This window comes from Xyrauchen texanus, chromosome 12 (genome assembly GCF_025860055.1).
Source record: "Xyrauchen texanus isolate HMW12.3.18 chromosome 12, RBS_HiC_50CHRs, whole genome shotgun sequence".
NCBI lineage: Eukaryota > Metazoa > Chordata > Actinopteri > Cypriniformes > Catostomidae > Xyrauchen > Xyrauchen texanus.
In genome coordinates, this window is record NC_068287.1 from 35,463,493 (window position 1) to 35,583,441 (window position 119,949).

The window sequence follows — 119,949 nt, forward strand, 5'->3', positions numbered from 1 at the left end:
AGCCGATGACATGTCTCCCCAAACCAACACAGACTGTGGAAACTTCACACTGGACTTCAAGCATCTTGGATTGTGTGCCTCTCCATTCTTCCTCCAGACTCTGGGACCTTGGTTTCCAAATGAGATGCAAAATTTGCTCTCATCAGAAAAGAGGACTTTGGACCACTGAGCAACAGACCAGTTCTTTTTTCTTTAGCCCAGGTAAGACGCTTCTGACGTTGTTTGTTGTTCAGGAGCAGCTTGACAAGAGGAATACTACATTTGAAGCCCATGTCCAGGACCCGTCTGTGTGTGGTGGCTCTTGATGCAGTAACTCCAGCCTCAGTCCACTCCTTGTGAAGCTCCCCACACATTTGAATGGCCTTTTCCTGACAATCCTCTCCAGGCTACGGTCATCCCTGCTGCTTGTGCACCTTTTTCTTCCACACTTTTCCCTTCCACTTAACTTTCTATTAATGTGCTTTGATACAGCACTTTGAGAACATCCAACTTCTTTTGCAATTACCTTTTGAGGCTTCCCTCCTTGTGGAGGGTGTCAATGATGGTTTTCTGCACAACTGTCAGGTCAGCAGTCTTCCCCATGATTGTGAATTCATCTGAACCAGACTGAGAGACCATTTAAAGGCTCAAGAACCCTTTGCAGGTGTTTAGCTGATTAGAGTGTGACACTTTGAACCTACAATACTGAACCTTTTCACAATATTCTAATTTTCTGAGATTCTGAATTTGGGGTTTTCATAAGCTGTAAGCCATAATCATCAAAATTATATCAAATAAAGGCTTGAAATATCTTACTTTGCTTGTAATGAGTCTATATAATATATTAGTTTCACCTTTTAAGTTGAATTACTGAAATTTAATGAACTTTTGCACGATATTCTAATTTTTCGAGTTTCACCTGTACAATATACCATTGAAGATACTGTCACAGCCTTGTTTTAATTAATGTCAAAAATCTAATTTGGTGCTACTGTAAAATAAGAACTATTGAATAGAGAAAATGAACAAGAAAGAAAATATAAACTTAATATAAAGGTGTAATATTGTGATTTCCAGGCATGGAATTCTTGGAAATTAATAACATTTTAAGGAAGTCATGAAAAAGTAATGAGAATATAATGTAATTGAGCTCTAAAATATAGGATCAGCTAGAAATTGCTCATTATGAGAGGAACATATATGAAATTATTTTCTTTCAAATAAAAAAAATCCTTATCCAGCTATCACAAACGACTGGGAAATTCATTGGTGTGGGAACCCTGGTAAATGTTAAAGGCTAAATTCAGAATAAGATATTATACTCTTACTATTTCTGCCATATCTTTAAATGGGTGAAATAGAATATGGAAGTATGCATTCTGAACTCAGCCAAAATCATTTTATAATGAAATTAAACAAATTCTTTGTATAACTATTTAGACAAACTCCTCAAATCAAATTAGTATGGATGCTTTTAATAAGATGTAAAAGTGTATCAAAGTGTACAAATTTTATTTTATTTTTTTCTTGAACATATAGAGCATAGGGGTTACATCCAATTCTGTGAATTGTTGAGAAAAACAAACATAACCAATCATGGCTTATTAATACCATTCAGTTAGTTACTATTCAGAAAATGCATTAAATGTGCCCAAAAAAGGAGAATAGATCTCTCTCTCTCTCTCTCTCTCTCACTCTCTCTCACTCACTCACTCACTCACTCACTCACTCACACACACACACACACAAATGCTTTAGAAATTAGACTTTTGAAAAGACACGTGAGCTTTACATTCAACACATGAATCTGATCACACAGGAAATCGACATGTTGCTTCCGAAAGTTTGTGTTCCCTGAAACCAACTCCATAATGCTGAATTATTTTTGAATGCCATCCCCTATTAGACATTTTGCATTATCTCAACTACGGTTACCTTTCCCTCCAGCACTACTAATAGTGTGTTGCCAGAGCAACTTCCAAGACTCGAGTTCTGGTCCCATTGGAACAAGCAAGTAATTTCACCATCAATGTTCACCATCAATGATTTGGAAGGTAGCGTTTTCACTCTAAATTACCAATTTTACTCCACGGACGTTTAGGTTTGGGATTGGGGGTATAGTTCTTAAAATATGCATTCCTGTTGACTGCATCATTTACAACAAAAAATTATCTCAGGGTTCCCCCGCACCCTGCAATGCAGTTTTCCAGTCATGGAAAATTAGAAAAATACTTAAATGTCCTGAAAAATAAGGATTTGTCCTGGAAAATATTTTAGTATAATAGATCTGTTTGACTGTTGCTAACAAGGTTTTTGTTACATACACAAAAAAAAATTAATGACTGGGACTCCTATAAGAGTCAATTACACACATTCGTATAGTTTTTTCACTGCGCATTGTGAAACAACGTCAACGGTTAACTGTCATAAACGAATCCCTGTCACATACTTTTTCTGCTTATCCGTTGTCATCTCTGCTCCAACAAAATAACTGAAGTATTAATATAGCACAGATTACGATTTTTTTCATTCAAACATTGCCGTTATGTTAACCACAAAAACATTTTACAGTCGGAACAGAATTCACACCCTGAGTTGGTAACTTGGTTATTTGGAAATGTGAATTAATGATCAATAATTCAACGATCGGAGTATGCTTATACTGCCGTTACCACATGTAGAATGCGGAAAACACAGACACATGGAATCTGGTCATAAAAATACCATTCGCTGTAAAACGCATAATTACATGCAACACAACATTTGTGGACAAAATAAATTGTGATATGTACTGGTGTGATAATAAAACTGCATGGTTTTATAAAATATGTAATCTGCAAGTGATGCATGCTTCAAAATGAGTGTGTAAAGCTGGCCACTTATACACTGAAAACATCATGATCATCACGCACGCTTGTATGTGAGATGACAGAGCAGAGCGCTATGAAGTGTGTAGTACATGCAGACTATGCATTTATTTATTTAAAATTACTGCTTTACTGGGATTAAAAATCACAATGGGCCATATAGCGAACTGCTTATCTGGAGGTGAGATACTACTGTCAAAAACACACAGAAATGGCAAAATAACAGAAGGATTTAAATGGACATATGTGTTATTGCTTATATATTACACTTGTTGGATGCATAAAATATCCAGGAAAATTGTGCCTTGGAAAGAGTGGGAACCCTGACTCATTTTGGCGCAACTCTGAGGACATTTCTCCAGGAAACTGAACTTTCGACCTGCTGTCCCTGAATTCATTATGATTGGTCTGATCTGGTAGAGGCAACATTCCGCTTGAAAACAACAGCATCCGCAACAATGTGATCTGTCCCGTTTTGCACTTGTGGTTTGATGCACACCTTGCATTCTATCTCCAGTGGTTCTCCTAGTGCCAGTGCATGCCATGACCATGACCCGTGTTCCAATCTCCATGGCCATGGCTCCCACGTCTGCTCTTTTTGTGTCCAGCACCATGACTGTGCCCATGTGAATTCATTCTATGTCCACTGCTTTTCTGCTGGTCTGTTTCATGTCCACTTTTAGCATGTGATCCCTGGACATGCCTGTTGCTGTGCTCTTTTCTATGCCCACTACCATGTATGCTCTTCTTGGATTTTCTCTTACCATGCCCATTTGTTTTGGCTATGCTCATGTGTCTCTTTTTCTCTAGAGGTATCCTGCATTGTAAGGTTTCCGTCTTTTCAGATGCCTTTGAAAATGCTTCATGTCCTTGGTGGATTTCTTCAAGACACCGTGTACAAAGAAATTGTTGGTTTGTCCGACTGTAAACTCTTAACAGTCTGTTGTGCCAAGAGCAAATATTGCTTTGAGGTTCCCTGCCAACAATAATTACTGTATGTTTCTCTCTGGGACAGTCATTGTTAAGATGGCTTGGGTATGTCTTGCAGCATGCATCCTCACATTCAAGACAGAGCTTCTGAGTCTTGAGTGTTTGTGAAGAATGGATTTCACGCTCCATATGTACACGTCCATCAACATGCGTTGGTGAAGAATCCTGAAGCCCTGTCTTTTTAAACCTCTCCACCACCTCTGCAAACATGCCGTTCTTGTTGAGAACAGGTCTAGCAATGAAGGTCTCTCTGCACTGAGGGCAAATATAACCTGCCTCCTTGCTGCCATGTCTATCCCAGTAGTCTTTAATGCAGTCAATGCAGTAGTTGTGTCCACATGGTATCGTAGCTGGGTCCTGGAGTGGGTCCAGACATATCGAACATTTGAAAGGATCGTGGTCTTTAAAACACTCCTCTGCCATTCCGCACACTTATTTTCACTAACAAATGGCTGATAAGAACTCAACGTTCACTCTCTACATTTCAGAAGAGTACATGAAGCTGTGTAATTATGTTCTGTACAGAGTTTGTGAGTATTTTGTGAGAGAGAAAGAAAGGTGTGTTTGAGTAATGTAACCTGTTTGACAGGTACAGGTGTTTCAACCATGTCATCAAAGTATTTGCAATTTTTTTCTTGAGGAAAAAAAAAATACCATTGCAATATTATCATTCACACTGTCGTTTAGCAGATATTTTTATCTAAATGAGAAACATATGCAATATATCAACAATATCTGCAGTATCACAATAGCTAGCATTTTGTCTTATTTCCCAGTAAAGATATCTAAACATCCTTATATCAAGACAAATATACTTAAAATATTAAGTTTTGTTTTCAGAGAAATTTAACAATTTAGTGAGTTTCATGCTTGAACAAGAACAAAACTATTTGCCAATGGGCTGAGAAAGGAAAAAATCGGTTTCCTCTTTAAATTATTATTATTTTATTTTTTGGCATTTCAATATTTAGTTCACCATCCAAATGTCAGTACTGTACTCCAGTGCAAACTATACACTGAAATTTGTAAAAGTCAAGAATAATTTGGTAAGGATGTTATCAGTGATGTTATATCCACATTTTCAAATTGCAATTATAATAACTCACAAACTACTATTCATTTTTAACAATCTAGATGACCCCATCTGATATACACTAATATATACACACACACCATGATCACAAATTTAGGGGTGCTCAGGGCAACTGACAGTAATCAATTATTTTAGAAAAACATGAACAAAAATTCACCAAAATTATGTTTTCTCATTTTAAAGGCTGTGGTAACTTCCCAGAGGATATATGCACATACTACAGGTAAAATTAATACAGTATCATCAATTATATAAGTACGGTAATTAATTTAGAAATAAATCATTAAAATTCACCAAAATTATATTTTCTCATTCTAAAGTTTATAGTAACTTCTCAGAGGATAGACGTACTTATTACAGGATAGATTATTACAGTATCAATTATATAATTAATCAATTATTTTCTTTTTTAAAAATCACGAAAATTCACCCAAAACGTATCTTCTCATTTTAAAAGCTTTTTTAAATTATTTTTTTAAGAATTTTAGTGATTCAGGAGTAAGTCCTTCTATCCTCTAAAATTGATTACTGTACTTATATAATTGATCATACTGTAATAATCTCACCTGTAGTATGTCTGTCTGTCCTCTGGGAAGTTATAAGAACATTCTGAATGTGAAAATGAATTTGACTGTTTTTTGTTTTTTTCATGTGAATTGAATGAATGAGTGGACATATAGGTTGTAGCGTAGTGAGTGGAGTTTTCAGACAGTCCCTTACATCTGCGAAACCGAATGTCGAACGTCAAACTTTACCGCGCTAAATCTGCGAGGCCAACGACATCCAGCTGGATAGTGAGTATGGGGAGACGATAGAGAAAGCAGGCAGCAGCGTCATTGTCGCAGAATATTGAGCATGTGTTCAAAAAGACAAACAGGGTACGGTTGTTATACTTGGTAAGCAATTTTACAACATTGTAGTAAATATTTTCAGTGCATCAAAAAGCGTGCTCGTGAAGATACCAGCAGACAAGCTAGTCCAGCACAAATTAGTGCATAAAAGTCACCAAAATGAAGTATTTGAACCTCATAATTAAATACAAAATGAGGGGGAAAACTGCAAAAAAAGGTCCACATAAAAAAAAAAAAAAGAAATGTGTATATATATGAATGGTCTTGTGGTTCCTCGGTACGAATCCAAACACACTGTAAAAGATTAACTGCCTTATATTTTTTTTTTATTATTGCAGACTCCACATTCAACCTCAATTTGTTTGTGGATGAAACTGGTTACCGGTCTCTTTGAATCTCCCGATAACTGTAGCAATTACTGTGTTTTTGTTCAGAGAAGATCTCAGTGTGAAGGTCTATCTGCACTCAGGGCAGCTGTACCCTGTCGCTTTTGTTGATCCCAGTACTCCATGATGCTGTCAACTGGGTAGTTTTGTCCACAGGGAACAGTTTCTGCATCAAGCAGAAGGTCCACACAGACAGCACAGCTGTTTCTGAAAGATTAAATATTCAGCCTCTGCCATTTACAAAAGACAGATCAAAAGATAGATGACCCCATTGAATATGACCCTGTTACACTTAGATTCCTTTGATGTATAAGGAAAAAAGCGTAGGAATGTTGCTTTGCTTGTTGTTGTGTGGTGGAAAGAAGGAACAAGGAAAATAATTAAGATTTCAGTCAAGTAAATTTCCTTTGCTTTTACGCTGCATCTTACTGGACTTTGGCTAAATAGAAAAGATGTAACAAATCATCTATAGTTAAAGGGACTAAGAAACACAACCTCTAAAGATAACTGTTTTATTAAAAGATGTTGTCGAACTGATTCACAGACATCCTCGGTATACATGTTGAGAGTTATTGATACTGTACCTATAGGATGTCTCAATACAACTTATAAAAGTATTGTATAAAATGCTGATAATGTTAGTACAAAAAATTAATACTAAAAGATTGCGTAGCACTTAGTCTTTCACAATTCTCTAATGTGAGATACATTTTATTTTTGCAGCCTGAAAAGACTTAATTTACTTCACTATTTCCATGAAAGAAAAGTATAAAAAGAAATAATGCATATAAAAAGAAAAATATTTACTCATTTAATTATTTGTGGTCAAGATTAAGATGTGGATGTCTCAAGGTCAGGATTTAGCTGGATCTTGACTAATCATAGGTACTCAATCTCATATGCCACCAGTGCCTCAGACAAGCGATTAAGATATGTAGAGTCTGGATATCCGTTCCTGCACACAGACATTTTAAATGTTCAGTTTACAAAGACAATACAAAAATGGCATAAATATTATAGATGCATGTGTTACAACTTATGCATACGCATACACAGACACACATGTACACATAGCGAAGATTGACAACTTTAAGTAAAACCTAATGTAGTGATCAATTATAAACTCACTAAGCACTTCTTTAGTAACCCCTGTACATCTACTTATTATGCAATTATCTAATCAGCCAATCATGTTACAGCAGTGCAATGTATAAAATCATGCAGATACGGGTCAGAATCTTTGGTTAATGTTAACATCAACCATCAGAATGGAGGAAAAGATTTGATCTTAGTCATTTCAACTGTGGTATAATCGTTGGTCATACCAGGTGGCTGGTTTGAGTATTTCTGTAACCGCTGACCTCCTGGGATTTGTACGCACAACAGTCTCTAGAGTTAACTCAGAATGGTGACAAAAACTCCAAAACATCCAATGAGCAGCAGTTCGGTGGACGAAAATGCCTTATTGATGAAAGAGATAAATGGAGAATGGCCAGACTGGTTCGAGCTGACAGAAAGGCTACGGTAACTCAGATAACCACTCTGTACTTTTGTAGTGAGCAGAATAGCATCTCAGAATGCACAACACATCAAACCTTGAGGTGGATGAGCTACAACAGCAGAAGACCAGGTTGGGCTCTTTATTATGACCATTAGTGTTCCTAATAAAGTGCTCAGTGAGTATACATGAAATATGACCTCAAAAAATAAGGGACTCTTTATCTGGAATAGAGTTGAGAGGAATCTCATTGACTCTGTTTAACTCAAGTGGCAGAAAGATGTTTGGGTGTTGGCAGTTCAATTTTTTAATCCATGCAATAATTTCAAGCTTATCAATTGTTATGCCTAACATATAGACTCACATGCTTTTTCCTCCCTCCATCCTGGTCTTGTGAGGGATCTTGCCCCAGGTAACTTTTGCACCCCCACCACTGTCCTTGTTGCTTGAACTAACAGTAAAGGTTAGCCCTTGATGAAATGCCTTTTCCAAGCAAGGCAATAAATGCTGCCCTTTTGGGTTGAGTGGCAGGTATGCCTCAAATATACCACCTTGGAATGGTGAACCTGGACAGGGTTCCTTATCCTAGAAAGTATGTGTAAAGCAAGGAAAAGTTGATATTTGAAAGCTCAACATGAGATGTTTAGAATGCTTTATTTTATAAACTGTAAACTGTATATAAGCTAATACCCCCTGTATGCCATCAGGTATGCAGTATGTGATCTTGGCTGTTGTGTGTCGGGGATGGCCTGCAAGGCTTGAAGGCATCTCAGAACATGTCATAGTGCCTTTGATGCCCTTTTCTTCTTTGTTGTCCTCTTTCCCTAAATGCTTCTCTTGAGCCTGATATCCATGTATCTGATTTAGTTTTACATCTTTCGAGCCATAACGAAGCACTGGATCCTCCTGCACCTTCATCTGAGAGCAAGTCTCTTCTTTTCCACACACTCTGCAGTATGAATGAATTGGAAGGCAGACAGGGCACAGAATGACACCACAATTAGTCTGTTTAACATCTGTTCCACTCGCTCCACAAAAGCAATACTCCAAAGGGTTATGGGACAGCAAGTTAGTTTGTTTACAAATCGTGGAGGTATCTTCTTTCTTGTGTGTCTTGAGTGGTAAAGACGTTTGCCCATCACATTTTAGCCCTGTTTGTTCTTCTCTGGCATCAGCTGATTGGCTAACTGAGTTTGTCTTGAGTAATTCATCTGTCACAGATCTAGGTTCCTCCAACTTTTTCAATGCAGTTGATTTCAGTTTTGTCGATTGACCCCCACTCTTGCATTTTGTCTGATTGTTGTTAGAAAAATCCATTTGATTTGTATCTTGAAAAGCAGACTGATTAGTTTTGGTTGACTGCTTGCTCATTTGGACTTCAGTTGTACTCAACGATGCATTGGCTGCTCCTTGATCTACACCCTGCTGTTGATGGAATGTCTTCATCTGTGGTAAATAATTGGACTCATTCCGAGGAAATGCATCCTTCAATATTTCACTCACTTGGGAGCAGAGCAATTTTGGACCATACAAGAAAATGCTGTCTTTCAAGGTGTGCAAGATGACTTTATGAAAGCATGAGCGCACATTCGAACAGCAGGCCTCAAACGATTCATCTTTTTCAACCACCCCAAGCTCTGCCAAACGCAATTCCTGAATGCAAAAGTCACTGGCTACCATAGACACAAGATTCTGTAGCTGCCGATGACATTCTGCAACCTTGGAGGACTCTGAGCCTTTCAGTATCACACTTACGTTACTTCTGCTGGCTTGTTTCTGAGACATTTCCAAGTCAGATTTCATGCTGTCCAGTTGGTTACAATAGGCCTCTTTCATGTAGCTCCACATTTCTGAAGACACAGTAAGTTCTGCTTCCACAGTGGTGGAAAATTCTGTGAAGATTCTCTTATTTCTACTGAGGCTATTGGATCTTTTTCTTTGATGAGCATAGGCATCAACCATTGACCCAACAGTTTTCTGGTTCTTCTGCATCTGCTCTTTAAGGTAAGGCTGACCAGAGAAACTATTAGACCTTCTGACAGAGGATTTGGAAGTGGGCACTGGTTTTGCTGTAGAGGGGGCAGCAGCCTTCACTTGTGCAATACTGGCAGATAGAGCATTTACAATTGTGTTTGAGGCTTTGACTCCTGTTGTCAATGTTGAGGTGAATCCAGAGTATGTATTTGGTTTGGACTTGGATGTGTTGGAGTTGGCATTATATGCATTCACACAGGATAGTGGCTCTAGATTTTTAAACAGGACATCATCTCCTGTACAGATTGGTCCAGTCATCTTGAATACTTCAGTTCCTTCCCCAGTCAGTTCGTTACGGAGCATGCCTGCACTGCCAAGTGCAGACTTTGTAAGTGGTACTGACTGAGAGTTTGAGGCTATTGTTACCCTGTCCATTTTAGCAGGGATGCTTAAGGGGTCTCCACCCAACCCTGAGCTCTTAAACCGAGCTGCTAGTTTGTATTCTTTTCCACCTTCCCTTTTTTGTTCACTACTAGAGCCAATCAATTTAGGAGTCACTGGAGTATTCACTTCACTTTTCTTCTTAGCCTGTTGTCCTCTCTCTAAGGATTCAGGGGATGGAGAACTGGAAGAGGATGTTGGCATTGTTGTCAAGCTCCCCATAATATCCCCCTCCGCCCCAAGCAGCAGCATTTGTTTGACCTGAGATACCTCGCTTCTCTCTCCCACTATATAAATGTTGTTCTTGTCGTAACTAAGCAGAACATTAGGCAGTACTGACTGCACATCTTTCAATGCTGCAGTCAGACCCCCTGGCAGGTAGATGGCACTCTTTTGTAGCTTGTCTTTCCTCAAACAACTCTCTTGCTGCTGATAAAGTTGGCCCAGCTCCTTATGGGCTTGTCGCATGTTCTGTTTAACCTCTGGCCCTGTTGGGACCTCTGATTGCAGGTACAGGGTAGTGACCCCCTCAGATGTAACATGGACCACTTGTACTCCATAAGTATGCAGTATTCGCTTGTACTCTTTGTTGCTCTGTAGGTACGCAAACACATCAGCTTCCATGATAAGTGAAAGATCTTCCAAATCTGTTGCAAATTCCCCCTCATCCATTTTGCTTTTCTCTGTCCAAACAGTGTGTCTCTCAAGTTGTGTGAGAGCCTCAGTGTTATCTTGAGGTTCATAGCGCTCTTGTGCTAATCCCACCATGGATACAGAGCTGAGCTCTCCAATATGAAGGTCTGGTGACTGGTGTGCAAAGCTAGTCCAACTTTGATGCTTTTGACTCCCTCTGTCTTCCTTTTTCTTTGGAGCTTGCCTGCTTTCTCCACTAAAATCAGGATTTTCTACCCTCATAAGGTGATGATTGGGAGTTAAGAACTTTTCCATATAAGACAAGGCACCCTGAACCTCAGAATAGATGCCTTGAAAGGTGCATGTCTGCTGTAATGGGTCAGGTTGCAAATGTAGGCCTGGAAATTTACAGCACAGTACATTCAGAGTACCCAGAGGAAGCTGACTGCAATCAACGGTCACAGCCATATCGAGGATCACCTAAAGGAGGACAAGAGCATCAGCTGAGTAACTGTGACAGATCAGGGTAACTGAGGTACATACCTTTTAATTAGCAACGCAAAACAAACTGAATACTTAACAAGACTGGGGTATTGAACTTTCATTATAAAAAAATACAATACAATACTTCAGGAAATACAGTCAGCAAACCTTATTCAGACTCAAGGGCTCTTGGCCTGGGAGACTCAGGGAGAGTTCATACTCTCTGCCATCCAGCTTTAAAATGTGGAGACGATGACGAAGTACACTTTGGACCACTAAATGAAACCAGAGGAAAAAAAAAATCAACATAATTGGAGAGGCAAAACTGGCTCAGCAGTTCACATACTAATAAACAGAATGTTCACATATACAAATGCACATTAATATTAATTTTTCATCCTGATTTCATGAAAATTATGTGACAATGGGTGCTTCAATACACATTTCCTGCTGTTTACCAGTGAAATGTCCAACGGTGGGCGCAAAACGCTAGTGAAATGATGCTGTAATCAGAAAGGGTTTCTAAAGTGAATATTAGATGGAGTTTTAATGAGTAAAACGTACCTCCAGAATCTAAAACTTCAACCGAAGCCTAGCCAATAGTGTTCAAAAAGCTGCACAAAACAGACCTTACCCTAAACCAACACCTAAACCTCACAAACAGAGTTTTAAGAGCACATCTGACATAAGCACATTTACTGAAGCATCCCCATCATTTTGTGTCACTTCTATGGCACTTTAGCTTCACTTTCACTTTCAAGCATCCTTGGCTGGGTCTTCAAGTCCAAAGTCCAACACTCACAGCTGAGCTACCACGGAAGTTAATCACATTCAATTAAGTGTATAAATGTAGATGGGTCTGTAATATAAGCGTTAAAATGTATAGTTTTTGAAAAGATGCGTTAGAGTAAAAGTCTTTTGATAAAATGACATAGCAGGGTGTGATTAATAGTGCAAAGAATATGTGTTTATAAAGTCATAAACAGCCATTTTACCCATGATTTGTGTGACAGTGAATAAAACTCACAGTTGTTGTAGCGCCTCATGTTAATTTCACAAGGAAAATGCAGAAAAACATAGAAAGCGGCACTTAAAACTAGAGGTCGACCGATTAATCGGCTGGCCGGTAGGGTTAGGGTAAGTGTTTGGCTAGGGTTAGGTTTAGCATAAGGGTTAAGGTTAACATTGTCCTAGATAGCACAAGTACATCTCTGAGATTTCCGTTTTAGATCTTTACATCTGGAAAGCATCACAATTTAATTAACATATGCTAAACATGTTAAAAAGATCAGATTTACAAACATTTTAAATCGTAATTGTCTAAATAATATCTGCTGAATGTGTTATTGACGTCCGAGACATATTTATTGACATACGTCTTATTGCAGATGAGCAAAGAACGTACAAAATGCATCTTCCAGATGTAAACACCAAAATCAAACAGACGTCTGGGTGATGTACGTGTGCCATCAGGGGAAGCTACAGATGTAATTATATGCAGGTGCTTTAAATGTAAGTACAATGCAACTACACATGTGCAAGATAAGGACCAGGGACATGCACAGGGGGGGGGGTGGCTACAGTGGCTAAAGTTACATATCTAAATATGCACTAGACGGCCATCTTCGGCTGTTGCATTGGATCTCTGTTTTACAGGCAGTGGTTCAGGAGCGAGGGGGAGAGGGGTCCTAAGTGCAAGTAAGTTTAGCTGCAGGCTGGAGACCTCCAAATTGGGCAGAAGAGGGTGAGGTTACTCCAAAAAGGGGGTTGTGCCAACTCCAAGGGGGTGAAGGGAAGGGTAAGGTTAGGCGCTCCCTATAATGCCGATTTGGAGCTCACACCCCTTTTTGGAGCTATGCCTGCAGCTATACCCTTCTCCTTAAGTGGGTCTGACACTTGAGCAGGCCCGAATGCATCAAAAACGTGCATTAATTAGTATTAACATTGCTTAAGCACACCCAAATGCATTAAAAATGTGCATTAGTTCATAAGGTGAACGATCAGATCAAAGAGCAACGTAAGTCTCTAAAAATATACCTATCTTTCATTTTGTTTTTATTTGAACATAAATTAAATTTAATGAAGACTTTTCTATTATAACTAAATCATAAAGTTATAATATAAACGATAAAGATTAAGTGAGCCCTTGAACTGTTGCAGAACTGAATATATCAAGCAAGCTGTCTGCTCCAATTTGCTTTATATTAAAGAATATATACTGTTATATTTATATAACAGTGAAGACAGAGATGATAACACTGAAGTTACCATGACATTTAACAGGTCTGCATATTAGGCATCACATTATGCTGTGTATATGTTAAAATTATTGCACACTGTTTTCAGTACCACACCTTCAAAAAAAGTGCTACCAAAAAAAGGTAGTGTATAAGGAGTATGATAGACATGGGAATCTTTGAATGCATCACTAGTTATAACAGCAGCAACAACAGTAGTAGTATTAGCATTATGCCTAATTATTAACCATATGTTTGTCAATCATTCACTGTAACTTTATTTTTCTCAGTTTGAGCCACTGCCCCTCGAAATGTCTGTGCACGGCCCTGAAAGGTACATTATATCAAGTGGTTAAATATGCCTAATATAAAGTGGGTCCACATCAAGCCCTATTTCTATGGCCCTGTGTTAAAGATGCTCTCTCATTTGATAGGAGCAACCCTAATATATTCAGGTATCTAGTTTATTTATTTATTTTGCATAGAGGACAACTAATATACTCTCTCCTAGATGTTTTACCAATATATCAGTCAATATCAATATTCATTAATTTTGATGAATATTGTTTTATTTGATGTTTAAGACACTCTCTGACCTCTGCTTTCCTCAAATTTGATGAGGGCACACACAGGAGTGGCATTGATGACAGTGACTGACGTGACCTCTCCTCCTCCGTTCCTCGCGCGTAGGAAATGTATCAGTAGTTTATCCCGGAGCCGTTCACGATCCACGTCTGTTGGTAAACCGTGAACGTACACAGCCCGGCCTTCCTCTGCCATCTTTAACGACTGGTACCTATAGTCACGGATGTCAAATGAACATGTGGTTAAGGGTAGTTTAAGTATGCATTATCAAACACCACATTTGAGAAGAATCTTTTCCAGCAATGTGAGTCACAACCCTTCTCATAATTATCAAGAACAATGCATAAAAATAGCGTTTGTGCATGTCGGAGCTCGAGCATACAGGAAGTGTAAACAACAGAGCTCGTGAGAAGCGACGCGGTTGAACTCGTTTTAAGAAGAACAATGTTTATAATGCTACTCTTTACCTTTGCGTCACGATATCAATCAACACTTGCGCTGCTCTAAAGCCTTTCAAAGAGCTGCATTTTTGCACGTTTCCCTTTAGAGATAAGAGTCTGTCCAGCGTCTACATTAAAATAAAAGTGAAAGTGAGGAAGACCGGGACTTTTGGCTTTTCAAGAAGTATTTATGACTTCAGTAGCTTTCAAACAGGGACATCTTAAGTCTAATTAGCATGGTCTGAAGACCTCAGAAAGTTCACTTACAGTAGTATTAAAAAGGGGGAAAATACCGTCGTTTGTCATACACTTTAAGTTAAAAGTAAGGACATACATGGCTGTAATTTGTTTTTCGTAATCTTTTAACGCGTTTAATCAAAAAACGTATGCGTAAATACCAGAAATAGTTTTATAGACAAATATAAATTGGGCCAACTTTTTTTGTGTTTTTATATTATTTTATTTTATTTATTTATTTTTTAATTATTTTTACAAATCTCGCATTTTAAATGCTATTATTAATATCGCTATTTTTAAAATAGATGAGTTTGACCGAAAAGTGAAAGAAAAGCAACCAACAACTCCAATTTTGTTTAAAAGTATTCCAAGTGGCACCTCAAGTTGGTTAAGATAATGCCAAGTGTGTAAAGTTGAGAGCAAGTTGTGCAGATCATGGCAAATGGAAAAACTCTGAGGAAACTACAATTTAAAAAAAAAAGTTTTGATTTATATAACATTGTTGGTCACTACACAAGTCCCAAATTATGTGTGTGTTATTTCATAATTTTAGTGACTTTACTACATAAAATGTTAAAAATGTAATAATAAAGAATGGGCAGGTTCATGCCTACACTTTTGAATGGTAGTGGACGTTGTTTTTATATTTAACACTTCAATATTTACCGCACAAATGTATGATTTCAGGATGCAATGTTTTGTTTTTAATTTTCTACAGCCTAAGAAATGTACAAACAATTCTGTGAGGCGCCATCTACAGGCAATGTTGTGCAAGTGCATGTACATATTTGCTCACATACTAGTCTATTAATATACAAAGCTCCACCGTGTGTCAGGTCAACAATATCTTGTGACATGCAGCTTCGTTCCTAAAGGGACATTAAGCCATTTTAATAACGGAATTATCAAATATGTTGAGCATTGTCTGTTCCAGATATCAAACTAATGTTTTAGGCACATACATTTTTGAGGGACAGTCTGAACAAAGAGGAGCTTAAAGGACTTCTAAAGGTAAGAAGACCTTGACGTTAGAGCTTACTGGCTTTCAGCTGTTCTAGTAAAGTTAAATGTCTGACATGCTTTAGTCATTATTATATGCATTATTGCATTTAATGTAATTTCTCAATCTGTTCCTACATGATCAGAAAACACTTGCACAACTTCCTGGATATAGTAGTTTTACTTAACTATATTCCTTAGACTGATTTGGAATAGGTTAAATCTATTGAGCAAACATGCTGTTCTTTGTGCGGTTGTTACTTATGGCCTGAATTAAAACTCACTAACTTATTTGCCAATGCACTCTAGGCCCACTGCTCTGGGACACTTCTAAACACTGCTGTACACTCGCCGGGATGTCCCGGGACACCTTTGCCTTTACCTCTGCCTCTCTACGCTCCTTGAGGCTGGAGCAAGAGCTTCAGGACTGGGAAGATGCCAGACGGGCACTGGCACACAGGAGGGCTATGACCAGGCGCCCGCTGCCTATAGCCCCCAGACTTCGGCATGGAAACGAGAGGATCCAGACAGTCCGTGCTCCTCCACCCCAAATACAGTGCAGAGACCCAGCCATCCATGAGACCTTCATGTGTGGAGATATGAAAAAAGTGTATACTGTCCTCAAAGAACCAGGCATGGTCAACGCATTGATGGAAACCGTTCATGAGGAGATGGTGTGGGCCCCAGAAATGGGTAAGACCCTTTTATAAAATCACCACACATACAAACATTGGAATTTATTTGAGATGAATAGATCAGATCAACCAGGATGATGGGATAGCCTTTATTCACAGTAAAATATTTTGAAATTAAACAATGATTGGTTGAAAACCTGCAGTTGAAAACCCCTGCTCTGAGCTTTTGTTGGTAATTCACATTACTTATTCCATTGTTACAGGAATGTGGACTCTTATATCAAAGGTTAAGCAGACATCTGCACTGCGTCTGGCTGCCAGCAGAGGTCACTCTGGTTGTGTTGAGGAGCTGCTGTTTCGGGAAGCAGAGGTGGATGAAGACACGGGTGGGCGTACAGCTTTACACGATGCCTGCTCAGGTGGCCATCAAGTCTGTGTGCGCCTTCTCCTGGACCACGGGGCTGACCCGGACCTGCTCACTGTTGATGGCAATGCCCCATTGCACCTCTGCAATGCAGCAGAAACATATGAGTGAGTAGACCATAGAGTTGCCATGATCAGAGGCGCATTGTATTGACACACAGAGTAAAAAAATGTGTTCACCCATCAAAGAAAATTTTGACATCATTCACTCGACCTCGTGTCATTCTGACCCTGTATTATTTACTTTCTTCCATGAAACGCAATAGGAGATTTTAAGAAGAATGTCCAAGCTTTTGATATTTTGTTTTTCATAAAACAAAAGGCGATGTTGATTTATACTGCCAAATTCCAAAAAACAACTAGTTCACTATATATTTGAAGCCATATGATAGAAAAAGAGATTTGAATGCTAACGTTTAGGAAAGATTATCCAGTGTTAAACACATCAACAAAACTACTGACACAAAAGTTTCCTTGGCAAAGGTTTTTTAGCGATAACGAAGCAAAACTATGTTGAGAAAAAGTGCAAATAGCGATAGATGCTATTTACACTAAGTGTAAATTGCAACAAAAAGCATCATCTTGCATTAAGTGCAAATGGTGTTAGACGCTATTTGCACCCTGTGCTAATAGTGGCAGATACTATTTGCACTCATAAATAAATATTAAATACTAATATATCCCAGAGTCCTAAAGACACCCTACCGCTTTACCTAAACCTAACCTTATCTTACAAAAAGTCGCTGAGACAGGCGAAAACTGAATCCAAATCATCCGTTCTGATTCTGCTGGACCTTTCTGCAGCCTTTGACACAGTCAACCATCAGATCCTTCTCTCCACCCCTCTCTACTCTGGACATCAGAGGAACTGTGCTGGACTGGTTGGCCTCCTACCTCTCAGATAGGTCCTTCAAGGTAGCCTGGAGAGGTGAGGTATCCAAGACACATCAGTTACTTACTGGGGTACCTCAGGGATCAGTGCTTGGGCCACTTCTCTTCTCCATATACACAATATCACTGGGACCCATCATTCAGTCACATGGTTTCTCTTACCACTGCTACACTGATGACATGCAACTCTACTTGTCTTTTCAGCTCAACGACACCACAGTGACTGCTCGAATCGCTGCCTGTCTTGCAGACATCTCTGCCTGGATGAAGGAACACCACCTTCAACTCAACCCAGCCAAGACCGAACTCCTTGTCTTTCCAGCCAACCCTGCTGTTGAACACAACATCACCGTGCAGCTGGGTTCAACTACAGTATCGGTCAGAAATCTAGGGGTAATCATCAATAACAAGCTAAATTTCACAGACCACATCTCAAAGACTGCAAGATCATGTAGATTTACACTCTACAATATCAGGAAGATAAGACCTTTCCTCTCTGAACACAACTGCTTGTTCAGTCACTTGTCATAACTAGACTGGAATACTGTAACTCTCTCATTGCAGGCCTTCCTGCATGTGCAATTAGACCTCTGCTAATGATCCAGAATGCAGCAGCACGTCTAGTTTTAATGACCCAAAGAGAGCACATGTTACACCACTCTTTGTCTATCTCCACTTGCTGCCGGTTGATGCACGTATTAAATTCAAGGCTCTGATGCTGGCATACAAAACAGTCACTGGGTCTGCTCCAGCATACCTAAAATCATTTATGCAGATCTACACTCCTGCCAGAAGCCTGCGGACAGCTAAGGAACGTCGCCTTGTTGTACCAGCACAAAGAGGCACCAAAACACTTACCCGGACTCTCAGTTTCATCATACCACGTTGGTGGAATGACCTTCCCAACTCCACCCGTGAAGCTGACTCCCTCTCTGTCTTATAAAAACAGCTAAAAACACATCTTTTCCAAGAGCACTTAACCAGTCACAAAAAAAAAAAATATATATCATTTTGCACTTAAATCTGTTTTGAATGCTATTCTGATGCTAGTAAAACTTTGTAATATGGCACTTTTTGTACAAATGTCTCCTCAAGATGATTCGCTTATGTTTTGCTCTTTTGTAAGTCGCTTTGGATAAAAGCGTCTGCCAAATAAATAAATGTAAATGTAAAAATATACCATTGTTTTACTACAGTAGCCAAATGGTATTTTAAACATTAAACATGGTTTTTATATAACCATCATATTACTGTAGTCACACCATGTTTAACTGCATTAAAACTATGGCTTCCTCCAAAAAGCATGGTTTCAACAATATTACTGTAGTGAAACCATGGTTAATTTACTCATATCAAACCTTTCTCTCAACTCCCCGACATTCACTGTGACCAAATCACTGCGAGGAAATCAACCTTTATATTCATTTTTATTTATAATTATAAGTTGAATTAAAGGAAATATTAATAGTTGAGGCAGGATAGGAAAAAGTGGGACAAAAGGGGGAATCGAACCCGGGGCGTCCACACGAAAAATAACACACTCTTAAGATGGCAAAATGAACTACTTTTCAGACTTAACAAATCCTTTTATTCATGAGATGAATCACTACTGTATATACCTTTAACATATATGTAATATTACAATGTACATCTTCACAGACATGATGAGAATGAACAGGTGAACTTAACGAAGTTATGTGCTAACCAGAATGCTTCAATTGTGTTGTAAATCTGTGTTTCCATAAAAATGCGCTACACGCAATCCAATATCTAAGCTATCTAAAACACAGACAATTAATAACAGTCTCTAAAGCATGAAGCATTAAAAAAACAGTAACTCCTAAAAAGTAGATTATACTTTTGTATGTTTATTATATGCTATTATTTCAGGAGCTTATATTTTCACAACAAGGTCAGCTTTACTTAGTTGTTTGTATATACACGGCTGCCACAATTTTGGAATAATGTACAGTTTTTGAAGGAATTGGTACTTTAATTCCCTATGTGGCATTCAACTGATCACAAAGTATAGTCAGGACATTATTGATGTAAAAAAAACAGCACCATCACTGTATGAAAAAAGTAATTTTTTATCAAATCTAGACAGGCCCCATTTACAGAAGCCATCACTCCAACACCTTATCCTTGAGTAATCATGCTAAATTGCTAACTTGGTACTAGAAAATCACTTGCCATTTATATCAAGCACTGCTGAAAGCCATTTGGTTCATTAAATGAAGCTTAACATTGTATTTATCTTTGTTTTTGATTTCCCACAGTATGCAATAGGCATTTCTTAAGGTCAAAATTAGGTAAAAAATGGCAAAAAAGAAACAGCTTTCTTAAGAAACTCATCAGTCAATCATTGTTTTGAGGAATGAAGGCTATACAATGCTTGAAATTGCCACAAAAAAAAAAAACAGTCTTCAAAGACAAAGGACAACTGGCTCTAACAAGGACAGAAAGAGATGTGGAAGGCCAGATGTACAACTAAATAAGAGGATAAGTACATCAGAGTCTCTAGCTTGAGAAATAGATGCCTCGCATGTCCTCAACTGACAGCTTCATTGAATTATACCTGCTCAATACCAGTTTAATTTACAACAGTAAAGAAGAATTGCAAAGAAAAAGCCACTTTTGAAACAGAAAAACAAAAAGTAAAGGTTAGAATGGGTAAAGAAACAGACATCAGACAACCGATACTTGGGAAAGAGTGTTATGGATCTTAAATCCATTGAGCTTTTGTGGGATCAGCTGGACTGTAAGGTTCGTGAGAAGTGCCGGACAAGACAGCCACATCTATGGTGCTACAGGAAGTGTGGGGTGAAATGTCACCTGAGTATCTGGACAAACTGACAGCTGGAATGCCAAGATTCTGCAAAGCTGTCATTGCTGCACGTGGAGGATTTTTTGATGAGAACACTTTGAAGTAGTTAAAGATTTTCAAATTGTAATAGTAATTTTTCACGTTATAAATGTCCCGACTATACATTCGGTATGATCAGTTGAATGCCACTTTGGTGAATAAAAGTACCAATTTCTTTCCATAAGAGCAAAATCTGTACATTATTCTGAACTTTTGGCAGCGAGTGTAAATGTTTGAATATTTGATTTGAAGTTTGGTCTGTTACAGTTTTTTTTTTTTTTTTTTTTACACATTATCCTCAACTAAAGTGTATTATTTTTGTTGACTAAAATAATAGGTGTTTTAGTCAGAATAAAGCTGTGAATGAATCTGAATATTTATTTATTTACCAAGTTGGAAGGACATTTTCATCTAAAGACAAACTATTACCAAAACAAAATATGGTGTAAAACTTTGAGATCATCAGTGGAAAAACATCTTAACTTTCATTGTATACTTCACAAAAAGCTTTCATATTGATTTCATATAGAAATCTTAGAATATGGTGCACCTGTCATATGGACTACTTTTAAGGTGCTTTTTTGGAGTTTGGCAGAATCAATCACGTTCTACTGTCATTCTATGGACAACAGAAACTCTGATGTTCTGCCTAGAAGACAAAAAAACTTTAAATCTTTCTTATTTTACCTCTGGATATTGAAGGTGGTGCACAATTACGAGGGCTCCAACCTCAACCAATTAATATTGCTGTGAACTTATCTACCCTGTAGGTGTGCTGAGCACTTGGTGACCAGTGGTGCGCTGGTGAACGTATCCCAGCGAGATTCATGTCTCACCCCCCTTCATGTGGCCTGCAGGAGAGGACTGGAGGCCCATGTCGAGCTCTACCTGTCCTATGGTGGTGATGTAACAGCTCAGAGCCAAGAGGGTGAAACGCCCCTGAACGCAGCCTGCGCAGGGGCAGAGCGACCAGAAGATGCGGGACGGTATCTGCGTATTGTCCAGAGGCTGTTAGCGGCCGGGGCCGATGCGCAAACTGCAGGGAGAAAAAAGCACACTGCCCTGCATAACGCCTGTGGAAACTGTTGCCCACGCATAGTTAAACTGCTGCTGAAACATGGGGCTCGTGCAGACGTATCTAACTGTGCCGGATACACACCTATGGACTGCCTGCTGCAGGTGGGAGAGTGATGATGTGGTGGGTTTAGATATGTGTCATTATGGATTGCAAGATCCTTTCAATATTTTTTTCATGTACTCTGAGCAATTTATTTGTGATTAACATTTTTATTTTAAAATAGTTATACTTTATACAGAGACAATATAAATACACAAACAAGAGTTATTTTGTTAATGGAGTAGTTTCCCCAAAAACAAAATTTAAAAAATATTTTTCCGCCAAGTTCGAAAAAGTACAAAGAAAAGGACAAATCTCATTTGCTCTGAGTTCTATAAAAAAAAGGGGGCCTATGGATGAGTCAGGAAGGTTTGACGTCTTTGACATCTAGGTCTGGGATTGATGCCTTTTTCATGCATCGATAATCAGAAGATTGTTCTGATGATTTATATATATATATATATATATATATATATATATATATATATATATATATCGGGATGTTTTTCAGACATAAACAATGCTACCCGTTGCACACAATAGTCTTTTTTGTTAACATATTTCTCAACACAACTTTGGTAAAGGGTGAGCTGCAGGGTAAATTAAAGGTTGTGACATGGTGCGTTCTAAAAATCTAAATAATTATTTTCTATGAATGCATACACAGCGTGGGCTCGCCATCTCCGGAGGCAGGTCAAAAATCTGCAGCGCCATTGCACGCGTCATATAGTTTTCCATTTAAACTGGACCCAAATCATTATTAAAGGACATTTTTTTATTTACTCTAGCCATCAATGGATGATATATTGTGTATATGCATCTTTCATATAGCCTACACAATGCATGTTCAGTTACAAGAATGTCTTTTTGTGGTTTGACAGCTTGAATGAAACCTCTTCAAATATGCATATAGAACTGTTCAGTTTGCGCCGTTAAACCAGTTTCATGCACTAACCTGCAAACTCATTGTCGCTTTCATTCTTGAAGTACAACAACATTTGTAACTTTTGTGTTTATGCATTCTGTGCAAGGAGCTCTTAAATACACATCTTATGTTGTGATACCTGTGCCTTGCAACCTGCTCCAGTAAATGTTATATCACCACCTTGTTGTCTCCAAAATATATAGATAAAATAATGTGCTGATCAATAATCGATACATCGATATTTTATGACATGCCTATTGACATCCATCACAATTGGTTCTCATTCAAGTTCAAATATTCACAGCTACAAATGAGAGTTTAGGGTCAGGGTTTTTTTCTGAAGGAGAACATTATCAGTGATCAACAACCTACACCAGTGGTATGAACTACCTTTCATGCTACTTTTATGGTATTTTTATTTTTGTTTCCTATTTGGAGCTTGGCAGTAAAAATCACCATCCATTCATCCAAAAAACAACCTAACATTTTATTTTGAAATAAAATTAACCTTAAAAAAATTACATGGGAAGGAAAAGTGTCTTTATATATCTCTTTATCTCTCTATCTCTCTCTAGGTAGTAGAGGATTACCCAGGCCAGCAGCCGGAGATTGTGGCTCAGTCTCTGCTCAACTATGGAGCACATCCCCCTTTTCCTAGAGTAAGTTTGAGAGTTTGAATGGAGCCTAAAAGTCATCAATCAAATTTGCTTATTGAAATGCTGCAGGGACGAGTTCCATCTCAAGTAGGAATTACCCATATTTTCAAAGATCACATACTTGCTTTATTGCCACTGAAGCTTTGACCACAGCACTTAATAAACATACATATGTGTGAGGTGAATTGCATTTAATAGAGGAAAACCGGTCAGATGGTGTATTACAAAAAAAAAGTACACAACTGTACTGTATAGGCTTGGCCATCTTTTGAAAAACACATTGGCATCTACTACATAGTTATTATAAAAGCTCATTGTTCTTTGGTATAAATCCATATTTTATTTGTCCCTGTGTATGTCTGTTTCTTAGATGCTGAAACTTTGCCTCCTCTCTCCTGCCACCCTGGAGGTAATGCTGAACTGTTTTGAAGTCGTGCCAGCATGTGAGGAGTGGTTACAGGACATACCTGAGGAGCTACTCAAGGTCTCTCTGAATTTATATATTAATGAATTCTATATTTATTTATTTTTACTATGCCTACCCATGTCAATATCATTTTTTATGATGGACAGTGGTTGATATTTTAACGTTTTTGTTATGAAACATGACATCCTAATGAAAAAAAAAATTTGTTATATTTTTAGGAACATGAGTCTTTCTTCGATGCTGTCAGGCAGATGAGCGGTCAGCCGCGCTCTTTGCAGCACCTCTGCCGCTGTTCACTCCGCCGCCACCTGGGGTCACTGTGTCACTTTGCGATAGACCAGCTCAACATACCCAGTGCTTTGAAAGATTATTTGCTGCTGCGACAAAATGATGGGCAACTCCGTTGAATGTTTTAGAGACAAAATTGGTTGAGTACAGAGACAGCTGACTTTTATTTTATGAGCTATATGCCATCCGTGAACACAAATAGACATTAATTAAAATGGTTTTATACTTCACATGACACCTCTTGACAGTACAGTATTATTTTAATGTGAGAATGTATTGTGCAAATATATTAATTTTCGTCACCTGTTTTTAGGTGGAAGAAAAATGCTTCTGCAATAAATTAGCGTCAACTTCTGCATCTTTGAAACATTGTGTGAGTGTTTTCCTGCACCATCTGTTAAACTGCGGCACCACAGCAAGTAAAATATTTGTTGCTTGCCATCTGAATTGAATGTAATAAGTTAAAGTTGAAGTATTTAACTTTTTCAGTGTTAAAATACTTTCTTTTATTCCAGCCAAATAAGTTTAAGTACAAGTAAGCCATTCATAGGTTAATTTTCTCAAAAGCTGTTAACACTGTGTTTCTGTGGCACTATATTAAAAAGAAATGTAAAGTAAATTTTTGGAATTCTGTTCGCTGACGCTAGTGTTGCAGAAATTACATCACCTTTAAAATAGCTTTGGGACAGTTCAATTGCATTGTCTTCACTGCCTGCTTGCAAAAACAAATATACTGAAATTACCACAGAAGTACAGAGTGACCAAATGAACAAGACAAAAAAAATCAGGATGTACTAGGGAACTCATCAAGTCTGATGCTTTGGCACTGTCTCTGCCATCCAAAAGTGCATTAAATACAGTAAGCCTCAAAGACTCAAATAACCATAAAATCATCTTTTCCATTACTTATTTTCTGCATTTCTATCATCTTCGGACAGTAATATTACAGGATGCTCTACCCTAGTTCCTAGCATTGCACCATAGCTGTTGTATTTGTAGTTTTCATCTTTTAGTTGTTTGCCATGTAGTGATTTTTGAGAGCTCATATTATACTTGATAAGCTGTTCCCTGTCTGTCACTCACTCGACGTTGTCGATGTAGTGACAATCACCTTTGCTTTATTCAGAAAAGGCCAATGAAAATTGGCATGTGGAATTTGCATGCCTCTTTCCGCCCCAGACATACGGTTATAAAAGGAGATGGCGTGCTCTACTCGTTCAGACTTGTTCTTTGGAGCCATGCACACATGTGTTCGTCCCTTCACTTGCTATTTGCCACTGGAATTACGGCATGTATCAGCGGTCACCCTCGCACAGTCGAGTGTTGTGCTTCCCCTGGGCGCTCTGGACACCCCACAGGTGTAAAAGAGTATACAGTGAGGAAAATAAGTATTTGAACACCCTGCTATTTTGCAAGTTCTCCCACTTGGAAATCATGGAGGGGTCTGAAATTGTCATCGTAGGTGCATGTCCACTGTGAGAGACATAATCTAAAAAAAAAATCCAGAAATCACAATGTATGATTTTTAAACAATTTATTTGTATGATACAGCTGCAAATAAGTATTTGAACACCTGTCTATCAGCTAGAATTCTGACCCTCAAAGACTTGTTAGTCTGCCTTTAAAATGTCCAACTCCACTCCATTTATTATCCTAAATTAGATACACCTGTTTGAGGTCGTTAGCTGCATAAAGACACCTGTCCACCCCATACAATCAGTAAGAATCCAATTACTAACATGGCCAAGACCAAAGAGCTGTCCAAAGACACTAGAGACAAAATTGTACACCTCCACAAGGCTGGAAAGGGCTACGGGGAAATTGCCAAGCAGCTTGGTGAAAAAAGGTCCACTGTTGGAGCAATCATTAGAAAATGGAAGAAGCTAAACATGACTGTCAATCTCCCTCGGACTGGGGCTCCATGCAAGATCTCACCTCGTGGGGTCTCAATGATCCTAAGAAAGGTGAGAAATCAGCCCAGAACTACACGGGAGGAGCTGGTCAATGATCTGAAAAGAGCTGGGACCACCGTTTCCAAGGTTACTGTTGGTAATACACTAAGACGTCATGGTTTGAAATCACGCATGGCACGGAAGGTTCCCCTGCTTAAACCAGCACATGTCAAGGCCCGTCTTAAGTTTGCCAATGACCATCTGGATGATCCAGAGGAGTCATGGGAGAAAGTCATGTGGTCAGATGAGACCAAAATAGAACTTTTTGTTCATAATTCCAATAACCGTGTTTGGAGGAAGAAGAATGATGAGTACCATCCCAAGAACACCATCCCTACTGTGAAGCATGGGGGTGGTAGCATCATGCTTTGGGGTGTTTTTCTGCACATGGGACAGGGCGACTGCACTGTATTAAGGAGAGGATGACCGGGGCCATGTATTGCGAGATTTTGGGGAACAACCTCCTTCCCTCAGTTAGAGCATTGAAGATGGGTCGAGGCTGGGTCTTCCAACATGACAATGACCCGAAGCACACAGCCAGGATAACCAAGGAGTGGCTCTGTAAGAAGCATATCAAGGTTCTTTCGTGGCCTAGCCAGTCTCCAGACCTAAACCCAATAGAGAATCTTTGGAGGGAGCTCAAACTCAGTGTTTCTCAGCGACAGCCCAGAAACCTGACTGATCTAGAGAAGATCTGTGTGGAGGAGTGGGCCAAAATCCCTCCTGCAGTGTGTGCAAACCTGGTGAAAAACTACAGGAAACGTTTGACCTCTGTAATTGCAAACAAAGGCTACTGTACCAAATATTAACATTGATTTTCTCAGGTGTTCAAATACTTATTTGCAGCTGTTTCATACAAATAAATAGTTAAAAAATCATACATTGTGATTTCTGGATTTCTTTTTTTAGATTATGTCTCTCACAGTGGACATGCACCTACGATGACAATTTCAGACCCCTCCATGATTTCTAAGTGGGAGAACTTGCAAAATAGCAGGGTGTTCAAATACTTATTTTCCTCACTGTATTTTCTCTAAAAGACCTCATCACAAACGATTGGCCTCTTTTTAAAGATGTCCTTTTGCCTTTGTGCTACTGGGTGTGGCTGTTATCTCTCCCCACCGGGTGGTCTCGAGTGCTTTAGTCACCAGCACACCGAGGCTTTTGTGAATGGGTCATGTTCTCGCTGTGAGAACATGCCTATGAGAATGTTGCGGTCTCGGCTCTCTTCCTTCGTGAAGCAGAGAGCCACCGCAGTTGCTTCCCGACCGGTCCATCCTGCGTTGAAACTCGGGCAGCTGGGTCAGTGAGCGCCGTGGCCATTTGGTTGTGGATATGGGAGTTCCTCAGGGTGGATTTAATGTCTCGTTCAGGGCTCGCGATGAGGATGAGTTGTTGGTCAGAGCCACCTCCACGAGGCGGCTGTACACACTGAAGTTGTGTTTCTTCGCAAATTGGTGTTCTTCCCACAGGAAAGAGCCACAGAGGTGTGTGGTCGGGTCTGTGTTGTCCTTCCTACTGGAGGTGATGGAGAGACCACTCCCTTTCGGGATCAGGTGGTGAACCTGCAAGTGCTCCATTCAGAGGAGGAAGATCCGGCCTTGTCATTGCTGTGTCTTGTTTGTGCTTTGCCCATCTATCTGGACCGCACACAGAGCTTTAAATGCTCGGAGCAGCTCTTTGTCTGTTTTGGAGGACAACTGAAGGGGAAAGCTGTCTCCAAACAGAGGCTGGCCCATTGGATTGTGGATGCCATTTCTTTGGCTTACCAATCACAAGACCTGCCGTGCCCCTTGGGAGGTCGGGAGCACACCACTAGAGTTGTTGCGTCCTCCTGGGCACTGGCGAGGGGCACCTCTCTAACAGACATATGCAGTGCAGAAGGTTGGGCTACACCCAATACCTTTGCGAGATTCTACAACCTGCGCATAGAACCTGTTTTGAACCATGTGTTATAGGGTAACAACAGGTAGGCTGGGCAGCTGGTCTGTGTATAGCTTGCGCCTTTCCCATTTCCAGGTGATAATGTGCGCTATCTTGTCCACAACAGTTCCCCGCAACTGGTGAACACTAGACACCTCTTTAATTTCTTAATCACTGCTCTGTGTCAAACTCGGCGGAGGAGTAAAGCCACCAGGCCAGTACTCGTGGTATGCCCCTTTTCAGATGAGCCTGTGTACTTGGGCTCAGTGCTCCTACGTGGTGATTTCCCCCCTTGGTAATCCTTTATGATGCATTACCACTGTTCGGTTTCCCCTCGACAGAAATTCTGTCTGCCTCGGCCACTGTTGCTGTGTACCCTCTCCGTAGATAGGATCCTCCCCAGTGGCATCATTCCATATGTGAACTTCCCCATCGGTAAGTCCATGTGAGGTATTATCCACATGTTAACCTCCCTCTGGACCTCCCTCTGGTAGGATGTGGTCTCTGTAGTACTCTCCCTCTTGGAGAGGGAAGAGCACATCCCCAGCGCTATTCTAGTAGGTGCTCGATGGGAAATTGCTTAATACAAAAATCAGGAAAGGCCACCACCTGTGGCCTCCTCCGGGTAAGTGCCTCCTCCCACCCTTAACGGGACAAGGGAGACACCTTACCTAACTCACTGGAAGGTCATGACGGGGTCAAGTGCTCTCTGTGAGGCACACAGGAGCTTCCCCGTGTCCGCTCCTCCATACCTTGTGACACGGTTCAGCGCCTGCGGCGTTTCGTACAGGAACCCCTAGTGTCACTACATCGACACAACGTCGAGTGAGTGACAGACTGGGAATGTCTTTTTACTGACGTAACCTCTGTTCCCTGATGGAGGGAACTAAATGTTGTATCCCTCCTGCCGTGGCGCTGAATCAACCCCTGACATGGCTGGGACTCTCTCTCAGCTCCTCAGCACAAATCTGAAGCCATCTCCTTTTATACCTGTATGTCCATGGTGGAGAGTGACATTCAAATTCCATTCACCAATTTTCATTAGCCTTTTCTGAATAAAGCAAAGGTGATTGGGGCTCTCAAGAGCGACCCCCTAGTGTCACTACATTGACACAATGTCTCATTCACTCCATCAAGGAACAGAGGTTACATCAGTAACAAAGACGTTTTAGGTTGACATTGTTATTGTTGTTTGTGGGTTATATGGTCCTTATTGATGTCCACATGCATCTGTATATGAGATTTAATGATTAATAAAATTCATAAAAATTTGAGATGCTGTTTTCACATAGTTTGTTAAATAGAGTAGGTTTCAAACTGTTTATGCCTCATCACACTTTTGGATTCTTGTAAAAAGGAGGATAAGCGTATTCTCATCAAAAGTTCTAGTTTGCTTAGTGATTATTAACTTCTCATGCACACACACACTTTTATCTGTGTAATACGCCTCCATAGTAACCATGGAATTTGGAATTCCTTGCCTTTTTTGACATCCTAAAGCTTTGAATGTGTGATGGATATATATTAAGCACAGGTTTCTCCAAGTTTGCTTGTCTTTGGGTGAGGACTCACTCAAGACCACACAACATGTTGGTAGTTGAATGGGGTAGAAGAAGAACAAAATTAATATTACAATTACATTTTAAATGAATCTCGGCATCCCTGCGAGTATCCTGCCATTTGATTTAGATTACTTCCCCTTAATTATATTTATTTAGGTGGCATGGTGGCTCAGTGAGTGGCACTGTCACCTTCCAGCTAGAAAGTCCCTGGTTCGAGTCCTGTCTCACCCAGTGATTGTGGAGTTTGCATGTCCCAGGCTCCAGTACCAACTTCGACACTATACAGGACAAGTGGCTTTAGAAGATAAGTGGATTGTGTTTGCATTTTTGGTCCTTTATTACATATATTACCAAACATTATTACATTTGGGGTATTTAATTACATTTTGGGTCAATAGTTATTACATTTAGACCCCTTAATTATATTTATGAAAAAAAAAAGGTTTGCATTTAGGGCCTTTATTACATATAGGATCAAATGTTTTTACATTTTGGGCTTTTATTACATATAGGAACAAAAGGTATTACATTTAGGACCTTTTAAATACATTTTGGGCCTTTGATTACATTTAGAACCAATTATTACATTTGTGCATCCTCTATTACAACATCTGGTCACTCTAGGTCCCAGATGTATATTAATTTATTCTGCTGAAGAAAAAAAAATGATTTTTAGAAGAATATCACTGCTCTGTAAGTCCTCAATTTGTAATGAATGGTGGCCAGAACTTTGAAGTTCTACAAAGCACATAAAGGCAGAATATATGTGATTCGTACAACTCCAGTGGATAAATCCATATCTTCAGAAGCGATGTTGCTGTTTACTGTCAATCTCCACTCCACATTTAATTCCTACTGGAAGGGAGGGGAAATTATATTAAAAAAGACCTGTTTCTCACCCACACCTATCACATTACCTCTGAAGATATGGATTTAGCCACTGAAGGTATATGGACTAGCTACTTTTATGATGCCTTTATGTGCTTTTTGAGCTTCACATTTTTGCATTGTATGAACATACAAAGCTGAGATATTCTTCTAAAAATCTGTGTCTAAAGTCACACACATCTGGGATGAGGGCGAGTAAATGATGAGAGAATTTTCCTTTTTGGGGACTATCCCTTAAAGTGTTCTCTATAGACCAACATTATGAAAAGTAGGCTACGTTCGTGAATCTTAAATTGGTTATAGGCTTATAAATTGGTTATAGGCTTAACTGAAGTTACACTCTCACATCTGAGTTTTGTAATACATGACAGATAATTTATATTTTATGTAACTGAGAAAGACTTCAAGACATATCTATCTTTTGCACAAATATTAAGAGTAGTATGGTAGTATATGCAATTCCTAACTCAGCGAAAGTGTCATATTACACAAAATCGCGGAACGTTTGGCGACCATGTGACCTCCCCGCACTGACTGAGCGTCAGCTGTGTGCGCGTGCGTGTGCTTGTGAACGTGTATGTGTGTGTGTGTGTTTATGTCTAAGCTAGTAAAGTGTTGTGTTTATGAATCCGTGCAGGGACTGAAACAGGGTCGATCCATAATGATCTGATAGAAGAAAAGGTAATTATGCTGTTATATATGTTTAAATGGCAGGTGTGCTTTTAAAGCTCGTGAATCAAGGTCGTCCTGCACCGCCGCTACATGATTAGCTGCCATCCCGTCTAGATAGAGAAAAAAAAAACAGATAACTTTTCATCACACCTTTCTGCTCGTTTTTCCCCGGCTCATTTCTGTTTAACAACGAGACGTAATGCTATTCTAGTCCCTGTGGGTGACATTGAATTTGTAACAGTGGAGAATTGTAAAAGACTCGGTGGCTTTAGCGGAAACTGCTAGCAAACATGTAAACGAAGATACAAAATGTTTGATAACAGTATTTTACAAACTTGCTTCCTAATATATAACTTAACACAAGGGAGTTAAAGTTATTATGCAATGACACATCTTTATGTGCTTTTAAAGAGAATAAACCGTAAAATGTGACACTCATTGTCGTCTGTCAGGAGGCTTATTATTACCTAATTACTCCGCTAAGAAGCGTGTCACTTAAAGTTAGGTAACAGCGTTAAGGGTGTATACAACACAGCCACACACTTGACTGTTGTACTAGTTGATCTATCGAAAGTTCATGCTTTCTATCTGCCTTTCAGTTTAACAAATACCCGTCATTAAAGCTAAATAACTATTAAATGATTCGAACAGTTACCCATCATAAATGCCACATTCTGGCAGTTGAATAATTTTCTCATCCTATTTGCTCTCTTAATAGTTCTATATCTTCCTAGTCTTATTATTTAATGCTTGTTATCCAAATGTTGTAACTTGCTTTGCCTCTGAAACGACTTTCCTTTTCTGCTGACGTCACCAAGCCCTATTCTTCAATTGCATAATGTTAATACCTCCACATTCGACTGAAAACTCGCATTCAGGGTTTTATACCTTATGGATACGGAAGTCCCTACTTTTTTTTTTTTTGTTGCTTGTTGTTTCACTCAGATATGCATCACATTATGGAAGCAAAATGTGTTGCAAACGCACTTGACTTTTGAACTTTTTTTTTAAATTTTTTTATCTTCCTCTCTTGTTCATGACTATGCTGGTAGTTAGGTGCTGGGATGGCGGTGTGCGCTCTTACTGTGCTAGACGGGCTCGGGGAGGAGGCCACGGCATTGGGCGGCGTGGTCGTCCTGTTCCTGGCACTGGTGCTCGCCTGGCTGTCTACCCACGTGGCCGACCGTGGAGATCACATTCTGGGAACCATTCTCACTGTGGGCGCCCACGCGTCCCTCATCGGTTTGGGGGGTCATGACAGCTACGCAGGCTCGCCTCCCAGCTCGGAGCCTGGCGAGCAGCCAGATGAGGAGCCCGTAGAGGAGGAGAAACAGGAAGAGGATGGAGAAGATGTGCCGGGAGAGGAGCTGCTGGATATTCAGGGTGGAAGGAAGAAAGTGAGTCGTGTACATGGAGATGAAAAGGATGAGGGGAAAGAGGAAGTGATGGAAGAGGAAGAAGAGGATGAGGCCACCAGGATCACAGTGAGACTGAAGTTCCTGAACGACACAGAGGAGCTTGCTGTGCTAAGACCTCAGGACACAGTAGGACTGCTTAAGAGGTAATGATTTAAACAAACACACACTTTTGAAAAGGATTAGGTGCTGAAAACTTGGGGTGGGAGAATTCAGAATCGTTCAGTTTACACTGAAGCACAGTGGCCCGCACCAGAGAAATAAATACGTGCGTTAGATACACATACACTAAAGTCAGTCTAACAAACATGACTGTTCGCAGACTAGATGCATCAACCACTCGACCATGATCTGAGTCTTCTAGTAGAAGAGAACAAAGGTTGAACAGCGCATACAAGATGCTTGATATATTTCTGAAGCATCTACCCCACTATTTAATCTGCTTTACTATCACCTGTGCTGGTGAGGGGAGGAAAAACTGAAATCTGCACGCTCACAGGTGCTAATTTCTCATCCTGGACCAGCAACTTCTAGTTGTTGTTATAGTTAAAAATTCATTGAATTGGTATAGATTCATTTTCATTAATAATTAAATACAAATTATTAACAATGCTTTAAACAAAAAATATGATTTTATTATAAGTTGAAATACTTAATAGTATTTACATAATGTGACTTGTTCTGATTTTTAAAAACAGCTGTTAAATAAAAAGCTGAAAGGGAAAAAAAAAGTTTAAATTTGTGTGAGTGTGTGTTGTTTTAAAAAACAATGCATCGAGAATTCTCTTGTAATCGAATCGTTACCATTTTGATCGTAATCGAATAATGAGGCCAGTGAAGATTCACACCACTAATGAAAATAATGTTATATTTTTTCTCTAAAGTGTAGACAAGCCTCTTGTTTAAATATGAATGGGAGTAATCGCTATTCTCAAGGTGTCAGATGTAGGAAAGGAAGTCACGCCTTTCGATTAAAAGAGCCATTTGCCTTCGTGGCAAATGCAATTTGGTCATTGCCAAGAGCAATTGTGGGATTTAAAATCCCAGGTAACATTTTTAACAAATTATATTTACTTACAATTTCACTCAAAACTTTAACTTTGTAAAAGTAAAAAAAAAATCAGTGTTAGAAAAATCTTTTTGCAGTTTGCTTGCAGTATCAAAGTCCTTTCAAGGCAAGTCAGTCCACTCAGCGGCCATCTTTTAAATGCTCCTGGGCAGCTATTTTGTATGGATATACATGCCATACAAGTGCAGCTCCTATCTACTTCAATGGGAATAGACCGAAATCTCCAAATTAGTTGGTCAAGATTAAAGAACATATTTCAAATCAGCAGTAAAATCTGACAACACTGATATCATAAATTGTGCTTCTTTTGCTCAGTTCACACTTAAAAAGTGCTGTTTCGGTGGTTCGTAAAAGCTCGCCTGGCAAACATTTAGGAAAACTTCTAACCAACTGTTCAACACCTTACTGCCATTGGTCCACGTCATCGGTAGGTGTGACCTGGAGCGCCACCAACCTTGACACTGACAGCTCATTCTATTTATCTTGTTCAGTCAGTCAAAATCAGTCAACAAGAACACACTGGTGTGTAGTGTTATTAGCGAGCTGGTGCAAATTTACCTACATTTGTATGATCGTTCATGTAGAGAAAATTTTCTAGACCATGTCATGCAATTTTTGTTTTTGTTTAATTTGTCTATAAAAGGAATCAAATCTACTCGAATGCTCTCAAGTGCCCATTCACTTGTGTGCCATCTGCAGTGAAAGACATTTACACATGTGCCCAAAGTAAGCCTATCATCATTTTTTTGTCTTCTCCACATTAACACGTTTATACACTGATCTTTGCAGCAGTATCAGTGTCATCATAAATTACAATAACAGAGTATAATTGGTGCATATTATGGCGGAGCATTAGCATCATGAATTAAAAATGTAAGTCAAATTAAACATTTTATACTGCATATACACTCACCTAAAGGATTATTAGGAACACCTGTTCAATTTCTCATTAATGCAATTATCTAATCAACCAATCACATGGCAGTTGCTTCAATGCATTTAGGGGTGTGGTCCTGGTCAAGACAATCTCCTGAACTCCAAACTGAATGTCAGAATGGGAAAGAAAGGTGATTTAAGCAATTTTGAGCGTGGCATGGTTGTTGGTGCCAGACGGGCTGGTCTGAGTATTTCACAATCTGCTCAGTTACTGGGATTTTCACGCACAACCATTTCTAGGGTTTACAAAGAATGGTGTGAAAAGGAAAAACATTCAGTATGCGGCAGTCCTGTGGGCTGAAAATGCCTTGTTGATGCTAGAGGTCAGAGGAGAATGGGCCGACTGATTCAAGCTGATACAAGAGCAACTTTGCCTGAAATAAACACTCGTTACAACCGAGGTATGCAGCAAAGCATTTGTGAAGCCACAACACGCACAACCTTGAGGCGGATGGGCTACAACAGCAGAAGACCCCACCGGGTACCACTCATCTCCACTACAAATAGGAAAAAGAGGCTACAATTTGCAAGAGCTCACCAAAATTGGACAGTTGAAGACTGGAAAAATGTTGCCTGGTCTGATGAGTCTCGATTTCTGTTGAGACATTCAGATTGTAGAGTCAGAATTTGGCGTAAACAGAATGAGAACATGGATCCATCATGCCTTGTTACCACTGTGCAGGGTGGTGGTGGTGGTGTAATGGTGTGGGGGATGTTTTCTTGGCACACTTTAGGCCCCTTAGTGCCAATTGGGCATCGTTTAAATGCCACGGCCTACCTGAGCATTGTTTCTGACCATGTCCATCCCTTTATGGCCACCATGTACCCATCCTCTGATGGCTACTTCCAGCAGGATAATGCACCATGTCACAAAGCTCGAATCATTTAAAATTGGTTTCTTGAACATGACAATGAGTTCACTGTACTAAAATGGCCCCCACAGTCACCAGATCTCAACCCAATAGAGCATCTTTGGGATGTGGTGGAACGGGAGCTTCGTGCCCTGGATGTGCATCCCACAAATCTCCATCAACTGCAAGATGCTCTCCTATCAATATGGGCCAACATTTCTAAAGAATGCTTTCAGCACCTTGTTGAATCAATGCCACGTAGAATTAAGGCAGTTCTGAAGGCGAAAGGGGGTCAAACACAGTATTAGTATGGTGTTCCTAATAATCCTTTAGGTGAGTGTATATTAATTGAATAATTGATGAGTGGTTAAAACAGCTTCTTTTACTGTCCTCATGTGAATTCTACTCATGAGTCGTAAGTCATTGATGACACATTTTTAATGTCATTATTAATTTAGGTTTTGCTGAGCATCCTTACATTTAAATGCACTTCTAAACACCTCCCATAGCGGTGTGATGGTTGACTGAATGTTTGGAAACAGTAATACATCCTTCATAAGAGTTTATAAACCAGCTCAGAGGTGAATCCCAACATTAAAAACATTTTAATTTTAAGGAAAAGCATTTGATACTCAGACAAAAAGACAAAGGTACAAGACTGTGTACTAGGCCTGTTACGATTATTAAATAATCATCTGATCGTGGTTATTTGATCTAACCACGATTATTGCGCACTTTAAATTCCAATAACATTTTACTTTCCAAATAAGGGAATGAACGGCTTGTTTGAGTGTCTCATTCAGTTGAACTCTGACCATCTCACTGAGCCGCACCGCAAACTCTGAAGATCATGTGAAGTTTAACCACTTCAGAACCGGACTTGAAGCACTGTTATGCACGCGCCATCTGTGGAAAATCAAGGATTTTATTGAGTGCTCCCAAACCAAAGTGCTCTGGTTTCACTTTAACAGTCATGTAATGGCAAATGTTGTTGTCATTGTGGGTTTATACAAAAAGTGTTAATGACACGCAGTGACAGAGAAGCCCTTTGTCAGGCCCGCTTACTCTATTTCTAAAGAGATGATGGAATGAAGAAACGCAGAATCTCAAAGGTCTGTCTTCATGTGAAATAAGGGCTTGTGGGTTTAATCAGCGAGCCTTAAAGTAATGTGTTAAAGCGAAGACTTTTGGACAAATATTTTACTATTACATTCTTAATTATAATAATATAATAGCTATTCGGATTGGCTTGGTTCCAACAACAACAGTGTAAATGCAAAAAGGATCAAGTCTAAAGTTGACCATAAAGAGAGAGAAAAGTTAAATATTAATAAATGACTTCTTAAGGTTTATGAAGCACGCATACACCTATGAATAAAGTATGAAAATTTGTAAAACTATTAATCATTATAATCATGAAAGCCCTAAAATAGACAATTATGGTCTGCATTTAAAGATTTATAAGTTATCGTTAAAAATCCATTTGCCTATGAAAAATAATTATTGGCTTTTTTATTCAAGAACCAGACTTTTTGCACTCTGTTGCATGGTTTCCATGTAGAACGCTACAAGTTCTGCCTCATCCTTGCAGTGGCCCTTTGAGGACGCAATAGTGCCATTTAGAATTCACCCGTAATCTTGACAAACCGTTTTGGAGATTTGAGTCTTTCCCCTTTTAATTAGACAGGAGCTGTACTTGCATTACTAAAATATAAATTGTAGTCCAAAACTCAAATGTTCCTCATTCTTGTTTCTCAACCTTGTTTGTTTATCATCTCTCCCTCCCTCAGTAAATACTTCTCTGGCCGTGAACATCAGATCAAGCTCATCTACCAGGGCCAGCTCTTGCAGGACCCCCAGCGGTCTCTCCTGTCTCTCAACATCACCCACAACAGCGTGCTCCACTGTCATATCTCCCAGGCACTGCGTGAGGCCAGAGCAGAGGACAACCCCAGAGCTGGGGCGAGCTCCATGCTCAGCGGGGGGCTGCGCTCGGCTGGTCTGGCTCTCAGCACTGGAAGCCTGGTGGTCCCAGTGTTCGTGGTGCTCCTTGCCGTAGTCTGGTACTTCCGAATCAACTACCGTCAGCTTTTCACTGCACCAGCCACCATCTCCCTGGTTGGGGTCACCGTCTTCTTCAGTTTCCTCATCTTTGGCATGCACAGTCGATGAAAAGACAAATGGACAGATGAAAAGAAGCATCCCACATAGAGGAATAGTGCCAATATTAGGGAAGAAGTGTGTAGAAGAAAAAAGAAACTATAGAAAACAATAGCAGCTCAGTGACAGCAGAGAATGTTCTCAGGGAGCCCTTGTGGCTTCTGGTGCCATTTAGAAAATGACTGAAGCTGTGTGTGTATGTGGTGAAATTGTGCACTAGTTCTTTTAGTTTAATTGCTGAGCGTGCACAATGTAACTTTGCTGTATAATTTAGCTTCTTTAAAAAATTGCTGATATAATTATTCAATCTCAGCCTGAAGTGTATCTTCTCTGTGTGAAGAGAAATCAAGATTTCATGTCTCACCGCTCTTCTCATTTGAGGCTCATGGTGTTGCTTGTTTTACCGGTAATAACACTATCTTCTATAGTAGCGAAATCTCATACGTGCCGATCATAATGCACAAATAATAATGAACAGCTGTGGTATACTTGTGTTAGCAGATTTTATGAAACAATTTCCTTTTGTTTTTGAATGTTCGTTTGTCAGTTACACTGTATTTATCTCAAGCTTGTGTTTTTGACATGACAAGTCTGGCTCAGCATGTCAGCTGCTATTTCTGCACTTGTTACAGCTCATAGTCATTATTATCATATAGGACATAATTTTATACTGTATGATGAAGATTCTACATGCCACACACTCCGACAGTGGAGTCTTGTGGTTCAGTTAACAGTTTGACATCTTGTATATAAACAATGTATTTACTGCAGATAAAACCAAAAAGGTGATGGGGTAACCTTGCAAACACTGTTGGACAGTTTGATGGTTACCTTATGGGTCACAAATTTGCTTTGTCATAAATATTGTCAAAAGTATCTGCTTATTTTGTTTTAGGGAAAACTTGGCTACCTGTTCTCGCAGTCTGTATTGCAAATAACAAGTATCTTTTAAAACAGCTTTGTTTTTGCTGATGCAATAATTCAGAATAAAATAGTTAATGATTGAAACGTGTGCTTGTTTCTGCATGTGTAAAATACACACAAGACACTTTATCAAATCTGGATTGAGGACAGGGTAATTGGGAGTCCTGAGAAATATTGAGTTTTATTTATACAACTATAAAGTTAACTACAAGCCACTGAGAGAAATCACAGTAAACATAGGGCATACATACACCTACCCAAATCAAAGGTATATCCTGTGTGAATTGTACCGGGTTTTTGTATTTTTGTCTTATTTTCTCATCATGCAAGCAGTTCCATTAATACTGCTGCGATAAAGAGAAAGATCTCTGAGATCATTTAAAATTCAAGTCATGAAATTCTCAAACAAAAGACACATTTCACTTAAAAGGGATCAAATCCAGTCAGTATAGACTTAAGTGTATCTTCAATCACTATTTGCACTTTTGCCCCAATAATTCTTATTCTTAAAACAAGCTGACACCTAATATAACAAAGTGCTCTGAACTTTTGACCACTGAAATTTTTAGCAATCCAAACTCTGTGATCCGAGGAAATGCATAGCACACAATCACACAGAGGATGAAATATAAGTACTCAAATAAGCCATGATTATAAAAAAAATTACAAACATTCACACAGTAGACTAAATTAAGTAAAAAAAAAATATATATATATATATATATATATATATATATATATATATATATATACATATATACGCATATACACACGTCAAAACATAAAGCATATTAACAAACAACATGTTGTGCATTCACAGATTTGGCAGAAAGCTGTCAGTAGCGCTAATGAAAATCCATTGTTTAGCAAGATATCTGAGTTTGAGTAAGAAAGAGTTTGAGTTGCATAGCAAGCCGCTGAAAAGAGAACAACAGGTTGCAGTAACGTTACCAGGACAATATGAGGGAAACCAGTAGAGGACATTGCACAGATTAACCTATGTATTGACTACACTCAATAAGTAACATGAGCCACCAGGGACAAACTATTTGCAACATCCCACACACACACACACACACACACACACACACACACACACACACACACACACACACACACACACACACACACACACACACACACACAATCTGTTTAACACATCCACACAAACATGGCACATTTTCATCATGTCACTGTAAACCCCAAAATCACATACGCACGTATGCAATAACACAGAATGACGAAAAGCATAGTGTAAAAAGAAAGTTGTGCAAATACAATCTTTCTCTCTCAAACTTGCATCCACACACAAAAATAAACAGTCACCAAAGGAAATCACACCAATACTGACTTTTCACTGTGCAACACTGTGCCATAACAAATGTGTTCTCTTATAGTCTATAAATCATAGAAATGGGATTTATAATGGGTAACTTCTAAATTAACCCCACCCGATCTTCCCTATCGTAAACATATACACCACAAGTTCATGTTCCTTGAAATGGTGGAAACCAGAGATCATCTAAGAGATCGTCTAATCAAGTCAGTCATGATCAGGCAATATCCAGGTCCCAGAAACTATACATTGATGCATGTTTTTTGTGTGTTTGAAAGACGTGTTTAGTTTAGGTCATCGTAGATACTGAGGGTTGGGGGAACTGGCAGTTTTGGTCGTTTTTTGCGACTGGGCAGGCCCAGTGCATTCTGAGAGCTGCTGCAAATCCCACCTCCGGCCACTCTCTCTCTGTCTCCTCTCTCTCGTTCCTGTCCTTTATCCCTCTCTCCTCCAGTGCTACTCAAAGACAGTGTGCTGGGCTTCTTTTTCTTAGGTCTCTTGGATTCAGAGTTGTTGGTGCCTAGGATGGAGACAATAAATAAGTGAAAGAGCAAAGGAGAAATGTTTACGAGTGTAACAGCCAATTAAAAATATCCAATATCCTGTATCATTGATATAATTTCTGAATTATACATTTAAAAAATTCAATTACAGATGCTATTTTGTGAAATATTTATATTTATTAGCTCTTCAGCTCTACAAATACTCTGAAATACGATTTAATTAAGACAATAAAGAAGGATGTCTCACGACTGCTCCCATCACTACTTCTGTAAGCCCCAAGTAACCACTACTGTATGTGTGCAAGGTACGTTTTTGAATTTGGTCATACTATGCTGCAGAGCTGAAGAAGTTAATAGTTTATTTCTATAGGTCTGTGGTACTTAATCGTTGAGTTATGAAAGGGATTTAAAAATTAAACTTGTTCCGTTTCTCCATTTGGCACCCTTGTCAATTTGAACAAACCAGTATTAACCATATCCTGTATATTTTTTAAACATGTTAGAACCAAACAAGAGGGTCTGTAGACTTATTACATATAGGTAAAGGCTACAAGAATTTTAGTATGTGAAAGAAAAGCTTTACTTTCTCTGGAGTTGCATTCCTGCATGGATCGGGTCTTGTTATTATAAGGAGGAAGTACTAGTAATTTTGAAATGTAATTTGTAAAAAGAAACTCACTGGCTTTTGAAGATGCCGAGTCTGACGGTGAGATATCGGAGGAGCCGTCCCACTGGAGGCGGGACATGATGAGCTGGCCATCAGGGGCATCATAACCATCATTTTCCAGCATTGTATCAGAGTCAGGTAGAGTCGATCTATCAAACAGAAATCATGGCTTGAGTCCACACAGTGACAAGCGAGCACAAAATCCACCAGTCAAGTAGTGATATTATTAACTTAAGAAGCCCAGATCAAAGAAAAAAGAAACTGATCTTAAACTGAAGATACATTTACAGATGTTCTGACATTGTCAGCCGTCCATGTCAGCTGTATGTTTTACCCATTATTCTACAGGTTAAAACCAAACAGTGAAATTGTATCAGTATTATTTAAGCACTTTTTGCAAGTCACTCTAGAAAAGAGCATCTGCTAGATGCATTAAATGTAAATTAGTTGAAAAGCCTGTCAGCTTGAGAGACATAAGTGTGAATTAGGGTCAATACTTTTAGCTTTTCACAATAATTAGTTTTTTGAGCAGCTACTACAAGTGATCAAAGCTTGATGAATAAGAGGTGAATTAATAAAGGGATAGATGTAAGGAAAGGAAAGTGGGACAGAATGATGATTATTTTCTGACAGGGAGAGGTCAGGGTTGGGAGAAGGGGTGAAACTCACGCGGACGGCCCAAGGAGGAAGACCCTTACTGCCCTCCTCTGTTCGTCCGTGTGCTGGGGACACCGCTGGGACCTGCCAGGACACAACGTGGCATTACGCACTGCACCAGAGACAATGACCGAGCAAGAAACTGAATGAACATTGCCAGCAGGATTTGAGAAGGGGGCTCTAAGGTTTGATACTAGCAATTAGGGAAGAGGTTTCAGTGCTGGCTGATGTTCAAAAAGATTCTTGCTTTGTAAAACAAGCAGTGCTTTGAAACAACCAATGACTGTCCAATTGGGAAAGAATGGTGTACTTTGTCCAATTGGAATGAAGAAATATTTTTCAAAAGAAGAGAGGCCAAATCAAAATGACACCGCAGAGAAAACTGAAAAGTGAACCAAACAAAAAATTGGGATTTATGTTGAGTTGCCAGTTGTGTTCCGTAAAATCAGTCCCAACATAACATGATCATTTTCATTTACACAAATGAAAAAGATCATGTATTCACACATCACATGCACAATCAATTTCTTGCTCTAGAGCAGCATCTACACATACATATAGTAATACATATAAGCACTCACAGTCAAAAACTATGAATTAATGGGCAAAAGCAATGACCCCCTAATCACACGATTGCATTTTTGACTTCACTGCTAGGGTTATTTATTCTAGTTCAATGAGAATAAATGAAGTTAAATTAAGGATTAAGAGTATCAGCCAAATATTATTTGCATTAATTATAAGCATCAGTCTGATTAAGCCGATACTGGAAGCAGATAATACCAAAAATCAAACTTTCTGTTGTTCATAATTCTGTTCATACATTTTATTACTACAAGTTTAACTGAAGTTCAAAAGTATTGATCAGTTGTAAAGTACTAAACAGTTATCCATCTTTTTTTGTGTATGATAATAGTTTGATGCCGATTTCAACTGAAGCAAGTACAATTCTTGACCTCAACTTTAGTATTAATACATTAATACAAAATCAGGCAAGACAGTGCAGATGTATGGTGGTCGACTTATATGGGTATTTAAATGGCAGATACAATTTAATAACAAATCAGATGTACACAAAATGTATCAAATAAAACAAACACTTACAGTACTGTGCAAAAGTCTTTCAACAAAAACATTTGTCTTAAGATGGGTATATATATCTTCAGCTTTAGTGTGTCAATAGGATAGACTCCCAAAAATTGCTTTTGCAAATAGAAGAACAGGGAGCTCTGCAACAGATGCCATGGCCACCACAGAGCCCCCACCCCCACTGAGCATCGTGTCCGTCTGAGATTACATGAAGAGACAGAAGCAATTGAGACAGCATGAATAGATAGAAGAACTGTGGAGAATTCTCCAAGAAGCTTGGAACACCCTATCTGCCAACAACCAAGAATAACTGTGTCCAGGTGTACCTAGAAGAATTGATGTTGTTTTAAAGGCAAAGGTGGCAACACAGAATATTGATTTAGCTTTTTTATGTTTACTGGACTTTGTATGAACTTAATTGATAAATGAAAACTATTTATGGCATTATTTTTGAAGACATCCTTATTATGCAACATTTTTCACAAGTGCCTAAAACGTTTCCACAGTAATGTATTAAATGCAATATTTACTCATATTTGTATAAACTTTAAAAGAAAATGAATTGAAAACAGAAAGTGTTGACTATCCATTGACAAATCTATTGGTATATTTTGGAACTGACACAAGGGAAAGTTAACACTTCTGTTAAGGTCGATGCCGATGATCGCTAAAATAACCAAATATAGGCTGATTAATCGGCCAGGCCGATATATTGGTCTATCATTTCAGATGTATATACAAGCTGTCATATTGGATATCAGCCATAACATAAAATAATTACCGGCTATCAGCCAAAATTTCTATATTGGTACATCCCTAAATCCAGATCTTAAGCCAACAAAGCTCTAGTCTCGTTTATAGTCTCATTAGACTTCTTTAACAAGACATTTGACTATGAAGGCCAAGACTATCTCTTATTCTGGCTATCCCAGGGTTAAAATGGTGCTAACCTCTTTTCAAAATCACAGGTGAGAAACATTGCTTAATGCAGGGTGAAATGTGGCCTTAACTCAGGGCTGAAAAAAGGTCTCTCTGGAATGGTTTAACAGACCTACTGATTTATAAGTTGTATTCTTTATAATATAAACCTGCTGAAACAGCTGTGGATAAATACTTACTGTTTGTTGGCAAATGAAAAGACGACAAGCTTTAGACTGCACAGCAGTCAATAATGTAATGGAAAAAAGTTCAAAATGTCAAAGGACTGAGGGCTGAGTGTACCTTTGTGGGCATTTGTAAGAATAAATCCCCGATGATGTAATTCTTTTTTATTCCTCACATAAAAAGGTATCTTCCTTTCGGTTTGTTCACAAATATTGAGTGAATTCTTACCGAGTGCACATCTTCTTTGTGTGCTCTGATACGACCCCACATTGCTGAGGAAAGAGAGAGCTTGTTAGCAAGAGCCATTCATAGGACTAACCAAACTCTTCCGGTAAGTTAATTAAATTAAAGGGACTCAACATACACAGAGGTTACATAATGCATTATAAAACATTTACATGTTAAAACTTTTTTTACTTTCTGTAACATTTAGTTTGTAACAGTAAAATCTGTTGCTATGTCTGGCCCAGTCAGGTCATTTAAACAAACCTTTAATTCCAATTGGTGCTGCAAATGTTGCAGAAATAACACACGTCACATTTAAGGCTGAAAGGCTCATATTACTTGCCGGAAGAATTATTTAATTCTGATTATTAATATTCAAAACTACTGTTGCACTATTTGTGTCATTCCTTGATGATGATGTTTTAAGCTGAAGAAGAAAATGGAAAGACGGTTTACCGTAGTCAGTATAGATCGCAGTTCCTCAGGTCCCAAAGTCTCATAGCTAATGCCAGAACTGTAATTATACTGCAAGGGTGAGACAGTAACAAATTATTGTAAGTGATGTGACAGTGACAAGTTTAAAGAATTTGGTAAAAAAAATCTCACCTTATAAAGGTCTGGATTTACACTATTGCTAAGCTCTCCTGTGGTGACAAAGAGAAAAAGGGTTTGAAAGAGATTCACAAATTGCTCCTCAGCCTTCTGCACGGCCATGTTGTGAACTAGAGCAAAGAAAAAATACATCAACTGCCAGCTAGATACAAAAAAAAGAAAAAACTCACCATTTTTGTGCTTCAGAGATTTGGATCTCCTGGGAGAGTTTGGATTCTAAGAAACACAAGTTAAATTTTCAGTAGTTACAGTGTATTGATTTTACAAAGAACATGTGGTTTGGATTTTCAACAGGTTTGTGTCACCAAATTATTTTGATACCTTCTCTGACTTTCTCTTCTTGGCTGTTGGGGACAAAAAATAAGAGATTTATGAACTCAATTATTATTCAAATCAAGTCTATGCTAGATGACAAATAAAAAAACATAACAAGCGGGAATAGTAGTAACCATTAAGGCAGAAACAGTTGTAGGACATGAGGACAAGAGAGAGGAACTGAGAAGACTGGATGAGCTCACCTTTCTTTTCTGAACCATAGGACCAGTCATTGTCATTGATATCATCATTGTCTTCCTGATCACTTTCTGATTTGCTTGTGTTGTTGCTGCTGGCTATTCTGTAGAAAGAAGAGAAAAATTGTCTATAATTCTCAAAACCATCACTAGAAGTTTCCTAAAGAGATCGAAAAATACTATTTCCTGGCTACTCTTTGGGGAATAATTAGTATTAGTGGTACCTATGTCATAATGTCTCCCTGAAAAAATATGTTATTTTTTAAGTTATTTTTAATAAATAACCAATTAAAGGAATAGTTCATCATTATTAATTTGAGAGACCTTTACACTCATCTTTTCTTTCTTTCTAATAATTTTTTGGGGCATTTTGCCTTTATTATTAGGAAACAACTCCTGAACTATTTTCCAAGCCTTCAAGTATGACTGACCTGCGGTTGGCTATTCTGCTGCTGTTGCGACCCATCCCGAGACACTTCTCCAAATGAGGAGCAAACCGTGAAGCTGCAATACTGCGGCTGCAGTTTGGACATACACACTCTTTATTCTTCCACTGGTTGTACACCTGCCCAAAGATGTCCACACCTGGCTGGTCCACTATTTCTACATCAGACAGAGTATATTGTAGAGCAGTTTTAGAAGTATGCAAATCCAATCTTATTGATTACAAAATAATGGCAAGATTAAGAAATGATAACTTATGTGTGTTGTTGTTTTTTTATTATTATTGTATTATCACTGAGTCACCGAAATCCTTCATGCTTTCTTGGTCCGTTTCATCCAGGAAGAAATAGCCTTGTTTGACCGCCCTGTGCACCTCGAAACACAGCCCCAAACATGCATCTTCTACTAAGTCTGAGTAAACGTCATGAGCCAAGGCCTACAAGAAACAACCAGAATGCTTTTATTAACAATTTAAATGTGTTCTTCTCATGTTTCATGAATGAGGAGCATTAAAGGAATAGTCTGGGTTCAATGCAAATTAAGCTCAATCAACAGCATTTGTGTAATACACTGCCTGGCCCAAAAAAAAGGTTGCTGTTTGGATTTAAATATGCAGATATTTAAGAGTCTGTGATTGGATCCTTATTGCATCGATTAATATGTTTCAGCTGGCAACATTTCTTTTAACCCTAACTTATGCAGTGTGTAGGTTCTCGTTTAAACAACCATGTCAGAAGATGTGGTCATGGAAAATATGTTACAGTGTTTCAGAAGGGGCAAATTATTGGCCTGCATCAAGCTAAGAAAACAACTAAGGAGATTGTTGAAATCACTTCATTTGGGTAAAGAACAGTCCAACACATTATTAAAACCTGGAAGGATAGTGGTAAACCATCAACTTCACAGAAGAAATGTGGTCGGAGAAAAATCTTGAATGATTGTGATCGAACACTAAATGACTTGGTCAAATCGTAAAAATCGACAGTAGAACTCATGGCTATGTTTAATAATGAAAGTAAGAGCATTTCCACATGCACAATGAGACAAGAACTTACAGGATTGGGACTAAACAGCTGTGTAGCCACTAGAAAGCCATTTGTTACGGAGGCTAATTGAAAGAAACGACTTCAACTTGCTAGGGAGCATAAAAATTGAACTGTGGAGCAATGGAAATAGGTAATGTGGTTTGATGAGTCCAGATTTACCCTATACCAAAGTGATGCATAAGGTTGTCGAAACAATGCCATGATGAATGCATGCCGTAATCAAAGCTAAAGGTGGTCCTTCAAAATATTACAGTATACTACTTTTTTAACCAGGTAGTGTGATATTGATTACCACAACAAAAAAAAAAAATTCTGTAAAAAATGCAAAAATCTGGGTTTCAGTGAGGCTTACATGATTTTAATTGGCTTGTTGGGCACGTGGCGAGTTGTGCGTGGATACCATGGAGGATAGCGTGAAGCCTCCACACGCGCTACGTCCGCAGTAACGCGCTCAACAAGCCACGTGATAAGATGCACGGATTGACAGTCTCAGACGCGGAGGCAACTGAGATTCATCCTCCACCACCCTGATTGAGGCACGTCACTAAGCCACCATGAGGACCTAGAACGCATTGGGAATTTGACATGCCAAATTGGGGAAAAAGGGGGAGAAAATCGAGAGAGAGAAAAATTCTTTACCTCTAGCTTGGTGTTATCCAGGCCTGACAGAGACATATCATCCATTTTCATTTGCAAAAACTATTGAAGGGGAAATCTCATTGTTGACATAATAGAGAAAGTGCTGGAAAACACTGAAAAGCACACACACAAAACAATTAAACAAAATGTGTATTACATCAGTCAAATTAGCTACTTATATCTAATAAAAAAAGGCAGCCCATCAAAACAGTGCTGAAAAAAATGCCCTTTTACCACCAACCTCAAATTCAGAGCTTTCAGTAAAACAGATTATCTGTGATCACTTAAAGGGATAGAAACAGATCAATATTTCAAGTCCTTTTTTTATACCATAAATCTCCACCTTCACTGTTAGTAAGTGAAAGTGGAGATTTATAGTATAAAAGGACAAATATAGATAAGATTTTTATCCACACCTATCATATCGCTTCTGAAGATATAGATTTAATGTCTTATGGATTACTCTTATGCTGCCTTTATGATTTTTGGAGCTTCAAAGTTCTGGCCACATTCACTTGCATTGTATGGGCCAACAGAGCTTAAATGTTCTTCGAAAAATCTTCATTTGTGTTCAACAGCAGAAAAAGGTCATAAATATCTGGGATGGCATGAAGGTGAGTAAATAAGAGAATTAAATTTTTTGGGTGAACTATCCATTTAAAACACCTTAAACCCCATTTTCTTAATTTTGCAGATTTTATTATTACAAGCCCCCCATTTTATTTTCGAACAAAAACAGGCTCGATACATTTCCATTCAACGACATACTCATATTTCGATTTTATTTTTTGACATATGACGAGCTGACACGCATGAAATTCAGTGACCATGGATGGGCACATAAATCCCAAAAGAGATAAAACAGGGCCAGTAATTTATAACCGTTACACCATGGATTTAAACCTAATAAACTGTTGAACTTGTCCGTTTTTAAAATTCGGTTTACACAAGTAAACACAGCAGACATTCACGACTGGCGCACTGCCCTATTTTCTCTCAGATACGTCTTTTCATATGAAGTGCGGGTTTCAGCAACAGTTTCAAATCCGTGAGAAATGTGATACAATGTAACTCGTTAAATTGACGTCGCGGCGCTCCAATGTATTTGTAGCGCTCGAGTTTAAATTGTGTTTACTTACCAAGACTGAACGGGCCGGGTCTTGTGTCAATCAGGGACCTGCTGTTTTCGAACTTAAAGACGACAGATAACCTACATGTCCAAAACAAACGCTTACATATGAAGATAATCGAAATATCGTCTTACTAAAAGCTTTAGATGTCTCGTTGAATAAGTTGCTCGAGCAAAGATGATGTAAGAATATAAAAGAACGCTGCCATTTTGGCTCCTGTCAGACATCACTAGCCAATTACCAATCTGAGGTGACACATCGATTCGGCTGAATTAGCATGCAGCAGTATTCAAAGATAAGACACACACGGAGAAATGTTGAAACCATTTAAGAGAATGTTTATTTGCCCAAATTTGAAATTGCATGGATATACATCTCTTGCTATAGAAAACATCCAAATGTTTCAAATCTGTAGTACAAATTTAAGCTTTTTCTTTATTTGTGTTGTTGTTACCATTTCTACAAATAAACAAACATAGGAAGGGGTAAAAAACTAAAACTTACCAAATTAAAAAACGGTCTGGCTACAGCAGCAGATTACTTAGCCAACTGAAATTACAAACGCAATAAAGTTCACTCAATACAAAGAAGAAAACAAAAAAGAATAAAGCCATATTTACAAATACCTTACAACAGCACTGAACCCAACCCAAGTAAATTTGCAAATCTGAAAAACCTATATAAAACAAATCTAATCTTGAAGAAAGGTCCACTGGAATCTCCCATCCTGGCCCGTCACTCAAATCATCAATAAACAAACTGAACAAGTTTTGACATGCCTGGTGGAGCAAATACAGCATACAGATTCAAATTAATAAGGCCCAATTTTCGTTAATGGGGAACCATTTATTTACTGCACCCATATCTAGTTAATGGCTATGTACAAATACTGAAGAGGTTGTAACTCGTGTCAGGAGCTGGGTTGTGGGTTTCCATCTTAATTTAGTCACTATTTCTGGCCAGGGCATTGGAATTTAGAGAATATACCAGTTACCCTAAAATCTGTTTATATATACACACAAACACACAACAAATATCGGTACCCCTCGCTTAAATAAAACATCTCCATTACATTCCTTGAGCTGGTGTGTAAAAAAACCTTCAAAGTGGTTGACATTATAGGGTTATGACTGAAATGTAGACAGAGGAAAACTGAAAGAACTGGGCTTGTGAGCTTGGCATTTCATCATAAGTGCACTGAATTGTGGGGTAACTCGTATCGATCATATATTTAAAATGTATCAAGTTTTTAAAAAGAAAACAGTGGTTGGAAAGAGGAAAAACAACTTCAGCTTTTAACAATATGTAACCATTATTAACAAATGAGAAGACGGTTTGGTGCCCAATCAGCAAAAAACAAAACACTTATTTCTGCGAACAATTAACTGATGAACTAGTATTACGTAACATTGGTTGTTTTAATTATCTGAACAGCTATCTGGAATCCATCTGCTGGTTTCTTGGCTTTGTCAAAAGCGCAAAACAGCCTGTTCCTAAAACAGGATGAAAATAAATAGTCCATTTTCACCTGTAACCTCCTGACCCTCATCAGGTGCAAGGAAGGATGGTGCATGAATGCTTTATAAACAAGCAGCAAGTGAGCGACCAGCAGGGTCCATGCAGTGACATTCAAAATGGCTTCATTGTTCCTACAAATACCACATTTTTTGAACCGAAGAAGCGAAAAAAAAAAAAAAAATCTAAAACAAAAATGGAGGGAGCAAGTAAAAGGACCAGCTGGAGAGAAACAACGCTAGTGAAAGGTACAGATGGAGAGTACGAAAGCAGACATTCTTCAGAGTGCAATTATTTGGTCCCCTGTACCTAAATAAATCTGCAAAACTTAAAGAGATTCTTTGGCTCATATAGGAAAAAGAAAATGGCACCTGGTGCTCTTGATCTCCTCTGAAATCCTACCTTTAAATTAGAAACTTGATGCATCCTAATGATGCCTCATAATGACTACAAGCCAATAGCAGAGCACTTTACACTTTTCAGTGATCAGCATTGTGTCAGAGGAAGGAATTTAGATTATGCATCCTCGTACGCATTTTGTTTGCCTTAAACCTTGCCAAGCACATTTATAGAGGAACAAATATAACTGAATGCACAGGGGATTACAGAACAGAAGCAGGGGAAAGACTGTGTGTGAGAGAGAAAGAGGGGTAGCTGGGTGGGCATAGATGTGTTACAGTGGGGTGATCTCCCTCTGGTGGTGGGCAGAGCACAGTGCAGGGCAGGCTCACACCCGTGACTTGTGGCTCAGTTCACAGCATTTCTGGCAGTCTGTGGGCTCGGCCTGAATCGGCTCTGGCTCAGTCTGAGTCGGATGCTGACGAGTCGTCTGAGCTGGAGGCGCTGCTGCTGCTTTCTGATTTATTCTCCTTATCCTCCACCTCTTCGTCATCCATGTTTTCCTCATTCTGAAATTGACAAGTATTTTACCTCATTTGCATAGAACAGATCAAGCGTTCCCAAACATTTTTGTCTGCAGAACATACGGCTTTGACTAAAACTATTTACTTTAAGAACCCTGTAAGATTCATAATTTAATTACTTTTAAATAAGATGTAATTGTTCTGTTTTGACAAAAAAAAAAGCATGTTTTTATTTTATTTTTAAAAGCATGTTGTGCTCTTTAAGGGATAGTCCACCCATAAAGGAAAATTCCCTTATTTCGCATTCTTCGTGCATACCGCCACCTACAGGGCTGAAAGGAGAATTTATGGCAAAAAATATCTTTAATATCGATCTGTTTCTCACCCACAATTATAATATCGCTTCTGAAGCCAAGGATTTAACAACTGGAGTCGTTTGGATTACTTTTATGCTCCCTTTATGTAATTTTTGGACCTTCAAAGTTCTGACCACCATTCACTTGCTTGTAAGGACCTACAGAGCTGAGATATTTTTCTTTAAACCTTTGTTCATGTTCAGCAGAAGAAAGTCATACACTTCTGGGATGGAGTAAATGACAAGAGAATTTTCATTTTTGGGTGAACTATCCCTTTAATTTTGAAGTGCAAACAGACATCACAAATCATGTGATCAGCATGCAATTAATCTTACATCATCGTCGTCTTCATCATCATCGTCGTCATCACTGTCATCGCTAGAGGATGATCCATCGTCAGATTCCTTCTCTTCTTCCTCCTCATCATCGTCATCATCATCATCCTTTGTAATTGATAAGGAAGCAAACAACAAACAGATATGTCAAACAAGTTACAGACTAACAAATCGCTACTCACAGCTAAAGATGTACATATTGGTTGATAATTTTAGCTCCTAGAGAAAATCCCCAAAAAGTCTTCTTGTAAGAACATAGTTTATTTGTATCTACATTAAAGGACTATCAGCAGAGAACAAACTCACTGATGTTTTGGCCTTGGGTTTCACTTTAGCATTGGTGCCACCTGGTTTTGCTGTACTCCTCCGTTTCTGAGCGAAAAGAAAAACATAAAATCATTGTCTTTATCAAATACAAGGACCAGTTGAAATTCAATGTTGACAGTAGAAATTTGATGCATTTAAAATATGCATTTAAAAATGTTAATATCTGTGTTTAAAGTTTAAAAAAACAGAAAATGCAAAACTGTGTACATCCACATTTGACTTACCAGAGAATTATATTCTTTATACACAGCTTTCTCTTGCAATGATAAACTCTGAGGGAGGAAATCATTTTAATATCATTGAATGCTATACAAGTTCAAATGGTTAATGAATCCTCACAAACAGATCACAGAAATGATATAGTGGCTCTTTTCAAAAAACTAATGAGCTGCCTTGTTGTCTACTGCCTATTTAAGCAGCATTTTAACCCCAATGGAATCTCAAGTGACTGAATTGGAACGCTCTACATAGGCAGAAACTTTGTGCAACTCATACACAACACACAAATGGCATATCTCATGAGACTCGACTCACTATTGATTGATAATGTGATACAATAATATACAAAAATATACAGCACAGACAAATACTGGGTAAAGATCATCCATTTTTGGATCAAACTTAATTTTTCTCTGTAAAGGATACACGCAATTCTGCATTAGAATATGGGCAAAACAAGGTGTCTTTGAAGGCAGTATAATGTAGCTGAATTCCTTTTGGAACAGCCTTTGTGTTGGAAGTGCAATATTTTAAAATACTGTCTAGGTAGGCATCTCATTAAGTTTTGGAAACAGAGCTAGTATGTATATAACATCAATGCCCAAGTAAATTAGATATTAAAGTACTAATTTCTTTATATTGAACCATTACGGTTTTATTTTTCCATTTGTGCACTGTTGAACAGATAACTGAATAAATAATGAGGATGTACCGCAAGCCATTGCTCCAGCAGCACTTTGTACTGCCTCTGTTTCTCCTCTGCCATCTTTTTGTAACGATCCTTGTCTTTCAGAGATAGTCGCTGCCAGCGACCTCCGATTTCACCCATCCGCTCCTTCATGGGCAGATGGTTCAGCTCGCCATTTGACAGCATTTCCTGAGAGAACTTCTGATAACCATTCCTGCAGGAACAGGTGCACAGAGCATAGTGAACAAGAGCAGAAGGGCAAATATACAATTACATGTTCTCATTGAGGTGCGAGTTCCACGAGTCAACCTTTCGCTAAGCTATGCCCTTCGCTAAGCTTATGCCCCCTTTTTAACCGTTTTGACAAGCTTTGCAGAACTTCATGTTCACCAAAAGAAAAACATCTCAGATGGCAAGTAAATCATGAGAATATAATTTTTTGCGTGAACAATCCCTTTAAAGTGGGGCTTAACAAAGGGTTAACTGTGGCTAACCAATGCACACAAAAAACATCACTTACGAGGGTGGTTTCTTAGGTTCCCCTTCAAATTTCATTTTCTTTCCCGGGGTAAAGACGGGAGGAGGAGACCGCATCTCACTCAGCTCTCTCTGTGAAAAACAGAAGGGATTTACCAGATGATAAAAACAAAAACAATTACAGTAAGTCCAGATTTAAAAACAGCATCAAACATGTGATCAGTTACTTTCCAAAAGATAGTTTAACTTTTAATGTTGTAAAAATAAACTTGTTTTGGGATGCATGAATAATATTTTACGCCTCTGGTGAAAATGTACATAATTAAAGAGAGGTATTCGATGCAGTAAAAAGCAGCAACCTAGCCTCCTTGACATTATATATATATATATAAAAACAAAAGGGCTACATGCACCAGTGTCCTATAGGGTTTCTATTAGGAATGGGCACGAGTACTCGACTACTCTGACGTGGCAGCAATGATCGATCATGAAAACGATGATTGATGGTGATCACGCATGATGTGACTTTTCCCTTAATTCGAAATTCAGCGACAATTTCCGGACACTAAACACAAATGCATCAAAGAGGGAGCATATGAGTGTTTGAGAGTTTTGAACACCTGTCTCTGCAAAACTTTTACTAAACACATTGTATTATCATTTAAATTTAAGAACTTTAACTTTTTATTAAAAATATACATTAATGAGTCAAAGTTTAATAGACGGTTCAGACAGTCCCTAAAAAAAAAAAAAAAAACAGGTATTACTACGGTAACATGAAGGAATAACAGACAGAAGCACGTCATGCACATTTTTCATTGAGCTGGACTGCGAATCTTCACATAATGACAAAATATGATGCATTATATTTTAATAATGCCATCTTTTGTACAATTTGTAACAGCCTATAATAATAAATAGACGATACACTGGAACAAGACGCAATGCAGCAGCCAAAGAAATTTGTCAGACATGTTATTATATATACAGTTATGAGTCATTGTCTTTGCCTCTCGAGTACTCGATGAGTAATTAGTCCAAGTACTCAAGTAGACATAATGACCATGCCTAGTTTCTATTCAGACAACCTGTAACAATAGCTCTGTTCACACATGCAACCAGGTAAATAACAGAAAAATCGTTGGTTTGCCTTTACCAGAAAATGTACCAAATGTGCTGTTTGGTACACACACACACACACACACACACACACACACACACACACACATACACACACACACGTAGTGTTTCCATGTTTTATGGGGACTTTCCATAGACATAATGGTTTTTATACTGTACAAACTTTATATTCTATCCCCTAAACCTAACCCTACCCCTAAACCTAACCCTCACAGAAAACGTTCCGCATTTTTACATTTTCAAAAAACATAATTTAGTATGATTTATAAGCTGTTTTCCTCATGGGGACCGACAAAATGTCCCCACAAGGTCAAAAATCTTGGGTTTTACTATCCTTATGGGGACATTTGGTCCCCACAAAGTGATAAATACACGCTCACACACACACACACACAAAATTGTATGTAATTTTCTGGAAAAGGCTGTATGTGTGAACGTGACTAATGCTTTGATAGCAGCCAAATAAAAATGTCTTTATGTTTTGGACTCACCTCGTATCTTTTCTGGTCCTCTGCAGCCTTCTTGATCCACACAATCTTCTCTTTCTTCTCCATGGTGTTCCAGGTGGCTTCCAAGGCCTTCTGAGCTTTCATCCGATCATTCTAAGAGATTGATGAAGAGGGAGAAATCAGCCATTAAAATCGGGTAAGGTTGGGCGGTATATGATGGTTTATGCAGTCAGTGCGACAGTAGAAATGTGTCAACTGGACATTTATAATGAATGATATGAAGTATATTTAATTTAGCATTTATTTCACTGGATTATTCAACAATAGCCACTACCGTATAGTTTCCAGCAAAAATGATTGTGATATAAAATGACTCGTACATGATAAAGATTTTTATTTATTCATACATTTCATAATTCCATACCTTGAATCTGGCAAGATAGTCTCCAATGACACTCTGTTGCCAGATTTCCTGAGCTGTTTTGGGCGTTTCTGGACGTTTTCCTTTCTCCTCGCTGTTCTTTTCCGAGTCTGCCTTCAGCGTTATTTCAAGATTTTTATACTTCTCCTGTTGGATAATTGAATAAGAACAAGACTATTAAAGTAGCCAATGAAATGCAATAGTGTGATGTGGTTACATGAATAAACTCAACATCAAACACTGTGGTGCTTCTTTGAATCACAATGATTACCTTCTTCTTGTCAGAAAGCTCATTCCACATACGGGCCAGTAGTCTGGTGAGCTCCATGTCAGACAGATCGGACCTTTCCTGTTGAAGTTTAGGGCGCTTCTCTTCCGAAAAAATGAACATTGCCGAGACAGGGGGCTTAGGTTTCTCTGCAGACTGTTGGAGTACAAGAGAAGAATGGAATGGTAGGGCGTGAGGAAGCATTAGTCTAATGACGTTACTAGTACATTAAACTAATCACTAGTTTCCGTAAGACAATTTAAGAACCAATACATCAAAAAAGACTGGCAGGTGAACTGACCTTTGCTTTGGAGCTTTTCTTTTTGGAGGCAAGACTGCCATCACCTCCCTTTTTAAAGCCGCTCATCTTCTGTTCACCCAGTATTCTCTGCTGTTCCTCTTCTGAGATACTCTGAAATACACAGATACCATGTTTAAAATGCTAACAGTGTAGAAAAAATCTTGGAAACAATGCACTCAGAGCTGAGTGTCTGTTGTCAAAACGTATACTTACTAATAAGAAGCGATTCATCTCGACCTCATATTCTTTTTTTTTCTGAGTAGAGAAAAAATAAACACAATATAAAACACTAACTCAAAATGGACATACCGATCCATATGTTTTATGTGATTAACAGGTAAATCTATTTAAACCTGAACAGAAAGATGAACGTGCCAACAGAAATGCACGGGGTGTTACAGACCTGTTCACAGCGTTTTTGGTATGCGTCCTTCTCGCTCTGTTTGAGGACTTTCCAGCGCTGGCTGCACATGACCATACGCTCTGTACTTGGAACGTCTTTCATACTGGACATCAGCTCAGCGCAAAACATTGAGTAACCATTGCTGAGAGAAAGAGAGTGAATAAGAGACAATTAAAAATGTACAACATGTACTGTACAATACTTCAGATTCATAAAAGGGCAAATCTCTTGAAAACATGTCGAGTCACATTTCTCCAAATCAAAGAAAAATACATTTACTAGCATGTATTCGGCTTTTTAGGACCATTAAAATGTGTTTGCATTGTGACATAATTTTTATGACAATGATAAATATTTTGCACCAAAATAATCCCCCCAAAATTCCTCATTACTACAATGTGAAAAGAAAAATTATATACAATTACAAATAAACTCGTAAGTTAACAGTCTTATGCTTTTTTTTTGCTTACTGTTTTCCTTGTGTTGTGCACTCTATTTTATTTTATTCTTTTCCCATTATTCTCAGTGGTGATTCTTATCAGATTCTCATCACTCAACATTGAATTAATACAAGATTTAAACAGTACAATATATTAATGTGGAGAGAAAAAAAAAACCTTACCATGGTGGTTTGTCTGGCCGCCCGTCAAACTTGTCCTTGAGCTGTCTCTCTGCTTTGGTCAGAGTGGATTTGACAATGTCCTCCTCTGTGATGTTCATCTCTGGGTGCTGCTGTATAAGCTCACGCATCTTCTCCTAAACAAGGACGCAAAGAAACAACCTTAAAAAAGACTCCTACTGTTGGAAAAAATACTCTTTAAATTAAAAATGTCTTTACCTCATACAGTTTTTTCTGTTCCAGTGACTTCATGATCCATTTCATCTTCTTCTTGTCTGAGAGCTGTGGCCACTGCTTGCCAATACTATCCTTGATGTTTTTGGTGGTCGCCTGGCAATGCAAAAACACGAGTGTTAGAGTTCACCCTCAGTTTACTTGCTTTTTTGTATATAAAGGAACCAGCAGTGAGTTTACAGGTGCCTAGATCTTACATCTGGGTGTGCTTTGAGATGGGCCTTCTTCTCATGGCTATACCACAGCTGCTGCGGTGTCTTGGGCTTCTCTGGAACATTAGACTTCTTGTTACCATTCTCTAGAAGGTCGGGATGATCCTTCCTGATCAGACAAACATAAATGAAAATGTTTTTGAGGAAAGGGATGTGATCAAGCCTATTGTAATTATTCCACTTTTACAAATGTACATTCTAATGTAAAGATTCACTTACTTGAACTTCATCATGCTGGCCATGAAAGACTCTTTTTCTCTGAGAAAATCTTTCACATATTTCTCCTGTTGACAAAAAAAAAAAAACACTTCAGTCAGTCAAAACAATGCAGGTTTTGCTGACAGATCTACAAAGTTAACTCTCAAAACAATAGGTGATCCAGACCAAATACAAAATATTTTCTTCTTTTCAAAGAGGAAAACATTTAAAAACTAATCTGAAATCCTTTGAACACCAAATGCACCTGCAATCTTAATACTACAAACTGAGCACATTTAGTTTAATATACCATGACAGGACTCCTATAATTTCAATCTCTCATGAATTCCTATTTTGTAATGTTTTAGCAAAGGTGTATTCATTTAAAACCACTTCAATACATTTTGTTCCACTCACTTTCTTACGCTCTGGCAGCTCCCTGTATTTTTTCGAAAGGATTTTGGTGAGATCTAGGTTGCTCATCTCTGGATGTAGTTTAGCGTACTTGGCTCGTTTTTCCATAAAAAAACGAAAATATGGTGTCAATGGCTTTTTGGGGAAGTCTGGGTGTTTCTGTGAAGAGGAAAAACAGTGACAAAGTTAAAAAAAAGTCACTTAAGTCAGGCTAATAAAGCATAGTATTAGCTACTGTTGCAAAAAAACCAAAAACAAAGTAAAATTCTGCCATTGCTAACCCAAAGTTTTATGACAAAGTGATAAGCTTGCCTTACCTTCAGTTTCTTTCCTTTGTAGGGATTTTTGATGTAGTCCTGTGCATCCACAATCAATTCCGTGAGTGTGCGGAATTTGCGTATCTGTGTGAGGAAATTATTTATTTTTTATCTTTAACTACATTCATATCTCATTTTGCATAGCTTGTCACATACAACATATATTTTTTTTAATTGCATGAATGCAATTGCATCTATTTTTAAGATATTTAAGATACTTAAATGTTTCAAAAATTCCAACTTAAATCCCATTGGTTACAGACTAGCGTACCTCGCGTGAAACTTCCAGCCATTTCTGTTTGCACATCTCTCCAGAGTACGAGTTGAAAGCCACTTTCTCCCAGTCCAGATGGGACTCAGATGTCTTGTACTTGGCTTGATCCTTTTCAGGCAGATTCCCCTTCATGGCATCCAACAGCTTCAACATGTCATCCTGCTCCCAAACTGTATAGCAATATATAAATGTAAATATTCAAGCAGACCAAAAAACAATCCAATTTGTATTTATTTTTATAAATACTCCTTACCGGGGTCTTTAGCTGAGGGGTCCATTTCTCCATTCATTGCTTGGAATTACTCTAGAGGAATATAATGAATTAATGTTAAATGTATGGATTATGAATCAGGAAAAAAATAGAAAGCTGAAACTCAAAATAAAATGTGTATAAAATAAAAATTCTTATCTACCATTTTCTTCTTAATTTCTAACTTAAAATGTATCGATACCCTTCTTTCTAAAGATTTTTCTTAAAGGTTCTTAAAGTTAGGGTAACTTCAGTTGTCTTCAATCCCAAAAGGTAAGATGTGTAAAGAATTGACTGGGTTGTTTAAAATGTGACATGTTCTATCATGTTGAGTCAGAAGTTGCAATGGGCTGTTTATGTAGAAATTTTATATTAGACTAAAACACGTTTTTGACTGTTTTATGATTTTTTTTAATTTATTTTCAGCTTTCAAACCATGTAAATGTTATCATGAAATTCAAACAATAAAAGTTGTTTTGAAGCTTCTTAAATGTGTGACCAATCATGCTAATCAACTGCATAACACTTTCTCTCCGTTATCTATATAGTCCATATACATTTATTAATTATATAATTTGAAAGCTTAGAATGTTTTCGCCACCCATTCCGAGTCCCGCCTCTTCCTTCCAAAGAACTTTTTTCTTGCAGTAATTTACACAAGAACCACCAGCTCTTGTGTACTGAAGTTTTCGTTTCTCTTCTTTTCCTCCATGTCAAATTAAAAGTTTTCCAAACATTGGCCCCATTCACTTCCATTGTAAGTGCCTCACAAAAACCTTGATTTTTTAAATCTTACTTTAAAAAAAAAAAAAAAAAGTCTAAATTCATTTTTGTGGTAATCAACATTATGCCACAAATACTGTTGATTGAGCTTAACTTGTACTGAACATTCCTTTAATACAACTATGATGTTATCCTAGCATAAACATTCACAAAAATGTTTTTTAGCGAATTAGAACGCTTCAAGTTTTTCCTTAAGGACAATCTATAAAATAAATATAAGAATTCTAAGTTGATTTTTTTAGGAATACAAAATATTCTTACCTTATTCTTAAGTTAGAAATTAAGAGGAAATGGAAGTTATTATTATAATTGTCTTCTTAAGAACGTTTGGTGAATCTGCTCTCAGGTTATATATATTTTTCCATTTATTTTCAAAGACATTCTCAATGTGTGCATGAACATTTTCGAGATTGTCCTCTCAACTCTTAATAAGTTAGGAACATTATGAATATACGCTATTTCATTATTTCAAACTCATCTTATTGTTGCATTTTATTTATTAATTTTTTTCGTAAAGTTTAACGAGTTTGAGGGGTGAATCTCTTTTGAACAGAAATTGCTGCCAGAAAAAAAAATGCATTAAATCCCATCCCGACACATAATGGTTGATGTTCATTACACCGCCCCTAAGCGTTTACGCTCCATCGTGAGACAGAGCCCATTGCTTGAGACGGTTTCAAATCTCAAATAACTCTGCAGTCGACACAAGCAAGCGCAGACAATCCCGCTAATCTTCCATTTTGTCTACCGAACTAAGACTTGAAACGGCTTCTCTCTCGGCTTTTGAGGCAAGCGTTTCTTCCAGTCGGTCGAAATTGGAGTATATTTGTGGCGGACGAGTGGATACTGGGAGGTACTACAAAAAGAGGAAGGAGCGATTTGGACGACAGGCAGGCAGCAGCAGTTGTGCACGACGGACCAGCTGACCACGGATCGGGATCTGCTTTCGGTCTCCGTCGAAAGGGGGGAAACAGCCAGGGATCATCATGAGTGACTGCTATAGCATGCAGCACCAGAGTCTGCCTCCAAACCAACGGGGCGCGGGTCTCCGCTTCCGCCATGGACACATTCTGGGTCTCGCCCTCGATACAAATCGACTACATGACGAGTTATTTTTCCGCGTTTGAATAAATAATGTTCTAAATACACATACACGCGGAGGATCAGTCTTAATCTGATGCCGTTCCGCAAAGGTGCAACCTGGGTGAATTGTTGACAAAATGGCTCGGGTGTTTTTCCAGGGGCGAGGCGTGTAATGGCGGCGAGTCCAGTTTTAAAATAGACCCTGGCTGAAGCTCTGGGGGAATTTTTACCCTCCTGAAATGTTACTGGAACAGTGGATGGCATGATAATCAGACCCTGCCACAGAAATGCGTAGAAAACACCATAGGAAACATTTGAGCATTTTAAGCGCCCTTTAGAAATGCAATGTGAATGAGCTCTACGTTTAGGGCAGAGCTTTTTAAAATGTTGGCGTGTTAAAGTCATTTTAGAAGTAATGTTCATTTTTAAGGAGGTTTTATCGATTAAAAAATATTTAAAAAAAAAACGTCCAAACTAGGTCCAACTTTTACTTGTTTGATGTTTTATATACAGAATTTCATTTTAAGATCAGCAACTGTTTTTTATCTTAATTTAGAAACACCCATCAAGAAATAAAACACAAATGATACATTGTTTAACCGACCTATGTATGACTTGACCTACACCGGAGCAAACCGGCTACAACTAGCATTGAAATCCCCATCCAGCCATGGTGATAGCTGAAGCCAGAAACGTTAAAAATAAACAAACCTAAAATGGTTTCAAAATTAATATTGATCATATATTTATCTACTGGTGAACTCCAACTGGATGCCGTCGAAAATACACACTTACCGTAAAGAAAAATGGTTGTTTACCCCGACTTTGTACTGACGAGGAACGCGGGGTGAAAGCAAAGTGTTTGCAGCCGTATGGCGGCGGTTAGCAGTAGGGTCTTCAAAAGCTTGAAAAATAGAAATTAAATAAATATACGGTTAAAGGCACTCAATACACGGTGATTGAATCAGAATTATGACTGGATTCGAAAAGTATCACATCTTTTGATCAAATGCATCGTTTTGTTCCCACTCGTCACAAAGGAAAAATGTAACAGCCGAGAGAGAGAACGCTTCACAGGCGTGACGACTGTTCTAGAGCCGCCATACATGCTTCAAGTCTAACTCGCCTCAACCGACAAAAAAACGAGCTTAAAATGGTACGCCTAGGCTTGGAACTTACCCGGGTTGCTCCTCAAACACAGATATAAACGATAAACTGCCAGTTGTGATCACGAACTTTGCTCACACGGAGGCGCAATCGAAAACAAGCCCACACGGTGAGAAGTATAACGGAGCTCCCTGATGGCGAACCAGAAGCTGCTGGTTCTTCCCTCCACGAGCCTCATGGAGTCCTGACTCGGAAATAAAGACGACCACAAGGGCTCCAACGCGAACTGATGTGCCCGTATCACGTTTAATAATGATATTGGCGTGTACTTGTGTAAGATTCAGGCGCCAGTAGTAGAAACTGGACGCTTGTAGTAGATATTAGGAGTATGTTTTTCCTCGAGTCACAGGACGGGAAATTCGGCGACCTCGGAATGTACCGTGCCTTGCACTGTCAACGCGAATTTAAACGCGGCGTCTTAAAAAAAAAAAAAAAAAAGATCCACAAAAGCTAAGCAAATACATTTAAATTCAAATGCAATGTTTTTATTTTTGTGTCTAAGACGATATTTTTTTTTTCAATGTTTGTTTACCAAACGGTTGATAGCATGAGGCGCTGGTCAGACCTTACCTGTCGCTGCCTGTGTGTGGAACTGGTTGTGGAACAAGGGGAGGGTTGAATGTTAGCCAGCACTGCGCCGCCGGTCCAGGGCACGGGCGCTCCAGTCCCCGCAGAGCTGAGAGACTTCCCCCCGCCTCCATCTCTTTCGCTCTCCTTCCAGTCAGCGCGCAGCTCTCTCGATCCGCTCATTTCTCTTTCTAAAGAGACATCCGCATTTTCAATCTCTCCCCTGCTTGCAGCTCTCATCACGGATGGCTCGGCTGGGTTTCGCTTCCATTTGGATTTCAATGTCGGAGCTGCAATCCCGAGCTGCGCCCTCAAACCCCGCACGAACATGCATCACTTCGTGCTCGTTTAGAATGAGTTTATTTATTCAGAATGGTGATATACAGTTTATTAATAATATGTTTATAATTTTTTTTTTTATATAAAAGCCGTCTGCTAAATGACTATATGTAATAAAAGTGACTTTGATTAATCAGTTTCCAGTTATTTTTTTCTTCTTATTTGTTTTTAAGGAAACGGGTAGCAGAATTCCTGTATCTAGTCACACATTCCCAGAGTACATCCATGCTGTCATAACTAGTGAACTGTTATGAACTTCAAACATCTATATTCTGTATTTTCTGTAGTCTGACAGCTACATCTTTTTTAGCACGTTAAATAATTAAACTCCACCTTGTCTGTTTGTGGGCGTCACCTGCGACGTCCAATCAAGACGCTCTGATTTGGTAAAAACATGATTTTCCAATGAGGGCACCGATTCGTTTAAACAATAGAGCGGTGACGTGCTCGCTCCATTGGAATGACACAACCGAGAAGGATGGCGAATGTGTAGGCCAGGTATATTTGACAGAACTTTACTTGGATATGAGAGTAAGGATCATTTACTACTAGATCATAGTGCTTGTTTTTAATAAGATGTTTAATAAACAATTGATGAAACACACAATAACAGATTTAATACACATGAAACCACTATTCAGTCATACTCAAAGGTAGCAAATCATTGCAATAGTAAATGGCAGTATACTGTAAATGGCAGAAACACAAGTCTAATATATTTACAGGTATGATGTCCCTGAAAATTGTCAATCATTAAAATTCCAATAAATATAAAGGCACATAGGCATCACCTGCAAAAACAGGATGATATTTGCATTCAAACTGGCTGATATACTTCACAGATGTGACAGTGTGACACACTTACATTTTTATTTTGTTGCATGAACCCCTGAATACATAAAATAAATAAACACCAGGAAGCATAACAATGTATTATAATAATACAAATCTTATCCGGCACACAAACACACAAAAGAAGAAAATAAAGCACAACGAGAGAAGATTGTAATAAACAACTATGGAATGTCTATGAACAGTTTGTAAATTTTTAGGTGTGCATTAATTGCATTCTAAAGCTTTCCAAGTATTAAAACATAATAATACTGCCAAACTGATTAGATAAGGTTGGATTAGAATGTACAACAGCTCCTTATGTAATGCACACAGATGACTTCATTGTGGCCTCAAATCAGGAATCAGGGAAGATGTCCAAGTGTGTTTTGGGGATATTTTAGTCATCCTCATCATCAAATTTCACGTTTGCATCATCTGCATCCAGCTACAGTGAGACAAATCACATATGAAGCCACAACATACACAGAAAACCAGAAAGTAAACAAAATGTAATTACTGTGATATGTGTATGTACACCGATCAGCCACAACATTACAACTACCTGTCTAATATTGTGTAGGTCCCCCTCGTGCTGCCAAAACAGCGCCAACCCACATGTCAGAATAGCATTCTGAGATGATATTATTCTCACCACAATTGTACAGAGCAGTTATCTGAGTTACCATAGACTTTGTCAGTTAAAACCAGTCTGGCCATTCTCTGTTGTCCTCTCTCATCAACAAGGCATTTTCATCCACAGAACTGCTGCTCACTGTTTTTTGTATTTGGCACCATTTGGAGTAAATTCTAGAGATCAGCAATTACAGAAATACTTAAACCAGCCCATCTGGCACCAACAATCATGTCACGCTCCAAATCACTGAGATCTCATTTTTCCCCCATTCTGATGGTTGATGTGAATATTATCTTAAGCTCCTGACCCATATCTGAATTATTTTATGCACAGCACTGCTGCCACAGAATTGGCTGATTAGATAATTACATGGATGATTGATGGGGCTGGTTTGAGTATTTCTGTAACTGTTGATCTCCTGGGATTTTCACACTCAGTCTCAGAATGATTTGGTGAATGCTATTCAGAGATGCGGATTGGCACTGTTTTGGTGGCACAAGCGGGACCTACACAATATAAGGCAGGTGGTTTTAATGTTGTGGCTAATTGGTGTATGACAGCATGACAAAATTCAAGAGTTACGTTTTAGAATATTTCTGTCAATCTGTATTAATATTAATAAAGCCAAAACTATCTTCAGTATATTTTATTGATATTGTGTATGTACATAAATTTGCTTTGCGTTTGTATTGACTTATTTGTAAAAATAAGTTTGATTAAGCATGTTAATAAACCTCAGAATAAGACAATACAATGTAAGTAAAACATGAGATAAAAATTTGTAATTGCTTGGTTTTCTAGGAAAAAATTAAGGCTGGGAAATGCATAGAGGAAAGTGCATAGAAGTCTCAGGCCTATAAAAAGAGATACTTACATATTTCATCTCCATCACAGTAAAGATGGGACCAGTCATGAACATTCGCAGAGGGATAGTGAGGATTATTACAAATGGAAGAGCAAGTGAATATGCACTAGATTTCACCGCCCACAGAATCCCCAAACAGATGACCTGAATCAGAGTGTATAGGTGCATACGCATAGTCTGCACCTGAAGAAAAACAGAAGGAAAAAGAGATCTATATCTACAGTAGATTCACAAACAGACTACATGGCAATAATGTGCTAGTTGGACATACATCAAAACAATGGGCATAAATACAGAGTTACTATATTAGCTTTCACTCTTCAGGAAAGCCTTTCCAATAGATGTTAGAACACGGTGCAGCTATTTTCTCCCATTCAGAAACACGAGCAAGAGACACACATGAGGTCAGGCACTGGTGGTGGTCTATAGAACCTGAATTGTAGATGGCATACCAATTCATTTCAAAGGTGTTCAGTGGGACTTATTTCTGGGCTTTGTGCAAGCCAGTCAAGTTCTTCCACAGCAGACTCGATAGCCATTTTAATGTTCACAACCTATGACACTGCCATGTTGAAAGTAACTGAGATCTTAGGTATTTCATGTTTGTATGCTGGATTTTATGTATCTGCTAGTAATTGGGTGTAGATGAAATAACCAAACTTGTATACTTTCGGTCATGTAGTGTAAAGGTGTATTTATAAATGCACAATCTTACCCGAGTGACATATGGAACAGATGGATGATGCTTTTTGGGCATAATTAGGAGAAGCATACGGTCCCAAAGTTGGATTCCACTCAGTGAAGTGATACCCATATAGAGGAAGATCCCAAAAAGGGCTGTCATGGGTATCATCTTCAGGACGGGCTCCATGAGAATGGAGACCCCTGTGGTAAAATATTTTTTTCTCTTTTTTAATACGTCAATTATTTTTATTAAAATAAAATAAAAAGAAAGGACTTGGAACTCACCAACCATTATGGCCACCAAAATTCCACTGACCCTCTGTTCTAACACCCGTTCAATTTGTGGTTTGGGGCCTTTGGTCATGACAGTCAGGGCGTTGGCATGGGTGACAGATCTCACTGTGGCAGCACTAAGCCAGGGGACACCAAAAATAGACCCAACTCCCCCCAAGAACACCAAAAGGAGCAGATCCAGATGGAAACCTGATCCCTTTAACATTTTTCTCTCAGGCTTACTCACAATCAGCCTGGACAGTTGGAAAAAGTTGTAAGGTTAAAGCAATGGCATGGTTACACCTAAATTATATCAGTGGGGCTCAAAGACAAGGTCATGTGAAATGCTTCTATTTATCTTTTTTTTTTTAATTAAACACTTTTTTACTTATTACAAATTCTATTATCAGCATAAAAATTTTAATTGAAAAATGTACAGAATTTTCAGAATTTCATAATGATTGATATGTCCTCCTTCTGCTTTAATGACACAGCAAGCATTCGATCTGGCATGGACACTACAACTTTGTGCAAAACCTGATGATCATGCTATCATGTGTTTCAATGGAGAAAAGGGATTGTTCACCCAAAAAGGAAAATTCTCTCATCATTTACTCACCCTTATGCCATCCCAGATGTGTATGACTTTCTTTCTTCTGCTGAATACATAGATTTATAAAAGAGTATCTCAGCTCTGTAGGTCCATACAGTGTAAGTGAATGGTGGCCAGAACTTTGAAGGTCCAAACCACAGATGCGATATGATAAGTGTGGCTGAGTAAACAGATCAATATTTAAGTCCTTTTTTTACTATAAATTCTCATCCCTGCCCAGTAGGTGGCGATATGCACAAAGAATGTGAATCACTAAAAACAAAAGAATGAGAATGTGAAAGTGAAAGTGCAGATTTATATGAATAAATGACTTAAATATCGATCTGTTATATCACTTCTGAAGACATGAATTTAACCACTGGAGTCTTATGGATGACTTTTATGCTGCTTTTATGTGATTTTTGGAATTTCAAAGTTCTGGCCACCATTCACTTGCATTATATGGACCTACAGAGCTAAAATATTCTTCTAAAAATCTTTGTTTGTGTTCAGCAGAAGAAAGAAAGTCATACACATCTGAGATGTCATAAGGGTGAGTAAATAATGGCAGAATTTGTATTTTTGGGTGAACTATTCTTTTCAATATGGTCAAAGTCACATCTTTGCTTTAGTGCTTTGTGATTTAATTAGTGACCTAGAAATAGTACAGAATAAAAGTTCATTTATTTCCAGTTAAATTCAGTTATTAACCCCAGACATTCAATGTGGACTCAGACTTTTGAAACCCATAATGAAACCATAATTAGTTTCCAAAATCCTTTTATAATAGAATGTACTGCCTATGGCACATATAAAAGGATTATAAGGATTCTATTATTGTATGAACTTTCATCTTGCTATTACTTTTCTTTATATTGGAGATCTTGAGAAGAGGGATTCTATGTGTCTACACCTAGCAATGCTAACCAATTTAAACCTGCTCTGTAATATTCTGAATGTCTTTATGAGAAAGGCACTCACGTGGTGATCTGGGACTCAAGGAAAATAAGAATGAAGACCAATATGGCAGGAACAACGCAGGCGAACATCAACCAGATAGGGAAATCCTTCTTCTCACCCATTGGGTTAATGATCCAGCCTCTGGCAGATGTATTGGACACAGTCAGCCCCTTTGGAACCACCAGTTTCTGGGGGGAATACATTTACCATGAGACGTGTGAAGGGAACTATCTATTATTGTCTAAAGATGTTATAATAGTTAGCATTCAATTAAATTGGAGTTCATTTATTGTCATTTTATATTCAAATGACTTGGGAATGTTTAAAGCTAACCTGTGTGTAGGCATCCTTGATGCAGATATCCACAGTGATCATGAAGAAGATGGCAATGGGAACACCAAAATCTCCAATCATTCGACGAATCTGGTGGAGTACAGCGTTTCAACAACAACAATAATAACATGGCCTCATAAGTAAAATATGACCTTGTTTTAAACATGATACACTATGTAAAAACAGGATATGCATGTCCTAAAGAAGGGTTCCCTCAGGAATTTCCAATTGGGCTTTTGTAATAGTGTTTTTTGTTTTGTTTTATGAGCTAAAAGGTCTGTTGTTAACATTATTCAAGAGAATTTCCTGTTTTGTTCTACCGCAAAAATTAAACACAGCAGATTATTTGTCATTCATGTGATTCATAAAACATATAAAGTTGATACATGCTTGATGAATGAATTGGACATTGTTGTAGTACTTATGTAGAAACTTGTTAGTATCTTACATTTTCAAAGCACACAGCAGTTTTGAACATTCACCTGGGAGGGATGAATGTGTGCTTAAAGTTTTATTGTATTTTTTTTAAATAATTTTTTCATAATACATAATTTCAGTAGTATTGTTTTGAATATCATTATTGTATGAAATAACCTCTTGTTGCAGTACTGGCAAAGCAGCCTCAGAGTTCTGAAATAAAAGATGGTACAAGCTACAACCAGGCATACTCACTGGGCCAGGAAGGAAGACTCCAGTTTTAAATCCACGCAGATAGTATGCAATAGAGAAACAGCCAAACATAAGGCACATGGAGAGCAGGGCAGTGTTGGGGTAGGCTCTTTCTACATGTTCATGATGCTCTGTAACATTGCCATCAGGATGCGTTAAATTGATAGTCTTTTTGATAGGGTGGAAGGGGTCTTCTAAGGTATGATTCAAGTGATCGTAGTTCAGAACCAAAGGATGCGCTTTGAAAATCTGAGGGATATGAACAGGGAGAACGGGTGAAAAAAATGGAACAGTTTTAGGCCAAATTGCTGTAATTAGACTTTGGGTGGTGTATATATGAATGTGGAGGCCTGTATACCCTGATAAGCTTGGAAAAGGTCTCGTAGATGAAAATGAGAGAGATCAAGATGGAGAATATCTCTTGGGTGAAGCGTGAGATGAAACGGACAAGGAAGCTCCCCTCCACTGCCATAATCACCACCACAATGACGATCAACCACATTCCCACCCAGACACGACCCACAATGTACTCAAAGCCATTAGACTTGCAGAACTGAATGGGAGAGAGAAAGATTGATTTTGAGAGAAAGTCATAAGTGTTTAGGTGGTCAAGAAAGTCTATAACTGGGCTAAATCGAACTCATCAAAGGAATAGCTCACCCACAAATGAAAATTCTGTCATTATTTACTCAAGTCCCACAAGTATGCTGTTCTTCTTTTATTTAAAACACAAAAGGAGAATCTTCAGTGGTTTTGAGTATTTCAACTCAGTAGCTCAAAAGGACGAAAATCAATAAAATAAAGGCAGTCAGTACAAATCATGCGCTATATTCTTCTGAACAAATATGAGAGCTTTGTGTGAGGAACGGACTAAAAAGTCAATATTCACTGAAAATCTTGCCCTCCACTATAGCTTTCAAATCTCATCTGTCCATCTTTCAATAATGGTACATTTAGACGCATCATGTCAGGATTGACATAAATGAAAACTTGTCATTTCTGTGAATTTTCAGTGATACCTTACTTGAATGAGTTTGGAATGACATGGGGTAAAAATAACAAAAACATTTTTGGGGGTCAACTATTCCTTTAAATCAAATTTGATAATGAAAAAAAGCATCACCTGAAAGAAGGCTTCCTCAAACACCATTAACGGACCAGTAAACCCAATGATGAGAACTGGCTGAGCCGCAAACAGACAAAAGATGACACCCTGCACGCAGGTCGCAACCATCATCTCAGAGACCCCAATCATGTGCTCCGTTTTATCCGCTAATACATAGACAGGATCACAGGTCAAATAAACAAGAAAAGTTCATTGTCTTGTTGGATTTTCTGTGGCATCCATTTGCTGGGAAAACAAGTTCTCTGTCTCAGCAGAGAAGTGACAAGTATATGTATTTTATCAAGCCTGGGAACTTCTAATCAATAGGACCTTTATTTTTAGTTGAATTATTCTTGTTATTTGGAACCTGTAAAATGGGCTGACACAGATTCAGTCTCAGAAGCCACGCTAAAGTTTGTTTACTGACCACCTGATGCATACTGCACACAAGAATGGCAAGCGCTTCTTTTGTTTGACAGTTCCAATTTGATTGGCTGCTTTACAAAACTTCCAGGGAAAGATGCCCTTTTATTTTTATGAATTAACCTGGAAACAAAGTTGTGTTTGAAAGGTACCGGGCTGATTCAATGTGTGGGAGTGCTTTTGAGGAAGAGCTAATCTCCGGATTTGGCAATGTAGCAATGTAACTAGATTTATATATTCCCCTTTGTTTTCCCCTGAGTTAAGTATCTGAAATAATGAGTACTTAATACTTTTTGGATGAAAAGTTAATACACATTTCTGGCTTTTTTTCTCTGTGTTTTCTGTACACAAGTCTATACAACTGACTACTGAAATATTTTTTGTCTACACCAGTCTATTTTTGTGGTATAATCTATTTCAGATAAACCTGTAAAAACTCAAAAAAGGCACGTTAAAACAAAATGAACTGTGCGTTGTCACTTTACATGTCAATCAGACAGTCCTTCCTGTCTAAATGGGTGGTTCTTGGCCAGAATAAGCTGCAATGTTGACCACACTTTATGCTGTAGGTCAAAAGTGTGGCTACAAAAGACTACTGATTCAAATGTTTCAGAAAGGTGTGATTAGTTGATTCTTGCAAATAATGTACTCACCAAGCAGTCCTCCAAAGGTAATGGCAGGAGAAAGGGCAGCAAAATAGATAAAGATTACAGCAGACACCACCTGAGGGTCTAGAGCATCTCTGAAGTCACTAAGGTAATACTTGTAGCGACGCTTTATGTCTTTGATCATCCCGCCAAATGGATAGCCGGTACGGGCCAGTGGATCCTCACGTGGCTTCTCAGGTCCAGTTGTTGCTAAAAAAACAAATAAACACAATACACAGTTAATGCCATTTAACAGATAAGTCTAGGATACAGAAATTTGTAGTCTAGATGGTCGAGTAGGACTATACCTAGTTCTCTAAAAGCTAGATATGAAAATGATGCCATCATCAATAAATCTACACAGCATATTGGTAAATCTCTGATACTTTGAACATGCTTACATGCCAAAAAAAAAGCTAGATGAAGCACAATGAATATAACAGAATGCAGGTGTCTCAAGGTGCCAATGTGAATATTGTTTTAACCTAACAAAGCATCCAAAATACAAGGCACTCCTGCACAAGGCGTTGAAAAAACAGAGGTATTGCACAACTGTCAAAGATTTCTGTCTGGCGCATGCTAAGAAAAACTAAAGATTCTTCTAAAAACCTCTGCAGACAGATGCAAAAATGGGTTAAGTGTGAACTGCCCCTTATAAATCTAATATAAATAGATAGTGATTATGAGGAGCCATAATCATGTTTTTTATTAAATTGTTAAATGTGAAATGTGAATGTATAAAAGAATAAATATTTGTGTTCTAAATAAGGGTTTTGCCCCATGTTGATGTACATTCTTTTGCAACAGGAAGTTGGGCATTTTCAAAGCGTATGTCTGGTGAAAGTTAATTTGCTTGAATTTGATATAACACTTCCATTTACATGACCTCACAGCAAACAGACATGGACTAAAAGCCACAAAACTCCAATTTAGAGTCATGACTTTTGCATAGGCTGGCAATTTCAGTTTAATTGACGTAAAATCTGATCAACATCTTGTCATTCTATGAAGCCTGACCTATGCCCCCAACCATAAGTCGGGAGTCATATGGGCGGGCCCTCTCATGCAGCATCTTCTTTTGGAAGTTGATGATGGGCTTAAGCATCATCTCATCCTGGATTTCTGTTGGAGGGATCACAATGCTGCAGTCCATGAAATCTGCCATGGCAGTAGTCAGATCCTTCTCATTTGTGGCCAAGTAAGCTTCCAGAGTGAATACCTAGCACATGCAGAATAGAGGTGTTATGAAGGAGGCATCTGCAAAGTCTCTCATCAGACAGGTGTAATCTACTTTATCACTACATTAATTACACTGTTACATTTCAGACCCTATCTAATTTAGGGCGGCTGTGGCTCAGTTGGTAGAGTGGGTTGGCCACTAATCGCAGGGTTGGTGGTTTGAATCCTGGCCCACATGACTCCACATGCTGAAGTGTCCTTGGGCAAGACACTGAACCTCAAGTTGCTCCCAATGGCAGGCTAGCACCTTACATAGCAGCTCTGCCGCCATTGGTGTATGAATGTGTGAGTGAATGGGTGAATGAGTCACAGTGTGAATACTGTTAAGGCTTAAAAAGGCACTATATAAGTGCAGACTATTTACCATTTTACTCTTTTTGTTTTTTTCTCCTTTTTTTTTTACTGCTAATGTTTATACTCTCTTTTCCCTCATTACCCAGTCGGCCATCAGTGCTGCCATGGCCCGGCCACTCTCATGGTAGTCCAGGCCACTGTGACTGGGGCCCACCAGGAAGAAGACAAAGCGGACTGGAATTGGAGCTTCCAGAACCCCATCCATCACCACTGAATCCTTCAGACGTGCAAATGCTATCACTGGTTTCTGAAGGTTCTCCACCACACCTTAAGGAGAGAGAGAGCGAGAGAGGACAGAATAGAGAGTTAGTGAAAAAACATGATATGCTGGATTGTTAACCTGCTGGAAAGCCTAAACTGGTTTGATGATCTTAGCTGGTTTTAGATAGTCTTCAGCTGGTATAGCTCCCAGCCTGGCCAAGTTGGTCTTCAGCTGGTCTCCCAGCCTGGCCAAGCTGGTCTTCAGTTGGTCTCCCAGCCAGGCCAAGTTACTGTTCAGATGGTCTAGCTGGTTTCCTAGCCAGGCAAAGTTGGTTTTCAGCGTTGGCATTTCTCCCAGCATTGGCAAGTTGGTCTGTAGCTGGTCTTCAAGCCTAGCCAAGCTGGTCTATCTGGTCTCCCAGGCTGGCAAAGTTGGGCTTCAGCTGGTTTCCCATTCTGTTCAAGCTGGTCTTCACCTGATCTCCCATCCTGCAAAGTTGGGCTTCAGCTGGTCTCCCAGTCTGTCTTCAGCTGGTTTCCCATTCGGGTCAAGATGGTCTTTAGCTGGTCTCCCAGCCTTGGCAAGTTCATTTGTAGCTGGTCTCCCAGGCTGGCCAAGCTGGTTTTCATATGGTCTATCTGGTCTCCCAGTCTGGCCAAGTTGGTCTGCAGCTGGTCTCCAAGTCTGGCCAAGCTGGTCTCAGATCCTGGAAAGTTGGGCTTCAGCTGGTCTCCCAGTCTGGCCAAGCTGATCTATCTGGTCTACCAGGCTGTCCAAGCTGGTCTTCAGCTGGTTTCACGTTTTGTTCAAGCTGGTCTAGCTGGTCTCCCAGCCTGGCCAAGTTGGTCTTCAGCTGGTATCTTAGTCTGGCTAAGCTAGTCTATCTGGTTTCCCAGCCTGGCCAAGCAGGTCTTCAGTTGGTTTGCCTGTCTGGTCAAGATGGTCTTCAGCTGGTCTAGCTGGTCTCCCAGCCTGGCCAAGTTGGTCTTCAGCTGGTACCAGTCTGGCTAAGCTAGTCTATTGGTTTCCCAGTCTGGCAAAGCTGGTCTTCAGCTGGTCTAGCTGGTCTCCAAGCCTGGCTAAGTTGTTATTTGGCTGGTCTCCCAGTCTGGCTAAGCTAGTCTATCTGGTCTCCCAGCCTGGCCAAGGTGGTCTTCAGCTGTTTTCCCAGTCTGGCCAAGTTGTAATTTAGCTAGTCTCATGGTCTTGCTAAGCTAGTCTATCTGGTCTCCCTGCCTGGTCAAGCTTGTTTTCAGCTGGTCTAGCTTGTCTCGCAGCCTGGCCAAGTTGGACTTCACCTTGTCCAAGTCTGGCTTAGCTAGTCTGTCTGGTTTCCCAGCCTGACCAAGCTGGTCTAGCTGGTTTCCACTGCCTGGTCAAGATAGTCTTCAGCTGGTTTCCCAATCTGGTCAAGATGGTGTTCAGCTGATTTAACTGGTCGGCCAGCTGGTTTCCTAGCCTGACCACCTTAGAAATGCCCCAAAACCCTCTGAAACCAGAAAACTAGACCAATCTGATCATGTTGAAAGACCTGCCAAGACCAGCAAATCATCTAAGGCTGTTTAAACTTTTTTCAGCAGGAAAATGAGACATGTGCTCTCACCTGATAAAACAACAGAGGCCTCCACACGATCAACCATGTCTCGCTGAGGAAAAGAACAGACATAAGGTCAATAGAGACTAGAAGCATCATTCTAATATAAAAGGTTGGTTCACACCAAGTCTGAATAAAAAAAAAAAACAATGCGTCTCTATGATCTACTTCACAATGAGTCTGATATAGGTTAATATTTAATTGTTTGTATTCCAAACACTTCAAAGATTAAGGTCACATCCTCATTAACACATTTTCTATTGAAAGGGCATTGTTTTTACTACATTTACGCATCTCATCCACACTGGATTGGCGTTTTTCCTCCACCGAAAACTTCTAATGTACTAATATGGATGTGCCCTCAGAATCTGTGTAAAGTCTATAGTCTAAAACTGTAAGGACATTGATGGATAGAGGGATGGATGGATGGATAGAGGGATGGATGGATAGAAAAATGGATGGATGGATAGAGGGATGGATAGATACCTGTTTGGTGACTGAGAACGTTTGCATCTCTATGTCTCCTGAACCAGGGAACGAAGTGGGCTCTAACTGACTGTGAAGCAGAACAAAGATGAGTCATACAGCTTTTAACAGACTTATGTGACTTACATCCACCAATTTCTAAGGAACTACAGAAATAAATCCACAGAATGTTTATATTGACATTGATTAAAAACAGCAGAAAAACAATAATACATAGTAAATAATGATGGACAACCAATACATGTGTCCTACCTGCGCTTCCGTTGCAGTATGGCCACAAGAGTATCGCGGTCAGTGGGCCGGATCTCTTTTTTTAACAGAAGTTGTTCCACCATCTTCTGAGAAATGCTTGATAAGCTGCTATCATCAACATCCAACAGCACCACTCCTTGTAACAGTCACCACGAAGAACAAGTAGAACCAGTGTGAATATTAGTTGGTAACCATTAGGTCTCCTAAAACCTTTTTATTGTTATATTATCCTCTGCTTCACATGTTCATTTGGGCAGTTTATGATTTTCTCTCATTATTCATTGTTACAAGGCCAAAATGATCATGCCAAATCAGAGAGCTTTGGATTGCCTGATGTATTTTTTTTTTAGATTCATTCATTAAATTTGACTAAACTAAAATTAAATTCTTTATTTTTATAGAGTAGAGACAGTAAATCAAAGGCAGAGAGAAAGGTACAGAATGGGAACATGACTCAGACCAGACTTAAACATAAATCTCCCATGAGCACCACAGCTCAATATATCAGCATACTCACTCTGACTACAAAGCCACTGCACCAACATATGGGTCGCTGTTGAAAATCTTACTTTGTCGAAGCCATTGTCAAGTTGTTTATGCACAAGCTCTGTTTATGGCACTTACATAAATTACAATTTCCTCTTTAAAAAAACAAAAAATGTCACTCTGTGACTCACCTGTGCTCATGACCTTGCGGAGTTGAATGAGGCTTTTAAATGTGAGATAGGAAATATGGGAGGAGCCCCATTGTCCTGTAGCAGGGCTGAAATTCTCCTCATAACCCACCCAGCGTCCCATTTCCTGCCATACCTCTCCCCGAAGCTCGTTCAACTCCACGTATGCCTGATGTGGACAAATGTAATTTTTGTTAAAGGGATAGTTCACCCAAAAATAAAAATTCTCTCATGCAACCTCATGCCATCCCAGTTGTGTATGACTTTCTTTCTTCTGCAAAACAAAAACAAAGATTTTTAAAAGAATATTTCAGCTCTGTAGGTCCATACAATGTAAATTAATGGTTACCAGACCTTTCAATACGACTCTATTGGTTTAATCAATGTCTTCTGAACCGAGTTAATTGTTTGTGAGAAACACTTAAAAAATGTAAACCTTTTTTACTATAAATATCTACATTCACTTTTCGTGAAGGTGAACATTTAACTTAAATATTTATCTGTTTCTCGTCCACATGAAGACATATATTTAACCACTTGAGTCATATGGATTACTTTTATGCTGCCTTTGTATGCTCGTTTATTTGCATTGTATGGACCTACAGAGCTGAGATATTCTTCTAAAAATCTTTGTTTGTTTTCTGCAGATGAAAGAAAGTCATACACATCTGGGATGGCACGAGGGTAAGTAAATGATGAGAGAATTTCCATTTAAGGGTTTTTATAAAGTAATAGTGTAGGGCACACTCTTTTTTCTGATTTTTGATTGAATTATGGAATTAAGTCATATATCGCATCTTTACACACAAACTCCACTATCTAATCTTTATAAAGAAGTAATAGATATGGTTGACCACTTTTTTTTTTAGTGTGAATGAAGAAAATGAATGAAGTAATGGTGTCTTTATAAACAAACCCCTATCTAGTCTTTAAAAATAAGAAATAGATAAAGTGTGTTTCCTTGTGTGTGTATGAATGAATGAATAAATGAATGAATGGATGAATGACCTCTGCATCTCCCCTCTTGATGGCATTGGTGTTGGTATTTCGAGCAGCTGAAATGGGAAAGTGGAGCAATTGGCTTGTGAGACATTGATGGAGGTGTGAAGAAGCATGAATACATGTATGTATTTTCATTGACGATGTATGTGCTTGCATGTGTATGGTAAACACACCCTCCACGTCTCTGGTGAAAGTGAAACTCTGATTCTGCTCCTCTTCCTGTTGCCTCATCTGCTCCAAGTCATAGGTGCCTTTAAGTCCAGTAGGCCTACAGAGGGCGAAAGAGAGCACACACTAAAACACAGCAGAGAAAAGACGCAGCGGTCCCAGATCAACACACTCACCAGATCTTATGCACCATAGGCCAGACTGATCTCCATCCTCTTACAAAGCGACTCAAGCCAACCCTGATACAAGAAACAAAAACCTCACGCTGCCCTGAATCTTAGCCACGAGGGGGTGACATTTTATAGCTTTACTTTCTGTAACCCTAACTTGACTATTTTTAATAATCCAGGCTGTTATTTATTTTGAGACAGAGGAGGGCACAATTGAACATTCATCACCACCCCAACTCCAAATAAGAATTTCTGATCACCATTTTTTTTTCTCTCTCAGATTTTAGAAGACAGGAGCATTTTTTGTGGGGTTTAGCTTCTCTCAAAGTAAATGATAAAATTAATAACTAAATAAATAAATAAATAAATACTATCTGACTGATAACTAACCAATAAGCTAGATTTTTGTTTGAAAAAACTTTGGTCCAGTCAGTTCTTAAGATGTATTAATGTCTAATGTATTTGGGGCATTTTGAAACCTCCTGGAGGTTCTTAAAGGGATAGTTCACCCAAAAATGACAATTCCCTCATCATTTACTGTACTCACCATCATGCCATCCCAGATGTGTATGACTCTCTTGCTTCTGCTGAACACAAATGAAGATTTATAGGAGAATATCTCAACCTTGAAGGTTGTTGGTATCCATAAATTTAAAGCACCAAAAAGCATTCTTTTGATTTTGGCGATTCACATTCTACATGCATATCACCACCTACTGGGTTGGGAGAATTATTTCAAGTAAAAAAAAAAAAAACTTAAATATTGAATGGTTTCTCACCCACACCTATCATATCACTTCAGAAGATATGGATTTAAACACTGGGTCGTGTGGATAACTTTTATGCTGTCTTTTTGGACATTCAAAGTTCTGACCTCCATTCACTTGTATTTTATGGACCAACAGAGCAGAAATATTTTTCTAAAAATCTTTGTTTGCGTTCTGCAGAAGAAAGAAAGTCATTCACATCTGGGATGGCATGAGGGTGAGTAAATGATGAGAGAATAAAACATTTTAAGGGTGAATCTCAAAAACCCTGTCAAAACATATCTAGGTTATATATCTCCCCAAAACCCTTATAAAGGGTTATAATTTTCATGAAAATAATATCAAGGTGCACTTTTCTAAAATTTTAATAGGCTTAATTTTCTTAATATAAATATAATTTCATATTGTTTTTCGGAAAATAATCGACACGTTTTTGAGAGATTCACCCTTAAATCGCAGCTGTGGCTGTTTAAGAGAACTAGATGCAATTTTATATGCATATGATACTCACCTACTGAATGGAGAGGGTGGAGGTGACTCGCTGTCCTCATAGGACATGTCATTGTCCTAAAAACAGTGAGAGATAGACATACACTCTTTATAATCCATGGGTTTTATCATGCATAAATCTAATGGTCTATTATACATCAACTGCTCTGTTTGATATGATAAGTTCTCCTCACCCCTTCAAATGATACAACGGCTTCCATCATCTAAGCTGTCTTCTCTCTGTCCCAGAAGTTTCAGAAAATCTTATACATAACCTTTATTTACAAACGAGAGACAAGAAAGAAAGTGAGATAAACAAATTCACACAGCTAAACACTGTATATAAGCACTTTACCATTGATGAAAGTGTCACCATGGATAACACAGAGAATGAATTTCAACTGTACTATTTAGGTTTTACTAAAAATCTTCTCATTTTTATTTTCAGAATGATATTTCTAAATAATGACAGTATATATTTAATAGCATATATAAATACATATTTTATGCAAATATATACTTTTCGTGATCTACTGGCTTTTGGTCAGAAGTGCCTCATTATTTTTTTTATATTTCAGAGGCTCAAAACCGAGACGCACCCTAAACTGACACAAGGGCGTGTAAGACAGTTAACGCAGACAATTATCAGAATACTGAATGTAACGATAAGGACTATTCTGTTTTCACTGACAGTGGCTGATAGAGAAGATCAGAAAAGTTTGGTGACGTCTCGACTTTGCCTTTCAGCAGCAGTTCAAACATAACACCCTTTCAAGAGACCTTTACAACTACTTCGAAGTCAGATGATAAACCTCTTCATATGTATTTATTTTAACATTTTTATAATGCATTTACGTATTATAGAAAGATATGCTCTTATGGTTTACTTTGTGACTTTTACTGAAAACTATTATGGAATATAAAACTTGTACTTGTTTTTAAAGTTGTTCAACTCTACATTAATTTGCCACAGGCTGGTTCAATCCACTTTGGGATTTGTGCTAATAACTGTGAGCAGTGATATATGCATTACAGGAAGAAAATAACAAATCTCTCTGGAAATAGATTTTCGTTACATTTGGTAATTATGTGAATTGTTTGGTTTAATTTGGTTTATTTCCAAGCCTATACAAAGCAAATACATTGGAGCAACTCCAACATTTAATGTCCAAAAGTCTCCTTAAAGGCATAGTTCACCCAAAAATGAAAATTCTGTCATACTTTATCCCCCCTTGTTGCTCTAAACATTATAACTTCATTGAAACACAAATGCAGATGTTAGGCAGAATGTTAGCCTCAGTCTATTTTACTTAAATTACATATTTTTTCTATACAATTAAAATTAATGGTGAGTGAGGCTTACTGTAACATTCTGCCTAACATCCTTTTGTGTTCTACAGAAGAAAGAAAGTCATACAGATTTGGAACAACATGAGGGTGAGTAAATGATGATATAACTTTCATTTTGGGGTGAACTATTCCTTTAACAAAAAATTAAATGTAACCGATTGGACCACTTTTACAGATAGATCAATTACATTCAGTTTTAAACTCAGTTTTCATACACTCAATTCAAAAACACAAATTCGCTCAACAAGGCTTACTTAAACTGCACAATTTTGTATAGCTCTAAAATGCATGATAAATTAAAAATAATTTCTGTGTCTAATCTAGAATTAGTCAAAAGTATTTACAAGACAATGTACCTGTTCACTTGCTTACATGACCAACAGTTTAAAGCTGAAACCCAGTTTTGCAGCTATTTACATTAAGATACAGCATTTTGAGAAATTTACTGAAATATTACTGTAGCAACAAAACTGCAGGTATAAAACTAATTTCCTTCTTGTAACACATGGCAATTTACTCTGAATGAATTACTTTTAGGAGTGGTAATGATTAGAAGTTCTGCTCTTAAAGGAAATTACCTTTAGCAGGTCCACTGTCCACTACAGATCAATCTCACCCACCCAAACATCTCATAAACACTAAGTCTGACTGTCCAACAGAGCAGGACACACCCTTACCTGAGCCCAGGTGTTCCTGGCGGGTCACTGTGCTTAATTTCCCCGTCTACACTTTGAGAGGCCAACTTGAGACTGACCTCAGTCCGATTCAAAAGGCATGGGTGGGGGCTGGAGGGGTAATGGAAAAAGAGGGAAATATGTAAAGTCACGTAATGTGAGGCAACCCGAAATGCAATGCACTGAGCACCCAGGGGTGGGAGGGGGTGATAAGACCCCAATGATCAGACAAACAGCTTTATCAATGGGGGCCACATTAGAGCAGGGATACCCCAACCCTAATACCACTCCCAAAAAAAAACAGCTAGTCTGAACCAGGTCAGAGTTTGGACACAGAAAAATTGTTCATACTGGACAACCAGCTTCACTAGTTTTGAATGGCTGCGCTGTTTCACCATCGAAACCAGCTCAAAACCAGCATTAACCAGTCTGGGCCTAAGAGTTTAAGATGGTCTTTTCAAAAAGTTTCTCCCTGGTGTTTGAGGCTTACTGTTTAGCAAGTGTTGTATATTCTCAGTACACAGTCCTGGTATGTGATAGGTTCTGTGTATGGGTGTTTATTTAACTTCTGGCAATTTCCTGTGTCAGGGGTTCATTTTGATGAAAACTAGCAGATTTCAACTTTTTTCTTTTTGCTATATGAAGGTCAAATTAAACTTACTTTGAGAAATGTCACCAGGCCTTCAGCATTTATTTATTGTAATTTTAAAATGCTTTTTTTGAATTTACTACCTTGTCTCAGACCCAGATTACCAAAATAAACTATGTACAAAAATACAAATTATACCATGTGTACAATTATGATAATCTAAACAAAGAGTAAAATAAACAAACCACTTCAATATCTATTGTGGAACAAGGGGTCTATCATTTTTTTAAATTATTATTATCATGATTGTCCCACAGTTGTGGTGTAATTTCCACAAATCATGCCTGCAAGTTTTTTTTTAAATAACTGTAATTGTTAACCAGGTGAACATAAGTATCAAGATGAAATTTGAGACATGATATTTGGAGGAAAAAAGGTAAATATCACTGGTGAGCAGAGTACCTTTTATTGGGCATCATTTCCAATGTAGCAATTATTTGACCAAATTATGCAAAAAGTGTGAAAATATTATTTAATTATGTGTAATTAGGATACATAAAATGTTAGCTATAAAATTAGCCTTAGCAAGACAACACAGTCACCCATTTTATTAAAAAGATTTTTTTTTTAAATGTAATTCCATCACTGTCATTTACAGCATGGACTTCTATTAAACACAATACGGATTTTAAGATGTGGTGGAAATTACACTGAAGTTGTAATTGTTATGACTTTTAAGATAAAAAATTAAGAAATAACATAAATCCCCTGTGATGCATATACATACATACACTGTTGAACATTGTTAGACAATTAATAATAATAAACTAGTGAGAATGTGAAAAATGTTTCTTTCTAGAAGACCACAGTACCCAAAGTTGAAGAAACACCCATATACATGTTGTAGGGACACTTGACTGCTAACTGCTTTGGTAAGAACGCATCTGCTAAAAACAGATTTGCACTGTACATAACCCAACCCTAATGTCACTCCAAGAAAACAGTTATAGACACATTGCAGGAGAGAGAGAGAGAGAGAGAGAGAGAGAGAGAGAGAGAGAGAGAGAGAGAGAGAGAGAGAGAGAGAGAGAGAAGCAAAAGGTTTAAGCTTGTTATTTAATGTGGAGCTAATCACAAGCAGCGTAAATTAATCAGTAACAGCATCTTGTCTTCTGACGACAAGCTGTGTAGATGCTAGGGATTCCCTTAATGTCTTAATGCACCCCCACTCCCCAACCCAAATGGTGACTGGGTGTTCTTGAAAGGGTTTCCCCTTCCACAGACCTCACATCAGTTTGATATGTCACCTTTTTTCCTGCTGAGTAAACACTGCAGCCCCTTCAGCTCCCTGCTCAGCCAATTTGTGCTCCTTCAAGTACTTCAGATCTTCATGATTTTTACCTTTCACAAAATAAAACAGTAATCAGGTGTGTTTTTGTGGTTTACATTGAATAAATTGAGTGGTTACTTTGTGATCATAACTCAGTTTTGAGGTCTGGAAGGTTGGAAGGTTCAGCATCTCATCAACAGTTAGTATCATGACTGTGAACATACAACTCATACTATTTTTGCAGTATATAGTCTGTGCTGTGCTGAGCTTTTATAAGGTTACTGATGACTTTATATGAGTGGTCATGATTTCCTTCATATATTGCAAAATTACAATTCATGTCTTTAGGAGAAAAAAATTACTGAGAGCATCTTTAAAAAGCAACTTATTTTAAAATGTACTCTCTTAATCCAGTCCCATGCAAAGCATGCTGTGAACTGAAAACCACCTGCCCAGTTTCAGCAATACATTGATGCAACAAAACTTATACAAACACAATTGGATTAAGTGAACGTATATTGATTGTGCACAATGAAATTAAGTTGAGACCAAATGCTAAAGAATTGTGTTGCATAAGCTCATTTTAAATCAATAAATTGAGCAAACAAGAAATCGCGTCCAGTGCACATTATATACTACGTAGTATGCTAGTATTTTTTTCCAAGCATAACCAATCTTATGCCATACTAAAACGTCATGCCACATGCCCACGCCCTGTGATCTCTTAACACTGCAAGCATGTGTTTACATGATAAGCTTTCAGAAACAAACCATGCAATTTATATCTTACAATAGCATATAAATAAACACCAAATAATAATTTTCCATATTTTAAAACAAAAACAAAAATTCATGAATGTAAGAATGATAAACTGTAGTTTAACTAACATAAATTGGGAACTGATAATCTAAATGAGATACATCACCTGAAATGTGGAAGCAAGGGTCTTAGGTGCCATCAAAAAGGTTGAAGGTTCATTCCCAAGTGACAGAGATCCAGAAATGGATGACATATGACATCCCACTCTTGGTCCATTGAGCAAGGCATGTTGTTCCAAGAGATCTGTCCATGCAATTAGTACGCTGTTGCCTTGGATGAAAATGCATCTGTACATAGCTATATAAGTAACATGACTAACAGGACAAATGAGAGAAGACACCAATGCAGAAAATATAGTATTAACAAGGAAAACTGTTCATTGTACGTGCACCAACATTTTCACTATACATTATATATTAAGTTGCTTAATGTTAATTCAAAATAACATACATTGTTACAATTATAAAAGTGTCCATGGGGAAGAGTGCACACCTGTATGCCACTGTTTCACTGGACATCAGGCAATGATTACAGCCCACTAGAACATTCAAATGATGTCAGCATTCACATGGCTAGAGTCATTAAAGTTCAGTCTTTCAGTTACGAGACCGATTAATGGATGGAATAACAGGATCTCCACAGAGAGGCATTATTTGGACCTGTGAACAGCAAATGAACAAAGGTGCCCTGTTGTATGAGCCAGTCTAGAGAGATTGGGAGGGACTTTTCTTTATTGATTAATTTTGTGTGTGAAAGTCAATGTAGGTTTTCAAACTATAACAAATGTTTTCGTATTGTTGTAGGTTATTGTACAAAGCTGCTAGGTGGGGTTGCATTATATGCAGCAACAACGATTTGATTACGATTCTTTACTAAATCATGCAGTGCATCATGAAATCAGAAATTTGGTTGACTGTTATTCCATAATGAATGCACTGAATTTACATTAATACTCATGCTCTTGGGAGTTTATATCTGATACCGATCCCCGAAGTTCATGCTTAACCACCTATATTATATTGTAGAGCATACAGTGTGTATGTGTAGGTGTGTCCCTGGTGATGTCTCTGGCATGTTGTGATAAAACACTGGCTTGAATGCTCTGTGATATCCACGCCAGCAGAAACTGTCTCTCTGAGGGCGTTCACAGCACTGTAACATTTTGTACATTACAATGCAGTGCTGGAAACTAGGTTCACAGTTCACACTGAACTAATACTTGCAACGTATTTGATCATATCTTTGCCTTAATATGCATTGAGCAATATTTTTGACATTGCAATATCAGTAACTGTGTTATATTTGGTCATTAACTAACAGACACTGAACTTTAACACTTCTATATTGATGTGAGTCAATATTCATAGGTGTCTTGGCTTAAAAAGGCAGAAATGTGTCATAATGACAGTCTAGATAAGCCCTACCAGTCTGAAACTCATACGTCACACTAAATATTGGATGTTTAGTGCACAATTTTTACAATATATACATTATTACCACACTTTTTATTATTGTGAAATATCTTTTTTTTCCCCAACTGCACGCTGTAAACCCTAATGCTCAAAATATTTAAAGGTGCACTTACTAACTTTTGACTTTGTGTCATTTAGACACTGACACCTAGCCGGTTGGATGCAGCATCGTTTAAAATCAATAGTTTTCAGTTTCAAATGCCATTGTAGAAGTAGTATTCACAGTCAGTCATGATTACTTTATTCAATGAGTGAAAGTGTCAAATAACAGGATGGTTACAGAGATTAAACCAGTAGTATTCGGATGGTCATGTGATTCTTACATGGCAGCCCACATGTGTGGACCCTCTCCATGTAGAATAAAACAGCTTTTATAAGGTTACTGATATGACTGGAGTCTTCTTTTTAATTTGTGCTCATTATTTGCAAAATTACAATTAATGTCTTTAGGAGTTAAACTTTTTAATGAGGAAAAATGACTGTGTGCACCTTTATTTTCAATTGGGAAAAAATTTAATCCTACAAATGAGTTCAAATACATTAACCTTGATGAGTATTTAGAACTTTCTCTTTCTTTTGAGTTCACGAAATGGACACCTTTAAATAACCTAAATAGTTTTTTTGTTATGAATTTAATGAACGTGTCCCTTTAAACTTACAGGAATTTAAATATAACTGAAACTGGGCAGAGGATTTCCATTTTCAAGCATGCATTGCATAGCACTCAACACGGAGAGTAAATGTTAAAATTAAGTGTTATATAAAGTGTCTTTGTGCAAGACTTGTTAGTGTTTAATGTTTTGCTCTGTTAAAGTTTTTGGGGGTTACCATTATGGAGAATAGTGGCGCTTCAGTTTACTTTGAGGACAGGTACAAAATAACATTGTTTGAAAGTATTGCTTTACTTGTTGTGCAAATATTATTCTAAACAATCTTACTTCAATTGAAAGTTAAGTGCCATTAAAATGTGTAACTTTGCATACTATATATTTTAAGTTAAGTCTCAAGTCTCCTTTATTTATAAAGCCCTTTAAAAGGTAAGAGTCAACATGCATATATAGTTAATATATTAGTGTTTACACTGCAGCTGATTGCTGTTCATAATTATTACTCAATTTGCATTACTTGCAAGAAGAGTTTTTTTTTAACCCCAAGAGCTAGTCTTACTTCTTAAAGATGATGAAGAGAAGTGTCCTCTACTGCTAGAAAATAGTTATCAAAGGATTTCAATAAAAAGATTTCATTATTGCTCAAAGAAGTTTCAATGCAACATAACATTATCAGATTGGATTTATCCGTTTTATCATAGCTATTATGGTATTTACTATGATGCCTGAAGATATCCAAGACATTTCAAGGAATAGTCCAGGTCCAATACAAGTCAACAACATTTGTGACATAATTATGGTAATGTTGATTACCACAAAAATGAATTAGGCTTGTCCCTTTTTCCATTAATATAGAAGCAAAGATTGAGGTTTAGTGAGGCACTTGCAATGGAAGTGAATAGGGACACATTTCAGATGGTTTAAGGACAGAAATGTGCAGCTTATAAAAGCACTTACATTCATTTTTTTGTTAAAACTTGTGTATCATTTGAGCTGAAAGTTGTTTAAATCATTGGTTTAACAGTTGTTTTAGGGTTAATGGCGATATGTCGTCATGGCAACAAAGTTGTAAAAAAACTCAGAAAAGAGATTTTATGGCCCTAAATCATGTTAACACACATATTGCTTACGCCTTGTGCATGTACTTTTAAAACAGTATTTTAATGTTTACAGCCCCATTCACATCCATTGTAAGTGCACCAATGTAATCTAGATTTTAAGGACAAGTCAAAATAAATTATTGTGGTTATCAACATATTCCCACAAATTATGTTGAATGACTTGTATTGAACCCAGAATATTCCTTTAAGATAAGTCTTAATTGTATAGAGTACGATAAAACAAATACATTGTGCAAATATTTTCAGACATTATGCATTTTAACAGAAGAGACCACATAAATAATTGTATAATGGGCATCTAAAATAATCATCAAAATGTTTTTGAGTTCGTTAAATCAAGACACTGAATTTGAAGTGTCGCCAATATAGCTACATCTTGACATCTACCAATATCTGTCCCCATAATTTCTTCACCATTTCATTCTAATAATTACTTTGACATTCTGTATTATTACATATACAGTATGATATGCCTTAAATCACCAATTTAAGTGGACTTTCAAGTTATACTAGACATACGAAAAAGACTAGGTGTTCACGATATATCATGAATAAGACAATTCATATTCTGCAAGGAAAGCTTGCAATCAAACAAAAAGTAAAAACATGTTTATTCTCTTCACTTGTCTGCCTTTTTACTCTACTTCAGATTTAGAGTTTACTGGTCTTAAGCCTCAAACCGTAACTTTTGACCTTTCAGTTACAGCAATCATTTATGCCCAAAAACCCCATGTGTGGAGAAGAGTAATAAAGGAGATAACTGAAGAGCTTCAAATCAAACATTAACTGCAAAAGATGTGGAGCAGACAGAAGATGCCATCTCATCTCCGCTCAGATGGTAATGCGGATCAGAGGTCAAGGCATTAGTTGATGATGCACTCTTTACAATTTCTGGTGATTTTTTCAGGCTTGGCATCTTGAGCCTTCAGGATAGCTGCCATGATCTATGAGGATTGGAAAAAGGAAAACGATGAAAATGAACAGAATTAAACAAACCATATAAAGTTTAATCAAAATTCGAATGAAGTGGTTTTCAACCAGGCCCTGTGAATGTGAAACATTAAAAAATTAGCTTTAAAGGGTGCTGCAAGTGATTTTAGGCCATCCCACCCTTCAAAGATACATCATCATAGTTACTTAAACCATTCACTCACTGAGCACTTTATTAACACACACACACACACACACACACACACACACACACACACACACACACACACACACACACACACACACACACACACACACACACACACACACACACACACACGTTGTGTTTCCATGTTTTATGGGGACTTTCCATAGACATAATGGTTTTTATACTGTACAAACTTTATATTCTATCCCCTAAACCTAACCCTACCCCTAAACCTAACCCTCATAGAAAACTTTCTGCATTTTTACATTTTCAAAAAACATAATTTAGTATGATTTATAAGCTGTTTTCCTCATGGGGACCGACAAAATGTCCCCACAAGGTCAAAAATTTCAGGTTTTACTATCCTTATGGGGACATTTGGTCCCCACAAAGTGATAAATACACGCTCACGCTCACACACACACACACACACACACACACACACACACTCATGTAGTGTTTCCATGTTTTATGGGGACTTTCCATAGACATAATGGTTTTTATACTGTACAAACTTTATATTCTATCCCCTAAACCTAACCCTACTCCTAAACCTAACCCTCACAGAAAACTTTCTGCATTTTTACATTTTCAAAAAACATAATTTAGTATGATTTATAAGCTGTTTTCCTCATGGGGACCGACAAAATGTCCCCACAAGGTCAAAAATTTCGGGTTTTACTATCCTTATGGGGACATTTGGTCCCCACAAAGTGATAAATACACGCACACACACACACACACACACACACACACACACACACACACACACACACACACAGCTTAAGCTAAACATAAAAATGCATGAATTCCTTTGCTTTTGAAAACAAAACATCAAACTAAGTTACATTTATTAAAAAGATAGATAACAGAAACACACTTTTCAACAAAATATTTAACCAATAGAAGCTTGTTACGTTTTAAATTAAACAATAGATATACAGTTTAAAATGTATACAAAATTATTTAGACACTTGATAATGGCTTCATTAAAGATCACGTTTAAGTGTTTTAGTTTTTAACAGTAGTTTGCAATCCTTTCATACCCAAAACTTCTTGACAACGTCTGGCTAAAGAATCAAGTTTCTGTAAAAGCTGTGGTGAAAGTTTCCTCCAGGTTTCAGCCACCAAAGCTTTCAGTTCATCCATACTAGATCATCATTGATTTGACATTTTCTTCATAGGTGCTCTCACCAGATCAGCAAAAAAAAAAAAACAACTACATTTTGCAATCTTTATCTGCATAAAAGTTCAAAGATGAAGGATTTGGGGCAAAAGGGGAGCATTCATCAGTCATATAATCAAATCTATCTTCAAGTTCCTCTTTGCATTAAAACGTTTATCTAGACTTGGAGTATATCTGTTGGTTTTCAATTATACGGCTTGGTACGCATTTGTACCGCGGTTCATCTGATTTTGAAGTCTAGCGACACATATGAAGTATCTGGTTTAGCAGCGTCAAATACACAGGCAGAGGCACAACCTCAGCTAATGCACCTGTATGGCTCTTGTAGATCGATACGGCTCAATGGACAGAGTACAGCGAGTGCAAAGCTCTTAAATCTTAAACTTGCAACTTTACGAGAATCAGTGAGAAGGTGCCAGAAGTGGAAACCATTTGAATTCAGCACAGAATTCTACATCACCACCCTGGAATTTACTATAGTAACACTAACTATACATTAGGCAGAACTAGATTATTTATATGAATACATTATTTTATTTAATTAGGTGAGTGAGGGAATATATATATATATATATATATATATATATATATATATATATATATATATATATATATATATATATACAGCTTACAAATATTTATATTTTATTTATTATTTTCACATGTGTTTAGAGTAGGCCTACAAAAATGCCATAGTTTGTTTTATAGAAATCATGTTACATCTAACCATGGTAGTGAAGAAGATTCACAAATGCATAGGAATAAATACAAGTTCAGCTTAAGCATCCAAATATTTTTAAAAAGTAAAAAAAAAAAAGTGCCCAATCTGGTCTTCTGCTGTTGTAGCCCATCCGTTCTCAAGGTTCAGTGTGCTTATTCTGAGATGCTATTCTGCTCAGTAAAATTGTACAGAGCGGTTACATATGTGAGTTACCGTAGCCTTTCTGTCAGCTCGAACTAGTCTGGCCATTCTCCGTTGACCTCTCTCATCAACAATGCATTTCTGTCCTCAGAACTGTCGCTCACTGGATGTTTTTAGTTTTTAGCACCATTCTGAGTAAACTCTAAAGACCGTTGTGCAGTCCCAGGAGATCAATATTTACAGAAATACTCAATCCAGCCCATCTGGCACCAACAATCATACATAGGTCAAAATCAAAAATTTTTCCCCATTCTGATGGTTGATATAAACATTAACTGAAGCCCCTGACCCATGTCTCCATGCTTTTATGCATTGCACTGCTGCCACACAATTGGCTGATGAGATAATTGCATGAATAATTCGGTGTACAGGCATTCCTAATAAAGTGCTTATACTGAGTGTACATAAGCCTTTCTGATAAAACGGTGCGTGTCAATCTGTTGACACTTTTATTGTTGTTGTTTACAGTGCTATCACAGAGATAGGTGTGAATTCTCAGGACACCTACACTTTTACCATGATATCTGGATATTTTATGTGTGGTATTCCAAAAAAATCACATACAGCACATTTAACAGGTTCTGTTTCATGTTCAATGTTTTTAAATCATTCATCATTATTACTCCTGTAATAAATACTTTTAATGGTGACATTTCCCCCTATGAGCTCTTTTTGTTTGGAAGGGGAAACATTAAAAGGTGTACTCAAAAACATATGTCATCTTGGACTAACACTGACACCTAGCGGATTGAATACAGAATCATTTCAAATCAATAGTTCCCCGTCTGTCGCTCTCTCCACGTTGTGTTGGAGAAGTGACACTAGGGGTCTCTCTTGAGCGCCGAATATGCCTCTGATCCATTGAAAAAAGGCAAATGAGAAGTTGGCAGTCAGTATTTGCATACCCCGCCCCCGGACATACGGGCATAAAGGCGAGGCAAATACTAGAGTTCATTCAGAAATTTTCTTCGGAGCCGATGGTTGTGCATGCTGTTCGCGTGAGATCACACCAGTTCCTGTATTCCTCTGACGCTCTGCATGCTGTTGGATTGAGGGCGCATTACAGCGGGGATTTCTCCTTCTTGCACGGCAGTGCAATTGCCCCTGGGCGCTTCGACAGTGCAGAAACCCAACTCTAAGAGAGTTGTTTAAGAGAGTGATTTTTTCTAAAAGAGCAATACACAGCGGTGTTGAACGTCCTTTTCAGGACGCGTCTTTTTAAAGACGTGTTTCCGCCTCTGTGTAGTTTCCGGATGCGGTCGATTTCTCCCAACTCCTACGGTCATAAAAACTGCCTGGCGTACCTGGGTTGCGATTACACGCAGGCAGCGTTTTTATGAATGGTCTATGTTTTCAGTGCGAGAACATAGCCATGACAGCATTGCGGTCGTAGGCTTTTTCTTGTAGTGAGAGAAAGCCACTTCAGCCGCCCCCGCGCCTCGCCTCTTTCCCACGGGATTGGGGCAGGCGCCGCGGGCGATGAAGGTGATTTGGGGATAAAGATGGGCTGTGTTCGCCGGGTACCCCCCCGCGAACCACCCGCCTCCCCAGCACGCTTGCTTGCTCCCATCTGCTCGGGATGAGTGCGGCCCGCTTCACGGCCGGCCTGCCGGTCCCTTGAGCTCATCTTCAAGCCAAGCTTCCTTGCTCCTCCGCTCTCACTACCCTCGGCGGTAGAGCGGTCCCAGACCACTCCCCCCCTGCACGCCATGGCCCCCCCCTGCAGTCCACCGGGTCAAGGCTCCAAAAATGTGCACTTGGGTAGTCCTGTTCTTGACGTGCTGCAGGAACTGCACTCGAACACGCGATGGCGCCCCTTGTGGTCTGGAAACTCAACACATGGACTGGACCTGGTCGCAGTAGAGGAGGTAGACAAAGCACACTTTCTCAAATGCTCCCGTCTCCCAGCTCCGTCCATTCGGCGACACCACCTGACGACTCTACCCAACAGCCCTCAGTGGTGAAGAAGCAGACGGAGGCTATTTCACACATCCTGCCCTGCCACAAACGTGCCGCCAGGGGCCATGCCCTGTCTGCTCGCCGAGGGCGTCCTCCTGCGGCTTTCAAGAAAGAAAGAAAAGCGGTGCTCTGCCTCAACAAACATGGGCCCAGCTCTCTGCCCTGGCGTCGAGCTCCCCGCAGAAGATGGACGCCCCCTCATCTCACGGACCCCCTCGAGGACCCGGAAGGCTCCCAGGCGCTCCTGAGATGACCGACCCAGAGACTGAGACGTTAGCTCCGAGCTGGTAAGACCACTCCGTTCCCGGTGGAGGGCCGGGAGGAGAATCTTTTGTTGAATTAATTTCATTTGCCACACCCCCTAACGGGGGCTGCGGTACTCACATTCTCAATAATAGAGCTATTTCCTTTTTTGTCTCTGGGTCACCTGGCCCGCAAATGCCGTTCTCACGGCACTCTGCCACCAGGCCTCAACAGTCCCGGCATGCTGAATGCGGCCCCAGATCCGCCTTCAGCCCCACGACTGTTCTCCGGCCGGCCGGTTCTGACGAGTCCAGAGGACGCCACTAAAGGACCTCCTCCTCAGTCACCAACCCGCCCCCTGCCGGATGTCCGGAGCAAGGTAAGTGCTTTGAGTCTTTTCTCAGCACCAGAGCCTCGGGACGCGTCCGCGCCTCCCGACGGCGTACTACCTGCTCCGCCCTGCTGCGAAGCCCCGCCGGGTACGTCAAAAATAACCATCCCTTTGGTGCACCTAGCACGGAGATTGGATGCGTGGCTTTCACTTCCCAACCCGTCTCGCTGGCTGGACCGGACCATCCGACTCGGTTACGCTATTCAGTTTGCCAGTCCCCGTCCCCCTTCACGGGCGTCCGCTTTACCGCAGTGCACGGCCAACATGCCAAATTCCTGCACGCGGAGATCGCTACTCTCTTACTCAAAGACGCGATAGAGCCTGTCCCTCCAACCGAAATGAAGAAGGGTTTCTACAGCCCTTACTTCATTGTACCCAAGAAAGGCGGCGGCTTACGACCAATCTTGGACCTGCGAGTTTTCAATCGAGCGCTGCTCAAACTCCCGTTCAAAATGCTCACGCACAAATGCATCTTGACAAGCGTCCAACACCTAGATTGGTTCACAGCGTTAGACCTGAAGGACGCGTACTTCCACGTCTCAATCTTGCCGTGACACCAACCTTTTCTACGGTTTGCGTTCGACGGCCAGGTGTTCCAGTACAAAGTCCTCCCCTTCGGCGTGTCTCTGTCCCCTCGCGTCTTCACGAAAGTCACAGAGGCAGCTCTTGCCCCGCTCCGAGAAGCCGGCATCCACATACTCAACTACCTCGACGACTGGCTCATATTGGCCCACTCCCGAGAGTTACTATGCGCTCACAGAGACCAGGTGCTCAGGCACCTCAGCCGCTTGGGGCTTCAGGTCAACCAAGAAAAGAGCAAGCTCACCCCGGTCCAGAGCATCTCCTTTCTCGGCATGGAGTTAGACTCAGTCTCAATGTCCGCACGTCTCACCAACGAGCGTGCGCAGTCGGTGCTGGAATGCCTCGCCAAATTCAGGCCAGGCACAACGGTCCCTTTAAAACACTTCCAGAGGCTCCTGGGGCATATAGCATCCTCCGCCGCGACCACGTCGCTGGGGTTGATGCATATGAGACCGATTCAGCACTGGCTTCAGACTCAAGTTCCGAGACAAGCATGGCGCCACGGCACGCACCGTGTGACGATCACCCATGCCTGCCGAAAAACACTACAACCCTGGACAGACCTCTGCTTTCTACGGGCAGGAGTGCCCCGACGCATCCTGGTCACTACCGACGCCTCCAGATTGGGTTTGGGCGCCGTGTGCAAAGGGCACGCAGCCGCGGGCCGTTGGAGAGGGGCCCCGCTGCGCTGGCATATCAATTGCCTAGAGTTGTTGACTGTTTTCTTTGCCCTGCAGCGGTTTCTCCCGTTAATCTGAGACAAACATGTCCTAATCAGGTCAGACAGCACCACTGCGGTAGCGTACATAAATAGCCATGGCGGCGTATGCTCCCGCCACATGTCACGACTCGCCCGTCGTCTCCTCCTTTGGAGCAAGCAGAGACTCCGGTCGCTGCGTGCCACTCACATCCCCGGCAAGCTCAATGTGGTAGCGGACACACTGTCACGACAGAGCTTACCCAGTGGAGAGTGGAGGCTCCACCCCCAGTCGGTCCAGCTGATTTGGGAACGGTTCGGCAGAGCCCAGGTAGACCTGCTTGCCTCCCGAGAGACCTCCCACTGCCCGCTCTGGTACGGCCGAACAGAGGCTCCCTTGGGACAGACGCGCTGGTGCACAGCTGGCCTGCGGTGCTACGCAAGTATGTTTTTCCCCCAGTGAGCCTTCTTGCACAGGTGCTGTGCAAGGTCAGGGAGGACGAGGAACAAGTCACACTAGTGGCTCCCTACTGGCCCAACCGGGCCTGGTTTTCGGACCTCGTGCTCCTCGCGACAGCCCCTCCCTGGCGGATTCCCCTGAGGAAGGACCTTCTTTCTCAGGGGCAGGGCACGCTCTGGCATCTGCATCCAGGCCTCTGGAAACTCCACGTCTGGTCCCTGGACGGGACGCGGAAGATCTAGCTGGTCTACCACCTACCGTCGTAGACACGATCAACCAAGCCAGAGCCCCTTCTACCAGGCAGCTTTACGCCCAGAAGTGGCGCCTGTTCGCAGATTGGTGTTCTTCCAGGGCTGAAGGCCCACAGAGGTGCGCAGTTAGGTCAGTGCTCTTATTCCTGCAGGAGAGGCTGGAGGGGAGGCTGTCCCCTTCCACCCTAAAGGTGTATGTCGCTGCTACCGCAGCTCACCACAACGCAGTAGACGGTAAGTCTCTTGGTAAGCACTGTTCCCCTCCTGGGACCTCTCGGTAGTCCTCAGTGGGCCTCCAGAGACCTCCCTTCGAGCCGCTAGAATCAGTTGGACTCAGGGCCCTCTCCCTTAAGACGGCCCTGCTGATCGCGCTCGCTTCCATCAAGAGGGTCGGGACCTGCAAGCGTTCTCTGTCTGTCCGGCAGACACTCATGTGATCCTAAGACCACGACCGGGCTATGTGCCCAAGGTTCCTACCATGCCCTTCAGAGACCAGGTAGTGAACCTGCAAGCGTTGCCCCGGGAGGAGGCAGACCCAGCCCCTTCGTTGCTGTGTGCGGTACGTGCTTTGCGTACCTACCTGGACCGCACGCAGAGCTTCAGACGCTCTGAGCAGCTCTTTGTATGCTTTGGGGGACAGCGGAAAGGAAACGCTGTCTCCAAACAGAGGCTTTCCCACTGGGTTGTAGATGCCATTTCATTGGCTTATCACACCCAGGCCGTGCCCCCACCCTTGCAGGTCCGAGCTCACTCGACAAGGAGTGTTGCGTCCTCGTGGGCACTGGCTAAGGGTACCTCCCTGGCAGACATTTGTAGAGCAGCGGGTTGGGCGACACCCAACACCTTTGTGAGATACTACAATCTCAGGGTTGAGTCAGTTTCATCCCGTGTTTTCTCAGGTCCGAGCCAGTAGAACTCAGTAACACGCTGATGGGCTGGCCGGGTGAATCGCTTGCGTATACGCCCTTTCCCTCGCTTGAGGTAAAACAGTGCGTCTTTTTTCCCAGGAGACTCCACTCAACGTGAATCCCTGGTTGATTCCTCCCTAGCCCTGTAACGGATGTAACCTCTGTTCCCTGATGGAGGGAACGAGACGTTGTGTCTTCCCGGCCATGTCGCTGAGCCGAACCGCTGTAGTGGCCAGAACCATTTCCGGCTCCTCAGAAAAATCCTGAATGAACTCTAGTATTTGCCTCGCCTTTATGCCCGTATGTCCGGGGGCGGGGTATGCAAATACTGACTGCCAACTTCTCATTGGCCTTTTTTCAATGGATCAGAGGCATATTCGGCGCTCAAGAGAGACCCCTAGTGTCGCTTCTCCGACACAACGTCTCGTTCCCTCCATCAGGGAACGGAGGTTACATCCGTAACCTAGACGTTTTCAGTTCCAGATGCCATTGTAGAAATTTAGCATTCAGTAATGATTATTTTAATCAATGAGTGAAAGTGTCGGATAACAGGACGGTTACTGAGATTAAGAGAGTAGTATTCGGCTGGTCATGTGATTCGAACATGGCAGCCCACATGTGTGGACCCTCTCCATGCAGAATAAAACAGCTTTTATAAGGTTACTGATATGACAGGAGTCTTCTTTTTAATGTGTGTGCTCAGGATTTCCTACATATATTACAAAATTACAAATCATGTCTTTTGAGTTCAACTTATTTTTAATGAGGAAAAAATTCCTGAGTGCACCTTTAAGTCATAAAATCATGTAAAAACTGAAATACTTTCTAATATTTACATCCTCCTCATAAGGGTAACCACTCGTTTCTAACTTTGAGAAGACCAAATGTTCATTGATCTCAATCTCAAAGCTCCCTATAAAGATGAAATAGATTGACCACAGATAGTATTGAAATCACATACACTTGTGGAATCTAGGAACAAACATGGACAGTCAGAAGGACAGTTTGTACTCAACCTATTCTGCCCACGAAGCCAGACACCTTCGCATGGGGAAACTTCGCGCTTATGTTCCGCTTCAGCTCCTCGAAGCTGGGCTTGTACCCTCATCCGCCACTAGTAGTTTAGAGCACAAACATTTGAACATTTTGTCTAAAATATGCTAATTGAAAGTCATTAGGGTGCATGTAATGGGCTTGCTTTGTTGTTAAATCGTTTTTCTTCTACATAACATAAGGTGACATCTTACAATAACTCCACACCAGACACGGTCTCTCTAAACCTCCCTGGACAGCTTTTTAGGGTATTAAAGTGGCCGCTAAAAAAAGCGACACAGCATGTGTTGCCAGATTCTAGAGATGGACGGATCGATCCTAAAGTATAGATACTTCCGATACTGATGTCGTATTACAAAATATCGATCCTCACACAAAAATATCGATACTAAAATGTTTTTAAACTAGGGATATTATTTGGCTACCATGAACATAAACAATAATCATAAGCTTCAAAGTGAAATAAAAAGGATTGGGCTATCTGTCCAGGATGGGCAACTATTTTAGGGATATGGGCGATACCACTTATATTCTTTTCAATCCGATACCAAGTAATTTTAGGCCAGTATCGCCCATAACGATATCAATACCTCTAATAAATTAAATTTTAACTAATTCTTTGAATAAAATTAGTAACAAATAATGACTTAAAGTGTTTATATATTTATAGGCCTAAGCATAAAATGATTATGCTGCTTTGTTTACCTTTTAAGAATTTTGAAAGTATAAGCAACATATAAAACCGTAAAATGAACCATAGATATCATTATATGGCTACTATTACTAAACCATAAGTTACTGGATACTACAGTAATGCTGTACTAAAACCATACTAAAAACAACATGGTTACTACAGTCGTGGTTACTAAATATTACTACAGTAAATCCATGGGTAGTTTTCATTAGTGTATAATTTATTAACAAGGACTTAAGATCATTATCAATGTTTTAACACCTCTTAATTTAATTAACCAGTTAAAATGGTCACACCAGTCCATTATAATACGTTTCATGTATAGTTTTGTCATTACTTGGTATGAATAAATCCAGACGCTGTTTTTCTGTCATTATCTCAGGAAAGCATTGCTCCCTCTTTGAACAAGTGCTATTGAGTGAAAGGGTAAGCGATGTCTGACTGCTGGTGTATTTGAGCATTTCTGCGCATCAAGATGAGCGGAAGAAAAAATAGTTCCGGTGCCATGCAACAAGTCATATAATTAATCATTTCAACTTCGAAGCTTATGAGATACATTAAAATGAATGTTGAAACCGTGGTTTTACTACAGCAATATTATGTGGTAACTATAGTTTAACTAAATGGTTACTGTAGTGAAACCATGGTTAATTTATGTATAGGGGTAAACAAAACAGAAGTCTAATACATTTCTGTTATGGCTCACAAATGTAAAATAATAATAATAATAATAATAAAATAGTAAAATAATAATAATGACGAATTATGACAAAAGTCATATTTTATATGACCACTTTTATCCCAATAAATCGCAAAAAAATAAAAATAAAATAACGACGAATTATAACAAAATTAATATTTTACATTTCCAATTTATCTCAATAAATCGCCAAAAAATAAATAAAAAAAAATAATAAATAATGACGAATTATAACAAAATTAATATTTTACATTTCCAATTTTATCCCAAGGAATCGAAAAAAAAATCTGTTTAGTAGAAGTATCGGTATCGATATCAACGTTATTGGACTTCAAATTATCAGATCGAAAAGAAAATAAGTGGTATCGCCCAGGGGCGAAAATTTCATCAAAATGTTGGGGGGGGACAATAAACATAACAATTCTCAAGAGCAATTTTTGAAGGGGACACCAACTTTTTTTTTGTTGTTGCCCCATTTGCATATGTATTATTTTATTTCTTAAACAATTGTTTTAAGAATATATCATTATATTATTTACAATACACATATTTAATCCCCCCCCCCTCACAATTTCCGCCTATGGTATCGCCCATCCCTACGGGATTCGTGCATAAAACCCCCAAATAGTTTATATGAAAATGAAATGCACAAACCAGAACACTACAACATTTCCTTTACAACCGAGACATCACAATGATGTGACGCAAATTTAAAGTTTCCAAAAACCTTTCCATTTACCCATGTTTCTTTATTCACACATATAAACAGTCGCGCACAGAACAGGAACAAATGTGCTGCCCTGGGAAGAAGCCAAATAATGAAAGTATGCCAGTGTGCTATTATGATATCAGTTATGTGTTTTTAATTATGTCATACAAAGGTTATATATATATATATAAAATCCGTCCTAAACTTTTACGCTGTTTTGGCTCATTCCAAATTCCAAGAAAACTACATCTTTGTAGGCGAATTCACGCTAATACGCGGAACAAAGTTAGACAGCTGTGATCGCGGACGTAACGCAATTGATTTTCAATCATCTCGTGTTCTTGTGCGCACATCCATGAGTCACTTTTAAATCGAGTTACTTTATGATAGGCTACTTCTATGATCAGAATTTATCCCTCAGTGTTCTCAACAACATTAAACTTCTAGCCAAATGCACCAGTAGCCTGGTCATTGCAACTTCTCCAAGAAAAACTCACAGATAAGACATGGCATTAATCACCAATAGATATCAGGGTCATTTCCCCATTTTCGACATGTTCTCTTACATTTTTACCGCTTTGTAGTTTTTAAGATTGTCTAATCTCTATCACAAAAATCAACACCTGCAGATCGCGCACATTCTTACTGGTGGGTGTTGCAACTCATTGAACACATTTTCCTGTCAATCAGTGTTCTGGCTATTTGATTGAACGATTGTGGCTTCCGGTCATTTAAATGCCCCTCAGCCAGATATCTGGTTTGACTTGATGGACCAAAAAATAAATAAAAATAATTCACCAACACTACAATTAAAAACACACAAAACTACTTCAAATAAATTCTTGCAAGTAGCTTGAGCTTTATTCTGACATTAGTTACAGCTGTATGTTCCCTACAGTACTTCAAACAAACTTTCAATTTCAACCATTTTTAGGCTTGGCCAGGAGACCTCTTCATGCTGAGCTGAAATATGGGAGGACATAAAGGACACAAAGTAAACACTTGAGGTGCCTTGAAACTTGGAAGTCCCACAAAGACATCTGCAAATGTAACTATGCTGGTTTACTGTAGATGAACAGAGCATTTCCTTTTTAGTATATTAGCAGTATCATTACACTCTTCACATTTATTCTTTATTATAAACCCCAAAATGTGAAAAAGTAACAAATAAACCAAAGAATAGGGACACCAGTTGGCAACGTGGCTTTATCAAAAAACAAAAGATATTAACCTCACTTTTGGCTTCCTCCTAACTGTTCTCCCATCTTTCTGCTCCTGCTTTATGGCTGCTTGGACTGCACACCTCATACCGTAACTGCTTACTTTAGAGTTACGGTAATCATTTATGTCCAGCAACCAGACAGGAGGAGTGAAGAGGAGGGGACAATAAGGATCAAGCACCAGAGCTCTCTTATTAGACATTTATTTCCTTTGCTTATTGATTCTTAGACTTACATGATCAAATTATGTTAACAGGCACATGCAAGGGAATTTTAGGACTTCTCAAAGTAGTCATAGGTGCTGATATAATCAATTGAGCCAAATGTGAAGGGTTAAGAGGTTAAAGAATGACACAAGGAGGCCGGCTCTTGGTGATCTTCTCCACAGGCTGGCCATCATAGGCCCTTTGGATAGCAGCCATAATCTTGTGAAGGAGAGAAAGGAGAAAATAAAGAGAGACATACATGTTTAAATCACAAGTCATTATTACTATTCAAAGTAAGGAGTTCTGTCATCACACTCATGATGTATAATATAACCTCTTTTGTGATCCATAGAAGAATGTCGTGCAGGTTTGGAACAACATGAGGGCGAGTAAACAATAACAGAATTCTCTAAAGGAATAGTAATAACAGTTTAACAAAAAAGAAAAATTCTCACATAATTTACTCACTGTCATGCCATCCCAGTTGCGTATGACTTTCTGCTGCTGAACAAAAATTAAAATTATTTAGAAGAATATTTCAGCTCTGTAGGTCCATTCATTGCAAGTCAATAGGGTCCAAAACTTTGAAGCTCTAAAAGCACATGAAGACAGCATAAATTTAATCCAGAAGACTGGTTAAATCCATATCTTCAGAAGCAATATTATGTGTGTTGGTGAGAAACAACATTGAAGTCTTTTTTAACTCCACATTCATTTTCACATTCCTCTTAATTTGTTTTTGGCAATTCACATTCATCATGCATATCGCCACCTACTGGGCAGGGAGAATTTATAGTAGGAAATAATTATTTAAATTTTAATCTGTTTCTCACCCACACCTATCATATTGCTTCTGAACATATATATTTAACCACTAGAGACTTTATGGTTTACTTTTATGTGGCCTTTGGGTACCAAACATTTAAAGCTCCAAAAAAAAAAAAATCACACATTCACTTGCATTATATGGACCTACAGATCAGAAATCTTCACTTGTGTTCAGCAGAAGAAAGAAATGCATACACATCTGCGATAACGCGCAGGTGAGTAAATGATAAGACAATTTTTACTTTTTGGGTGAACTATCCCTGTAAGGGAAGAAAGTTTACTTACATCATCCTCATAGGGGAAACCACTGGTTTCCAGCTTTGAGAAGACCAGTTGTCCATTGATCTCTATCTCGAAGCTCCCTGGGAGGTAGAAAAACACATCTATGTAATTTTGCAGATGAACGACGACATCTGTAGGCAAAATTTCTCATGCTTCATATATTTTTCCATAAACATAAATCACTCTGGCCATAAATCTGCAACTCACCCTGCCGGCCTACAAAGCCAGTCACATCCGCATCAGTGAACTCAGCAGTGACGACATGCTTCAGCTCCTGAAAACGGGGCTCGTACCCTCATCCACCACTGCAACACAAGAGTGAAAGTAATGGTTAAAACTAGGGCTGTCAATCGATTAAACATTTTAATCTAATTAATTACATGGTGTCCCGATTAATTAATTGTGATTAATTGCATATACAAATATTTGCTGAGAAAGCCCCTCATATAACAATAATTCAATATATAATGATTATACATATTTATATCAATATATAGTTATACTTAGTTATCGTTAAATATTTTATATATATATATATATATATATATATATATATATATATATATATAGCGGGAGCCAGCTGGTAGATAGCTGAACAGTGTGTAAACCTAACTCTCCTGCCCTCAAGAGGTGCTCTAGCGACTGACGCTAGAGGCTGTAGCCTTTAGCCTCCTTGTTAGAACACCCGCCTCCCACGCCAGAGACCCAGGTTCGAATCCCATTCGGAGCGGGCAAATAGGACCGGTTATATATATATATATACACACACACACACATATATATATATACACACACAAAAAATATTCAGATAATTAAAATGCTTTATATTCCTGTAGCAGAAGAGTTCATCATTGATAAGACAATACAAAAAGCGGCTTTAGAGTACAATGTTTTGTTTACTACCATATTATTGATCATAAGCCAATCATTGACACACAGTTCACAGCAATCCATTTCACAAGTGAATTTGTCAATCAGTTGGAGATTTATTATGAGGGCTTGTTTAAGGACCTGTCAATCTACACCTGCATCAGAATTTTTTTTTAAATGCTTACAAAACTTTTACATCTAGAGCCAAGAGGTATATTAAAACAAACAACAACAAAAAGGAAAATAAAAAGTTCAAATAAAAATATCAAATAGTTTACATATTTCAATACATTTTACAGCTTTCTTATTACTAAAATTGGAAATTGTTTTTAGGTATTGCTGAACCTCTGAATTAAAAATTAAAACTAATGGTTTATAACCACCATACTTACATTTATGAATACAAAACTTTGCCAACAAAAGCAGAACATTAATCAAATAATACTACTTATGAAGAGCTATGTCATAGCTAAAATAAAATGAATAAAACATTTTCAAAACAAATTTGAAAGCTGGGACTAATATGAACTCTAACAATCTTGCAGAAATCAGACCAAAAACAAGTCGAGTAGGAACAATTCCAAAATAAATGAAAACATTTTTCCTCCTGCAGACCACAAAATGTACAGAATATATCGACATCACAATTAAATATCTCTACAAGAAAATAATTAGTGAGGTAGTACTTATAAATAAGTTTGAAGGAAATTTCTTTGATTTTATTCGTGATTAAATATTTATGGGGTAATTTCCAAATTTTTCACCATATCAATCCAGCCACACCCTGCGTCAGACATGCTTGTGTCGTTCGTTGCGTCATAAACATAATATTTTTAGATCACTGTGTCAAGTTAAATATAGATTAATACTCAATCTTTAAACACATCTTGAGATCCCTTAACATTTGCGCTCCTTCAAGTGTTTTGAACGCAAGAACGTAACGCAAGTTTGTGTTGCCGGTTGTTTTCTTCACTGTATAAACTGTGTTGCTCATACAGCTGAAGTTTCACTTACTGCCCTCTGGAGTAAACAGGTGGTACTACAAGCTTGCGTTCCTCAATAATCTTCCTTATTATGGTGCGATTAAATGCGTTCATTTTTTAACGCGTTATTTTTTGTAAAATTAATCGTACTGAATTAACGCGTTAAATCGACAGCCGTAGTTAAAACTGGTGTTTTCAGCAGGAGTAGTTATGCGAGTCTGAATACCATGAATACAATGACTATAATGTGATCACTCACGGGAGATAATCTCCAGAATATTTAACACTAGGTGCTTGCACACAATTTACCGGACGCCAGACTGTCTAGGATCAAAATGTGTTTGTTGTTTATCGTATACTCTGTATCCTAAGCTTCTTCCATCACACTTCCATCAGGTACTCTCGAAATGGAGAAATCTCACCGGCACAAGGGGAGATAAGAGATCCATTTCATGAATCCAGCTCAGATTTTTAAACGACTACTCCATCAAACTATCATTATATGATTTGTTAACGAGACACACGTGGCATATTAGCTGACTGCCCGTGCTAAAACATGATGCACAATAAGCCAGTGCATAATATTTATCGTTAAATACACAGAGGAAGAGATGTTCTGCACTGATGTGTAGCACTGTTAGCAACTTGCTTGAGCTAGTTAATATATCATACTCCTTAAGAAATTTCACCCAAAAACGAGAGAAAATCAACTTTAAATCAGGGATAATTTAGACTTCTATCCTAAAATCACTCACCAGTATTCAACTTTTATTTGCGCACTCATTTTTGCCTAGCTGAGTCACTCAGTGCGCTACTTCCGCGTATCCCTGACTATTCCTTTTAAGAGGAGGGGCTTATGTAAATCTGAACCTCTTGCGCCCCCTATCACCTGGAAGAGGCATTGTGAAATTTAAAAGGGAGCGAAAAGCCACACGATGGCGGCAGGCGTTAACTTGAGTCAAAGAATTAAACGCTCGTTTAAAAATTCAACTTGTCATCTTATAGTAATTTTAGAACTCATCGAGAAAGAAAAACTTAAAAATAGCAGAATTAAACAACTCTTAATTATAAACATATACATTCTGCTTCATTCATAAAATAAATGCTTTCATGCATAAATAAATGCACAAAAAACATAATCCATAAAGAAAATAGTGAAAAACTACATTAAATCAGGGACAACTCAGTTCTGTGCTGTGTATTTGTTGAACTCACAAGCCATTAATTTATACACAGAACTTGTGTAATATTTATTCTTATTACAGTACTTAATTAAATTATATATTCTTACATATATATTATCCCCTCAAAATCTTTACTGATTTTTGCACAGACAAAATGTTTTACTAAATGGGATGTATAGACATGGTTACATTACTGAATTAGACAAACCTTACTGAACTCAACCCACACCTGCCCAATGTACGACATATAAAAGACCAAACAATTAAGAAAAAGTGAGGCTTGCAATGGCCATGGAAGGCTCCCTTATTCCTATCATGATGGCTGATTTGCTGAATAACAAATCCATATCAAGAAACTAAGCCAGGGTCCAGGGCCTTTTGTCATAAGGCATAAGTGACCTAATGGGATTGTTTAGTCCAAAATGAAAAAAGTCCTTAAATGCCACATCGCTAAAATCCACTTATGGGGCTTTTCCACTGTACGGTAGGCCTACAACTCGACTCAACTCGACTCAACTCGACTCAACTCAACTCAACTCAACTCTGCTCACTTTTTTGAGGTTTCCACTGTGGATAGTACCTGGTACCTGGTACTTTTTTAGTACCACCTCGGTCGAGGTTCCAAACGTGTCGAGCCGCTACTAAATGTGACGTAAAATTCCTGCAGATCACTGATTGGTCAGGGAGAATCGTCACTACCAGCGTCACTGGATTTCCGACACGCGACATCAACCCGCTAGTTTTAAAGTTAGCAACAGTGATAAAAGTATTATTTGTTCATGCAACTTTCGAATTGTGAAAAAATAAATGGCTGTGCTCAAAACCACGCCATGGTCAATAAACGAGGTGCAAACGGTCCACTCGTTAGCGATGAGCGAAACGAAAATGTCTCTCAGGAAGTGTCTCACACAGCTACCACTGGACCTACCAACAGTGTAGGGAAAAGTAAAATAAACTTAAGTGACTACAGAACCATCAAGGAAAAGTGAAAGAGGTTCAACCAAATGGACGCTATCTATAACTGCTTTGTGCAGCACAATGAGCTAGTAGCTAACAGCTAGCGGTCGTGTTATTGTTTTGGTCAGTTTGTGTCGTGTTTAAGATGATGTCACGGCAGTAGAGGCGGCGCAACTATGACGATCAGCCTATAATCCCACCCACGCTGATGAAGCACTAATCTGCAGTGGAAATGCAAGCTCAGAAAAGTAAAGCGCGTAGAGTTGAGGCGAGTCGAACCGTAACGTGCAGTGGAAAAGTGCCATAAGTCAGCCAACTCACAGAACTCAGTCATACAGTCCTCCAATGAACGATTCCCCTGGCGGAAATGCAGGAACGGTCTTACTGCTGGGTTCATATATGGTCTAGTCTTCTGTCAGCATGAAAAAAGAGAGAGATGTTAGTGAACCCAATAGCAATTTTTAATGATGAAGAAGACAATCTACAAACAGAAATAGCACAAGGCTTGATGAACAAAAAGACAATTTAGCTCAAAACTGTGGACGATGTGGTTAGGAGCCGTGAACCCCCATTTAAGTGTCCCTTGTAAGCCTAGGTGAGGATGATTACTGGGCATCTTGGGAAATGTAGAGCAGGTGTATTCAAAATAAGAGTCTCTTGAAGCTAGGGGAAAACACAGAACAGTTTGTGATATATATATATATATATATATATATATATATATATATATATATATATATATATATATATATATATATTCTTGCCCCACTTGCAATATCTTTTTCTTGTTTTTAGAATAAATTTAGATAGGTTGATGCTTAAAACAACAACAACAATAATAATAATAATAAAAAGAATAATAAAAAACATCAGCCATTCAATAAACAGATTTTATATATATATATATATATATAAATCTGAAAACAAGTGTAAATATCTGATGCAACTTTGTTTCTCAAATAAAAGTATTTTAAGGATTTTAAAATATTTTTTACTGTAAAATAAGGCAAAACTACTGATTTAGTTTAGATTTCTTTTCCTCCACAGACATTAGCTCTCTGCAAGTTTCCCATCTCTCCCTATTTCTCCCTTCTCTTTTTTTTCTCAAATTCACTACCCCTCGAGCCTCATCAGAATTGATATTCAGCTCGGCAAGAACTCTAAATCTCTTTCAGTCTCTCCTTCCCTCTATCCAGTGGAGAAGATGATTCCAGCCCACATCTATCTCCATTAGTGTAACAGCATAATGCAGGTTAGACAACTACCCCCCCACCCACATCCCTCAGGATCACATTTCTCTCACCACTGTTTTTCCAGGTGGAGAGAGAGAAGGAGGGAGGGAGAGAGAGAGAAAGAGAACAGGGAGGATTTAGACTCTGGCGAATAGAGTTATCCATCCACAGCTTCCTGTCTGTGCTCCTGTGCCACAACGCACAGTGGAGACCCCTCTCAAAGGCCGGCCTGACATAGATCTACTGAAATAGTGTGTTTTTGTGTGTGAGAGAGTGTGTATATTGGTGACTCCTGTCCCATTTATACCCCCTCCAAAAATATTTTTTCTTTATCAGTATTTTTTTTGTTTTGTTCTCCAGTAAAAATATCTAAACATCATTAGAACAAGCCAAATTACATAAGATATTAAAGGGATAGTTCACCCCAAAATGAAATTTCTTTCATCATTTATTCATTCTCATTTCACTTTCTTTTATTAGGGGAACACAAAAGGAGATGTTTGGCAGAATGTTAGACTCAGTCACCATTCAATTTTATTGCATAGAAAAAGATGCAATGAAAGTGAATGTTAACCTAGCATAACATTCTGCCTAATGTTTCCTTTTGTGTTCCATGGATGAAAAAAAAAAGAGTAAAATAAGTTTGGAGTGACATAGCAGTTATTAAATGGTGATAGAATCTTCGTTTTTGACTCCTGTATACCGAGAAATTTACCACATAGTGAATATTGTACTTAAAGCAATAGAAAGGGTAGTTCACCCAGTAATGAAAATGTTCTCATCATTTATTCACTATTATGCCTTCCCAGATGTGTGTGACTTTCTTTCTTCAAAAACAAAGATTTTAGAAGAATATTTCAGCTCTGTAGGTCCTCACACTGCAATGGGTACCAACAATTTGGAGCTCCAAAAAGCACATAAATGCAGCATAAAAGTAATCCAAATGACTCCAGTGGTTAAATCAATGTTTTCCGAAGTGATATGATAGGTGTATGTGAAAAAGAGATAAGTCCTTTTTTTTTTTTACTATAAATTCTCCGCCCTGTCTAGTATGTGGCGATATGAACAAAGATTGTGAATCAGCAAAATCCAAGAAGAATGTGAAATTTGAGATTTATAGTAACAAATTATGAGAGAATAGTCATCTTTGGGTGAACTATCCCTTTCAATGTATTTCTGTTTTGCTATTGACAAATTTTGTTTCTTGTTTTAAGCATAAACTTCATAAACGTTTTCTAGGTTTCTCTGAAAACACATATTTTTATCTTATTTCATTTGATCTAAATACTTATTAAGAAAAACAAATTCTGCAGTGTACCTACTGATATTCTGGAAAAAACTTAACAATACATTTGTATTTGCTAACATTAGTTAACTATATTAATGAATTAACATTATTTATAAACAATCCATTTTAATCACTTATTAATCTTGTTTAATGTTAATTTCTACATATACTAATATTTTTTTTAAATAATTATTGTTTACATATGTTAACATTAGTTAATGCAGCTTACATGAACTAACAGTAAACAATTGTTTCTTTATAAATTAACATTAACAAAGATTAATAAATGCTGTTAAAATATGTTGTTCATTGTTAGTTCATGATACCAAATGCATTTATTAATGTTAACATATAGAACCTTATTGTAAAATGTTACCGAATTGGTGTGTGTGTACTAGTGTTTACTATCCCATTTAAACATGTCGGTTTTGTCTCTAGAGGAGCTTCCACAGATGTAGCCCCTTTCTCTCATACTTTTCCCACAGTCATGAATCCTTCAGACTGCACATAAACCACCTGCAGTCTGCATATTCCCAGAAGACCCCCCCCCCCCCATTATGCCTCACTCTATCTATGCTGCACCACAGCGCCCTTACTTCTTTTCACCCAGCAAAACACACCTGATCACTGGGACCCGTATTAGGATGTCTGATTCTCAGGGGTCCCCCTTCCTGATCCCCAACCGGACAACCCCGGAGAACCAGAACAGGACGTGACAGGTCAACACCAGGATGCCAGGGCAAAGGTCAGGAAGCAATTGTGGGTGGTTAGACGAGGTGGAAGGGCAGAGACTAGAGTAAGTTTTTGAGTGGCTCGACATGAAGGGTGGATCATGGTTAAGGCTTTCCATAATCCCGCCAGCACTGTTTCGATGAAGCCTTAACACTTTGAGCTGCAGTTACTGATTTATAAATCAGAAAAATCGGTGTCAGCTCAATAGATTTGGATGGCAATTCTGGAGGCCAGAGGTGACATTATAATAATACTAGTTTTGATTTTGTTGTATTTAAAGGGTTAGTTCACCCTTTAACCCTTTTTTACTATAAATTCTCCTGCCTGCCCTGTAGGTGGCGATATGTGTGAAGAATGCAAATTGCCAAAAACAAAAGAAGAATGTGAACATGAAATTAGAGATTGATAGTAAAGAAGGACTTTAATATGTATCTGTTTCTCACCCACAACTATCTTATCACTTAAGAAGACATGGATTTAACCACTGGAGTTGTATGGATTACTTATATGCTCCCTTCAAGTACTTTTGGAGCTTCAAAGCTTTGGTCACTCACCAGTCACTTGCATTTTATGAACCTACAGAGCTGAGAAATAATTTTAAAAATCTTTGTGTACAGCAGAAGAAAAAATGGATGGCATGAGGATGAGTATATTATGAGTTCACGGGTGAACTATCCCTTTAAGATAGATTTCTATTGAATATAGTATGAAGACATAAGAGAAGAGGTATTCAACATTTGCATCCCAGAACACAGAAATACATACATAGTGAGGATTTCCAGCAGATTTGTATCCACTAGTGCATAATGGCTGAGTGGAATGGTGCTCTCTAAATGTTACATGAGCTTTGATGAGCTTTAGTGAAGCAGGCAGCACTTACTCTTCACCTACTCTTCACTTGGAAACTTCTGAAACAAATAACCATATGCAATATTGAGAGATATGATGTCTCAGTGCTGTCTAATCCAGTTAATTTGCTTAAATGTTGTGTTGAGAAGTAAGATAAAACACAAAAAACATTGATTGAGCTTGAAAGGTGCTCTTGCAAGCATATGGAAACATCCATTCTTATTATCTAAAGTTTGACCACATTAAGCAGCTTAATGCCTCATGAGTAAGTCCATTAAAAAGGGTTTGTTTAGACTAATTGACCTGTTGATGTTTAGAATGTCTATTAACAAATAAAAGTTTGCTTCAACTAATGGTTTGATTACTCATACAAGCTCTCTAGAGAATGTCTTTCTATAGTAATCTAGAGGAGGTAGCACTATCAAAGCATCTGATACCAGCTTTCCCAAATTACAGTGTTCCCTCTGATAGAATGGAAAGAGGAGGATGGAGAGACAAGGAAGAATAGAGAGATGGATCAGATGTGGTGTTATTGGAGGAATGAATGAAGGAAGGAAAGAAGAGAAAAGGAAATGAGCAGTGTCAGATGAACTCTGATGGATATTTTATGCATTACACTGGCGACCACCACTTTAGCTCTGACACTGTGTGTGCTTCTGTGGACTGGCCTTTGATTGACCTTAACATCAGTACCTTCAAAATGAAGTAAAAATCTTCTCTTCTCAGGTGCATGTTCTGTTCCACTAGTAAGTGGTATGAAGACCACAGGCACAAACACACACACCAGCAGAGACCTCAGCGATGCCGGGTGTTGGCACTGGAACCCTCAGCAGTCCTTTCCAGTAGCCTGCTGATGAACCGCTCCAGTACCATTGGATCGATCGTCTCCTCGGCGTCGCAATCCTCTGTCACCGGCGAAGGCTTTCTGATGGCAAGTCTTCTTCCAATCCCGGGTTTCGGCACCAGTGTAGCAGACAAGCCTCTTGCTCATAGGGAAAGGAGGAAGCAGGACTTGATTAACACTCACAAAGACTTTAATTAGACACCAACATAAAACTGAAACATAACGACACATTGATGCACACACACAGAGTGGCTGCATGACTTTCTCTCTCTGTCTGGCATCCCCGGCTCCTCTTTTATCTCTCTCCTTCTGATTGGGCAACTCAGCGCTGGGCGTGCATCCTCACAGCCCGGCCACGCCCTCCTCCTCGTCACAGTGCGTTTTTGTGTCAGGTTTTGCCCAAATTGTGGAGACCAAATGTCCCAAAAAGCATAGTAAAAATGAAAATGTAAAAATGCAATAGTTATAAAAAATATAATTAAATACAACAGCCTAAAAAATATAATTAAATACAACAGAAGTCTATGGAAAGCCTTTTCTGTGCATACCCAAAGAAACAGAAAGCATATACCTTCCACAGATGTTAAATAAAATCTCACCCTGTTTATTAAAGCTGGCATAGTTGTGCTATAGGCCCACAGCACTGAATCTCTGTAAGAGTAATCATAAATATCACAGTCATAGCATTTACGCACCATTGTAAAGAAGCCAGTGTTTGATGTTGCCTCCAATATCTGTCTGCAATCTGAATTGATGACCTGGAGGGGCAGCACACACACACACGCACTCACTGAGCACTTTTTTTGGAACATTATGGACCTAATAAAATGCCAGACGTGGTCTTCTACTGTTTTAGCCCATCTTGCTCAAGGTTCGACATGTTTTGTATTCTGATGTGCTTTTCTGCTCACTCTAATTGTACAGAATGGTTATCTGAGTTACCGTAGACTTTGTCGAACCAGTCGGGTCATTCTCCTTTGACCCCTCTCATCAACAAGGCATTTCCGTCAGCAGAACTGCCACTCACTGGATGTTTTTTGTTTTTGGCACCATTCTGAGTAAACTCTAGAGACTATTGTGCATGAAAATCCCAGGAGATCAGCAGTTACAGAAATACTCAAACCAGCCTGTCTGGCACCAACAATCATGCCAAAGTCTAAATCACTGAGATCAAATTTTTTCCAATTCCCATGGTTGATGTGAACATTAACTGAAGCTTCTGACCCATATCTGCATGATTGTATGCATTGCACTGCTGCCACACGATTGGCAGATTAGATAATGCATGAATAAGTAGGTGTACAGGTGTTCCTAATAAAGTGCTCAGTGAGTGTATATGCAAATGAACATCTTCTAAGAACATCTTCTAAGATTCACAACTGAAGCCTCCTCATGTTAGAACCTTTCCTTTCTAACACTGTTAAAAGGTGAATGCAGAGCATGTATAGTGTTTGTAACTTAAATGTATTTTATCATCCAGAAATTAAAACAATTTTACAAACTGTAAATGCAATTCTCCAACAAAGGATAAAGCATATATTTTAAAGCATTTGGGGTCCTTTCAACAGCTGGCACATTCACAAGCAAGCCTAATATTTCTCTGCAAACTTTCAAGGACACCATAAGTTCTAATGTATAAACATGTGCTGTTGAAACTGTCGGATACCCCCCCCCCCCTCATTTTGTTTAGCTTGAGAGTTTGGACAGAGGTGAAATATGTCTTCATTATTTAAAAAGACTCAGCACAAATAAGAGGAAACCACATGTACTGCTAAAAATACTTCAGCTGCACTGATTTTCATTATTGTACCATCTGTGTAAACCACTTTATTATGCATGGCACAGCAAAAGAGACATGGTATTTCATCAGACTGCATGGAATCAATTGCTGTGACCGGATGAACTTGTATTTGTGTGTGTGTTAGAAAAAGAATGCATGAAGAGAGAGAGAGAGAAGGAAAAGTTATAGTGAAAAGATGTGGAATAAAAACAGCACTGTTCAAAAGTCTGAAACCATTAGTAAAATGCTTATAACTGGCATTTTTCTAATTCAGTTAAGTTTTTATCTGTCAATCTGTTACTATTCAATATGCTCCCAGATTTTGGACCCCACTGTACAGTATTTGATAGCTCAACTGGTTAGCTGAAGACCACATGAAGACTGCATATTTGTGATGTGACTGATGGGCTCATCACTTACCACATTCCTCCTCTGTTCTTTATAAACCCTGTTTCTATCCTTCCATTCCTCTTTGTTTTCATTCTTTGAGAGCAATACGACGATTCAGACATGGCGAGGGGGCCTCAAAAAAATTACAGCATGATATACAGTTAGCATCAAAGAGATGATGATGTATGTGCTTTTAAGATACTCTGCCTCTCTCCTACAGCTTGGCTATGTTCCACTCAGATACATTCACTAATAGTTTGTGAAAGAAGGTATATTCATCAAGTATAATTCCTTTTCAGTAACCAGTTGCATATGAGGTTCCTGCTCTAATGTGGCAGATTTAAATGCACACATACTATGAGAACTCATATGCACATTTCTCTCTCTTTCTCTCTGTCTTTTAATAGCACCACTTATCTTGCACACTTAAGAGGAGTGTACACATTGACAGCATTTTGCAAAGACAAAGCAACAGGAAGCCATTCATTAATCACAATTACTCTCGAAATCTGATTTTTTTTTAACCCAATACATTTTCGGCGTACACGTTGCCCTGCACAGAGAGGTGTGCTGGTACTTTTCTTAGCAATAGAATTTAAAATCTTTGCATGCCAGATGACAAAACAGGCCACAAAATCCCATTGATTGAATTGAAGGGCAATATCTAATAGGTACCAGAAGATCATAGAGACTTGGGTTGGGCTTAGGTCAGTTTGCAACCATCCAGAATACACTTGCAACCACCCATAAGACCACAACTGCATAGAAACATGCTAAAAACCTTTTAGAATCCTGGCAACCACATAGAAATGCCCGGGCAACCACCCTAGCATTGTGGTGGTGAGTTTATTGCAGCCAAGCACCACTTACAATTTCTTGTGTCAAAACCATTTGTGTTCCAAAATTTAGTTTCAATGCAAAGTTGAAAGAGTTCAACTTTATGCAAAAGTTCAAAGACTTGGCGAACTCCAGCAAATTTAATCACTGTCATCACAAACACCCCTTTACTGATGTCTCAATAAATGTTAGTGTTTGCCCCTCCCCCGAGTGATTCACAAAATGCACAATGAGACATGACTACCATATGTAGCTGCTAGTGACCCCTTTGTGATAACTGGCAAAGCGAATGGCATCATGGAGTCGGCATGCTTTAGATCCATCATATGGATGGAATCAAAGAGGCACAGCATTTCGTGTGAAAAAAACGTAACATCTGTAGTGTGGATTATTTGTAACAGACAGCAATGGGAATGCTGAAAGCATTTTGTGCAGCCTGGAGAGGCTTCAGCTCTTTGTACCGTGTGCACAGTGAGTGTTAAACATTCAGGAATTCTGGTGTACACATGTGCTGAAAAAGTAATCCGAAGTGTTTAGAATTCATTACTGACCTTGAGTAATCTAACGGAATACGTTACAAATGACATTTTACAGCATGTATTCTGTAATCTGTAGTGGAATACATTTAAAAAACAAAAAACCTCCAGTGAGCGGCAGTTCTGTGGACGGAAATGCCTTGTTGATGTTGAGGTCAACAGAGAATGGCCAGATTGGTTCAAAATGACAAAGTCTACGGTAACTCATATAACCGCACTGTACAATTGTGTTGAGAAGAATATAATGTCAGAATGTTATTCTGAGATGCGGGTTGGTGCTGTTTTAGCGGCACGAGGAAGACCTATGCAATATTAGGCAGGTGGTGTAATGTTGTAGCTGATCTCTGTATATCTTTATTTCCAAGAGGCAGGGCTGGACTGGGAAGAGAAATCGGCCCACCAGAAAAAGTGTGTGTGTGCGTGTGTGGGGGGGGGGGGTTCGCAGTCCTTTTCTGCATATCGCGTTTTGTGGTCCTGTCCGCCCCTGATGGCCAGTCCGCCCCTGATCAGTCCCAAAGTTCGTCTGCCCACTAGGAAAATGCCCAGAATGCCAGATTACCTGTCCAAACCTGCCAAGAGGTATTTCCAAGATATGTATAAATATATAGAAAGGAGAGAGAGAGAGAGAGAGAGAGAGAGAGAGAGAGAAAGACTTGACTTGAGGTCTCCTTTATTTATCAGAAATTTAAAACAATATCCAGAGATTAAATTCTCTAATACATAGTTTTCTTATTTGCAAATACATTTGAAATTGGCCATCATAATCTACTTCACAAATGCAATTATTTACTCCCACATGTATTTGAAAGACTCCAAGTCCTCAATCAGTTGATAATATGCATATTCTACATTTATACGTGATTTAATTAATCCCTTAAATATTTATGCAACATCAGTTGGCCCTGTACCTGTTAACTTGCCTTTTTGTGATTGCCATATTGCCATTTTTGCTTGTCCAAAAAGAATATGTAATAATACATGGACCTCTTTGAAGTTTTTTGTTCTCCATGGAAAAAACATCCCTCCTCAGCCTGTGAATCCAGATGTGCTCTGTATCTGTTTGTAGCTATTATACCAAGCACACTCCGCCATTGTTTATCTCCAGATATTTAATCAATGGGGGGTTTGTACAAGGTCCTCCAGCTTTTTTAGGGGAAATGCCTGATCCAAACATCTCTTTCCAAAATGATTTTTTAAATCTCTCAAATGCAATAAAACGTGTTGTTTTAGTAGTCATAATATAGAGGGCCTTTTTTCCAGTATCACGGTGTATATGGTAGAATGGGATTATCTTTTTAAGATTTTGGAAATGTACGTGGTTCTGGAATACTTTTATTGGTTGGATTAAGTTACTTTAAAGACACCCGGTAGCGGAGATAAAAACGAATGGATTTATTTCAGATAATTTATTTCTGGATTTACTTTCCCATTTATTGTATTGTCTTGCCCTGAAGCCATTAGCAGCTGCAATAAGGAAGATGATTTTCCAGGGGTGATGGCAGGAACCTGGAATTAAGTATTTTGGCCTTTTATTTCCAGCAAATTTAAGTGATTTAGTTAGTTAATTTTGACCCTTTAATAAAAAGGTTTTCAAGTGATGTGGACAGGTGGGCTTCACTACATTTATCTATGACTGCCTACCTACTACAGACATTGAAGATCCCCTGTTTTATTTAAACAATTTGATAGTATAGCTAAATCCTTTATCTGGAATGGTAAACATCCTCGGATGCATTTTAATAAGTTACACAGGCCAATTGACAATGGTGGGTTAGGTCTTCCCAAGATTTAGTTTCACTATTATGCTTTTGGTCTCAGACATTTGGCGTTTTGTTCGCTTCCACCTGAGAGAGCCCCTCCCTGGCTCTTTATTGAACAGGAGGTCCTTGCCCCATCTTGCCATTGCAAAGTCGTTCTACCAAGCTGCCCGGAGAAGTAAAGACACATCCCATTATCTCGCACATGCATTTAGTGTGGACAAAAGTTTCCCATATGTTCAATTCAGACATTTACCTGAACATTACTGCAAGTATTTGGTTGAACCCTAAATTATGCATTAATAAGTCCCCTTTCTGCTGGACAGAATGGATTGAGAAGGGTTTTGCTAAGCTGGGTGAAAATGGAGTGTTGAGATCCTTTGAAAATATAATACTGCAGTTTGGGATTCCCAAATATAATTTTTTTAGGTACTTACAGCTGCGCCATCTACTCTATACCACCTTTTGGTGTAGTACGCAGCCCTCTAAAGCAGCAGACACTCTTATGATGGTACCTGCTGCTTGTAGAAAAGTCATGAAGCTTCTGCATACTACTCCTGGCTAATGAAGAGTTTAGGGGACAGGGCTTTAACATCTCAAGAAGTTATGGGAGAGAGACTTGATTTTATCACTGGAAGATGGAGAATGGGGTAGGATTTAAAAAAAGTCAAGTCTATGTCTAGGGATGCAATGGTGTGCCTCATTCTACTTAAGATTCTGCATCATTTTATTGGACTCCCTATAGACTGTATAGGCTTGACCTTAAAGACACACCTACTTGCTACCAATGCCAGTTGGAGAATGGGGACATAGCCCATATTTTTTTATTTATTTAAACGTTTTGGTCGAGGGTTCAGAATTAGTAACTGATAAAAGGTGATTCTATGTATTATTGTGCTGTTTATTTAAATATGTGTATGGAATCAATTTTTTATTTTATATACATCCACAGGTACACCTCCTATCAGAAGCTAATTGGCTAATTGTCTAAAGGCTTGACATAATTTTCTGGAATTTTTCAAGCTGCTTAAAGGCACAGGTAACTCAGTGTCTGTAAATGTCTGACCTAATAGAATTGTGATATAGTAAGGGCTGGAGTTGAAGGGGATGCAAGCGAATGCCATCCCCCTTGTTGCAAGAAATACCAAATACCATCCCCTTTGTAAAACCACCATCCCCCTCTCCATCCATTTTAGATCAGTTGTGTCATGTATTACATATAACTAATCATGCAAGTAAATTATTGATAAATAACATGGTGATTAGGTGAAATCCCCAAATCAGATTTTTATACTTTCACAGTTTGGAAATATTCTGCCTATGTGACGCTTTAGCAGTGCAATCTGGCATCCATGAGCGCACGAGCTCTCTCTGGTTTTCTGAAAACACTGGCAAACAGGTAGGTAACAGGTTTAGCGATGGGTTGATGTGGCAGCGGGGGGCGTGATCAAGTGCCCTTCCAGAGAAAGAGAAGCAGTAAGGGCACTTACACCTGAGCTAAATTATGTCTAACACCTGTCTCTAATTACAGTGAGCATGGGGAGAGCAGTATAAAGATAGCCACACAGCCAGCAGGAGAGAGAGTGAGTCTGGAAGCCTATTGTGAAGCCTGTTATAAAGAGAAAGTTTATTGTGAAGCTGGTGTGTGGTGGCACCCTGTATTAATCAATAAAAGCCCACTAACCTGTGTTAAAGGAACCTATCTTCCTGTGTCCTCCTTTAAGTTCTCACAGTTGACTTGTCCTTCCTAGTGTTCACATGAAACATACGCCACTGAAGGTAATGCAAGTTTTCAAAAGTTTTGCGCACTTTCAAAAATGGCAAAGAGAATTCTGTTAACAGCTCAAGGAAATAGAGAGAGAACAGAAAGTAAGATATTGCTATAATGAGTGTACAACATGTACATGGTTTTAATTAAAATACATGTCAGGGTTTTGCACATAAACCTTTTTTTGTGTTTAGAACAACTTTTTGCACCACTGTTTAAGCATCCTTCATATAACTTCTTTAATGGTCGGTTATTTGAGTAGAAACAAATGTGTGTGTGTCTGTGTCATGATCATAACATGGATTTTATTCACAAAACTTATCATAAAATACAATAACGGAGGGTAACATATTATGGCCATGTATAAGGGTCAATGACTTGACACAATTTTTTCTAATACATAAAAATGCAGTTCACACTAAACATTTATTGAATACACATTTTGAACATATTTAACATTTTTTTTTTTAAATCAAAGTCATATTGATATTTTTTCTAGGGCTTAAAGTAAAATATGTCATGTGGTGTCCAGAAACAGAAGACTCACAGCTGAATTTTTTTAAATATTAAAACTTAACATGACTACTGCAGAATACTCTCTTATTTCAGTGAAACAATTGCTTTTGTCCACAAAATCAAAGTCATGTGGTGTAACCAACATGTATTTGTTGTTTATGTTGACCATAAAACAGAGTGGACACCTTGAGATATGTATATATGTATATACTGTATGTATGTTTGTATGTATGTATATATTTATGAAATGGCACATTTTGTTCTGGTCATGTGGTGTAACCCTCAGAAAGTAATATGGGACCGAAAGGCAGATGGCACCTAGGTGCAATTATCAGGACACTGAGGGGTAGATGGTTCAGTAAGTTGAGCCTCTGCCATCTCTTCCATAATGTTCCAGTGGATGCGAGCTACGATGAGAGATGGGTGTAGAATGGAAGTAGCTGTCTCAGAGTGAATGGAATCAGATCCTGGGAGATAAGAAACAGAGAATTTAAATCTGGAGAAGAACAATGCCCACCTGGCTTGACGTGGATTGAGTCATTTGGCGCCCTGGATGTATTCGAGATTTTTATGATCAGTTAGAACCAAAAATGGATGCTTAGCTCCCTCTAGCCTGTGTCTCCATTCCTCGAAAGACAACTTCATGGCCAGTAACTGCCCATTTCCCACATCGTAGTTGTGTTCAGCGGCTGACAGTTTGCTGGAAGAGAATGCACAAGGGAACATTTTAGTAGGTGAACCATAACGCCGAGAGAGAATGGCACCCACACCTGTGTCTGATTCATCGACCTCAATCACAAAGGGAAGAGAAGGATCGGATGCTTGAATATGGAAGCGCTGATGAAGCATGCTTTGAGGTCCGCAAATGCCTCATCAGCTGTGGGAGTCCATTTCAGAGAACGTTGTTTTCCCCGCAGTAAAGAGGTGAGAGGTTTGACTACTAGAATGAAGTTGCGTATTAACCATCTGTAGAAGTTTGCAAATCCTGGCAAACATTGTAATTCCTTCACAGATGTTGGAGTAGGCCATTCCACCACTGCTTGGGTCTTTGCAGAGTCCATACGAGCGCCCTCCTCACTCAGTATGTATCCTAGGAAGGTAATAGTGGGGACGTGGAACACACATTTTTCTGCTTTCACGAACAACTGATTCTCTGCCGGATGTTGTAGTACTATGCGTACAGTACATGTTCTCTGTGTGCTTCTAGAGAAGCGGAATAAATGAGAATATTGTCAAAGGTAATTCAGTGGCTTTCATTTCGGTGAACACATAACTGAGGTCTCAATTCTCATTGAGGAACATTGGCAGGGAGGTCTTCACGCTCTTGTGCAGGTTTGTAGAGAGTCAGCATACAGGGCGAGGAGTTCAGACATACGGCATAACAAGGACTCCATTGAACTAAATCTCCCTTCCTCATGATAGAATGGGGTTATGACTGACCAGCTAGGGAAATCCAAGGATGAGAGAGTCTTTAGAAGAGTGGTGACAAATAGTTTAAGAGTTTCGTGTTGTAGAGCTCCTACTTGTAACGACAAAGTTTGTTATATTCTGAACGGTGCCGGATTCTAAGGGCGTACGTCTAGCGCTGTGATATACAAAGGGGGAATACAAGGTACTGTATCAATAGCCAGAGTGTGAACTAGGGATGCATCAATGAAATTCCCTGCTGAACCGGAGTCAATTAGAGCAGTAACTGTAGCAGATTGTCCCTACTAGCTAAGTGTTACCAGTAAAAAGAGACGAGTTAATAATGGGGCTCACCGGAGGACGTACCCAGGCGGCATCGGTATTGATGTTTGATAGGCGTGAGGTGCAGTCGGCCAATGAGTATGGGTTCAGAAGCAGGGAGTGTCTCAGTGAATTGAGCGGACACCAGTGGTGAGCGAAAGCGTATCAAATTGTCAATATGGATGGACAATTGGATGAACTGCTCAAGAGTTAGCTGGTCATCACGGCTCATCAGATCAGTTTGGAGAGCCGGTGATGATCCTTCTTGGTAATGGGCTCTGAGTGGAGCATCAGTCCATCCACTTGGAGCAGCCAGTGTGCAAAATTGTAAAGCATATTCAGCATCAGTAGAAGTTACATGTGATATTGTGAGCAGGCGATCTTCCACACTCATTCCTCCTACCGGATGCCCAAATACTTCCTGAAGATGAGAGTTAAAGATCTCGAGAGAATTGCAAATATTAGGATTGTTATTCCACATTCCAGTGCACATCCACACAACAAATTAACAAATTAAACGGGCAGCAAGGTAATACACAGGATAAACAGATCAGACAGGTAAATAATGCTCAGTAATGTTCGGTGACGAGACAAGACTTCACAAAACTCTTGAGTCAAAAGACTATTTATAGTGATTATTTATAGTGATCTTAATGAGCAATGGCTAGCGGGAGTGGTGGTGGTGTAGTGATCCCCACAGTCACCACCATTGTGTCCTTGAGCAAGGCACTTAACTCCAGGTTGCTCCGGGGGTATTGTCCCTGTAATAAGTGCACTGTACTTTAAGTCGCATTGGATAAAAGCATCTGCCAAATGCATAAATGTAATGTAAATATAATGGCTAGCAGGTACACAGAGAAGGAAAGGTGGAAGCAGATGTGACAATGGAGATTCATTTGTTTATAGAATACCTGAGCAGTTATGAAATGCCCTAATGTGATTTAAACTAACAGAAAATGTTTAACCCCTTTTTTAAATGTTATTTTGATAATTTATTATTATTATTATTATTATTATTATAAAAAATGATTTTAATGTCTCAAAAGTATTTGCCTAAGTTGACAAATTTTTCCCAATAACTATTGTCCCTATATTTTCACGATATCACTATAACCTCCCCTGGGGGCTTTTACCTCAACCGTTGGGTAAACAGCTCCCTCACCACCTTGAATACAAAAGTATTTGTATTATTTTTTATTTTATGAAAACAACCTTCCGTTAATATTTATTTTCACAAAATGATGTTGCTCCATCAATATTTAATAAAAGTAAATGTATTTTCTCAATCTTTCCCCATTCAAGTAGGTAGGAGCTGCTCTTGAATGCTGCTTGTTTACTTAGAAAAATAGCTTTCCGACAGCGTTCCAAAAATGGCCACAAGTGCACTGACTAGCTAGAAAGATTTACCAGACATACTTAATCCGGGAACGTGG

The 119,949-nt window shown here is 38.9% G+C and overlaps 8 protein-coding genes across 19 annotated transcripts; 2 read left to right on the forward strand and 6 right to left on the reverse strand.

Moving 5' to 3' along the window:
* Window positions 1-3,371: 3,371 nt before the first annotated feature.
* On the reverse strand, window positions 3,372-4,303 carry si:busm1-163l24.4 (uncharacterized protein LOC368754 homolog). The gene has a single exon (XM_052138463.1). It carries the CDS (start codon window positions 4,257-4,259, stop codon window positions 3,372-3,374), a length of 888 nt encoding a protein of 295 aa, XP_051994423.1. The 5' UTR covers window positions 4,260-4,303.
* A 2,378-nt stretch (window positions 4,304-6,681) lies between these two features.
* Window positions 6,682-15,021, reverse strand: LOC127652576 (uncharacterized). Its single transcript, XM_052138791.1, has 6 exons — window positions 14,485-15,021; window positions 14,029-14,228; window positions 11,364-11,470; window positions 8,355-11,192; window positions 8,029-8,249; window positions 6,682-7,121 (listed from the first exon to the last, which is right to left on the reverse strand). The coding sequence occupies exons 2-6, from the start codon at window positions 14,210-14,212 to the stop codon at window positions 7,046-7,048; spliced, it is 3,426 nt and encodes a 1,141-aa protein (XP_051994751.1). The 5' UTR covers window positions 14,213-14,228; window positions 14,485-15,021; the 3' UTR covers window positions 6,682-7,045.
* Window positions 14,195-25,324, forward strand: asb16 (ankyrin repeat and SOCS box containing 16). Of its 4 annotated transcripts, XM_052138802.1 has the most exons (8): window positions 14,245-14,321; window positions 15,629-15,705; window positions 16,003-16,386; window positions 16,592-16,859; window positions 21,279-21,687; window positions 23,126-23,209; window positions 23,577-23,690; window positions 23,852-25,319. In XM_052138802.1, the coding sequence occupies exons 3-8, from the start codon at window positions 16,050-16,052 to the stop codon at window positions 24,038-24,040; spliced, it is 1,401 nt and encodes a 466-aa protein (XP_051994762.1). In that variant the 5' UTR covers window positions 14,245-14,321; window positions 15,629-15,705; window positions 16,003-16,049; the 3' UTR covers window positions 24,041-25,319. The 4 variants fall into 4 exon arrangements, with proteins under 4 accessions (XP_051994763.1, XP_051994762.1, XP_051994764.1 ...); XM_052138803.1 differs by lacking the exon at window positions 15,629-15,705 and having other exon boundaries at window positions 14,195-14,321; window positions 23,852-25,320; XM_052138804.1 differs by lacking the exon at window positions 14,245-14,321 and having other exon boundaries at window positions 15,133-15,705; window positions 21,366-21,687; window positions 23,852-25,324.
* Window positions 25,325-30,788: 5,464 nt separating this feature from the next.
* LOC127652590 (transmembrane and ubiquitin-like domain-containing protein 2) lies at window positions 30,789-38,351 on the forward strand. The gene is made up of 3 exons (XM_052138817.1): window positions 30,789-30,927; window positions 31,971-32,479; window positions 36,980-38,351. The coding sequence occupies exons 2-3, from the start codon at window positions 31,983-31,985 to the stop codon at window positions 37,359-37,361; spliced, it is 879 nt and encodes a 292-aa protein (XP_051994777.1). The 5' UTR covers window positions 30,789-30,927; window positions 31,971-31,982; the 3' UTR covers window positions 37,362-38,351.
* A 67-nt stretch (window positions 38,352-38,418) lies between these two features.
* atxn7l3a (ataxin 7 like 3a) lies at window positions 38,419-48,462 on the reverse strand. 4 transcript variants are annotated; one of them, XM_052138805.1, is made up of 14 exons: window positions 48,247-48,462; window positions 47,108-47,220; window positions 45,726-45,858; window positions 45,410-45,581; window positions 44,985-45,082; window positions 44,788-44,810; window positions 44,637-44,682; window positions 44,461-44,498; window positions 44,311-44,379; window positions 43,858-43,901; window positions 42,541-42,723; window positions 41,449-41,520; window positions 40,792-40,928; window positions 38,419-40,129 (listed from the first exon to the last, which is right to left on the reverse strand). In XM_052138805.1, exons 2-14 carry the CDS (start codon window positions 47,156-47,158, stop codon window positions 39,894-39,896), a joined length of 1,302 nt encoding a protein of 433 aa, XP_051994765.1. In that variant the 5' UTR covers window positions 47,159-47,220; window positions 48,247-48,462; the 3' UTR covers window positions 38,419-39,893. The 4 variants fall into 4 exon arrangements, with proteins under 4 accessions (XP_051994765.1, XP_051994766.1, XP_051994767.1 ...); XM_052138806.1 differs by lacking the exon at window positions 48,247-48,462 and adding an exon at window positions 46,821-47,030; XM_052138807.1 differs by lacking the exon at window positions 42,541-42,723 and having other exon boundaries at window positions 48,247-48,460.
* A 98-nt stretch (window positions 48,463-48,560) lies between these two features.
* Window positions 48,561-62,677, reverse strand: ubtf (upstream binding transcription factor). 4 transcript variants are annotated; one of them, XM_052138797.1, is made up of 22 exons: window positions 61,563-62,677; window positions 61,179-61,287; window positions 58,521-58,571; window positions 58,265-58,437; window positions 57,994-58,077; window positions 57,680-57,835; window positions 57,284-57,348; window positions 57,050-57,173; window positions 56,838-56,948; window positions 56,622-56,755; window positions 56,000-56,141; window positions 55,810-55,851; window positions 55,597-55,707; window positions 55,299-55,451; window positions 55,031-55,174; window positions 54,649-54,759; window positions 53,061-53,149; window positions 52,565-52,754; window positions 51,858-51,905; window positions 51,613-51,678; window positions 51,307-51,414; window positions 48,561-50,660 (listed from the first exon to the last, which is right to left on the reverse strand). In XM_052138797.1, the coding sequence occupies exons 3-22, from the start codon at window positions 58,555-58,557 to the stop codon at window positions 50,553-50,555; spliced, it is 2,196 nt and encodes a 731-aa protein (XP_051994757.1). In that variant the 5' UTR covers window positions 58,558-58,571; window positions 61,179-61,287; window positions 61,563-62,677; the 3' UTR covers window positions 48,561-50,552. The 4 variants fall into 4 exon arrangements, with proteins under 4 accessions (XP_051994757.1, XP_051994756.1, XP_051994758.1 ...); XM_052138796.1 differs by lacking the exon at window positions 61,179-61,287 and having other exon boundaries at window positions 62,121-62,677; XM_052138798.1 differs by lacking the exon at window positions 61,179-61,287.
* Window positions 62,678-63,022: 345 nt separating this feature from the next.
* Window positions 63,023-81,808, reverse strand: LOC127652577 (band 3 anion exchange protein-like). 3 transcript variants are annotated; one of them, XM_052138793.1, is made up of 22 exons: window positions 81,793-81,808; window positions 79,900-80,007; window positions 78,067-78,147; window positions 77,895-77,950; window positions 76,452-76,546; window positions 76,285-76,331; window positions 75,280-75,445; window positions 74,603-74,738; window positions 74,351-74,420; window positions 73,874-73,916; window positions 72,151-72,335; window positions 71,493-71,694; window positions 70,482-70,685; window positions 69,424-69,572; window positions 68,659-68,853; window positions 68,304-68,549; window positions 67,632-67,721; window positions 67,320-67,486; window positions 65,759-66,000; window positions 65,505-65,674; window positions 64,799-64,972; window positions 63,023-63,735 (listed from the first exon to the last, which is right to left on the reverse strand). In XM_052138793.1, the coding sequence occupies exons 3-22, from the start codon at window positions 78,094-78,096 to the stop codon at window positions 63,688-63,690; spliced, it is 2,715 nt and encodes a 904-aa protein (XP_051994753.1). In that variant the 5' UTR covers window positions 78,097-78,147; window positions 79,900-80,007; window positions 81,793-81,808; the 3' UTR covers window positions 63,023-63,687. The 3 variants fall into 3 exon arrangements, with proteins under 3 accessions (XP_051994753.1, XP_051994752.1, XP_051994754.1); XM_052138792.1 differs by lacking the exon at window positions 81,793-81,808 and having other exon boundaries at window positions 79,900-80,025; XM_052138794.1 differs by lacking the exons at window positions 79,900-80,007; window positions 81,793-81,808 and adding an exon at window positions 79,801-79,857.
* A 16,765-nt stretch (window positions 81,809-98,573) lies between these two features.
* selenow2a (selenoprotein W, 2a) lies at window positions 98,574-102,993 on the reverse strand. Its single transcript, XM_052138824.1, has 4 exons — window positions 102,874-102,993; window positions 100,473-100,570; window positions 100,269-100,345; window positions 98,574-99,374 (listed from the first exon to the last, which is right to left on the reverse strand). Exons 1-4 carry the CDS (start codon window positions 102,900-102,902, stop codon window positions 99,291-99,293), a joined length of 288 nt encoding a protein of 95 aa, XP_051994784.1. The 5' UTR covers window positions 102,903-102,993; the 3' UTR covers window positions 98,574-99,290.
* Between the last annotated feature and the right edge of the window lie 16,956 nt (window positions 102,994-119,949).

Bases quoted from the DNA above. Each gene is read 5' to 3' on its own strand.
- si:busm1-163l24.4 (XM_052138463.1), bottom strand. From the start codon at position 4,259: ATGGCAGAGGAGTGTTTTAAAGACCACGATCCTTTCAAATGTTCGATA.
- LOC127652576 (XM_052138791.1), bottom strand. From the start codon at position 14,212: ATGGCAGAGGAAGGCCGGGCTGTGTACGTTCACGGTTTACCAACAGAC. The intron at 11,471-14,028 runs GTCAGAGAGTGT...GGTTTCATTTAG, and splicing joins CAAATTTGAGGAAAGCAGAG to TGGTCCAAAGTGTACTTCGT. The intron at 7,122-8,028 runs GTGAGTCTATAT...GTCTGTGTGCAG, and splicing joins ATGGAGGGAGGAAAAAGCAT to GAACGGATATCCAGACTCTA.
- asb16 (XM_052138803.1), top strand. From the start codon at position 16,050: ATGTCCCGGGACACCTTTGCCTTTACCTCTGCCTCTCTACGCTCCTTG. The intron at 16,860-21,278 runs GTGAGTAGACCA...TCTACCCTGTAG, and splicing joins AATGCAGCAGAAACATATGA to GTGTGCTGAGCACTTGGTGA. The intron at 21,688-23,125 runs GTGGGAGAGTGA...ATCTCTCTCTAG, and splicing joins CTATGGACTGCCTGCTGCAG to GTAGTAGAGGATTACCCAGG.
- LOC127652590 (XM_052138817.1), top strand. From the start codon at position 31,983: ATGGCGGTGTGCGCTCTTACTGTGCTAGACGGGCTCGGGGAGGAGGCC. The intron at 32,480-36,979 runs GTAATGATTTAA...TCCCTCCCTCAG, and splicing joins ACAGTAGGACTGCTTAAGAG to TAAATACTTCTCTGGCCGTG.
- atxn7l3a (XM_052138805.1), bottom strand. From the start codon at position 47,158: ATGAAAATGGATGATATGTCTCTGTCAGGCCTGGATAACACCAAGCTA. The intron at 42,724-43,857 runs GTAAGAATTCAC...ATGTAATCTCAG, and splicing joins ACAAAGAAGATGTGCACTCG to ACGGACACGATGCTCAGTGG. The intron at 41,521-42,540 runs GTAAGTGTTTGT...GTGTCCTGGCAG, and splicing joins AAAGACTTTTGCACAGTACT to GTCCCAGCGGTGTCCCCAGC.
- ubtf (XM_052138796.1), bottom strand. From the start codon at position 58,557: ATGAATGGAGAAATGGACCCCTCAGCTAAAGACCCCG. The intron at 57,349-57,679 runs GTGAGTGGAACA...TTTTGTCAACAG, and splicing joins AGCTGCCAGAGCGTAAGAAA to GAGAAATATGTGAAAGATTT. The intron at 52,755-53,060 runs GTAAGTGATGTT...CTGTTCCTGCAG, and splicing joins GAACCTAAGAAACCACCCTC to GAATGGTTATCAGAAGTTCT.
- LOC127652577 (XM_052138793.1), bottom strand. From the start codon at position 78,096: ATGATGGAAGCCGTTGTATCATTTGAAGGG. The intron at 67,487-67,631 runs GTTAGCTTTAAA...TATTCCCCCCAG, and splicing joins TCAAGGATGCCTACACACAG to AAACTGGTGGTTCCAAAGGG. The intron at 64,973-65,504 runs GTAAGATTGTGC...GTTTTTCTTCAG, and splicing joins CTGTTCCATATGTCACTCGG to GTGCAGACTATGCGTATGCA.